Here is a 144,179-nt window from a genome sequence, read left to right on the forward strand (position 1 = left end):
ATAAGTTTGTTTCTCCCTTTCAAACCTTGCCTTCTTTTGTTAAGGTTCTTCTTGGTGTACAGCTATAGCCTTCTTCTTCATCTCTTTAATTATGGCCCTTCTCTACTCATTGTCTGAGCTCTCACTGCTATGAGCTTCATGAGAGCTTTCTGCCAATTCTTCATCTGACTTATAAACTCTTTTGATGAACGCGTAGTTCTTGGAGAAAGTTGTGCATACACAATCCAAGTGTTCTGATCTGGGGCTGGCGGAAAATTGTCGGCCATGCCAATAGCATGATATACTATTCTTGTCATTACTTCAGGCACACCTAGATAGGTGATTGTTCCTTCTTTCTTGGTGCCCTTCAGCATTGTTAGCACATACTGTGCATGATCAATCGGTTGCGTGGTTGTCAACTTCAACACTTGGGTGAAGGTAGCAGCCGCATGATTTGGGGTGGTACCGTGGCGGTCTCTTTGCTAAAAAGTGGAAGTGCTGATGGTATAGACATGCTGATTCTTCCACTTGCCTTTGGATGAGGTTGGCAAAAGTTGCAGTAGCAGTCTCCTTGGTGAAGGTGCCTGCTATCTTTCTGTCTCAGGCCCGCATTGTCATCCCTTCACTCGACAACTTTAGTGCCTCGACCACAATCTCTTTTGTGATCACTACTTTGACTTTTTGCCCTTGTTGGTCGGTTATTTGGGCTGAACCACCCTCTTTAATAGTGAAAATAACTCATAGGCTTTCTGGAAATCTACGCCGCATGGTTCCTGGTCGTAGAATTCCCTGAGGCCCAGCCTTCTGTTGGCTTCTTTTGTGTCTGGCTTGGAAGCTACATCGTGGATCTCTTTTGGTAGCATTGCAACAGTACTTGGTGTCCTTCCTTGCTCTTGAACCTTTCCTGTGAAAACCATGGTGTTTTTTTCTTCCAACTGTTCCCTTGACAACAAGTATGTTGCTTTGGCTGTTTTTACAGAACTTGGGTCCAGTTGGTAGGGTGGCAGCTCTTGCAGGTTCTCTTTTTGGGACACCCTTTTCTTCGCCTTCTCGACAGCTTGCATTGCTCCTGTTAGGTGAATACGGTGCCAAAGTTAGAACATTTTGCAAATTCCGCTCTAAAATTGTCATGTGACATATCCAAACCTATGTGTCCGTGGACAAGCTACAGCATGACCAGGGTTCAGTTTAGTCAAGCCAGTCTAGAATAGGAAGTGATCTGGCACTTTTGTGAGTCTGTTCGCAGACTGTGCATGTCCAGACACTTAGATTGGATGCATATCCTTTGGTTGCACACATCATGACCATCAGATTCCAGTCAGAACCCATCGGAGCATTTTTATAGTGCACAGATCTATTTTCCCTATTTCTGATATTTCTCACTTATTATTTTTATGTGACTTTTGTTGGAAAGTAGGTAGGGCAAATTTACTAAGTTTGTATAAATAGAAACCTAGCACTAGCACTTTCTGGCAGAAGAGGTAGCAGGAGCACACACTCAACAGGCAACTTCTCAGCAGAACCCCCAAGAGGCCTAGCATTTTTGCATCACAGCAGAAGGCTAGCGTTTTTGAACCAGATTAGTCAGCATTTTTGCATTGGCAACAACTTGACAACAGCAAGAAGCAGAATACTCCTAGTGTTATTAGATTTGCACAGTGATAGCATATCAGCCCTAACGTTCGCAAATTCCCACTGCAAGTCAGATTTTCAGCCCTAGCGTTTTTGCATCTACCAGGCATTTCAGCGTTTTGCAGATCTGCCACGATGGAACCAATACAAGCACCAGCATTTTTAGTTTTCAGCAGTCATCAGTACCCACAATAGAACCCCCGAACCTCACAAATCTCACCTTCCCACAGCAGATCCTCGCCTCACGGTTAGATCCCACAAAGTTTGCAAATTTAGCCCATAAAATGTAGATTTTAGCATCTGTGTTTTCAACACGTCGTTGCCGCATCATCGCCATTGACATCGTCATCGACATAGAGTCAGAATTCATCAGATAAAGATTTGCAGATTTCAGCCCTTAGCATTTTCAGATTTCAGCCCGTCTCATCATCGTCCTCATCGTCGTCGACATCGTCGGTAAGTCCAAGCATTGTCGAGATTTGTGGAATCAACAGTAGACCACTCTCGCCATAGAGAGTGGGTCCTTTGGAGGAGGGTTTGACAATATTCTGGTGTCGTATTATTCTCTCTCTATCTCTTAGTTTCAGCACCTTGATTCACAGTGTTTATCCACTTCATTTGTGTCCATTGCACTCTCTCACTAAAGGAACGGAAGGCTCTCCCTTCCGTAAGTAGAAGGAATCCTTGAGCACAGTTTGGAGCACTCATCTTTATCAAAGTTCAACATTCACTTCCGCTGCATCTTACATTGGTATCAGAGCTTTGGCAGTTTTCTGTATCACTCAAGGAAGGAACCACAAGAACCACATAATTTTTTTAAAAAAATTTTGCTTGTTGAGGTCGCACATAACCCAAGTCTTCTTGGGCGTGTCAATTCCTAATGGTGTTTTTGAAGAGTGACAGGTATCCCAAGAAAGAAGGGCTTGTCCAGCCTCCCCTTGTGCCTCTTTTCAGCTTGTCCAGCCTCCCCTTGTGCCTCTTTTCCCTCATTGAGAGCGGACCGTGCACTTAGCGGCCGCCCAATCGGCGTGAGATGGGAAAAAGCAACCTTGGTGTGAGCGCAAGGCCGCCAAGGGGTGGGCCCGTGGAAAAGAGCAAAACTTGGGTGAAGAGAAGATCCTTCTCTAACACAACATGCAAGCAAAAGAAGAACTGCAAGAACCTCAAGAACCTCAAGACCCCCAAGAAGTCAAGAACGAAGACCCGCAAGAACCCAAATTCCTCGTAAACTTAAGACCCCAAGACCACAAGAATCCACGATTGGATAGTTCTCTTGGAGGTGATGAGCATAAGAGAGGCGAATAGGAATTTTCCCCACCAAGAGGTTTTTTTGACCCTCCCCCTCCCATCTACGCCAAGGATTGCATTAACTCCTATGGAGGCTTTCGACAAGATGATGATGGACAAAGTGTTAGAAAGCGATGAAATCATGGCAGCCATAGATCATGACTACGAAGAAAGAGTGGCAAGCATAGAGCGTGAGTACGAGCAAGAACACTTGGAAGCCAAAGAAATACAAGCCGAATTCAGTCTCAAGTGCGAAGAAAGACGGTTAGTGTATGAAGCGCAGAGTGCCCAACAAATGAAAGAGATGTTGCGTCTCTTTTCTCAAGTGCAAGCACAGATGCAATAGGAATGGGAAAAGGAGACTCTCTCAATCTCTTATTCTCCCACGCATGACACACATGATTTAGATTATGATAAGCATGATGATTTGAATGATGATGATGAGCATGATGATTTGGATGACAATGACAATCATGATGATTTGCATGATGATCAAGATGTGATTTCTCACGAGCATGATGATTTGCATGATCAAGATGTGATTTCACACAAGCATGATGAATTGCAGGATCACGATGTGATTGTTCACAAGGATGATGTGTTAGTTGATACTTTCTCTCGTGAAGCTAACCTCATTGCAGAGACAATTAATCACGAAGAACTGATCTTGGCTCTTGAGTCGAGGTCCACAGAACCCCCACAGGAAGATTCGATCAAACACGAAGAACCGATCTTAGCTCTTGAGCCTAGGTCCAAAGAAACCTCACAGGAAGTACTATGTGTTCGCATGATTAGTTAGCACGCATTGTTTGACTGTTTCATTCGTGATCGTTTCCTGTATTTTATTCAGCGTCTTTATGTGATCCCTTTTCCTAGGCATGACATATTGTATGTTGAGCACGTTTCACTCATGAATGAGCACGAATGTATGCGAATTTCTCATGAAAAGCTGAAAGGTATTCATTCAAGGAAGTCACATACCATGTCTCTTCCTTGGCAGGACACATTTGTAGAAAGAACACAAGAAAGTATGAGCATCAAGCATGGGTATTTCCGTTGTGAATTGCCACAGTTGATTGGTTCAGATCAGAAGAGAAAGATTTGATCTCATTGTTTGCGCATGTGTGGTGAACAGTTTGGCACTCCGTCTCTTTGTTCATCTACATTGCATGCACAGCCTTTAGAAAAGACAATAATTTTTCCAGTCACTTTACATGGAATGGGTATGTTCATGTTTTTGTGTTGGAAGTGGTTTCATGAATTTTTAGCCTCGGAGATTCTTGAAGAAGATAGATGCATGAGTATAGACAAATTTGAAGCATTGAAGGAGCCACAAAAGACTTTGTGTCGCTTTCAATGCGGCCCAAAGAAGCAAGCATTGCAAACCTTTATGAAGTTCAAGTATCGCATGACCCACGCATCGGAGTGGGTCGGCGAAGAGTCCTTCCCAAGATTCCAAACTCTGTTGGCAATCTCCCATGACGCCATACAGTTTGGTACCAGTACCTCACTTTGAAAAGGAGGGGATGTCACGTGACACATTCAACCCTATGTGTTCGTGGACAAGCTACAACATGACCATGGTTCAGTTCAGTCATGTCAGTCTAGAATAGGAAGTGATCTGGCACATTTTTGAGGCTGTTCGCAGATCGTGCATGTCCAGACACTTAGATTAGATGCATATCCTCTGGTTGCACACAGCATGACCATCAGATTCCAGTCAAAACCCATCAGGAGCATTTTTACAGTGCATAGATCTATTTTTTCTATTTTTGACATTTTGCACTTATTATTTTTAAGTGACTTTTGTTGGAAAGTAGGTAGGGAAAATTTACTAAGTTTGTATAAATCGAACCTAGCGCTAGCACTTTCTGGCAGAGAGGCAGCAGGAGCACACGCTCAACAAGAAACTTCCAACACAACCTCCAAGAGGCCTAGCATTTTTACATCACAGCAGAAGGCTGACGTTTTTGGACCAGATCAGCCATTGTTTTTGCATTGCCAACAACTTGGCGATAGCAAGAAGCAAAAGACTCCTATTGTTAGCAGATTTGCATAGCGTCAGCAGATTCCACCACAAGTCAGATTTTCAGCCCTAGCGTTTTTGTGTCTGACAGGCATTTCACCGTTTTGTAGATCTACCACGACGGAACCAACACAAGCACCAGTCTTTTTAGTTTTCAGCAGTCAGTACCCGTAGTAGAACCCCCAAACCTCGCAGATCTCACCTTCTCACAGCAGCCCCTCGTCGGATAGTCAGATCCTGCGAAGTTTGCAGGTTCAACCCATAAAACGTAGATTTCAGCATCTGCATTTTCAGCACGTCGTCATCGCATCGTCGCCATCGACATCGTCATCGACATAGAGTCATAATTCATCAGATAAAGATTTGTTGATTTCAGTCCTTAGCATTTTCAGATTTCAGCCGTCTTGTCGTCGACATCGTCGGCAAGTCCAAGCATTGTAGAGATTTGTGCAATCAATAGTAAACCGCTCTCGCCATAGAGAGTGGGGCCTTCGGAGGAGGGTTTGACAACATTCTGGTGTCGTATTCTTCTCTCTCTATCTCTCAGTCTCAGCACCTTCATTCAGAATGTTTATCCACTTTGTTTGTGTCCATTGCACTCTCTCACTAAAGAAACAGAAGGCTCTCCCTTCCGTAAGTAAAAGGAATCCTTGAGCATAGCTCGGAGCACTCATCTTGAGCAAAGTTCAACATTCACTTCCGCTGCATCTTATAGAAATGCCCTTGAGTCTGAATTATTGACAAATTCAGTCCAATTTACTTCAAATCAATTTTGGAGCATGCATAGATGCATAAAAACATGTAAGGATCAAAATCATAAAGTTCAAGCAAAAATTTGCAACAAAAGTAAATAATCACGTTTTATTTACAACTGATGAATTTTTCCAACCTTTTGCATTTTTGGCATTGTAGACTTGAAATATATAGCAATTAGATACTTTGAGTGAAGTGTGGGCTCATTTGAGTGCACAGGGTGAAAATGGTTCCAGATTTAGGCTTTTCGTCTCTGAAACAGTAGATATAAAGGGATTTTGAGATTTTGAGATCCAAATTTTCTCAAACTTGGTCAGTGGGCTTGGGACATTATGTGCTTTGGTCCCATAAGGTCAAAGTTGCAATTTTTCCCCATTTTGGTAAGAAAGTAAATAATCGTGATTATTAACTTTTTCATCAAAATGGACATTTTTTGGTGCAGCTTGGTTCTAGGCATGATGTAGACTTTGTGTATGAGATATGGACTGATTTGGATCAAAAAATGTGATAGATAACTCACAATTTGGATTGGAAGGACTCCTTTGCATTTTTTGACAATTTTTCAAGTTTTTCTTAATCATTTTGGCTCATACTTGAAATATGGCACGTCATAGGTGTACACAAGTGATAGGTGAAGTGAAGGTACCATTTTAAAGCCAAAAAAGTGCAAAAGTAAATAATCGTGATTATTTACAGCAGTCCATTTTTTTGCTAAACTTGACAATTTTTTGACCTAAACATATTCAATACACCTAAAACAAGTCCTAAATTAAATTTGGTAAAGTTTTGCTATGTCGGCATCACTTCGTGCTTTGTCAATTCTGAATTCACCAATTTCTGTGACTAGATGGCCTGTGAAGTTGGTTAGTCACTTTTGAAGCTATAGACTTATCCATTACATAGTCCTGAAGCTACCCATCCAGTTTTGGCCCATTTGGAGTCAGTTTGACTTCATATGTCAAATTTGATGCTTTGTAGCCTTCGAGCTGTTTTCTGCTTTTCAAGAGTTTGCCTTGACTGAATTCATGAAACCATCCATATCCATTGTGTATAGACCCAATCTATAAGCTGTCGGTGGAGTCAGAATCCAATTCTGACATTTGGCAAAAACCTAGCTTTTCTACTTGGGACCCCCCTCGACCCCTACCGAATGGTCAACTGGTGATATATAAGTCTTCTATTATATAGGGACATCCTACAGTTCAAGTCTTGTCCAATTTGGTTGAGCTGACAAGCCGCTATGGTCAATTTTTGGTCGTAGGACTTCGTGCACTGCTCGGTGTCTAGGGTTTTTTCCTTGAGCTTAGACTTGCTACCGGCCACATAGAAGTGATCATTGATAAGTATAGAACTTACCCCTCATGTCTCGTGTGAGACGATGCTGTAAACGGGCGACTGTGGACTCCGAAAATCGCGCACAAAGAAGGTCAAAAGCTCTCTTCTCCAAGGGAAACTAGGAACTGAGGTGATTTTAGGCTACCCTGGATATCTATACTCGGACTTCCTAAACTATTTTTTTCCAAATTCCGCTGTTAGTCCTACTAGGCCGTGAAATCTATGTTAGACTCAAAAATTTCCTCAATCGGATTCCGGTAGCTCATTCTGCAAGTATTTTGCAAAAGTAGACCTCGGCAGGCTAATTTAAGCTTCCCGCTTCCATCTGTCGATTCGATTGATTTTTTTTGTGCATGTCTACCTTGTCTTCTGATCATCAGCATAAATTCAGTTTCTCCATCTGAGCTCATTTGCTATTTATTATTAATTTTTGACTGTTTATTAAAAAAATCAAAGAAAATAATAAAATGCGCTAAAACAGCAAAGTGAAAATCTAGTAATTAAGAAAATCCATTGAAAAACATAGCTTTATTGTTTTTTTTGGATTTCTCCATTTTTAAGTCTCAATATCAAGAAAAATAACCAAAAAAGATAAATTTTTGATGATTTTCTGATAGTATATACACTATTTACATTCATTAAGGAGATGTTATCAGTTAAATTTCCCTTATTGATGACTTGTTAAGGGCATTATTAGGTAATTTTGTAAAAGATCACACGCTAACATCAAACTTTTTCCACCCTCTTCAAACATTGCCCTTAATTACTTAGTTCCCCCTCCTAGATGGCGTACTCCAGGAAGACTGTGTGCATAGGTTGAACAATCGTGTCTATGCATAGCTATGGTTGTCTCTACCATGCTTTGAAGATCAATGCAATTCAAACCATTATGCCGTGCAAGAGTTGAGTCTTGAGTAATTAACTCAAGGGTTTTTGATGTCGAGGTTTTCTTTTGCCATCTTCCAAAGAGCAAGTCTTGTAGCTTGTGTGCTCTTTGCTTGATTGTACCATCAGGGGATGATTTGGCACTTTGATTTCCTGAGCTTTCGGTATCACTAATGATTGTTGTCGAGATTTTAGTAGCCATTGGTATCTTGGTTTGCTTTGGTCAAAATGTTGTGGTTGAGTCTTTTAAGACTTAACTCTGCATTGCTCGATTGGTTTTACAATTTGTGGAGAAGAAGAGTGCTCCTTTTTCTTATAAACTCATTTTGTTTTAGGTTCCCTACTTAAAGATGCTCCTCTCTGTGTTTTGAACCATCTTTGGTACTGTAGATGATGTTTTGGGCACCCAATTTGAATCGGCTTGTCCTTAAGCTGTGCTTTTGGTACCCAAATTTTCTTGACTCCTTGCATGCTACTTGTAGAATTTGTTTGTCTATAGTATGGAGAAGATTTATTGCTTCGTGGTTTGATTTGCTGGTAACCTCCTTTCCTTTCCTCTTTGCTTGGTGCAATTAGAACAATGAGCTGTCCGCCTTTAGGTGATAGCTTAAGTTGATTGGTATCCCAATCTGGTACTGCCTTGTACGTTGGCATCCATGCTATTCCAAGAATCATTGTTTCATTCATGTGTTCATTTGGTAAGCATACAAACTGAAAAGGGCATGAACATCCATGTACTATCACATTTAAGTTGACTACTCCCAATGTCGGTGTTGGATTCTTGTTACATCCTTTAATAGTCGATATTTCCGCTGTCAAAGACTGACTTGTTGCTTTCTTGTACGTGGAATAACTGACTGCATTTACTCGAGCTCCTGTATCCACCAATGCATTTGTGATATGATTGTTCAGTTCTACTTCGATGCAAAGGTCCATTCCATCTAACCATTCATCATCTATTGACACTACATCCTTTTGTAATTCCCATAGTCGTTCATCTAGTTTGACAGTGTTGATAGGAATAGGTATTTGTTGATTTTTTTGAGCAGCTTTTTTTTTAAGTACTCAAAGACGAGCTTCCTCTTGGGCTTCATCAATAACCTATTGTTGTTTTATCTTTCTTTGCTTTGCTACATGCATCTTTTCTAGCAATTCATTGGTTAGCGGCAAATTGTACTTCTTTAAACGGCATCCACTAATCCAATTAGCCAATGGTTCACCATCTAGGGTGGATAACTTAACTGCTCCACTTGGAGGTACATCTTCAATGATAAACAGTCCGTTTCCTTTTTTCTTAAACTTGGAAATGTGTTGCTTAAGAAACAGATTAAAACTAAGTCCCCTTTTTTGAAGATTTTTGTAACTAGATGGGAATCAAAAAACTATTTTTTTTTTCCTTTTGTGCATAGATGTGAGCTACAATAGTTAGCCTTTGCTCGTCAAGCTTTTCTAGATCTTCAAGGCTCTCTGACAATTCATGTCCAATCCATTCAAGATCCTTTGCTACCCTTAGTGTTGGTAATAGAAATTCTATTGGAAATATGGTATCAATACCATAAACAAGGTTAAAGAGTATAGCATTTAAAGCTGTTATGATTGAAACTCGATAAGCCCATAGAGCAGCATGGAGATTCATTTCCCAATCTGTCCTTCTTGAACTAACCACTTTAGTCAATACCGAGCTAAGAATTTTATTCGTATGCTCAGCTTGTCCATTTTCTTGTGGGTGATAGGGAGCCGATTTATTAAATTTATTAAGCAAATACTCAATTACCTCATTGAACAAATGAGTTCCCCTATCACTAAAAATTTCTATTGGCAATCCATATCTTGTAAACACGTACTCATACAAGAATACGATTGTGGTTCTGGCATCATTCTTTTGAGTTGCTTTAGCCTCAGTCCACTTTCTCAAATAGTCTGTAGCTACAATGATATATTGATCTTGGGTTCTATAAGCAGGTGGTTTTATTTGCCCAACAAAGTATATACACCATTTTGCAAAAGCTCTAGTCCCCCATCATTGGTCTTAAAGGCATTTTATGTACATGGGTTAACATTTTTGCTCATTGGCATGCATCACACCTTTGAACATGTTCCTTGGCATCTGCAAAAAGTGTTGACCACCATATGCATGCCATTAACATTGCTCTAGCAGTGGTCTCACTAGAAAAGTTACCCCCAGCTAATCTAGCATGTGCTTGTTCTATAATGGGAATACTTGCTTCGGTTTCAATTGCTCTTTGACAACGATTACTCATATCCTCAGGAAATGTTAAGCTTCATGAAGGATTCTTCACACTCGTCAGTCCATTCAAAGTGTGTAATCAAGCTATAGATGGGGTTTGAAATTATAGCGTACATGTAAATGAATCGTCTATAATATCCACAATGTCCCATGAAAGCTTGAACCCCTTTGACTATTGTCGGTCTAGGCAAATCATCAATAACATGAATTTTATCCATATCAGTAGCTATGCCATTCTTAGACACTATATGTCCAAGAATTTTTCCTTGTCTACCCATAAATGTGCATTGTTCAGTATTTGAACACATCCTATAAAGTCTATATTTTTCGAATACCTTTCTGAGGTGTTCAAAATGATCAGCTCAGATTTATGAATATACACATAGATCATCCATATATATTTCCAAGAAATTCCAAAGATATTCTTTAACAGCATGGCTCATCACTCTTTGAAAGGTGGCAGGAGCATTAGTTAACCCAAAAGGCATAACCCAATAGGCAAAAATACCCCATTCAATTGCAAAGGCAGTTTTATGATGATCCTTGGGGTCAACCAAAAGTTGATTGTATCTCGAAAATCCATCTAAAAGCTGCAAGCTTCTTTTCCTACAACTCATTCTAAAACATGCTCAGTGATTGACACACACTCTTAATTTTTCTTTTTTTTTTGGATACTACCACAATTGGAGACACCCAATATGTGTGTTCAATTTCATAAATGAATTCATCTTCCTTTAGCTTTTCAATCTCTTCTTTGATCTTTCTGGCAAATGTCTCATTATAAGTGTATGGCCTTTGTCTGCTTGGTTTCACATCATCTCACATAGGTATGGTATGTTGACAGATTTTTGGATCAACACCCTTGAGATCCTTATAAGAACAAACAAAGATATCTCGGTATTCTTTCAGTAAGCTTAACAAAAACTCTTCTTCTTCTTTCGTCAGGTCATTTGCAATGTAGGCAGGTCTAGGCTCTTCTCCTGGTTTGGCCAAATCTATCGTTTTTGCGTTTTCAGGCCCTTCATAGGACTCACCCTGTTCTTGACAGGTTGTTTGACTATGATTTTTTGGTCTTGGAGAGTATATTTCCTATAATGGGATGGAACACTCATTACATCTTTACCTTCCTCCTCAGTGGTTTCCATTTCACTTGTATATATCTCCTTTAGAGATTTCTTCAACTCTTGATACTTCTTTCTTCATTCAACTTGTGTCATGGTTGAATTTTTGTCCTCGTATTTAGGTTTTTCTTGAGTTTCCTTTCTTGTTTTTCTCAATGTTTTTGATATTTCCCGCTTTTCGGTTAAAGGATATCTACTAGTGATTTTATCTTTGACACAATCATGTGCATCTATCTGCATCAAAAACTGTGTTCTGCTGGAGACTGATCTAGCTTTCAAGTTTCTCGTGTCTCTTTTTCTTCTATACCATTTCTGTCTTCTAGGTTTCTGGTTTGGAAAGTCAAAAAACTTTTCCTCCTCTCCTTTCATGAGTAATTTAGCTCTCACATGTTCTTTTTCTGACCTCAAATCATCTGAGGTAGCTGAATGTTCTTCTAACTCATTTGTTGCATCATAGTAGAGGTCTAAAAAGACTTGTTGAGCTTTCATCAAGTCCTTGGATCTTGAATTTCATCTTCAATGTGAAGGTTTGAGATCATTTGTATGGGAATTATGTCATAGCCGTCCCCATTGCAAAATTGAGTAGGCATAGACGTATTTACACATACATCCATTGTTGCTAAATTTGAGTTCAGTCAAATGGCTCAAACAAATGCTTTGGAAAGGGTTTAGGTACATAGGCTTCATCTGTGCAATCCCTTTCTAAGATACATTCCTCTCGTTTTAAACTCCCATTTTCTGAAGCTCCACACATCCAAATAGGTGTGTCTTTGTTTAACCAAGATGGACGTTTAGTTTCAACCGAAGAGAATTGAGTCAAATTCTTGCATGGGCATTTTAATGACATCTCTATAAGTGTATCTTTCAGATTAACCCTTGTTATTGATCCCACTTGCTTCAGGTACAAATAGTTGTTTCCCCAATCCTGGATGAGTTGTACTTGTCGCATGAAAGGTCTTCCCAAGATGATTTCATAATTGAGTTTCTTTCCAAGGTCCACTATTGCAAAACTATGTTGATAATCAATCCATAGGAATTAACTATCACTTTTTCAAGCAGTCCTAAGGGTCTTTCGATGTGTTCATCAGCCAATTGCAATTTCATTCGAATTTGTCTAATGGATGGTTGTCCCCATGATTCCCATACTGCTTTCGTGGCTATGGCTATGTCTACCCCACTATCCAGTATTTCCATGGTTTCTATATCATTGTATCTCACTGGAAGGGTTGTGTTTCCTTCTTCCCCTTTGTAGTAATGTCCGACTTTGTTCATTGGAACAAATCTAATCTCTTTGTTATCCAATTCATGTTTTAATTTTCCCAATTTTTTTGCGATTAGCCCTGTTATCCCCACCTTCTCTAGAGTTTTTTGTAGATCATTCCATAAATATGGTCTGATTTTTAACAGTCTTCCTAAAGTAAGAGTGCATTAAATGGGTGTAGACATGATTGAATGGATGTTGTCTACCTCTAGGGTCTATTCCGCTCTCTTTATCTGATTGGTTTTACACACTATGGATTCATCTTCGGTTATCTCCCAAGTAAGAGGGTAATGTTTTCAAAGTCAATGGTTTAGACATTCCTGAAGCTTCAAAGCTGTAATCCCCATACAAGGATTGTACATCCATGTCCATATCAGGAGGTAAATTTTCTAACCAAAATTCCTCTATAGAAGCTGACTTCAAAGTTAGGCTCCCATCATTAATCTCTCTAACTTTTTTCCATAAGTTTCCTAGCCAATCTTCTTTTACAAATGGAATTCCGTCTAAGGCATCTTCACTGTGAGGCACTATGAGTTGTGGCTCTTTAGTTTCAAGGTGGGGTTCTACCACTACGTTTGATTTGTCTTTACTGGTTCCTACCACAAGCTCCTCAGGTTTTGCCATACTCTCAAGCTTGGGTTTTTGTTGTTTCAGCATCTCGTGAGTAATTCTTACCAAATTTTGATCAGCTTTAAGCTTAGCTGCTTCCATATCTAGAGAAGGATAGTTTTTCCATTTGTTTTCCATGTTTTAGCCTGCTGTAAATCCCGCTTGGTAAGCTTCCAAGGCTGCGTTGATAGGCTCAAAAATTTTGTTTACCAAAATTGATCCTCTAGATTTCACGGTGGTTTCCTTGATTTCACTTCCAATTTCTTTCACTTTTTCCTGGAATAGTTTCTTTGCTTTCTTCTCAATTTCCGCCCTTTGTTTTTGTTTTCTCATCTCATACATTTTGCTTCTATTTCTCTTGGTCTTTTGAGAGGAAATTTTAGTATTCTCCGAATCATTAGAGGAGTTATCTTTCTTTTTCTTAGCCTAGGCTCTGGTGATTACATTGATTGGAACAATCGGTTCACTCTCATATGAACTACTAGGTATCACTTGGACTACGTTCACTACTGTTTTACCCTTGTTTAAAAGATTTTTTGGACAATCTTCAAGGAAGTGTCCTCCCTTTTTGTAACCTTGTATGCAATAAGCTTCAACTGGCTTAAGGTTCTTGTGAGGATCTGGGCATTCATTTTTCCAGTGATCATTTGCACCACAATTATGACAGTTTCCAGTTCTCGGCTCAATCATGGGTCTTACCATAGGAGGTCTGACACCTTGATTAGCTACATAGTACATTGGTGCAAGTTCTGGTGTACTATAAGTCACATGTTCTTCCATTGATAGTGAATTATATCAATCTCCCTCTACCATTATTGTAGATGGACTAGGCTCAACATAAGATGTAACAGGCACTAGTGCTTGTTCATCTATGACTCCCTCTGAATGCATGTACTTTACAGGCACTGCATTATGCCCAAGATATGGAGGTTGTTGACCCAACACAGGCTGAGGTCTTTTCATACCCATCAGTGATCTTTGAGTTGATGCTATATTAGGCTGATATTTGTAGATGGGTTGTCCTTGTGACCTCATAGGCACGTATTGAACATTCCCATCATACTTTGGTCAGTAATATCACTCATTGATCTCATGGTTGGTCCATTTACCCTCAATTGCACACCATTTTTGCAGCCTAATTGGTTGTCCCTGCTGAGGTATCCCTTGCCCTGGTCCCCTCATAGGTGTTTCTTGCATGTTATTCATCATTTCTTTCATTCTTTTGAGCATGTCTTCTATGGTTGTAAGTGGTGTTGCAGCAGTTGTTCCTACTTGTGCTGGTTTGATGGATGTTGTTTTCTCGCTTTGGTTATCCTTAGGGACATCTTCTTCATTGAAAATATCACAATTGTCTCCTAAGTCAATAGCATCGAGCACACACTCTTCTAGGGTCGTATGTTTCTTGCTATACAATATAGCATGAAGTTCTTTGTTTAGAAATCCCTCTAGAAACAATGATACCAGTCTTTCCTCTGCAGGTATCTCTAGTTCTGGGCATCTTGCAATGTATTGTTTCATTCTAGTTGCACAATCTTTTAGAGACTCACCTTGTATCTGTTTGAAGCTATAGATTTGAGCTACCGTATTGTGTTTGATCCCCGTTTTGGAACAAGCAGCTACAAACCCTAGAGCTAATGTATTTAAGTCCATGATTGACCTTGATGGAATGTTTTGGAACCATGTCAGTGCTTTTCCTTCTAATTTCATTCAAAATCCCTCGAACTAAGTATGGAAATCAAATATGCGTTGTGCTCTTAGCACTTGTTTAAAGCTTGCTAAATGGTCATATGGATCCCCATATCCACATTATTTTCTGACCCATTTCTGGAAATCAGCTGGTCTGACACATCTATTTGGTTCAATTCCCGGTCTCCTTGTAGTTGGTCATGTTTCGAGTCCTTCAAACCAGTTTGTTGGAAATAGTGACTCACGTAGCCCTCGACTGGCTTTAGTGTCACCCGGTTTTCTTTGTGATGAGGTGGTTTCTATTTCTTTAACATTACTCTCAAAAGATCTCTCTCTCACGGAGTTCATCTCTTGGAATAGTTTTTGGTCCTTGGCCCAATATCCAATCCCTTATGGAGTACCCTTGGTATTTGGTTTGTTCCATCTCCTCAGGAGTCATCATAACAAAGTTATTGTTATAACAATCCCTAAACAGGTAGGTTGGTAGATCTGTTGAACCCTTGTCTTTGATTTTGAAGATATAGATGATCTTCATGGGTGTTAACTGTTTTGATTTGGCATGAGAAGTCCATAGGAGATCTTTCACATTTCTATCCTCCAACAATAGACTCCGATCCTAGAATTATCTGTACTAAGCCGTTTCAGAGGCTTCAAATCAACTTGATCGTATCTCTCGAATTCTAAAGTTGGTGGTCCTTCTTTTGCTGCCATATCTGGAATTATGGTATTTACTTCCAACCCCCATTTGTCTATCACGTCAGGGTTTTCAACTTGTAAATAATGAGTTCAGTTTCTATCCATGTACTATTTTCCTTGTTTGTTTGTACTGATTTCCTCTTCAAACTCTATGCCATGGTTGTCAATGCAAATCGCATACTCTTCATTAGGATCCAAGTAAACCTGAGCTCCATGGCGATTAGTCTTATAAAAAGAGAGTATGTGCTTATATCGCACTGTCATTCCGGTTTTTGAATGAGTCGAATAGGAAGACATTTCAAATGTTGATTCCGAAAAAGTGTCTGAGAATTCTTCAAAGATAGTGTGCAAGTGATTGTCTTGATTCACACTCTCTTTGGTGGATACTCTACTAGCGGTCTCTCCAAATATGCCTTGATTTGCTAGTATACAACCAGATCTAAAGTTCGTATAGACTTGTGAAGCCCTGGATAGAATACTTATCGTCGGATTGAGTTGTTGTCAACTTCTTCCACTTGACTTGATTGCAACTTCTGTCAAGATTTCCATTCCTTGTCTGCAGCCTAATTCTTGTATCAGTTTTAATCAAGTTAGCTATTCTTCCACAAAGAATGTACTATTCTTGCTAACTATTGTGACTGGTCTATGTGTATCACTTCAATTTGATCTAAGCGAGTCAGCAATTGAGACTTTCAGATTTTACTTTTGCAAAAATCCAAAGACTAATTTGCAATCTAAAAACTGAGTGAACATGTACTAATTGGATCCGATTGAACCCAAAATTGCCCGGTGGCCTTGTATTATGTTGGTCTATTACAATTCACTGTACAAGTTCAAAAGTCCCTTGTTTTTTATGGTTTTTTGAGCCTTGCTCTTAAGACTTGTCTCGTCCATCAATCATTCTCAAAATCTTAATCTAATTCTACAATCCTACAATCCTAAAAGGTACATAGTAAGTACAACCTACTTCCAAGCGACCTCTACACAGCAAAAGACGACAATCTTAAGCTATGCAGTTTTAAAAAGAAAGTTTTAACTCTACGAGATCCTAGAGGAAGTTAAAGGATAACTTCATAAGACGCTCGTGTTTTTCCCTAGTTTAGGTCTCTTCGATCCTCGGCAGCGGTGCCAAATGTGGGACGGGTGTCCAACCTCACTCCTATCTTATTGCAGACGTAGCCAGAACCACGAATATAATTGTCAATCCATGGGACGAAGCTGACTCGACTAGTACATAGAGGCTACAAGAGGTTTTCAATCTCTTGGAAAACAACAAACAACACACAGCTAACTCAAGCTACACTCAAATGACTGAAATCACCAAAATCTAATCACTCATTGACAAACAAATCAAATCTGTTACAGCATCAAACGACATCCAAACGTCACGAAATTTCTAGACATGTCTTATATACCTAAGCAGGCATGCTTGTGGTCTCAAATCTCACTTTAGATCAAGTGAAAAAATCACGATTATTAACAGTAGTGAGTTTTTGACCTAGTTGTTTTCGACCCAGAATGCATTTAAATGCTTAGCAATGATGTCCCAATACCCCACCTATACTTATTTTATGATTTTGAAGCTTAAATTCCTACTTATGATGAAATTAGGCCACGGGTCGGCAATGCCAAAAGCTACGGATTACTATAAAATGCTTACGTCAATGTGTAGAGATTTTTACATGCGGTTGCAACGCAACAGACGCGATTGCAATGTGACAACCAGGAAGGGAGTAGGAAGGGCGAGAAGGAGAGGAGCGAGTGTCGTTAGAACTTAGCTCACGCTGAGTTTCATTATCCAAAACTTATAAAAAACTTACAAAAATTGGCTTTTATACCTTAGCCAAGGTTTTTGTGGTCAAAACTAATAATTTGGAGCTCTAACTAAAGACAGGTTGATACAACCTGGAAGCTTGTAGCCCCGGCTCATCAATTACAATGTTTATCTAGAAGGTGGGAGTTATATTCTCAATTCATCAAAATAATAAGAGTTTTTACAATGAAAGCTCCGAAAAACGATATCCAAGTTAGCTTGCTGCTAACAAGCCGAGAACGTGCGCGAACTATATTTCTACTTTTTGATATTCTTAGCTTATGCTTTTGGCTCTTGAGAACCTATATAGACCCTCTTACCTCACTTTCAACACACACATAGAAGTTCTCAGAAGCGGAAGCTCTCTTGTCATGACGCCATAGTTACCTTCTTTCCCTCAACCTATCTCCGTCTCCATCTCTCTATCTCTACCATTGCCGTGTTTCCATTCTGAATTCTTGAGTTCTCTTTCCCTCTTCTCTACCTCGATACGATGGCTTCAAAACAAGTGACTCAAAGCACAAAGCACGCTCATGTTGCTCCACCTCTAGCAAAGGTGCAAAGGAAGGCAGTATCAACTATTTCAACTATAGCTCAAGCGGAGGTACTGGTTGCGGAAGAAGTGGAAGCCATTGGACCTCAATTATGGGAGGTAACCAATCATGTCGCTAATCCAGTAAGACAAATTTATATTTTTGCATTGTTATTCATGTTGACCTGGAAATTCAAGCATAGGGAATCCCTTAAACCCTCCAACAAACGTGATTCCATCACAAGAAACAAACATATGTTTTCATATATTAGTGAAAGGACTTTTTGATAAATTATCATTGTTTGTTAAATTGTTATTGTTTGATAAGTTGATATTGGTTGATATGAACATTTTGTTGATCATATTTGAAGAATCAATTAAAGAGAAGAATTATTGAAAGAATATCTTTTGTGCCTCACGATAAACGATATGATTCCGCGATTAGCAGAGATTAAGCTGAGGTTATCAGCTCTCTTTTGTTCCTCGCGGTTAGCGGGTGTTACTCCTCATGGACACCCTATCACCTTCGGTGGACGCATATTATTTATTTGATTGAGTCATGGACCGGGCTTGTCGGTCCAATAGGTGTGTAGGTGATCGCCGATGAGAGGTGCATCACTCATCTTATTTTTACAGTAGTTTTGCAACAATCGGCCACTGTGGATACCCATGTGTGAATGGACCATTCTCTTATAAAAAGTCCATTTGACCTAAAAATACTCATTCTGGGAGGTGTAAGCTAAGAAGTGCTATTGCTCCATCTCTGTCTCCTTCTCCTTCGTGTGCTCACAAGTGTGTGTGTGTGTGTGTGTGTGTGTGTGTGTGTGTGTGATCGAGCATTGTCGTGGCATCGGTGGTGGCGAGGTGGTTGAGCGTGATATCAATGGTGGCTCCTTCTTATTCGCAGCACAGGATCCTTCACGACGGAATCATTGAGCGGTGAGTAACACACCCCTACCTCTTTGAGCTTGCTAGGATCTTCTAGTTGTGTGTTTGCAGCCTTTTGAGGCTCGCACATCGGGCAAGTTCCCAGCTTCAACGTGTATGACAAAACGTACATTTTTGGAACCGCTACCGGGGACTGCTTTGCACTAAGCTTGAGGAGCACTCAATGCTACCTCAGGAAGCCTTCACATCTGTTTTTTGGTTTTTTGCTGAGTTATGTGAGAACTGTTAAGTGGCTGCAATGAACAATTTTAGCAGGTTTTTGTAAGCTCTATTAAGTATTGCAGTGTGCTTGTTTTTGTTAGATTTGCTAGATATGTAATAATGGCAAGTGTTAGCCAATCTGTTAGTTAGTGTAAATCGGTAATGTGTAGTAGACGGTGAGTAGGTTGAGTACTCTGTGATGATTGAGCAATGTTACTATTTTAGGACCAGGACTAGGTCTAGGAACAGGCCAAGGACTAGGCCTAGGACCAGGACAAGGACCAGGACTAGGTCCATGTCCATGTCCGTAGATTGAGTACTCTATGAGTGAGCAATGTTGCTATGTTAGGAAGTGTGGACATTGTATACCTTACTATGTTAGACAGAGTGTGAGTAGAGGTAATTAGTGTTAATTAGTTGTGTTAGTTGTAAGGAGGTTAGACAAAGCCACACAGATCTGCCATGTGCACGTGTGAGTTAGGCCCCCACGTGCAACATATCCACTTTTTTTATATATAAAAAACTAAAAAAAAACGCTCGAAATATCAGAGACCAAAAAGAAAATTCAAAAACAAAAAGAAAATTTAAAAAAAACTCATTTTAGGAGGACCAGGTCGAGGACCAGGACCGGGACTAGGACTAGGACCGGATCGAATGTGGGACAAGTTCCTCAAGTCCTCCACCATCCCCTTCACACTCACCCTTTGGACTTACTAATTTTAGCCTGCTCTCCGATTAGAAAAAATTGTTTTTAGGATTTTGGGGACTATACGTAATCGAATTGGGGATTGTAAAGCATGGCACGTCCCCCTAGCCAAGACGCTTGTTTTGAACTATCACACGCCACCTTCCGTGACTTGGTTAAAAAAAGGGACCAAAAATACACCAAAAAATGAGTTGTAAACACCTAAAAAACTAGGTGAGTGGCCTTCACTGGCACTCACCAACACCTCTAGAGTGTTGAGGTCACATGCACCTACGCTCTGGTCGTGTGTTAGAGGACGAGAACATCGAGAGCGTCTTCGTTTATGTGGGCACTCATTATTCCTCTACCTTAGGCTCTAAGCCCTCAATGGGAACCCAATGTAGTACCACTCATGACCCACATATTCCATCTAGTGACTCTTCCTCTTACTACAACATCATGGAGGGTTATCCAATGCCTAATCCTAATAGCTCAAACCAAGACATGCATGGCATGGACCCACAGTCCGGGTAGAGCATGCTTACCTACTTGAAGGAAAGCTTTAGTAGAGCCACTCGCTACAACATGGAGCTAACAATGTAAATGAGGGGGGTGGGAAAGTAAATTTGCCAGTCAATGACCAACATAGACCCCATGCTCCTGGAGAATGTACACATTCATACTCCAATCACTGCACCCCTTGACTCTTCAGAGCTATTCCCCTCCAAGGTTATATTACCTAATGGTAGAAGCCTTGCCAAAGTGTAAGAGGTTGAGCGGTATATCATTGCGGCTAGGGAAAAGGAAATGGAGAGCTTACGTAGGGAAGAGCAAAGGAGAGAGTTAAAAGCAAAAGCCCCTATGTCAACATCCATGCCAAGCGAGGAATTGAGTGCTCCTAAATTAGCGACCACTAAGGGTCAACCCATAGAGAGCCACATCACATCTAGTTCAAGGACACCCCTAGCACCTCAATCATATATGGTGTGTTCCTAAACAAAAACTAAGAGTATGAACTAAAAACAAAGACTTTAATAGACCTATACACATGTCACACCTATCATGTGGCTTGGTTAGATGCCCTACAATACCCCTAGCACCTCAATCCTAGGTGGAGCGTTCCTAAACAAAAATTGGGAGTATGAACTAAAAATGGAGACTTTGACCGACCTATACATAGATCACACCTATCACGTGGATTGGTTAGATGTCCTAAAATCCACAACGGGTATCACTAGTGTAGAGGATCAACAACAAAGAGTTTGTGAGGTCGTCCATAGGGTTATTGAGCTAGAGAGACAGAACAAGGGGATCCACATGCCTTCAACGGGTCTCATGAGATTCTTGGATATAGAGAAGGCTTAACAACCAACCTTATTACAAATAGAAACTCCCTCAGTAAGTTTGATGGATACTCCATATGTTGTTTTGCAAGGGGTCTCAGTGCAATGTGAGCACACAAGTGATAGCTTTACCTTTCCAAGTCTAGCTCATCTTTCCCTTGATGACACCACGTCTGCCATGCCTACCCCAATGATGGGCATTCCAAGAAACACGCCATGGACCTCTTTTGTTATTAAAGAACCACTACATGATAGCTCAATGCCTGCAACAGTACCGATAAGTGTGTATCAATCATATTCACTTACAGGTCCTCATACTCATGTAGCTCCTACCCCTCCCATTGTTTCAACAACCTAGGCTCCACAACCACAACATCCAAGCTCTTATTTTAATGGGACCATACCGGCTAGCATTAGCATGTCACATCCAATGTTTGTTATGCCTAGGGCCACACATATGAACTTTGGACCGCCACATGACACAACATTGTACCAAACTTGGAACCCAAGGGCTTCCTATGAGCCAAGCCCAATGCCAATACCTACTCCACATGTACTCTCTAGAGCGCCTTCACCCATGGTGCCTGCTCACTTAGGTGACTTGGCAACATTTGCTAAAGCTATCGATCGATCTATTACTGAGAATATGCATAACACACCTGATAGGGAGCCTAGAAGTAAGGTAATACAAATAGCCAAGGTCACACAAAAATTTAGTGGAGACGGGGATGTGAGAAATCATATCGAAGTGTTTGAACAAATATGCGATTCTCTAGGAGAACACAATGACCTGCATAAGAGTAATGCTTTAAGCCTAACCTTAAGTGTAAAGGCTGGGGATTGGTATAGAACCCTAAGGGTGGAAGAAAAAACGATTTACCCTACTCTTAGGAGACTATTCTGAAAGAATACATACGAGAGGGAGTGCTTTGGAGTGTATCATTTCAGCTCCAAAAACCCCAATGAGAGGAAGGAGAGTCCGTGAGAGACTTTATTAGTTTCTTGAAGCATTTAAATTCTTGAATGAGCACTTCAATAATAACAAATTTCTTGATAGATTCATTAGGGGATTATGACTTGAGGATATCTACAATGGCCTAGTTATTAGAGGTATCACCACTTGGGAAGCAGTCACCACCACCAATGCGATCCAATTGGAGATGATTTAACGATTCAAGGAGAGTATCAGTTGAGCCTAAATCTACTAGCTTGCAAGCATCGGGGCATCAGCCAATGACCCTAAAGCCTATTGATAAGGAGCCAAAGATATCTAAGATGACTTTAGTAGATCTCACCAAGGCCATTCAAGGGAGTCTTAGAGACAACCGTGCTCCACAAAACCATATGTATCCAAGAAGGGAGCAACAATGGTGCTCAATTTGCTATGTTCTGCATAGTGCCAGTGAATTCCCTACATTTAGAGTAAAACTCAATGGGAATTTCAATGCCTATGGGAGGTATGGTCATCAAGCTAAGGATTGCATAATATTTACGCACATGATGGCCAATAAATCAACCTTAGCGTGACGGACACACCTCGAGTGCCTGCATTGATGCTGGCCCCACCTCTTGAACAAATGTCACAACACATGGTCCCTAGGGCCCATAATGTTTTTCAAACAACACCCTTACCACCTCCAGTGCTAGGATCGCAACCACCACATCCGAGAATCACTTATGTGAATCAAGTGGTTTGTGATCATCTATTGTTGCTTTGGAAGGCTGTGAGGAAGATCTAGACCCTAATATTGCCTATGCGATCGATGCACTTGAAGAAAGTCCACAATATTACATGGAGGAATATTGGGGACAAGTCAAACCTATCTATCAAGTAGCTACTCTTGCTGCAAGAGACCAAGATTTCAATAACACTACCAAGAGACCACCTCTTCAATGCTATGAGTGTGGGGATCCACATCGTGTAGCCAAGTGTCCTATTAGGCTACAAAAGAATGCTACTTTAATGCAAACCAATCAAGCAAGCACATCTACAATGCCGATACTCATGTGTAATCTATGTGGCATAGATCATTTGATTTCCCAATGTCCAAATAATCCAAATGCACCAAAGATCATGCCCTTAAACTTGATTGAGCTTACAAAGGATCCATCACAAAATATACATGTGGTACTCGTAAATGTACTCACACAATCGATGCTCCAAAATCAAAATTATATTCTTGAGAAAATAGACATGGCATCAATTGCCCAATCTCAAAAGAAGAACAAAACACGAAGGAAGAGATCGCAAAAAGCAGCGAAGTCAGACCCCAGTTCAAAGACCAACATAGGGGCTGGTGACAACCCTGTATATATGAACGACGCTGAAGAGGAATCTGATTCAAGTGAAACCATGGAGATCAAAACGACCACTAGGAAAGAAACCAACAAGGAAAATTTCCATGAGCCGCAATGGCTAGGACCCAAGAAGAAGATAGGAGCTTACCCAAACCCTGCAGAGGAGATCGAGTGAGTCAAGCAATTAAGGAGTTTGGTAGAAGAGACCCAAAGGGATCTAGAGCCATCACCTAGGTAGATCCAGATTACAAACACAGTGTTCCCTACACAACAACAACCTCACAAAGTCCATAGATCCCTAGCCATACCTAGTGTCATCCAAGAAGAAAGTGACTTGAAGTCATGGTAAAGTGGGTGTACTTACTTCTTGTTGGAAAGAATGTTTACAGAGGGACTACCTGACCCTATCAAAGAAATGGAGATCCCATCTTTCCCATATCAAGGGACTGAAGCCAAAAGGTTCCGTTAAATATTGCCAAATTGATGGATTTCATGGCTTCAGAAGTTAGAACCACCATCATGTACAAACTATATAGAGACCCCGAGCTATTCTTAGCTCTTCAAGCTTTCCTTAATGAGAACTGAAAGTCAGGCTACCACAATTTGCACAGATGGATGGAGCTAGGGAGATTCCAATAGAGGAGAAACACTTAGATCCACAACCCAACCTAGATGAGAACTATGTTGTAGAAATACATGTCAACAAGTTGGGATAATACTTTGAGGGTGAATCCAATGCGACCATACTAATCACTACCAAGGGTTTAACTGTGAAGGGAATCCTTGATGGTGGTGGTGGGGTTAGCATTGTGACTAAAAATTGCTGGGAAACTATGGGAAGACCTCAACTTGGAACCACAACCATAGTAGTAAAGATGGCCAATGGATCTATTGTTAAACCTATTGGGATGCTAGAAGATCTCAAGATCAAGGTCTTTGGACACAAAATAAGAAATACCTTCTTTGTTATGGATTTCTCAAAGCACACTATGTCATCTAAGATGATCTTAGAACGTCCTTTCATGACGAAAGTAAAAATGGTGCATGACTGGTCTAAAAACCATGTCTACTTGCAGTTCCAAGACTTTGTCATTCGATTGGATCTTGTAACTGATCGAGCATATACTCTAGGAAATAGATTTATGATTTATCATAGATCTGACACCACAATTCACTCAGCCCCATTGCACTATTGTTACACATGTAAAATGGACACTGATGTTGGGGAAGATTCTCCTTATATGGATGTTCTACCTGGGATGACTAAGTCTGACAATGTGGATTGGGTCCACCTAGCAGCAACTATAGAAACTTGGGAAAATAGGGGAACGACCTGGGTTACACCTGAGGGGGATGAAATTCCACCACTCGTACCTTTAAATATGTTAGAAGCAATGCATATAGCTTCTGTTGACCTACAAGATGAAGGCTTGACTGACATTGGAACCAGTAGCATCTCACAAGACTATACCCCACACGATCTGGAGTTAGAATCATCGATTGAAATTGACTTTGAGGATGAGTAATCTCAGTTAAATCTTAGTGCAAAATTAGGGGCAAACTATTCAGGGCCCAGTGGTACCCTAGATGACAATCTATCTAGGAGAGCAGAAGACACAAGTAGCGATTCATCTAGTGACTCTTCACTAGAGATCAGTCGTAATAAAAAATTAGACAAGAAGAGTAAGAGATATAAGAGGCGACGTTATCGAGTAAATTGTGTGTTCTAGAATGAATGAAAAGAAATCTACCACAGAATGCTTAATTATATAGGGGCATGTGATGCTCATTGGAAGTTGGTAGATAACTGGGGTGAATACCTTCAAAGTGTTATGTGGTGTAGTCCACAACACATTGCACAACTAGAGGCTATATAGAAGCCAAATTTCAGCCATATCGTAAGGTGACGACAAAATTGAGAGTTAGCTCAACAAAAAAAGGAAGCGGAAGTGAAATCACAGTCCACAAAACAACAAGACCCCACAAAACTTACACCTTTCACCCGATCATTTCAAATCCTACACCACGGAGTAGCGTAAGGTTGTGTATACAAAGGCTCAAAGAAAACCTATCAATGGAAGCAATGGAGTCTATGATGGTCCAGTGATAATTAAGGAGATAGAGTTAGCAGACCCAGGAGAAGAGTCCAAACTTGTTTTCATTACCCAAGATCTGACAGAGACTGAGGAGTATGTACTTAAAGAACTTTTCAAGGAATTCAAGGATATATTTGCTTGGACATATCATGATATGAAACGTGTTCCACCTTCCGTGGTGCAACACACGATTCCCATGAATAGCATGGAAAAATCAGTCCAGCAATGACCCTACCCAATGAATCCTAAGTATGCAAATATTTTTCAAGAAGAGATTGAAAAGCTTGTCAAATGCGGATTCTTATATCCTATTGAGCACTCAAAATGGGTGTCTCCAATAGTGATTGTGCCGAAAAAGAATGGGAAACTCAAGGTGTGTGTGGATCTTAAAAAGGTCAATGCCGCCACTAGGAGGGACCATTACCCCTTGCCATATTCAGAACATGTGCTTGAAAGAGTTACAGGGAAGGAAGCTTGTAGCTTTTTAGATGGGTACTCTGGATACAATCAAATCAAAATTGCACTAGAGGACCAAGCTAAAATGGCTTTTATACTCGAATCAAAGTGTTCTCATTTTGTGTTATGGCTTTTGGCTTAACCAATGCTCCTGCTACCTTCCAAAGATTAATAAAATACTACTTTTAGAGAATATTTGAGGGAGTTTTGTGAAGCTTTCTTAGATGAACTTTTTGTTTATTCTTCTTGGAAAGAACATCTATCATGTTTACAAAAAGTGTTTGAGAAGTGCAGATTGTATCGCATCCCCTTAAACCCTTTCAAATGCCAATGTTGGATTAAACATGGAGTCATTTTAGGGCATATAGTGTCCAAAAATGGGATTTCCATAGATGAGAGGAAAATTAAATCCATTGCTCAATTGCCACCACCTACAAATAATAAAGGAGCTCAAAGGTTCATGGGCCATGTTGGTTATTACCGGCGGTTTATTGTAAACTTTTCCGAGATAGCTCATTCTTTGTACAAGCTTCTTATTGAGTTCCATTGGACCACGGAGTGTGCTTATGAGTCATTGAAAAATACCTTGACAAGAGCTCCCATTCTACGAGTACCCAATTGGAATGTAATTTTCCATGTGCATATTGATGCATCAAACTTTGCTATTGGGTGTGTTCTAGCTCAACCAGGAGAACATAAATTGGACTACCCCATTAGCTTTGCAAGTCATCAATTGAATGATGCTGAGAGAAACTACACCACTACAAAGTGGGAAGGTTTAGCTATGATTTATGCAGTGAAGAATTTTTTATACTACCTTCTTGCCAACAAGTTTTTTTTCTATGTGGATCATCAAGCCTTGTTGTATCTAGTAAACAAACCTTGTTCCACGGGAAGAATTACACAATGGTTGTTAATTATCCTTGAGTTTGATTTTACCGTTGTAGTGAGACCTGGTAAAAGACATGTCATGGAAAATCATTTTTCTCGCATACCCAATGGTGAAGCCCCTATTGGAGTCGATGATGAATTGCTCGATATTTTTCTATTTCTAGTTGAGACCATGTCTGAATGGAGTGAGAAGATTGTGAACTTCCTAGTTGGTGGTTTTACACCCAAGGAGCTTCATAAGGATATAGCTCAAAAATTATTAAAATAATGTGGACCTTATTCTCTCATTGTAGGAACTCTCTACAAGTTAGGGAAGGACAATATTCTTAGACATTGTGCTCATGAGGATGAGTATTTATACATACTGCAAGAAGCCCACATGGGTATAGCCGGAGGACATTTCTCAGGGGAGCTAGCTACTAGAAAGGTGTTGCAATCAAACTATTGTTGGCCGACCTTATTCAAGGATGCATCGCTTTTTGCAAAAGGATGTGATTAATTCCAACGTTACAAGATCACACAACGAAACGATAAGATTCCCTTACATCCTTATTGTTGGCCAACCTTATTCAAGGATGCATCGCTTTTTGCAAAAGGATGTGATGAATGCCAACATTACAAGATCACACAACGAAACGATAAGATTCCCTTACATCCTGTTAAAGTGAACTATTTGAAAAATGGGGTTTAGACTTTGTAGGCCCAATTAGTACGACAACTCATAGCACTCAATCTCGATATATTATCGCTGCCCCTGACTATGTGACAAAGTGGGCAAAAGACAGGGCAACATGTAAGGTTGATGCAAGGTCAACTGCCAAGTTTTTCTTTGAGAATGTTATTACAAGATTTGGTTGTCCCTTTGAGACTGTGAGTGACGATAGTACTCATTTTATAAATGGAGTGATAAAGGAACTCACGACAAACTTCATGATAGCCCACCATAAGTCCATGCCTTATTATCCACAATAAAATGGCCAAGCTGAGAGCACTAACAAGACCTTAATTTCTATGTTAACCAAAACAGCCGAAGCTCATCGCACAGATTGGGATTTGAAGTTGACATCAGCTCTATGGGCTCACCGTACTTCTTACAAAGGTGTTATTATTTGTACACCATTCAAAATGGTATATGGCCAAGAAGCAATTATGCCATGGAAATTTGTAAATCCTATTCTGCGTGTAGCTTCACAAGAAGGTTGGGATGGTAACCCTTTGGTTGAGAGTTTATATATCCTTGAAAGGTTAGACGAGGAAAGGAAATTTGTTGTGCAAAACACACTTGTGAAGAAAGATAGGAGGAAGAAATGGTTTGACCGTTGTTAGCAGCAAGCTAACACGGACACCATTTTTCGGAGTTCTCTTTGTAAAACATTATTATTTTGATAAATCAAGAATATTGTAACTCCTATTTTCTTTGATAAACTTTGTAATTAACGAGCCGGGGCTACAAGCTTCCAGATTGTATTAGCCAGTCATCACCTAGCTTTGGTAGAACTCCAGATTATTAGTTTTGACCACCCAAAGACCTTGGCTAAGGTATAAAAGCCAATTTTTGTAAGTTTTTTATAAGTTTGTGGATAAGAAATACATAGCGTGAGCTAACGGCGCTCATTTCTCTCCTTCTCGCACTTCCTACTCCCTCTCCGGTTCTCAGATTGCGATTGTGTTTGTTCCATTGCAACCGCAGGTAAGAGCTCTACGCATTGACATAAGCCATTCACAGTATTACGTAGCTTTTGGCGTCGCCTACCCGTGGCCTAATTTCATCATAACTAGGACTTTACATATTCAAATTAAAAACTAAGAATAGGCAGGGTATTGGGGCATCATTGCTAAGCATTTAGATGCATTCTGGGTTGAAAACAACTAGGTCAAAAATCCACTGTTGTTAATAATCACGATTTTGGAACTTGACCTAAAGTGGGACTTGAGGCCATAGGCATGTGTGCTTAGGTCTTATCAACTTGTCCTAGAAGTTTCGTTACTTTTGGATGTTATTTGATGCTATAACGGATGTGATTTGCTTACCGATGATTGATTGGCTTTTGGTGATTTCAGTCACTTGAGTATAGCTTGAGTTAGATGCGAGTTGTTAGTTTTTTTCCAAGATATTGACAACCTCCTGTAGCCTCTATGCACTAGTCGAGTGAGCTTCATCCCATGGTTTGACAAATTAATCGTGGTTCTCGCTAATAAGATAGGATGGTGAGGTTAGACATGCGTCCCACATTTGACGCCGGTGCCGGGGATCGAAGAGATCTAAACTAGAAAAAAACACGAGTGTCTTGTGTAGTTGTCCTTTAACTTCCTCTAAATTCGCCTAGAGTTCAAAACTCTCTTTTAGAAACCACATAGCTTAAGATTGTCATCTTTTGCTGTGTATAGGTAGCTTGGAAGTAATCGTACTTGTCGAGTGTCTTTAGGATTGTAAGATTTTAGATTTAGATTAGGATTTGGAAAATGATTGAAAGGCGAGACAAGTCTTAAGATCAAGGCTCTGAAAAACATTAAAAAAAAAACACACAGGATAATGAGTGTTTGGGGACACTTTCCACAATCCCATTGCATGAGAATCTAGGAGTAGGGTAAGTAGGATCCGAGGTGGAATTCAGAACATTGCTCTCTCTGAAAGAATCAAGTGTGAGTTGTTATTGAAAGTTGCAGAATTTCAGGTCTACGGCTAGAAATAGCTCAAAAAGACTCGAATCCACTCATTCCGACTGGAAAGTAAGCTTAAGAGTTGTCTGAAACAGTTGGTAAGCTCAAAGACACTTGGAGGTAAAAATTTCAAGAGTTGGCCAAAACTTAGATTATTTACTCATTCTTGACATTTTAGGCCTATCTAAGTTTTGACTTGATTCATAGGCTTGAAACAGCTCATAAAAAGACTATCTTTGAAAAAATTGCAAAAAAGTACTCATTTCAAGCCTAAAGTTAATAATCGTGATTATTAACTTTCTGATCTAAATTGACCAAGGTTCACACCATTGACTCATTGCATGTGCACAAACAATTTCTGTAAAGGCCAAAGAGATTTGGATCACTAAATTGGCCAAAAACTGGTTAAAAACTAAAGTTTGTACTGACTTTTTGAATCTTGAGTATAAATTGGGAAACATTTATCCAGACTTGTTGAAATTTGATTCATAAGCTTATGTTGATGTGATAAACATGTGTACATGCTCAGTTGATCAAAAATTTGTAAAATTTATCAAAAGTAAATAATCGCGATTATTTATATCTGCCCTATTTTTCAGCTTTTTTGACCAAGTTAGCATACCACTAGTTTTACCATGTTGTAATAAGCCCACAAACCAAATTTGGTAAGATTGGATCACTGAATTGAAAATTGTGACTAAAAGTGTAAAGTTAGACGGCGGACAGATAATTGTTGACCATCTGACAAAAAATTATCCAAACTTGATGAAAATTGGCTATTGACCTTGACTACAGGTGCTTAACAGATCTGTGTCAAAGTTGGGACAAAAACTTGCAAAAATATAGCTGAAGTAAATAATCACAATTATTTACGTCTGCTTCAAAACTTGATGATTTTGGGAATTTGAGTATACCACAAGGTCAAGCACATCAAGTAAACCTCACAAATCCATTTTGGTGAAATTTGGATCCCAAAAGTGAGACTTAAGCCAGATTCTCGAATCAGAGTGTGCGAACACCAAACAATTGATACACTTGATCAGATTTTGTCCAAACTTGTTGAAACTTGTCCAGGGACTCTAACAAGTTTTATACTTGCCAAAACAATAAAAAAAGTGCAAAAAACTAACAAAAGTAAATAATCACGATTATTTACTTCTGCTATGAAGAGACATCAATTTTGACTTTTGAACTTATACAGTGATAGAACAACATAATATAAAGCCACAGGGAAATTTTGGGTTCAATCGGATCAAAATTGATACATGTACACTCAATTTTTAGGTTGCAGATCAAACCTTTGATTTTTTGCTAAAGTCGAATTTGAAAGTCAAATTTTGACTCCCATAGCTCGATTTGAAGTGATACACAGAGACCAATTATGAGAGTAGCAAAAACTCTACTGTCCTTATAGAAGAATAGCTAACTTGATCAAGTTTGTACAGGAATCAGGTTGCAGACGAGGAATCAGTGGCTTGACGGAAAGGCACAATTGAATCAAGTGGAAATTGACGACAAGTCAAACCAAAGGTGAGTACTCTATCCAGGGCTTCATAAGTCTATATGAACCTTAGATCTAGTCAGGGACTAGGAAATCAAAGCATATTCGGATTTTCAGATTCAACATCCGAGATGTCTTCTTACGTAACTCACTCAGAAACCGGGACGACAGTGCGCTATAAGTATATACTATCTTTTTACAAGACTAACCATCATGGAGCCCAGGTTTACTTAGACCCTAACAAGGAGTATGTTATTTGCATTGATGGCCATGGTGTTGAGTTCAAAGAAGAGGTTTGGGCAAACAAACAAGGAAAAATGTACATGGATCGGAATGGAACTCAGTATTTACAGGTCGAAAATCGTGACGTGATAGACAAATAGGGGTTAGAAGTAAACACCATAATCCCATATATATCAGCACAAGAAGGACCAAAGACTTTAGAATTAGAGGGATACGATCAAGTAGACTTGAAGCCTTTGAAACGGCTTAGTACAGATAATCCTAGGATTGGAGTCTATTGCTGGGAGGATAGAAATGTAAAAGACCTCATATGGACTTCTCATGCCAAGCCAGGACAATTCACGGCCATGAAGATCATCTATATGACCAGCTGATTTTTTTAAAATGGGTCAAAAAATACAGTGGATCAAGGGATCCATATGAGCACTTAGCAAGCTTTAAGCAAGTGCTAAGAGCATAGTGCATATTCGATTTCCATACTCAATTCGAGGGGTTTGGAATGACATTAGAAGGAAAAGAATTGACATGGTTCCAAAACATTCCACCAAGGTCAATCATGGACTTGAACACATTAGCTCAAGGATTTGTAGCTGCTTGTTCCAAAATAGGGATCAAACATAATACGGTAGCTCAAATCTACAGCTTCAAACAGCAACATGGTGAGTCTGTTAGGGATTGTGCAACTCGAATGAAACAATACATTGCCAGATGCCTAGAGATGGAGATACCTGCAGAAGAACGACTTGTATCTTTGTTTCTGGAGGGACTACTAAACAAAGAACTTCATGCTATACTCTATAGTAAAAAGCATACAACCCTCGAAGCGTGTGTGTTTGATGTTATTGACCTGGGAGACAATTGTGAGATTTTCAACAAAGAAGATGTCCCTAAGGATAACCAAAGCGACAAGACAACATCCACAAAACCAACGCAAGTGGGAACGGCTGTTGCGGCATCACTCTCAACCATAGAAGATATGCTAAAAAGGATGAACGACATGATGAACAACATGCAAAAAGCACCTTTGAGGGGACCAGGACAAGGGATACCTCCACAGGGACAACCAATTAGGCCGCAAAAATGGTGTACAATCGAAGGTAAATGGACCAACCATGAGACCCACGAGTGCTACTTCAGACCAAAGTATGATGGGAATGTTGAGTACGTGCCCATGAGGCCACAAGGACAACCCATGTACAGATATCAGCCTAATATAGTCCAAGCTCAAAGACCACCAATGGGTATGGAAAGACCTCAACCTATGTTGGGACAACAACCTCCGTATCCAGGACATAATGCAGTGCTTATAAAGTACATGCACTCTGAAGGAGTCATAAATGAACAAGCATTAGTGCCTATTACACCTTATGCAGAGCCTAGTACATCTACAATAATGGTAGAAGGAGAATGGTATAATTCACATCCACCACCAATGGAAGAAATTGTGACTTATGCTCCACCAGAGCTCACACTGATGTATTATGTAGCTAATCAAGGTGTCAGACCTCTCGTGGGAAGACCCATGATGAAGCCTAGAACAGGAAACTGTCATAATGTGGTGCTGATCATCATTGGAAAAACGAATGTCCATTGCTATCAGTTGTATACTAGCTCAACCGGGAGATGAGAAAATTGACTTTCCTATTTCTTATGCTAGCCGCGACAATTGAACATGGAAGAAAATAATTACACCACCACCGAAAGAGAAGGACTCGAAATGATCTATGCCGTTAAAAAGTATAGACATTACTTATTAGCCATCAACTTTGTGTTCTTTTTGGACCACCAAGCTTTGTTGTATTTGGTTAACAAGACATACAACACAGGGAGAATAGTGAGATGGTTCATCATTCTCCTCGAATTTGATTTCACTGTGGTTGTAAAAAAAGGCACTACACATCAACGAGCAGATCATTTGTCAAGGATTGTTTCAGGGGAATCACCTAAAGAGGTAGACGATGATCTACCAGATGTCTATTTGTTCTCCATGGAAATGATACCTAAATGGTTGGAAAAAACATTGTTTCATTAATGACAATAGCTCAAATGGATTCACAAATACCACTTCCTATCACAATTGGATTAATCGAGCAATCAACTATGTATCAATTACTAGCTGGAAGGCATACAAAAGAAATTGGAATGGGATACTGCGTTTATGCATTAACCCTAAAGAAAACGAACAGTACCTAAGTCAAGCACATGTTACCATAGTAGGACTTCACTTTGCGGAAGACCAAACTATGCAATGAATCTTGAGACTTGGAGTATTTTGACCGACTATGAGGAGAGATGTTCGATCTTTTGTAAAGGATTGCCCTCAATGTCTAAAACAAACACCCTTACCTCATGTAACATTGTTTCAAATTTCACATGTTCCTAAGTGGAGTAATTATCTGGTTACTTACTTATTGAGCCGAACATTTCTTGAGGATATGAGTAAACACCGTCAAAGAGCAATTGAAATTGAAGCAAGAGACTATGCTCTTATTGGGAACCAATTGTATCGGAGAGGTAAAGATCAACAATTGCGTCTTTGTGCAAATGAAAACGAGTATATTCCGATTATAGAACAAGCACATACTGGATTAGCTGGAGGTCACTTTTCTAGTGAGACCACCGCAAGAGAAATCTTGATGGAAGGCATATGGTGGCCAACACTTTTTGCAAATACTAAAGAATATGTTTGAAGTAATGCTTGTCAACGAGCAAAAATGACGATACGCATAGATAGTATGTCCTTAAGACCAATTATGGGGGCTAGAGCTTTTGCAAAATGGGGTATAGATTTTGGTGGACCAATATAGCCACCTGCTTATAGAACCCAAGCTCGATATATCATTGTAGCTACGGACTATTTGACCATGGGCCGAGGCTAAAGCAACTCAAAAGAATGATGCCAGAACCACTACTGCATTCTTATATGAGTATGTATTGATGAGACGAGAAACTTATTTCCTCAATGAGGTAATAGATTATTTACTTAATGAGTTTATGGTCATCCATAACAAATCAGTTTTCTATCACCCACAAGCAAACACACAAGCTGAGCATACGAAAAAAATTCATAGCTCGGTGCTGACTAAAGTGGTTAGTTCAAGAAGGACAGACTGGGAAATGAATCTCCATGATGCTCTATGGGCTTATCGAGTTTCATTCAAAACAACTCTAAGCTCTACACCCTTTAACCTTGTTTATGGTCTTGATGCCATACTTCCAATAGAGTTTCTATTGCCGACATTAAGGGTAGCACAGAATCTTGAGTGGACTGGACATGAATTGTTAGAAAGACTCAAAGGTTTGGAAAAGCTAGACGAGCAAAGGTTAACTTTTGTAGCTCATATCTATGCACAAAAGCGGAAACAAAAATAGTTTTTTGATTCCCACTTAATCACAAAAATCTTCAAGAAAGGGGACTTAGTTCTAGTCTATTCCCTTAAGCAACACATTCTCAAGTTTAAGAAAAAGGAAATTGACCATTTATCATTGAAGATGTATCTCCAAGTGGAGCAGTAAAGTTGTCCACCCTAGATGGTGAACCAATGGCTAATTGGATTAGTGGATGTCGTTTAAAGAAATACAATTTGCTATTAACCAATGATTTGCTAGAAAGAATGGATGCAGCCAAGCAAAGAAAGATCAAACGACAGCAGGTTATTGATGAAGCCCAAGAGGAAGCTCGAATTCGGGTACTCAAGTGGAAGGTTGCTCTCAAGAATCAACACATACCGATTCCCATCAACAATGGGAATTACCTAAAGATGCAGTTTCAATAGATGATGACTGGTTAGATGGAATGGACCTACGCATCAAAGTACGGCTCAACAATCATAGCACCAATGCTTTGGTCAACGCAGGAGCTAGAGTAAATGCAGTCAGTTATTCCACATACAAGAAGGCCACAAGGAAAGCATTGACGGTAGGAATAGCGACAATCAAAGGATGCAACAAGAACCCAACTCCAACATTGGGATTAGTGAACTTAAACGTGATAGTACATGGATGTTCATGTCCTCATCAGTTTGTATGCTTGCCAGATGAACACATGAATGAAACGATGATTCTTGGAATTCCCTGGATGCGTACGTACAAAGCAATACCAAATTGGGATACGAATCAGCTAAAGCTATCACCTAAAGGAGGGAAACTCATTGTTCCAATTTCACCAAGCAAGGAGGAAAAGAAAAGAAGCAATCAGCAGACCAAACCATGAAGTAGTCAATCTTTTCCATCCTCTCGATAATCAAATGCTACAAGTAGCATGCAAGGAGTCAGGCATATTTGGGTACCAAAAGCACAGCTTAAGGACAAACCGTTTCAAATTTGGGTGCGTAAGACTTCACCAACAAAAACAGAATAGGTTCCAAGGGTAAAGAAACAGAGACGACCATCTCCGAGCAAGGAACCTAACTTGGAAATGGTTTGGAAGAATAAGAAGCACTTATCTTCTCCACAAACTGTAAAACCAATCAAGCACTGGCGAGTTAAGTCTCAAAAGACTCCACCACACCATGCAACACCAAACTGACCAAGCTACCAATGGCAAGAAAAAGCTCAACAACCATCAATAGTGCTACCAAAAGCTCAAGCAATCAGTGTGTTGAATATCCTGATGGTACAATTGAACAAAGAGCACACAATCTACAAGACTTGATCTTTGGGAGATATCAGCAACAAACCTCGACATAAAAAACCCTTGAGTTAATTACTCAAGACCCAACTCTCGCACAGCATATTGGTTTGAATTGCATTGATCTTCATATCATGGTAGAGTCAATCATGGCTATGCATACACACGATTGTTCAACCCATGCACACAGTTGTCCTGGAGTACGCCATCTAGGAGGGGTGAAAGGGCACTAAGTACTAAGTAATTAAGGGCAATGTTTGCAGAGGGAGGAAAAAGTTTGATGTTAATGTGTGATTTTTTGCAAAATTACCTAATAATGCCCTTATAATTCATCATCAAGGAAAAGATCACTGATAAAATCTTCTCGATGAGTGTACATAGTTTATATACTATCAAAAAATCATAAAAAATAGTCCTTTTTGGATATTTTTTTATCATTTTTATTAATAATGAGACTTAAAAATAAAAAAATCAACAAAAAACAATAAGTTTGTGCTTTTCAAGGGATTTCCTTAATTATTGGATTTTCACTTTAACTTTTTCAGCATTTTGCTATTTTCTTTGGTTTTTTCAAATAAATAGATCAAAAATTAATAAAATAGCAAGGAAGCTCAGATGGAAAAACGAAAGACACGATGGTGATTAGAAAGACAAGGTGTACAAGCACAAAAACTTTCAATCAAATCAGAAGATGGAAGCGGGAAGCCTAAATTAGGCAGCCAAGTTTACTTTTGCAAAATTCTTGCAAAATGAGCTACAGGAATCTGATTAGGGAAATTTTTGAGTCTAACATAGATTTCACGGCCTAGTAGGACTAACGGGGGAATCTGGGGAAATTTGGTTCGGGAAGTCCGGGTATAGATATCCAAGGTAGGGTAAAATCACCTCATTTCCACTTGGAGCCTTTGCCAGAGAGAGATTTCGGCCTCTTTCGTGCGACTTTTCCGGAGCCCACGGTTTACCTTTTTCAGCGCCGTCTCACACGAGACACGAAGGGTAATTTCTTTACTCAACTATGATCCATTTTGTACGGTCGGTAGCTAGTCTTAAGCCCTAGAAAAAACCCTAGAAGTCGAGCTGTGCACGAAGACCTACGACCTAAAACTAACCATAGCGGCCTGCCAGCTTGACCAAATCGGATGGTATTTGAACCAAAGCATGCCCTAACATAATAGAACCCTTCTATACCATCAGATGACCATTCGGCTGGGGTCAAGGGGGTCCCCAGTAGAAAAGTTAGATTTTTGGCAAATGCCAGAATTCCGACCTGACTCCTGTAACGTTTCCAGTTTCCGAAACCTTCAAAACTGTACTAAGCTTGAAAAACTTAATGGAAAATGCTATTGCAGGACTCCAAACACTAATTATTTTGGTATTTTTGGATTTATAAGCAGAGCTTTACTATGTCTAGAAATTTTCAGAATCTGATTCCGATAAAAACAGGAACAGTTACAGGACTTGGAAAATTACCATGAAAATTTAATTAATAACAAAAATTGAATGGTTTCATTTTAATCATTAGCAAAAGACTTCTTTACACTAAGGTTCTAGAGTTAAATAGGAAATTCCAAATTTCATCATGGAAAATCTGCAAAAAATCAAATAGGCAAATTCTGGAAGGTATGGGGTGAGTATGGAAGCTGTGGAAACTGGCCAGAAGCAGTGATGGCTGAAAAATGCGCCATTTTCAAGCTGGGGGGCTGCTTGGACTAGTGGAAAGCTGCCAAAAGCTGCCAGATGCTCAGAAAAACCTATAAATAGGACCATTCTCTTCATATCTTGTTAGACTCGGAGCCTTGAGAATTTCTCTCTCATCTAGGGAGAAACACTACGCAGAAATCATTAGAGTTAAACCTCTAATCGATTAATCCTAACGGTAATTGATCTAATCCTTCTCAATTAGTAAGGTTAGATTAAGATAAATGATGAATTGATCAAAGATTAGGCCTATATATGCTTCTTAAACCTCTTTAAATTAATAAATCTCTGCTGATTATTATAATTAAGCTTAGAAATACTAAGCTAATTATTTATCCTCTCATATTAGGGCTGGAATTAGCCAATTTAGCCATGAATTAATGATAAAAATATTAATTAGGATTAGATCAAGTTGAATTATTTATCAGAGATACTTTAGATATTTATTAATCTAAAAAAATTATCCTATAATTTTCTGAGAAGTTTTCCTAATTAATTAATTCTAATTACTCTGTTTTTTGAGCAATTTTAATAGGGGAAAGTAGTAAATGAAATTCAAATGCTTCCATATAATTATCAATGGTTAATTAGGTGATCAATAACCCGTGATAATTATGATAAGTTCAGAAACTTAATTTAGCTAATTATTTTAGCTGAAATACACTATTTTTTAATAATTTTAATAGGGGAAATTATTAAATGAAATACAAATGCTTCCATATAATTATCAGTGGTTAATTAGATGATCGATAACCCGTGATAATTAGGAGAAGTTCAGAAAGTTAGTTTAGCTAATTATCTTAGCTAAAATACCCTCTTTTTTGAGTAATTTTAATAAGGGAAATTAGTAAATGAAATACAAATGCTTCCATATATTTATCAGTGGTTACTTAGATAATTAATAACCCATAATAATTAGGAGAAGTTCAGAAAGATAGTTTAGCTAATTATCTTAGCTAAAATACCCTGTTTTTAGAGTAATTTTAATAAGGGAAATTAGTAAATGAAATACAAATGCTTCCATATATTTATCAGTGGTTAATTAGACAATCAATAACCCGTGATAATTAGAAGAAGTTCAAAAAGATAGTTTAGCTAAATATCTTGGCTAAAAAACCCTGTTTTTTGAGTAATTTTATTAGGGGAAATTAGTAAATGAAATAAAAATGCTTCCATATACTTACCAGTAGTTAAATAGATGGTCAATAACCCGTGATAATTAGGATAAGTTCAGAAAGATAATTTATGTAATTATCTTAGCTAAAATACCCTTCTTTTTGAGTATTTTTAATAGGGGAAATTAGTAAATGAAATAAAAATACTTTCATATACTTATCAGTCGTTAATCAGATGGTCAATAACCCATGATAATTAGGAGAAGTTCAGAAAGTTAATTTAGCTAATTATCTTAGCTAAAATATCCTATTTTCTGAGTAATTTTAATAGGGGAAATTAGTAAATGAAATACAAATGCTTTCATATAATTATTAGTGGTTAATTAGATGATACTTAACCTGTGATAATTAGAAGAAGTTCAGAAATTTAGTTTAGCTAATTATCTTAACTAAAATACCCTATTTTTTGAGAAATTTTAATAGGGGAAATTATTAAATGAAATTCAAATGCTTCCATATAATTATCAGTGATTATTTGAGTATTCAAGTACCTGTGATAAATAAGAGAAGTTCAGAAAGTTAAGTTAGCTAATTACTTTAGCTAAATTACTCTGTTTTTTTAACAATTTTAATAGGGGAAATTAGTAAATAGAATTCAAATGCTTCCATATAATTATCAGTGGTTAATTAGGTGTTGCATAACCCTTGATAATTAGGAGAATTTCAGAAAGTTAATTTAGCTAATTATTTAAACTAAAATACCCTATTTTTTGAGAAATTTAAATAGGGGAAATTAGTAAATAGATTTAAATCTAATTGATAACTTTGTCAAAGGTTTATTAGACCTCAAGGAACCTGTGATAATTATTCTACCTCTAGGAAATTAGTTTAATTATATATCCCAGTAAAATTACTCCAATTTTGGGAAAAATAAAAAAGGGAAATATAGTAAAGTAAATAGAAAACCTTTGATATCAATATCAGAGAAGGAATAGACCTTGGAAAATCTATTATAATTATCCTAACCTTAGATAAATAGTTTAGGTACATATTTTGGTCAAAAGTAACCAATTTTGTATATAATGGATAAGAAAACTGAAGAAATAAAATTATCCAAGTACCAAAGAATTAACCGAGGTCCAAAACCCTTATTTTTGGGTAAACAAGGAAAAATAAATGTTATTCAACAAATCCTCTAATGGATTAAGTCTTTTTATAAGGCTGCCGAAATGGCCCCCAAGAGAACCAGGGGAAACCCTATGACGAAAGATGAAGATACTAGTAACAAACGCAACAAAGCCACTAACGACCATGAAGCAAGGCCTAGCCATAGGCTCACAGAGGAGAGTTTACGGGCACCTGGCCCACAGCAGATGGACGACCAGTCCCAAGTGGTTTTCAATTATGCCATTAATAAGCTTTTAGAATTCATTTTAAGTTAAGCATTGCATACGAAGGTTTAAGAAGGAAAACACTGGCTGAAAAAGGAAGGTAACTTCCACAAAACCCACGATCAATGAGTGTAATTAGGAAAGGAATGATTGGGTTATTACTGATTGAAATAGGAAAGAAATGTTTGACCATCCTTAAGACAACTTGTCTCAAGACACCTCTGATTCCTTGGAAATATTTTTACTCCAGGTAATGAGTAATGATGGAGATACCATCATGGAGGAGTCGGTTACCTCTGCACGTGTGGAGTCTTTATCCCGTGCTTGTTTATGTTTATGGATAGTACTTTTAAGTTTATCCTAGAGGAACCGTCCGGTTGTATGGGCAACTGGTTTTTGGCGTATGGGCGCCCGGACTTTGGGTGAAGACTTTTTCCACCCCGGTTATATAAATAAGGAATGGGTGCCGTTTTTCACCCTTGTATAGGTGGTCTTGAGACAAGTTAGTACTGGTCAGTGATACCTTAAAATGACAGTACCTTGTCTTAAGTATAAAGATATCTGTTTTCTAAAAGAATGCTTTCAATGCTGTCTTCAAGGAATTACTGTGATGGAACGTTAAAAGAGACCATTATTTTAAATATTAAAACAATGTAATAATAAGATAAAAAAATCATGTGTGAGTGCGGGGTGGTAAGTGGGGATTGACTCGGGTTTTCAATCATGGACGGGTGGACCTGATTAGTCAGGTAACTATCCATTCCCGCGCACTAAAACGTGTAGAAACTTCACTTGGATGAGGAATCCACCAGCCTCACATATGTTAGAGGGAAAAAAGCGTTGGCTAAGGAGACCTTAATCTAAAGGATGAAGATTTAGGACCGGAAATGTTGTTTTGGGTCCCGTTTCCATTGCGAGACAGGACTAGGTCTCTTCTAGGGCTATAAACCTAAACCATTGCCAATGGTAAGGGTGAATTCCCTGGAATTTTTCTTGTTAAAGACTTCGACTTTAGTAGGCCTAGAGACCTGTCAACGGTTCCATCCCACTTTTGGTGTCGACGGGTTTGGAGACCTTACAAGTGGTATCAGAGCATGGTTTAATAAGGTCCTGACCTTAGAAGGGTAAAAGTTGGGAAATAGGCATAAGTTGTATTGCATTTTTAATTATAGTATATTGTGAAATGAGAATTTCCCTATCAATACAGGAAAATATCCGCCAAGCTTACCAAAAGTTTGTGATTTTCAACATCATGTTCGAGGCTGCTTGCAGCTCCAGCAACTTTGTACTTCGCAAGAGCATCATGCAATTGTTAGATTTAATGTTTTCCCCTCCTCCTACATGGGGAATCAGCTGGTCACAGTTTGGCAGAATTTTCCTGATTGATGCGGGACAGTTAGAAGGGTTGACACTCAATCTAAAAAGACTCAAGTGGGCAGAAACACTTCGGACCATCGAAGTTTTCTTCTTTAGTGGGACTGAAGATCCAGATCAAACCATTGTGGTAGATGGGGTAGAAGTGTTACAAAATCAGTGGGTCTATGATCAGGTAGCCACAGTAATATACCCAGGTAGGATTAGGCCCATGAGGGTAGGCCCAAGTTTTAGGGGACCAAAAGACGTCATCTTTTTTGATCCCCTGTCAGACCCACCAGTGGTAAAGAGGTTGTTGATTTAGGGAATCACACATTGTATATAGCATGAGTCCATCTTGTATATAGTATGAGCCCATCTTGTACATAGTATGAGTCAGTGTTGTATCAACCTTTGTATATACCATGGTTTTATGACATGCTTGTGTAGTAAAATTGAAACGATGTTAATGATTGTCAGATTTCTGTTTTTAGTATGTTAAAAAGTATACACATTAGAGAGCTGCATGACAAAACAAAAGTAGTATAAACACTAAAACCTCTTCATTAATTACAAACCCAGGGAATTGTCAAAAGCCTCTATACTCCCACCCAGGAAAAGAAACTACTGTTAAAACAAGTTCAACTCCCAACTTTCAAGGGAGAAGGAACCAATTTAGAACGTGATGCCGAAGCATGGCTCGACGCCATGGATGATTATTTCTTGGTAGCAGGAACTGCTTCAAAGAATCAAGCAATGTTAGGAATGTTCCGGCTCACCGGAGACGCCAAACTTTGGTGGAAACAATACTGTAGAGATAATCCTTCCATTAGTCCCTCTTGGGAAAGAATGAAGCAGGCAGTGAAAGAAAGATATCTTCCTCCAGCTCACCAAGCTATCAAGATGAATGAGTTTTTTGCCCTCAAACAGTTAGGGCTTACTTTGGAAGAGTATTATACCAAATATGTGTCTTTACGACGTTATGCCCCACCAATGACTATGGAACAACAGATTGCTCGTTTTTGTCAGGGTTTAAACAAACCCTTGAGTAACCGGCTGGAAGCTATGAGACCCACTTCTATTCAAGATGCTCTTCTAAGAGCTAAACCACTTGCAGCGGAAGGAAACCCTCCTGCCAGAAACTATTACAACTACAATAACTCTAGAGGAAGAGCAAGGGGGAATTATAATCAAGGAGGTCAACGAAGGGCAGTGTCAGCTGCAGCCAATATAGAGCAGACTTTTCCCAACATCAGATGCTATGGATGCAATAGAATGGGACACTACAGAAGCCAATGTTCTGAGGGACAAAATCCTCAAACGGCTACCGGAGCCCCTTCTCAGACTCAAATAGGACAAGGGAATAATCAAAGAGGTAGAGGCAATAGAGGACGAGGCAGAGGAAGAGGTAGAGGAGCCAGAACTTATGCTGCATTAGGAGAACCTACATTGCAGGATGAGGAAGATGAAAGAGCTACTCTTTTTGCTGCCATTGATAATCCTGGAGCTCGACAACAGTACGCTGTCATCCAAACCACTGCAAACAGAGAAGGTGAACAATTTGAACTACTTATAGATTGTGGCAGCACACACTCTTTTCTCTCCCCTAAATGTTTAAGAAAACTTAAATTGAACCAATATCCTACCAAGAAATTAGTAGTAGAATTAGCAAATGGGAAAGAGGTTCTATCTCAATTTACAGCTGGGAAAGTTGAGTTTGAACTAGGGGGAACCCTAACTTCATCCTACTTCCGAACTCTTCCAGTAGGAATCTATGATGGTATCCTAGGAATGGATTGGCTAATCAAAAATCAAGCCCAAATTCACTGTGCTCAAGGGAACATAACCTTCAAAAATCACTTAGGTGAAGAAACATTAGTACAGGGATTAAATGGGAAACCTAAGGCTCATTTAGTCAAGGCTAGCCGACTTCTGAAGGGGTTACGAAAAGGGCAACAGATCTTTGTAGTAAAACTTAACAAGGCAGATGATTCAATGGACAACCCAACTCCAGAATGGCTTAAAGAATTTTCGGATATATTTCCGGAAGATCTTTCGAATTTACCTCCTCCCAAAGATATAGACCACGAAATTGAAACCTTCCCAGGTAGTGAACCAATTTCAAGAAGACCCTACAAAATGTCCCTCCCTGAAGCTATTGAATTAAAAGAACAGCTTCGTCAGCTTATTGAGCAGGGATTCATTAGACCAAGCATTTCACCTTGGGGAGCACCTGTTCTATTCCAAAAGAAGAAGGACGGATCCTTACGTCTCTGCATTGATTATAGGGGGCTTAACCAGGTATCAGTAAAGAATAAGTACCCCATTCCTCGCATCGATGAATTGCTTGACAGGTTACATGGAGCCAAGGTTTTCACAAAAATTGATCTCAGATCAGGTTACCACCAAATCCGGATTAAGGAGGCAGATATTTACAAAACTGCTTTCAACACCCGGTATGGGCATTATGAATTCATAGTGATGCCTTTTGGCCTTACGAATGCTCCAGCCACTTTTAACCGTCTCATGCAAGATATATTCAGAGAATATCTAGATGACTTTGTGTTGGTGTTTTTCGATGATATCCTGGTATATTCTAAGGATGAAAAAGATCATGAAGACCATGTACGTAAAGTACTCCATCTTCTACGCCAACATCAGTTATACACCAAGATGAGTAAATGTGTGTTCTCCACACCAGAAGTTAGTTATCTTGGTTTTATAATCAATCCTGAAGGAATTTCAGTAGACCTCGCAAAGGTTAAAGATATCATAGATTGGCCACAACCCAAAACAGTCAGTGAGATTAGAGGATTTTTGGGCATTACAGGATGGTATAGAATCTTTGTCAAAGATTATGCAGTTATCGCCGCTCCCCTGACACAGCTACTTAAAAAGTCAGCCAAACTTACATGGGGGAAAGAACAGGAAGATTGTTTCTTCAAGCTAAAACAAAATCTCACATCAGCTCCCGTACTCAAACTTCCTGACTTCACTCAAGAGTTTGAAGTAGTAACAGATGCCAGCGGTCTTGCTATAGGAGGAGTCTTAAACCAAGAAGGTAGACCAGTCGCCTTTACTTCACGAAAATTAAGAATCCACGAGCTGAACTATCCAACTCATGATTTGGAACTTCTCGCGGTCATCCATGCTCTAAAACTATGGAGGCATTACCTTCTAGGAGGAAAATTTCAATTAATCACCGATCATCAGAATTTAAAATGGATTTTCTCACAAGCAACACTCAACATGAGGCAGAGAAGATGGATTGAACTGCTATAGGAATATGACTTGGAGATAAAGTATAAACCAGGGAAAGAGAATGTGGTTGCTGACGCTCTTAGCCGTAAGGTTTTTCTTGGGGCTATTTCCACAGTTGACAATCCCATCCTCTACAAGATTAAAGAAGCTTCCCTGGAAGATAAGGATTATCAAAAACTTTTACAGGTTATCAATCAACCGGATCGAAAAGAAAAAGAGAAAGACAAGATCAAGGATTATTCACTTGAAGAGGGGCTTCTCTATTATAAGTATCGGCTTTACATTCCTAAAAATACAACGTTAAAGGAGTTAATCCTTTATGAAGGACATAATGCTCCAGTTGCCGGCCATCCCGGCTATGCAAAGACCCTTAATGCCATAAGGAAAAGCTATTTCTGGCAAGGAATGAAAGGAGATATACTTCGCTACATCAGACAATGTCTTTCCTGTCAAAGGATTAAGGCTGAATGAGTCATGATGCCCGGAAAACTTCAACCTTTGGACATTCCTCAGATGAAGTGGGAACTCATAAGCATGGATTTTGTAACAGGACTTCCCACTGTTCAAGGGGGTTATGACTCCATTATGGTGGTAGTAGATATGTTGAATAAAGTCTCCCACTTAATGCCTGTAAAAACAACTTATACCGCATCAGACATAAGCCGTCTCTTTATCAAAGAAATCTTCAGATTGCACGGGCTTCCTAAGAGAATAGTCAGTGACAGAGATGCAAAATTCACCTCAAAATTCTGGAAAGATTTATTTGAATCATTAGAAACTCAGTTATGTTTCAGTACATCCTATCACCCTCAGACAGACGGCCAGACAGAAAGAGTAAACCAAGTCATTGAAGACATCCTTAGAGCCTATTGTGGCAGAGAACCCCGGAAATGGATCCAATTTCTTCCTTTGGTGGAATTCGCCTATAACTCCGCTTTTCATCAAAGCATTGGGATGTCCCCATTCAATGCTCTTTATGGGCATGAGTGCATATCACCCCTAAATCTTTCTGACCCTACTACAAGGGTAGAAGCTTCAAAACAGATGTTAGAGGAAATGGATGCCCAAAGCAAAGCCATAAGGCAAGACATTCAGGCAGCCAAAGATCGCCAGAAACAATATGCTGATAAAAAACGGTCTGATCGGGTTTTCAAACAAGGAGATAAAGTGTTTCTAAGGGTTCGGCCAAAAAGAAGCACTCTATTCTTAGGAAAATACAAAAAACTAAGCCGCAGATATTGTGGACCGTATGAAGTGATTAAAGTAATCAGTGATCAAGCTTATAAACTAAAATTACCTAAGCATATCAAGGTCCATAATGTCTTCCATATCAGTCTTCTAAAACCTTACATCCCAAATCCAAATCATACCCTAGATGACGAACAAATTGTGATGCAAAAGCAAGGAATTCTTGAACTCCAACCAGATTGTATTCTCGATACCAGGGAAAGGAGTTTAAGAAACAGGGTTATCAAAGAATATTTGGTCAAATGGAAGGACTACCCTACAGAGGATGCCACTTGGGAGGATGAAGTATCCCTTCACAAGGATTTTCCCAATTTCGGTTGAGATGAGAACATCTCAAATCCTTAAGTTGGGGTGATTGTAAGGTTTCCAGTTTCCAAAACCTTCAAAACTGTACTAAGCTTGAAAAACTTAATGGAAAATGCTATTGCAGGACTCCAAACACTAATTATTTTGGTATTTTTGGATTTATAAGCAGAGCTTTACTATGTCTAGAAATTTTCAGAATCTGATTCCGATAAAAACAGGAACAGTTATGGGACCTGGAAAATTACCATGGATATTTAATTAATAACAAAAATTGAATGGTTTCATTTTAATCATTAGCAAAAGACTTCTTTACACTAAGGTTCTAGAGTTAAATAGGAAATTCCAAATTTCATCATGGAAAATCTGCAAAAAATCAAACATGCAAATTCTGGAAGGTATGGGGTGAGTATGGAAGCTGTGGACATGGGCAGAAGCAGTGATGGCTGAAAAATGCGCCATTTTCAAGCTGGGGGGCTGCTTGGACTAGTGGAAAGCTGCCAAAAGCTGCCAGATGCTCAGAAAAACCTATAAATAGGACCATTCTCTTCATATCTTGTTAGACTCGGAGCCTTGAGAATTTCTCTCTCATCTAGGGAGAAACACTACGCAGAAATAATTAGAGTTAAACCTCTAATCGATTAATCCTAACGGTAATTGATCTAATCCTTCTCAATTAGTAGGTTAGATTAGGATAAATGATGAATTGATCAAAGATTAGGCCTATATATGCTTCTTAAACCTCTTTAAATTAATAAATCTCTGCTGATTATTATAATTAAGCTTAGAAATACTAAGCTAATTATTTATCCTCTCATATTAGGGCTGGAATTAGCCAATTTAGCCATGAATTAATGATAAAAATATTAATTAAGATTAGATCAAGTTGAATTATTTATCAGAGATACTTTAGACAGTTATTAATCTAAGAAAATTATCCTATAATTTTCTGAGAAGTTTTCCTAATTAATTAAGCCTAATTACTCTGTTTTTTGAGCAATTTTAATAGGGGAAATTAGTAAATGAAATTCAAATACTTCCATATAATTATCAGTGGTTAATTAGATGATCAATAACCCATGATAATTAGGATAAGTTCAGAAAGTTAATTTAGCTAATTATTTTAGCTAAAATACCCTGTTTGTTTAGTAATTTTAATAGGGGAAATTAGTAAATGAAATACAAATGCTGCCATATAATTATCAGTGGTTAACTAGATGATCAATAATCCGTGATAGTTAGGATAAGTTCAGAAAGTTAGTTTAGCTAATTATCTTAGCTAAAATACCCTCTTTTTTGAGTAATTTTAATAGGGGAAATTAGTAAATGAAATAAAAATATTCCATATATTTATCAGTTGTTAATTAGATGATCAATAACCCATGATAATTAGGATAAGTTCAGAAACTTAATTTAGCTAATTATTTTAGCTAAAATACCCTGTTTTTTGAGTAATTTTAATAGGGGAAATTAGTAAATGAAATACAAATGCTTCCATATAATTATCAATGGTTAATTAGATGATCAATAACCCGTGATAATTAGGATAAGTTCAGAAAGATAGTTTAGGTAATTATCTTAGCTAAAATACCCTGTTTTTAGAGTACTTTTAACAAGGGAAATTAGTAAATGAAATACAAATGCTTCCATATATTTATCAGTGATTTTTTAGATGATCAATAACCCGTGATAATTAGGAGAAGTTCAGAAAGTTAGTTTAGCTAAATATATTTACTAAAATACCTTGTTTTTTGAGAAATTTTAATAGGAGAAATTAGTAAATGAAATGCAAATGCTTCCATATAATTATCAGTGATCTTTTGAATATTCAAGTACCTGTGATAAATAAGAGAAGTTCAGAAAGTTAAGTTAGCTAATTACTTTAGCTAAATTACTCTGTTTTTTGAACAATTTTAATAGGGGAAATTAGTAAATAGAATTCAAATGCTTCCATATAATTATCAGTGGTTAATTAGGTGTTCCATAACCCGTGATAATTAGGAGAATTTCAGAAAGTTAATTTAACTAATTATTTTAGCTAAAATATCCTATTTTTTAAGAAATTTAAATAGGGGAAATTAGTAAATAGATTTAAATTGAATTGGTAACTTTGTCAAAGGTTGATTAGACCTCAAGGAACCTGTGATAATTATTCTACCTCTAGGAAATTAATTTAATTATATATCCCAGTAAAATTACTCCAACTTTGGGAAAAATAAAAAAGGGAAATATAGTAAAGTAAATAGAAAACCTTTGATATCAATATCAGAGAAGGAATATACCTTGGAAAATCTATTATAATTATCCTAACCTTAGATAAATAGTTTAGGTACATATTTTGGTCAAAAGTAACCAATTTTGTATATAATGGATAAGAAAACTGAAGAAATAAAATTATCTAAGTACCAAAGAATTAATCGAGGTCCAAAACCCTTATTTTTGGGTAAACAAGGAAAAATAAATGTTATTCAACAAATCCTCTAATGGATTAAGTTTTTTTATAAGGCTGCCGAAATGGCCCCCAAGAGAACCAGGGGAAACCCTATGACGGAAGATGAAGATACTAGTAACAAACGAACAAAGCCACTAACGGCCATGAAGCAGGGCCTAGCCATAGGCCCACAGAGGAGAGTTTACGGGCACCTGGCCCACAGCAGATGGACGACCAGTCCCAAGTGGTTTTCAATTATACCATTAATAAGCTTTTAGAATTCATTTTAAGTTAAGCATTGCATACGAAGGTTTAAGAAGGAAAACACTGGCTGAAAAAGGAAGGTAACTTCCACGAAACCCACGATCAATGAGTGTAATTAGGAAAGGAATGATTGGGTTATTACTGGTTGAAATAGGAAAGAAATGTTTGACCATCCTTAAGACAACTTGTCTCAAGACACCTCTGATTCCTTGGAAATATTTTTACTCCAGGTAATGAGTAATGATGGAGATACCATCATGGAGGAGTCGGTTACCTCTGTACGTGTGGAGTCTTTATCCCGTGCTTGTTTATGTTTATGGATAGTACTTTTAAGTTTATCCTAGAGGAACCGTCCGGTTGTATGGGCAACTGGTTTTTGGCGTATGGGCGCCCGGACTTTGGGTGAAGACTTTTCCCACCCCGGTTATATAAATAAGGAATGGGTGCCGTTTTTCACCCTTGTATAGGTGGTCTTGAGACAAGTTAGTACTGGTCAGTGATACCTTAAAATGACAGTACCTTGTCTTAAGTATAAAGATGTTTGTTTTCTGAAAGAATGTCTTCAATGCTGTTTTAAAAGGTTGATTTAAGGAAATGCAGTTGAAAAAAATTTTAAAAAGAAATCATTATTTTAAGTGTGGAGAGAATGTGGTAGTAAGTAAACAACAAAAAAAAAATCATGTGTGAGTGCGGGGTGGTAAGTGGGGATTGACTCGGGTTGTCAATCATGGACGGGTGGACCTGATTAGTCAGGTAACTATCCATTCCCGCGCACTAAAACGTGTAGAAACTTCACTTGGATGAGGAATCCACCAGCGGCTGTGCCCTCACATATGTTAGAGGGAAAAAAGCGTTGGCTAAGGAGACCTTAATCTAAAGGATGAAGATTTAGGACCGGAAATGTTGTTTTGGGTCCCGTTTCCATTGCGAGACAGGACTAGGTCTCTTCTAGGGCTATAAACCTAAACCATTGCCAATGGTAAGGGTGAATTCCCTGGAATTTTTCTTGTTACTAAAGACTTCGGCTTTAGTAGGCCTAGAGACCTGTCAACGGTTCCATCCCGCTTTTGGTGTCGGCGGGTTTGGAGACCTTACAACTCCACAGATGGCTTGCTAATGAGGTCCATATACAATGTATATGATTAATTTGGTGAAATCCATCAAGAAAAGCCCTTAAATAGCAGAAAACGACTCGAAGGTTACAAAGCGTCAAATTCAACATACGATGCCAAACTGACTCCAAATGAACTAGAATTGGAAAGGTTGCTTCATGACTATGTTGCGGAGAAGTCCAAAGCCTCAAAGTTGACCGACCAACCCGACATGAAATGTAGTCACAAAAAGCGGCGATTTCAGAGTTGAAGGAGCACAAAGTGATGCCGGCATGACCAAAATTGACCAAATTCAATTTAGGACTTGTATTAGGTGTATTGAACATGTCTAGGTCAAAATTTGTAGGGTTTACAAAGTTTTTTGTCACTGTTGTAAATAATTATGATTATTTACTTTTGCATCAGTTTTGCTTGGAAATTGTCAAATCATTTGACCTATCATGTGTACACACCTATTAGATGCCAAAAATCAAGTATGAGCCAAAATGACCACCCATTACTTGTAAAATTGTCAAAAAACGCAAAGAAGTCTTTGCAAGACAAAATTTGGGTTATGGACCACAATTCTTGATCCAAATCACTTCATATCTCATACCCAAGGTCTATACAATGCCTAGAACCAACTTTGTACTAAAAAATGTCAATTTTGGAAGAAAAGTTAATAATCGCGATTGTTTACTTTCTGGTCAAAATTGGGGAATTTTGATATGTTTCCATCATACATCCAAAGTACATGATGTGTTAAGCCCACTAGCCAATTTTGAATCAATTTGGAGCTCAAAATCTCACCTTTTCTTTATATCCACTGTTTCAAAGACCTAAAGCCAAAATTTGGTACCATTTTCACCCTATGCACCCAAATGAGCCCATATTTCACTCAGAGCATGTATTTAGTATATACTTCAAGCCTATAAAGCTAAGTTTGCAAAAAGTTGAAAAATTTTCTCAGCTATAAATAATCGCAATTATTTACTTGGGTTGCAAACTTTTGTTTTGACCACACAGTTTTGTTCCTTGCATGTTTTTATACATCTTTGCTTGTTCAAAAAATGATTTGAAGAAAAGTGGACCAAATTGTCAGCATTTCAACCTAAAGGACATTTCAAAGAAAATTTTGACAAATCTGCTAACTTTGCACTATATTCATTGAATAGGAGCAATGCAAGCAGTGGAGAGGGCCAAGAAGAAGCTAAACCAAAAAGAGAAACTACAAGAACTTCCCGCGTATCAACTAGACCCTGAGTCAGTCAAAGCAACAAAGGCATCCTACCTCTCTAGAGAACAGTTGGAAGAGCACCACACTACGATCTTTACTGGCAGGTTCAAGAGTGAAGAAGGGAATCAGGTGGAGTTGCAACTCCTGTCCAAAGAAGTCTATGATGTAGCTGCAAAGCCAGAGAAAAAAGAGGCTAACCACAGGCTAGGGCTTAGGCATTTCTACGAATAAGAGCCTTGCGGAGTGGATTTTCAAAAGGCTTATGAGCTTCTATCCACCATCAAAGAAGACTGAACCACACATATAACCGACACCCAAGGGAATAAGGTCGAAGTAGTGATAACAAAAGAGATAGTGGCATAGGCACTCAAACTGCCCAAAGAAGGAATGACCATGTGAGCAAGAGACAGGAAAACCGCAGGTACATTTGCCAAAGAGACAGTGGCAGCTACATTCACTGACCTTATTCACAAACAAGTGAAAGAGCCAACCGTTTGTACCACCAACACTTTCATTTCTTGGCAAAAAGGCCACCAAGGTACACTACACCAAATCACGTCGTGGCCACCACATTCACTCAAGTTCTCAAGTCGACGACAAGGCAACCAGTGGACCACGCACAATATATCCTGACTACATTGAAGGGCACCAAGAAAGAAGGAAAAATTACTTACTTGGGTGCACCAAAGGTCTTGACTCAAATAGCATATCATGCCATTGGCATGGCCGACAACCTACCGCCTGCTCCTGATCAGAATACATGGATATTGGCAGCACAAACCTCTCCAAGAGCTATAAGGTTAGGTAAAAGATCATATAAATCTGATGAAGAGTCAGCTTGACAGCTCACCAGAAAGGCACAACAGCGAGAGCTCTGACAACAAAGAAAGAAGACAAAGAATTGAAGAGATGAAAAGAAAATATGTGGCTGCCCACCAAGAGGAGCTAGTGCAAAAGCAAGCTCGATTTGAGAGAGAAAAACAAGCGTACCAACGTAGTAGGCAAGCACAAGGGAAGGACCCAGAAAAATGGGTACCTACTGGACTTAAAGCCCCTCGAAGAAAGCATCATACAAGAAAAGAAACTGAAGATCCAATAGAGCGCTTAACGAGAATGTACCAAGAGGCAGAAGCTCTAAAGCTGAAGGAGGAAGAAGAAGCTGCTAAGAAAGCCAAGGAGGTGGAAGACCAAAGGCAAGCCAAGGAAACAGTGAGACAAGAACAGAGTTACAGATCTCCCCAACCCACCTCACCGCCTACAGAACAACATGACCATCCCATGCCTAGTCCACCACCATCACCCGCAGGCAAAGACACCAATGAAGAAGCAGAGCTTGAGAAAGACAAAGATTATGAGTCCACCAAATCAATAGAATTTGCAAAAGAAGCTGACCATCCCAAGAGCCAAATAGAAAAAGAAGTAGAGCCGAAGGTGAAGAAGGCAACTAAAGATACTCAAAAGCCAGAAGAGGAAACGGCAGGTAGATCTGAACAAGAGACTGATAAGAACACAGATGCAGAAAAAGAGTCTACCATTGCACATGAGAAAGAAACTGAGCTAGAGAAGGAAGAAAGGCCGGCACCTCAAGAGACAGCAAGGTCGGAGCCCACACTCTCTACTTCCACTCAACCCGAAACTGCCAAGGCATCCATCAGGATACCCAAGAAGAAGACCGACCATCTACCTCTACACAAACACCACTAGCAGTTACGACGCAGCAAGAAGCCACACATGCGGCTATAGGCACATCCAAGCTGGTAAGACAGGAGGAGTGGCACTCAAACGACGAAGTAATAGTGCAGGTTAATGAATATGCACAGCAGATGCAGGAAATGACAGAAAGAATCCGCTCAGCAGCACTAAACCATAGCACCAAGGCCAAAGAACTTGAGATGGTGATCGACGCTCTCCAAGGAGAGTTAGAAGACATGATAACTGTCATCACTGATCTTCAAAGGCAAGTGCAAAAGTTGAAGGCAGAAGCGGAACAGCATCAGTTAGCAAGAGATAGGCAACAAAAAGAAATGGAGGAGTTAGGTGATCTACTCACCAAACTATCCGAGGCTTGCAAAGAAAAAGATGAGCAGTTGACACAAGTTACGAATGAACTTCTTACGACATCTCTGTCAGCTCAAAAAATTTAGGTGCAATTAGATTTTGTCAATGCCTTTCTGCAGTATTCTGAACACAGGATCGATGATCATGCCATTTTCTTACGGCAAATCAGAGAAAATCCAATCGTGGCTTCGATCAAAGGAACTAATGAAGTGTACAAGGCACTTGAAAAGAAAAACAAAGACCTAGAATTGGAATTAAAGCTAGAACAATCACAGCACATGGACCTGGCATTGATGTGGGTTCAAAGAGAGGAGGAACTTCTAAAGGAGATAACAAAACTCAAGTGGATTAATCAACTCCTTAGAGATGGAAAACCAGACACGCAAGAAGAGACAGGCACTTCAAAGCCACCACAGATAGACATACCCTCGATCTCGTTTGCAGAGTTTGAGACATAGTCAATAGCAGAGCCAAGTGGTGATGAAGATTTTCAGATTAACATCACGGATGAAGACACGATGCCAATGGTCCAGCTGTCAAAGGCTAAAGAAGAGCACTTAAGGAAAAGATCACCCTAGAGGTGGATGAGCAGTGGAAAGCCGCAATGGATTGGGAGTTGAGAGTCTTACACTGTCAACGTTACTCAAATCACTCCCAATCAGATCAACGCTCAATGGAAATCAATAATCCCTGCCGTACCCTCTCATCAAAGTAGAATTATTACAGGTGAAAGAAAGGTTGTACAAAGATATGCAAGAAGATGGCGCAGATAAAGACCACCCAAAGTGGCGATTAAGCTGGCTAAACAAGAATCCGAGATACCTGATTCTGTTCACAAGAGCACCTGTAGCCCTTCAAAGAGATCCAACCTTCTGTCTTGTACCCAGAGTAGAGACATGGCAAGCGCATGAAGTACTGCAAAAGAAGAGGCCAACTTGGCTTAACTTCCCCAGGCTGCCAGCTCCAGAGAGAGGCCAAGCAACAGAGAAATACATGGTGAAAACCCTAACGGGCGCCATGTCTTTCTTCAAGAGTTTGCCAGATCTCTCTTGTGCCATGTTATATAAGATCTGCAGGAGCCCCATGGCTATCATTCTTGGAAGGAAACAAAGGCTTATGCTACGATCTGAGTGGGCAACCTTCATAAGAAGTCCTTTATGGATTCTATGCCAGCTGTATGTTCCTGCCATTGAATAATATGCTAGCTTTTAAACACTGGATTCTTCACCTGGCGAACGAAGATATTTGCACCGGTGATCAGCAACCTAACATCCAGGTTTGTAGGCTACTCATCGGTGGAGCTGAAGAATAAAGAAACAATGCAATTTCTACAAGTGCCCGACAAAGCACGAAGAATTAGATACCACAAGGCATTAGATGCACTTAAAGACCACCTCCCTAGCCGTCAACCCGAAGACTATTTCAGTCCTTAAAGCTGTGTCAAGGGACGACACAGGTGAGGAGGGGGGGAATGTTAGTAGAAAGCTAACATGGACACAAATTTTTGGAGTTCTCTTTGTAAAGAAATTATTATTTTGATAAATCGAGAATATTGTAACTCCTATTTTCTAGGATAAACTTTGTAATAAATGAGTACGGGCTACAAGCTTTCAGATTGTATCAGTCAGTCATCACCCAACTTTGGTAGAACTCTAGATTATTAGTTTTGACCACCCAAAAACCTTGGCTAAGGTATAAAAGCAAATTTTTGTAAGTTTTTTATAAGTTTTTGGATAAGAAATACATAGCATGAGTTAACACGCTCACTTCTCTCCTTCTCACGCTTCCTAATCCCTCTCCGGTTGTCACATTGCAATTGAGTTTGTTGCATTGCAACCGCAGGTAAGAGCTCCACGTATTGACGTAAGCCATTCACAGTATTTCGTAGCTTTTGGCGTCACCTACCAGCGGCCTAATTTCAGCATAACTAGGAACTTACATGTTCAAATCAAAAACTAAGCATAGGCGGGGTATTGGGGCATCATTGCTAAGCATTTATATGCATTCTGGGTCAAAAACGACTAGGTCAAAAATCCATTGCTGTTAATAATCACGATTTTGGAACTTGACCTAAAGTGGGTTTGAGACCATAGGCATGTGTGCTTAGGTCTTATAAACTTGTCCTAGAAGTTTCATTACGTTTGGATGTCATTTGATACTGTAACGGATGTGATTTGCTTGTTGATCAGCAATTGGCTTTTGGTGATTTCAGTCACTTGAGTGTAGCTTGAGTTAGATGTGAATTGTTAGTTGTTTTCCAAGAGATTGACAACCTCTTGTAGCCTCTATGCACTAGTGGAGTCAGCTTCGTCCCATGGTTTGACAAATTAATCGTGGTTCTCGCTAATACTACAATAAGATAGGATGGTGAGGTTAGACATGCATCCCACAACCGTCATCTAAAGAACAAATATATCAATGTTGTGATGAAGTCCTTATAATGTATGGAGTGCAAAATGAGAAAAAAAAGTTGAAATATGCGGAAAAAGGACCATATAGAGTATGTGAAATCTCCCCACAAGGTACCATTCGTGTGGAGACTCTTGATGGAGTTGAAACCATTGGATTCCTCTCAATTAGAGTAAATTTAAAAGATACTATGATCCTTTAATCCAAGCAAAGCTACGTGCCATTCATAAAAAAAAGACAGCCAAGGCACAAATAGAATTGAAGAAGATACAAGCTCAAAAGAAGATAGAAGCTCAAGCTGAGACTCAGGAGCGACAACAACGAATAAGACACCAATGAGAGGCCAACCTTGGAGTTTTACATGCATTCCACGTTGAAATAGAGGATGATTGGCTGGACTCTGAGACACTTTTAAGATGTCATATTGAACTAAATAGCACCTATGGAAAAGTGCTATAACGCCTTGTTAGACACGGGTGCTAAATATAATTTGTTGTCATTTGGAGTGTGGTGACAGTTGGGAAAGCCATCCCTATTTGAGAGTACTATCCAAGTCAAGGGTGTCAGCAAGGAAAAAACTATGATTTTGGTATCTGGCACACTTCTGTTAGTTATGACAACGGGGTTGTAGCTCAAGGCTTTTTGGGTCATGCCTGTTGGAACTATGGAAGGTCATATAAACCTAGGATGCACGTGGATGATAGCGACTAGATGCACTATTAACTGGGGGACGGGGATTGTCACAACACAGAAACCAACTCTTAGCCCTGCCACTCAATCCATAGTCCTTGAGATATTACCTCTTGAGGAAATAAAACAAAAAACAATGCATATTTAGAAGGTTGAACCATATGTCCCTATAGCCCAACTCCCTAGAGCTTCAACTTCTATAGTTGAAACAAAGCTTGAGACACACAAGATGCATCCTAATATAGCAAATAAAACATACAAGTGGGTCCCTAAAGCTTCTCTAGCGACCATGGATGATGCTAAAAAACAGGGGCCTTTTAAGAAACGGTTCGCTTGCTCCCAGAAATGTAAGGAAACGTGGTGTTGGATTCTTAAAAGGCTATTGGAACCCCAAGGCTACTATCAAGGAAATGATCAACATTAGGGAAAATTTGGACTCACAAAGGGGCCTTATAAGGAGTTTGACTTCCTCTCTCATGTCCAAAATGTATGTGCGGTAAAATTTTTGCAAATCAACTCTAAACTTGGCGGAGATTTGACAGTTAGAATCTACTCTTCAAGCTCTTTCTATTGATATATAGCACGCCATTAGATTCCTCATATTTTGAAAGATTCTATTTTTGATTATCTTGTGATGGTGACAACTCCGTCTAGAATCTAGAGAATAAAAAATAAAACCTTTCAAAATATGAGGAATCTTGTGGCGTGCTATATATAAATAAAAAGAGCTTGAAGAGTATATTCTAATTGCCAAATCTCCACCAAGTTTAGAGTTGATTTGCAAAAGATTTACTGCACACCCGTTTTGGACATGAGAGAGGAAGTCAAACTCCTTATAAGGCCCCTTTGTGAGTCCAAATGTTTCCTAATGATGTGAGTGCCAAAACGTAAATTGTGTTCTTACATGTCACCTAACCCATGTGAGTCAAAACCTGTGACGACAAAGCCGATGGAAGATCGTGGTAAAGGAAAAATCACAGAATACTATACACTGGATCTAGAGCCAGTATGGGTTTCCAAGCAAGAAAGGCTTGTTTTGATCAGTTCAACCATAGAAAAAATGAATGAAGCTTCTTGCTCTTCATGTACTTCATATACGAAAATAGAAGCTTCGACACAACCTCCACCTACCATTGTACATATCCATACAAACAAGAAAGAGTCTTCACCTCCCATTGCAAGTTCACCACCTACAACAATGTTGCAAATAAAATGATGGGAAAGTATCTTACCACCCTTGCAACTAGATGAAATGCCTAGGGTAGTCAACTACTATTGGTCAAAGTCTTCACCCATGACAACGTAGAACAATTGGTTTCAATAGGTGATGACATCATTCCAACAGATATGATCTACCCAAGGAAAGGGAGAGTGTTTGCTGACATCCATCATTCACTTTCTCCCCTCTTAACCTTCCTCCTTGACCTCTCAATCTTCCAATCTTAGGGAACATATATAAATAGCTTTATACTCACAAAAACATAAATAAAAAAGTAAAAGAGCAAGAGCCACCAAACAAAAATTCGGAAAACTACGAGTTCTAGTACATGACCCAAAATCATTAAAACACATTATGCACAAGGACACAACCTTTTGACATGACCTTTATAACATTTGCACTCTAACCATTATCTATCTATGTGTACAAATATGGCTAGTACGATAGACTCATCCACTCCTACCTTGGGTGAGAGGTATCCTCTTTACTTTGCACAGGTGTTTCACATAGTCCACCCGGTGCTTGCATGTGAATGGGATTTGGTAGATACGCTAGCATGTGAGAGTAATTTCGAAGAGTTAGAATGGTTGATACGTCTCTTGACCATGATTGATCCATACTTAGTAGAGGTTGTCTCCCCGATTGCATAAACTTACCCTCTTGACCAAGATGACTATAGAAGTTTAGTGATATTCTTAGTGAATATTTGTGTCTTTAATGATGAGGAGGATTCATATGATTACACGGATGGCACATATGGTCTCACGGATGATGACTTTGTTTTTCTTGATGAAAACGAGGATAGGGGTTTAGCCTTAGGGTTACCTCCTAGCCTCTACAATATCATGTTCACTTAAATATCTAGGGGGAGTGCAAATAATTAGGTTAGGATTCCTTATGTTGTTTGATTGTGTTCAATAAGGAATGGTGCCTCTTCCCACTAATGTGCCTCCTAGAGGTATTCTTTATATTTCCTAGTGTGTATGGGAACGTGTTGTTGCTGTTAGGATTTGGAACTTCATGGAATCTTTCTCTCGTTCACAACACAAACAGGTGTTTCTTGACCTTTAGCATTGCCCCTTGTCTTTGTCTTTGCATCCATGTTTTTCTGCTTTAAATGTGATTGGTAGCACAATATTCCACACATTTGCTTAGATTAAACATTAGATTCTATATAATTTTTTGTCATAATCCCTTATCTAGGTTTCAGAATCAAGCAGTCTGACTAAGCTAGTTTGACCAAGTTAGGATTATAAAGGCAACATTGCTTAGTCCCTACTGACCTTTAGCTTAAGTATTATAAAGGAAGTTTACTAGTGTGATGAGCTTGGGGAGCGTAACAGTGTTATATGACCCCCCAAAGTTACAAAATTAAAATGCTGAAAACAAACAAACAAAAAAATCAAAAGTGCCACAAGTAAAATCTTAAGCTGGAAGAGAAATCCCAGCTTGACTTGGTACTTCACTCACATGTATCACCTATGGTACTAGAGCCCTAGAGGTTCCCAGTGTGAGCGCTTTTCCTTGAAAAGCAAAAAAACCAAGGCATACAAAATAAGCACACACATCAAAATTGAATCAATGTGAAAAGACTTTGGGGTGTCAAAGAAAAGGAAATAAGTCAGGTGATGATTTCATGAGCAATTCCTTTTATCGTAGCTTAACTACAAGGTCTGCTAGGTATAGCCTCTAGTCAGCCCTCAGACATGAAATATTTGGCTCTTGCAATTAAACAGCTTAATGACCAGAGAAAATTGAGAAGTTTGCCCATGGTATTGAGAAGTTTGTCCATGGTATTAATAGTTGACCTCTAAGGCCTTTCGATCGTTAAATTAGCGACCCCAGACTTGTTTAGTTTATGACCTTTACAAATGTTTATGCCTTTGACTATATTATAGTTTACTGTTTATTGCTGACAAATTGTTTAATATTCTGTTACCAATCAATTTGTTTGCATACAACTGCATATGATTTTTAATTGTATATGAGAATGCAGTTACTGTGCCAATTTTGTTGATATTGTAGTGATTGGAGAAGGCTAAGGACATTCAATCTCGAATGCTCTTCCACCTCGACAAACGTACTTTATCTTAATAGCTTCCGAGGACGGAATCTATATCAGGAATGGGGACATGTTAACCCTCATGGACACTCTATCACCTTCGATAGATGCATATTATTTACTTGATTGAGTCATGGACCGAGCTTGTAGGTCCAATAGGTGTGTAGGTGATTACTGATGAGAGGCACACCACTTATCTTATTTTTACAATAGTTTTGTAACAACCGACCACCGTGGGTGCCCATGTGTGAATGGGCCAAACTTCTTAGCTTACACCTCCTCATTCTGGGAGGTGTAAGCTAAGAAGTGCTCTTGCTCCATCTCTGTCTCCTTCTCATTTGTGTGCTCACAGCTGTGTGTGTGTGTGTGTGTGTGTGCGCTTGAGTGCGAGAGAGATTGTGTGAGTGTGATCGAGCATTGCGGGGGCATCGACGGCAGCAAGGCAGTTGAGCACAACATTAACAGACGCTCCTTCTTCTTTGCAGCACAGGATCCTTCATGATTGAAGCATTGAGCGGTGAGTGACACACCCTTGCCCATTTGAGCTTTCTAGGATCTTCTAGTTGCGTGTTTGCAGCCTTTTGAGGCTCGCACAGAGTGCACATGCAATTTCCTAGCTTTGACACGTACGATAAAGCGTACAACGGGATGCCTCACGGGTAGCGGGATGCTCTGTGGCTAGCAAGATGCCTCGCGGTTAGAGAGATGGGAAGGTTGTGCAATTTGCGATTAGTGAATAATCCTTTGCAAAGGCTTTGTTGGTTAGACAGAGAAAGTCTACGGGTATCAGCAAACTCATAAGAAATTGGAAGTGTTCTTTTTGTTGAAATATAGGACTATCTTCATTAGACCTTGTTTGAATTGTTTTCGTATTGTTTGAAGGGTTGTATAAAAGAATCTGTGTCTGGAATTAATTAAGAAACAATGTTTATATATGTAAAACAATGTGGTAGTAATAAGAAAACAAAATAAAAAGTGTGAGTGTGGGGGCTGGCTCAAGTTGCTAATCAAGGATGGGTGGTCTTGATTAGTCGAGAAACTCCCCATTGATCCCTCGTATTAAGAGAAGAAAAATTAGAGACTAATTGTGCCAAGAGTCGAGATGTTCTAAATATACATGCCCCTAAAAGCTATGGACCCGATTAACCTGGTACTTTTCACAAGATTACTAGTTAGTTTAGACTATGTCTCATATCATATTCAGGGTTTATGAATGCCGACCGTGCCTCTTAAACAATGTGGGAAAAAAAGCGTTGTTTATGGATTCTAAATACGTCAGTGGGGTTTCATCTTTATGTTATAGAAAATAGCTTCCATTTGAATCCTTGATTTATCGACCGGGCCTGTGATGTATGACGTTTACAACCACGATCACTAGAGGACTTTCTCTCTTCTATTGCTCGTATCTCTACTTTGTGGAAATAGAGTAGGGTGTCATCAATGGAACTTAAGAATAAAGGAATGCCATCTATCAAGTCGCCCCAATCTTTCGGGGTTGGGGACCTCACAATTGGTATCAGAGCTTAGGTTTAAAATATTTTATGGGCTACTTAAAGGTTTCTCGTGTGTATGGTTTTCTATACCCATTACCCGACCCACAAAGATATTATGATATGTTAATTGATGTGTACCATACCTATGGTTGAAACCTCTCTTATGTTTTCTCATGGAGAGATTTTTTGTAGACCCCTATATGACATATTGATGACTTTATGTTGAATAGAAGATTAAGTTGTTTTCCTACAAAGAAATTGTTTGATTGGTTAAGTCATGTAAGTGAGTTTTTTTGTGGATTGGATGACCCATGGCTGGTTAAGTCATGTGATTGAGATAATCATGACTGTTTAAGTCATATGATTGAGTTTTGATGGACTGGATAAGTCATGATTGGTTAAGTCATGTGATTGAGTATTGATAGACTAGATACGTCAAGATTGGTTATCATGTGATTGAGTTTTAATGCATCAGATAAGTAATGATTTGTTAAGTCATATGATTGAGTTGTTAGTGAACTGGATAAGTCTAAGTTTGGAAAATACCCTATTGATTTGAGTTATTATAAACACTGATGTACACTTAGGGGAATCTTCAAATCACTTCTACGTTGAAAAACCCTCAGAATGATGCTATTTATACGGAGATTTAGGAGAAGAAGTTGTTGCTAAAACAAATACAAGCACCTTCTTTTAAAGTAGAGGGTGTTGATATTGAGAAAGATACATAAGTATGGATTGAAGCTATGGATGATTACTTCTCTGTTGCAAGGACCACACCTGCAAGTCAAGCGATGCTAGGGATGTTTTGCCTCTCAAGGGAAGAAAAATTATGGTGGAAATAACATTGTCGTGATATGGAAGTATTAGAGAACTCTCAGAGTTGGTGGGAAATCAAACAAGCGGTGAAGGAAAGGTACTTACCTCCTGTCCATGAAGTGATAAATATGAATGAGTTCTTTAGCTTGAAACAATACAGTTTATCCTTGGAAGAGTACTATTCAAAGTTTGTAAGTCTTATACATTATGCACCGCCAATGATCATAGAGCAACAGGTAGCTCGCTTTTGTCAAGGTTTAAGAGAACCAATCAATTCACGATTAGAAGCTTTAAAACCTACCACTGTACAAGATGCTTTACTACAAGCTAAATATTTAATGAAGAAAAAAGGGATTACAAGAAGAATTGAACAAAATCAGAGATTCAGAGATAGTCAACCACAGAGAGATTATGCCACTAATGCGCAGGATTCTTGATGCTTGAATGTGGAGAGTTGGGACATTATCTGAATACATGTCCACAATTGACTAATGGAGTAGCAGTAGCCATTGAAGCAGACTAAGGACACCACCCTTTTGGATATAATGATGGTCGAGCTAGTATTAAGAGAAGGAGTACCCTCATTTTTCCTCGAGATGAGGACATCTCGAATCCCTAAGTTGGGGAGATTGTAATGTACCCAATATTTTTCAATAAAAGTATTTCAGTCACTTTCCAAATATTTAAGGTTCATATTTCAGTTAAGTCATAAAGCGTTCAAACGGAACGATCGGATCAAAAATCGGACTCTGGAATGTCTTTATTCACTTAGAAACAACAGGTTGATGGGAATAATTAAGCCTCAAGCCTATTTCTAAAGATAAGAGTTGACCCTTAAGAAAGAGTATTTTTAGGAAAGAGAGAGGAAAGGAAGAGTATTTTTAGAAGAGAAAGAGAAGGAGTATTTTTAGAAAAGAAAGAGGAGGGAGTCCAAGTTTAGAATTCTTGTCTTGGAAGCCAAGCTTCTTCTAAAATTAGAGAATGGAAATCGCGTATTGAAATGCTTCATGACAACAACAACCAAAAAAAAAAGAGCCGCGAACGTGCGCGAACTAAATTTCTACCTTTTGCTATTCTTAGCTTATGCTTTTGGCTCTTGAGAGCGTATATAAAGGACCCTCTTCCCTCACTTTCAACACACACACACAAAAGTTTTCAAAAGAAGAAGCTCTCTTGTCATAATGCCGGAGTTACCTTCTTTCCCTCAACCTCTCACCCTCAACCTAGATCTTCGTCTCCATCTCCCTCTCTACCATCGTCTTGTTGCCATTCGAATTCTTGAGTTCTCTTTCCCTCTTCTGTACCTCAATATGATGGCCTTGAAACGAGTGACTCGAAGCTCAAAGCACCCTCATGTCGCTCCATCTCCAAGAAAGGTGCAAAGGAAGGCATCAACTACTTCAACTATAGCTCAAGCGAAGCTACCGACTGCGGAAGAAGTGCAAGCCGTTCAACCTCAATTACGGGAGGTAATCAATTATGTCTCTAATCTGGTAAGACAAATTTATAATTCTACATTTTTATTCATGTTTACATGGGAAGAAAAGCATATGGGACCCCTTAAACCCTCTAAGAAACGTGATTCCATCACAAGAAACAAGCATATGTTTGTATAGATTAGTGAAAGAACTACTTAATAAATTATCATTGTTTGTTAAATTGTTATTGTTTGATAAGTTGATACTGGTTGATATGAAGATTTGGTTGATCATGTTTGAAGAATCCATTAAAGAGAAGAATTATTGGAAGAATATCTTTTATGCCTCGTGATTAGTAAGATGATTCCGCGGTTAACAGAGATTAAGCTGAGGTTATCAGCGCTCTCTTTTGTTCCTCGCGGTTACGAGATGCCTCGCGGATAGCGGGATGCCTAGCGGCTAGCAAGATGCTTTGTGGTTAACGGGATGCCTCGTAGTTAGCAAGCTTCCTCAGGGTTAGTGGGGTGCCTCACGAGTTAGCGGTATGCCTTGCGATTAGCGGGATGGGAAGGCTGTGAAATTCACGATTAACGAATAAATACTTTGCAAAGGCTCTGTTGGTTAGACGGAGAAAGTCTGTGGGTAGCGGAAAACTCATAAGAAATTGGAAGTGTTCTTTTTGTTAAAATATAGGACTGTCTTCATTAGACCTTGTTTGAATTGTTTTTGTATTGTTTCAAGGGATGTATAAAAGAATTTGTGTCTGGAATTAATTAGCAAAACATTGTTTGTATATGTAAAACAGTGTTGTAGTAATAAGAAACAAGATAAAAAGTGTGAGTGTGCGGCAGAAAGTGGGGCTGGCTCAAGTTGCCAATCAAGGATGGGTGGTCTCGATTAGTCGAGAAACTCTCCACTCCCTCGTATTAAGAGAAGAAAAATTAGACATTCATTGTGCCAAGAGTTGCGATGCTCTAAATTTACGTGTCCGTGAAAGCTATAGACCCGATTAGTCGGGTACTTTTCACAAGATTACTAGTTATTTTAGACTATGTCTCATATCATATTCAGGGATGAATGGCGATCGTGCCTCTTAAACGTGGGAAAAAAGGTGTTGTTTATGGATTCTAAATATGTCAATGGGATTTCATCTTTATGTTATCAAAAATAGCTTCCATTTGAATCCTTGATTTATCGACCTGGCTTGTGGCGTATGACCCTTACAACCACGATCGCTATGGATAGAGAACTTTCTCTCTTTTGTTTCTCGTATCACTTCGTGGAAATGGAGTAGGGTGTCGTCAATGGAGCTTGAGAATAAAGGAAGTCCATCTATCAAATCGATCTAATCTTCCGGGGTTGGGGATCTCACAATTGGTATCAGAGCTTAGGTTAAAAAGATTTCATTGGCTACTTCAAGGTTTCTCGTGTGTATCTTGTTGCCTCTTAATCTTTGTATCTTGTTGCTTCGGGCTTTGTTTGACTAGTGATTTCTCCTTGTTATCTCCACACATCACCTACTACTTTTGCAAACCTCGTTGGGCTTCAAAAAACACCGTATGACACATTTTCTAGAGCGACTCAACTGACATAGAACCAGTCTGGGTGAAATTTCAAATGGAAATATCTTGGCAATCGAGACTCCAAATGACAATTTTAAAAGGAGCTGGTCCAGATGGCTCATCAAACAGGGAAGGTGATGTTAGGTGGTCGAAGTGGGTTTTAGCGTATGGATATGTATAGTTCATCATGTGGAGCGTGTTGGTTGTTCAGCACTTCAAGCTCTTCATATACAAGCAAAATACTAGCCATGCGATCCTCTTTCACCACCCATCCGATCTGGACCACCTTGAAGCTCTTCTGGTCAAAGAAACCACATAAAGCATACACCCCTGCTACCACTTGCCTGCCCAAGATCTTCCCATATGCTCTAGCACTTAGACATGCACCTATAAGCATACACACCCACTGCATGTGCCCTCTACTAGAGTTGACACACTTTTGGTTGCACCATCGTTGAAGATATCTCCAACTCCATCAATGCTGAACTGAAATATATTAACATCAACCTAGAGATTGGGGCTATCCAACCTTCTACCACAAAAATAATCAAGCAAAGAGCTCAAATTTTACAAGATTTATTCCATGCTAAAGGATCTTTGCACAAAATTCAAGATGCTACGATGAAAAAACAAGCACTCTAGCATAGTCAAGATCTAGGAATTTTCAAGCCAAAATGTACTTGGATGCTGAGCCTAAAGCTTTAAGTCCAATCTACTCAATGTTGTAAACAAAGCGTCTGTACATAACTTTCTTTATTTTTCATATTTTGGTGTTCTTTTTACTCAAGTTAGAGAGTTGAGCATGTGTAGGTGGCATCTCTCATGTTGGATGAGATGAGCATAAGATTCCAAGTCTAAGTATAAGCTAAGAGTCTAGTGGAGCACACTCATGCACTCGTTCATTGTGACGAGTGAATGGCTGTGTTATGAGCGTGTCTGGAGCTAGAAGAGAGCAAGAAGAGGCACTCACAATGTACAAGAAACTTGGGACTTGATAATAAGCTTAATCTTGATTACAAGGCTTAATATTTTATTAAGAAAGCTTGATACAAGACCTGGATTACATGACTCGAGTACAAGGCAAGGCTTGATTGCAAGGACAAGACTTGAACATAAGAACTAGAATAGGGATTTCCTCATAGGAGCCTCACAACTGATGTTGGCAAGACTGAGGGGCTTGTGGCCCAAGACTCCTATTTATACTAGTGCTTGAGGAGGTTACTTGAGGAGGTTAGAACTTTCTAGGTTCTTCTTGAGGAGGTTAGAATCTTCTACAACCTTCTTGATTCTTCTTCTATTTTCTAGAGCTTTCCAAAAACTTCTAGATTCTCCCGAAATCTTCTCCAAGCTTCTAGAAACTTCTTGATTCTTCTAGTTCTTCTAGAACCTTCTATATCCTTCTTCAACTTTCCAAAGCTTTCAAGAAACTTCTATATTCTTTCAGAATCTTCTCCAAGCTTCTAGAAACTTCTAGAATCTCCTTCATACTTTTAGAACCTTCTAGAATCTTCTAGATCCTTCTAGATTCTTCTAGAGCCTTCTAGTGATGATGTGGGTGATGTGGGCGATGATATAGGTGATGATGCAGGCAGCGATTGACTCTCAAGCATCCATGACATTACCCTCTCCTCTAGCGACAAGTTCCACGAGGAGCAGTGGTGTTCCTTGAGTTGGGCTTCCATGGTTGTTGTTGATGGAACTCTTGGACTTTGAGAGATGCATGTTGTAGATTGTGTACTGATTCCCAGGTTCGTTCACTAACATCATAGCCTTTCCAATGCACCAAGTACTATAACTTGCCATGCAAAACTCGAGAATCAAGGACTTTCTCAACCTCATATTCGTCATGTCCTTGAATCTCAATCAGAGGAGGTGGTTGTAGGGCTCTTCCCGGGTTCTTAGATGTGTGACAAGGTTCTAGGACTGATACATGAAAGACAGGATGGATTTTCATGGATGAGGGCAATCGGAGTCGATAGGTGACTGGATTGACTTGACGGATAATTTTAAACAGCCAAGCCTTCGATAATCAAGCTTCTAACAGGGACGACATGAACGCATATCACGTCAGAGGAGCCACACTTTATCCCCTTCTTTGTATTTTGGATGCTGCATGTGATGGAGATATGTACTTTCCTTATACTTGGATTGAGCTTATTTCATATGAATTGTAAGTTCTTTGCGAATTGCAGATAATTGTTGTGTAAGATGAATAGCAATTGGATTCTTGACTTGATAGTGTCTGTGGATATCCTATTTGTGATGTTGACCATAATTAGCAAAGAATGGAGTGTGACGGGTGGAGGCATGAAAACTGTTATTATAAGAGAATTCTGCTAGTGGTATCCTCGTGATAATTGATAGTACAGCGGAGATACTGCTCCAAAATTTGATTTACTCTCTCTGTTTGTCCATCACTTTGTGGGTGATTGGCTGAGGAGAGGTTGATTTGTACTCCGAGTAGCTTGAATAAGCTTTTCCAAAAGCTAGAGATGAATTGTGGGCCCTGATCAGAAACTATGTCATCCGGTAATATGTGATAATGATAGATATGTTGTAGAAAGAGTTTGGTCGTACCTTCGTTGGTGATGGTTTTAGTTGTTGAAATGAAGTGTGTCACTTTTGTAAACCGATCCACGACTACTAAAATGGAGTCAAATCCTTGTGACAAGGGTAGCTCTACAATGAAATCCATGGAGATGGATGACCATGGTTTGGTTGGAATGTGCAAGGGATGGAGTAAGCCATGGGGACGATGACGAGGGGCCTTTGATCTATATCAAGTGTCACAAGTGCCTACATACTCCTTGACAAGCTTCCACAGTTGAGGCCACCAAAAGTCACGGGAGAGAAGCTCAATTGTCTTATTAACCCAAAAATGTCCTGCTGATGGAAGATCATGCCGTTGCTGAAGTACCTCCAAGCGTGTTGGTCTTGGCGGAATATAGAGAAGACCCTTATAGTAAATTAGTCCATCAATTTCTTGAAAGTCCTTAATAACCTCTTGTCCTTGTAGTTGTTGTCTAATATTCTAAGAAAGTGGGTCTTTGGCAATTTGCGTCTTCACCTTAGAAAGAAAAGTAGAATCTTTAGGAGCTTGGCTCATGGTGGCGTTTAGCTTAAGCTGCTCAGGTTTCAAAATCATTGACTTTTGTTGATCAAATGCTGCATCGCCTTCTCTAGGTGCAAGGTAGGGTCTTCTTGATAAGGCATTTGGCTTAGCTTGTTGACGGCCAGGTCTATAAGAGATAAGAAAATCAAACCTTGATAAGATACCACTCCACCTGGCTTGGCGACGATTCAAGACGCGGGATGTCATGAAGTATTTCAAATTCTTGTGATCTGTATAGACAATGATCTTATGAGGAGCTCCTTCAAGTAGGTGACGCCAAGTGTCGAAGGAGTCGATGATTGCTAAGAGCTCTTTGTCATGGATTTCATAATTGATTTCTGTAGCTGAGAACTTGCGGGAATGAAAAGCCACTGGATGTACTCGACCATCCTCTCCTACTTGGGATAGAATAGCGCCAAGGGAAAAATCTGAAGCGTTGGTTTCTAGGATGAAAGGCTTTGTAGGATCTGCGTGAATTAGAATGGATGTGATCGTGAAAGCGTGCTTGAGAGTCTGAAATGCTTTCGCGGCCTCTGAGTCCCAGAAAAACTTATTATGGCATGTCAACCTTGTGAGTGTTGTAACCACCTTGGAGTATCCCTGTATAAGGATACGATTAAAATTTGCAAATCCGAGGAAACATTGGACATCTCTTATCGAGGTGGGTGTCTCCCAATCAAGGATGGTTTGAACCTTCTTTGGATCCATGGAGATTCCCTTTTCAAAAATTACATAACCAAGAAAGTCCACCTTAGATTGATGAAAAGAGCACTTCTCCAACTTTGCATATAACCCTGATGAACGAAGCTTTTCAAGCACTAATCGTACATGGTGCTCATGCTCTTCTTGATCCTTGGAAAATATCAAGATATCATCCAAATATATTACCACAAAATAATCTAAATACTCCCAAAAGATATCGTTCATTAAATGTTGAAAAACAACTAGGGCATTTGTGAGACCAAATGGCATGATGGTATATTCAAAGTGGCCATACCTTGTCCAAAAGGCTGTCTTCCATTCATCACCTTCTTTGATTCTGACTAGGTTGTAAGCATGTTTCAAAAATAGCGCTCGATATTATACAAAGCCCAAGAAGTCCAATTGTTATTGGGATACCATGGCTTGAGTTACATAATCCTGACATCGATTGCAGGGCTCGGAAAATTGAACCATGAAAAGTCCAAAAGAAGATGGGAAGGTATAATAGGCCTATATATCTTGGAGCCAAGGTCTTCATGCGTGCATCCAAAAAGTATCCAACTTTCCTGATATTTGCAACACCAACCGACACGTCAACAAAAATCGTGGAGGCATTGCCACATCAATATTAAGATTACAATGATGTTTTTGAAAAGAAGAATGCAGACCTCTTACCGGAGCATCGACCCTATGATTGTGCTATAGAGCTTCAGGAGGGAACCCAACCCCCTTTTGGCCCAATATACAAGCTATCTCAAGATGAATTGGTAGAATTATGGAAAAATATTGATGAGAATCTTGCTAAGGGGTTCATACGGCATTCAAAGTCCCCAGCAGGAGCTCCAATACTCTTTGTAAAAAAGGACAGAATTCTCTGGATGTGCGTGGATTATAGGGGCCTAAAAAAGATCACCGTCAAGAATTGCTATCCTCTTCCCTTGATCTTAGAGCTTCTTGAGCACCTTGGCAAGGCAAGAATATTTACAAAAATAGATCTTTGTGGTGCTTACAACCTAGTCAGAATCAAAGAAGGTGATGAATGGAATACAGCCTTTCGGACAAGGTATGGCCACTTTGAATATACCGTCATGCCATTTGGTCTCACAAATGCCCCAGCTGTTTTTCAACATTTAATGAACGATATCTTTCGAGAGTATTTGGATTATAATGTGGTAATATATTTGGATGATATCTTGATATTTTCCAAGGATCAAGAAGAGCATGAGCACCATGTAAAATTAGTGCTTGAAAAGCTTCGTGCATCAGGGTTATATGCAAAGATGGAGAAGTGCTCCTTTCATCAATCTAAGGTGGAATTTCTTGGTTATGTAATTTTTGAAAAGGGAATCTCCATGGATCCAAAGAAGGTTCAAACCATCCTTGATTGGGATACACCCACCTCGGTAAGAGATGTTCAATGTTTCCTCGGATTTGCAAATTTTTATCGTATCTTTATACAGGGATACTCCAAGGTGGTTACAACACTCACAAGGTTGACAGTCCATAATAAGTTTGTCTGGGACTCAGAGGCCGGGAAAGAATTTCATACTCTCAAGCACGCTTTCACGACCGCATCCATTCTAATTCACGCAGATCCTACAAAGCCTTTCATCCTAGAAACCAACGCTTCAGATTTTTCCCTTGGCGCAGAAATCAATTATGAAATCCATGACAAAGAGCTCTTAGCAATCATCGACTCCTTCGACACTTGGCGTCACCTACTTGAAGGAGCTCCTCATAAGATCATTGTCTATACAGATCACAAGAATTTGGAATACTTCATGACATCCCACGTCTTGAATCGTCGCCAAGCCAGGTGGAGTGGTATCTTATCAAGGTTTGATTTTCTTATCTCTTATAGACCTGGCCGTCAACAAGCTAAGCCAAATGCCTTATCAAGAAGACCCTACCTTGCACCTAGAGAAGGTGACGCAGCATTTGATCAACAAAAGTCAATGATTTTGAAACCTGAGCAGCTTAAGCTAAACGCCACCATGAGCCAAGCTCCTAAAGATTCTACTTTTCTTTCTAAGGTGAAGACGCAAATTGCCAAAGACCCACTTGCTCAGAATATTAGACAACAACTACAAGGACAAGAGGTTATTAAGGACTTTCAAGAAATTGATGGACTAATTTACTATAAGGGTCTTCTCTATATTCCGCCAAGACCAACACGCTTGGAGGTACTTCAGCAACCGCATGATCTTCCATCAGCAGGGCATTTTGGGGTTAATAAGACAATTGAGCTTCTCTCCCATGACTTTTGGTGGCCTCAAATGTGGAAGCTTGTCAAGGAGTATGTAGGCACTTGTGACACTTGCAATAGATCAAAGGCGCCTCGTCATCGTCCTCATGGGTTACTCCATCCCTTGCCCATTCCAACCAAACCTTGGTCATCCATCTCCATGGATTTCATGGTAGAGCTACCCTTGTCACAAGGATTTGACTCCATTTTAGTAGTCGTGGATCGGTTTACAAAAATGGCACACTTCATTCCAACCACCAAAACCATCACCAATGAAGGTATGGCCAAACTCTTTCTACAACATATCTATCATTATCACGGATTACTGGATGACATAGTTTCTAATCGAGGCCCACAAATCGTCTCTAGCTTTTGGAAAAGCTTATTCAAGCTACTCCGAGTACAAATCAACCTCTCCTCAGCCAATCACCCACAAAGTGATGGACAAACAGAGAGAGTAAATCAAGTTTTGGAACAGTGTCTCCACTGTACTATCAATTATCATCAGGATAATTGGGTCGAGCTCCTACCGCTAGCAGAATTCTCCTATAATAACAGTTTTCATACCTCCACCCGTCACACTCCATTCTTTGCTAATTATGGTCAACATCCCAAATAGGATATCCACAGACACTATCAAGTCAAGAATCTAGCTGCTATTCATCTTACACAACAATTGTCTGCAATTCACAAAGAACTTACAATTCATATCAAAGAAGCTCAATCCAAGTATAAGGAAAGTGCAGATCTCCATCGCATGCAACATCCAAAATACAAAGAAGGGGATAAAGTGTGGCTCCTCCAACGTGATCTGCGTTCATCTCGTCCCTGTCAAAAGCTTGATTATCGAAGGCTTGGCCCGTTTAAAATTATCCGTCAAGTCAATCCAGTCACCTATTGACTCCGATTGCCCTCATCCATGAAAATACATCCGCTCCTTCATGTCTCAGTCCTAGAACCTTGTCATATATCTAAGATCCCAGGAAGAGCCCTACAACCACCTCCTCCGGTGGAGATTCAAGGACATGACAAATATGAGGTCGAGAAATTCCTGGATTCTTGAGTTTTGCATGGCAGGTTACAGTACCTGGTGCATTGAAAAGGCTATGATGTTAGTGAATGAACCTGGGAACTAGCACACAATCTACAGCATGCATCTCTCAAAGTCCAAGAGTTCCATCAACAACATCCATGGAAGCCCAACTCAAGGAACACCACTGCTCCTCGTGGAACTCGTCGCTAGAGGAGGGGGTAATGTCATGGATGCTGACGCTGTGTGAGGGAAAGGGTTGTTGATATCCCACACATTTGCTGGCACATTGTTTTGATCATGAAATGATAGAGGGGCTAGAAAGTGGGGAGCGTGCATCCTGTCCACATAGGGGGCTTAGGAGGAAGAGGGAAGAAAAGAATCCTATGCCATAGCTTAGGTGAAGCTAAGCCTTGTTTTGCAAATTGATAGCTTTGGTCTCTCTCTCTCTCTCTCTCTCTCTCTCTTTATAGTTAACCAGATAGTATACCATATGGCTAATCATATAATATACCATATGGTTTTCCATAGAATTACCATATGGTATATTGTCTACCTTATGGTAAGCCAATTTGGTACCTTGGAGGTGGTGGCAATTGTTGCACCGCTAGAGGTCTATACGGCCTTTCCCTCACATAATTTTGGTTGTAGAAGCATTCATTCATATCATAATTGGTGTATTTTTGCTCAATGACACACCACTTCAACACTCTTGGAGCATTTGCTGCTTGTGGCACATGCGGTCTCAGATTGGGATTCTATTTGTACATTTGGTTCATTCTACGGATCACTTATTTGACCACTTGATCCACGCTTTGTGTGACTGAAGCAAGAGAACTATGTTTTGTAGCTAACTTGATGGTTGTAGAAGAGGCACTGCTATGTGTGCATCTACATCTTCCATTACCTCTACATAAGTCTTGCAATTTCCGACTAGATACAACGCTTCCTTCATCTTTTTGTTCTCATCTTGCTTAAAGGCATAGTTTTTAGAAACCATGTTGTGCTTGATTCCTTGTTTGGAGAATTCCTCGGTAAACTCTCGTAAGAGATGATCAATGTTTAGAAAATCTCGTTTGTGGTTGGAACCAAGTCAACATCATTCCTTCCAATGTCAAACAAAATCCTTCGTACTGTGTATGGAAATTCACCACATTTTTTGCTCTTACAACCTGCTTAAATATGGAAACATGTGCATATGGATGTCTCAATCCGCTATATTTTTTGGGCACACACTTTGCCACTTGAGAAGGTCACATTCTTTGTGTTTTTGCTACTATCTCATCATTCTAGGCTCTCCAACCATAACATCTCTCATCTCATACCCACTGATAGGTGCTCTACAGGAGTTCATTCAGTTACTCTCTCCTCAGGTTGCATGCCTCTTCCTTCCGTTCTAGCATCAGGCACCCTTGGCTAAAAATCATGTCTAGAATATCAAAATATCACTACCTCAATGTGTGGACATACAAATCCTTGAACTCAAAGATCCCATCTGTCTTGGCTCATAAAAATGTGATCAACTAAATGATTCTTCCACTTGTTCTCGACGGAGTCACTCTCGTAGTTTTTGGTGACAATCTGTGTGTGTTGGGGGTGACATTGTACTGGTGGAGTGGTCCCCCAAAGTACATATATCCCTTAAACTCCTTGCGGCTTATTGTTGGGTATCTCTGACCATATTAGTCAAGCATGATCAACTCAATATCTCTCTCCACTTCTTACATGAACACATATAAGCATTTTTGCTCCGTAAACTCTCTTAGATTGGGTTCATCACATGTGTAATAGAGCATCTACTCTCCATTATCATACTTATAGAGTCCCACATGCATGTTTCAGTGTTGACTAAAGTAGCCACATTCACTTACTTGAGCTTTGCACTAGGAATGTCTAGCCTCGACGGTTTTTCCTCAGGCTTGACATTGACTTTTTCCTTTGTGCCTATAAATCCCCACTTGTCCACAATAAAGGGATTGTGCACAAGTAAATACATGTTTCCTTCTTCATCAAAGTATCAATCGCCACTATAATCTACAGGTACTATGAGCTTGAGCTCACTAGGTCTCTCTTCTACTTTCACACATTAATGATCCATACCATCTTTGTAAATTTTGACACCTTATTCATTTTCTAAGTGGTACTGTAGGTGCAAATGTTTCGCGTTTGATGTTTTTTGTGATGATCTCGCTCCAATTTTGGTTTCCTCCTTGAAAATCACACTTTTGGATCCCTCATCCATGTAGGTGTAAGATCGTTAATTAGAGGCCAGCCAATGAGAAGAGGGTGGTGGACACACTCTATGCCGTCAAAATTGTAGGGGGACAAAGTAGTCTTACACTTCTTAAATGGGCTCTTACCTAGTGAGAAGGTGGGGGGGGGGGGGGGTTTAGGGGGAGGGGTGGGCCATATGGAACCTCCAACTTCCCTCCTTTTTGATCCGGTTATGAAAAAATCCCAAAAATTTGAAAATTTTCAAAATTTTCAAAACTCAAATTTTATCTTCTTAAAACCCCCCTAAATCTATTTTACGGTCAAAAAAGCATTTTTTGACCTAAAAAAGTCAAAACGTGCACCCAAAAACCCTAAAATTCAAATTTTAAAAAAAACTTTTGAAAAATCCTTTTTTACTATCCAGAGCTCCCCCAAAAGTAGTCCTTAGGCAAAAAGTTATTTTCTCTCTCTAGAACCCCTTTTCCAACCCCTCATTGGTTGCAACCATCACACTCATCCTCTACTCCAATACTCTCTCTCTCTACACCATCTCCATTGCTGCAGCAAGGAAGCTCCTCTCTCCTCCCCTACCACCTTCCATTGCCACACCAAGCAAGGGTTATCCACCTTCTCCTCCCATTGCCACAAGGGTTAACCACCTTCTCCGATCACTTTATCCCACCTACATTGTAGCAACAAGCAAGGTCCTGCTCCTCCTCCTAATTTTCTTTGCTCAACCATGGCCAACTCTACTTCGCAAAGGCGGCCAAAGGGTGAGGTCACAGCACTTGCATACCACAACACTAGAGGTATTGATGATGAGTGGATGCCACAAGAGTTCACCAAAGGTGCTTGGGTATACATGCAACCATCTGCTATTGGCCCTCATAGAGGTATAGATGATGAGTGGGTGCCACAAGAGTTCACCAAAGGTGCTTGGGTATACATGAAACCATCTGCTATTGGCCCTCATTGTGTGCGAAATCGTGAAAACTTGGATCTTCATTGGAAAGGAAAGCTCCTTGGCTTCAAGAACCGCAAAGACAAGGGGACCGTATCCATTGTGCAACATGTTTTCTCAATGTCAACCATGCAAATGCAACAACCACCTCGATTTCCAACACATTGTAAGTACACTTTTTGAGAATACAAAGCTAGGTGTGAAATCACAATGTAATGTTATTATGGATTCATACTTAAGATTTATCATGCATTTATAGTCATATTTCCATCCACGTTGGTGGAGGAGCAGCCACTACATAGTCTCTCCGGCACATTCAATGCTATACATGCGGATATTGGAGCAATAATGTTCCCACATCTTTGCCCAACCAAACTAGTACAAAGAAGGATTTTCTTCTATTCTCACTCCTATATTGTGCCTACTTCTACACAAGCGTTTAGAACGCTTGAACCCATCAAAGTAACTTCCTTATTAAGTATGGAATGGCCGATGCCAAATTTGTGATCGGTAGCATCTTTCAAGCAAAAGATGATAATAGATGTCCAAAACTCTTTGAAATACTCTCAAGCTTCTAGGTCTATGGGCTTGAGTTGGTGTTTGCCTATTCATTGTTTTGTGCACATTTTTAAAGAGTTTGGATTTGTGGAGACTACCAAAATGCTTGTATGTAAAGATGTGCATTATGAGGAATTAGGAAGGCTTTTAGAAGAGGACGGGGGTTTTGTGGAGGGCATGCACAACGGGGACTGGTACCGTTGTAAGGTTGGAGCTTCAGGTATTGGAATGCGCTATTTGAAATCCCGCACCTCCTTGTACATAAGATTTCACTATGATCATTGGATGTGCAAGCTTGGAGTGTGGACTCCCTTACAGAGTGTAGACGGCGCTATTGCAAGCTTTGACATTGCAGTGAAGATGCCCAACGATGCTTTGGAGACAGTCCAAGTGAACAAGCATTGGACTCTCAGTAATGTGCGAGAACATTTGGTTTATTATGGGTTTTGAGGCCCTTCAACAAGCACAATTTCGTTTAGAAGGTCATAAGGTGAGAATCCTTCCACCACATTTTCAATACATCATGGTTTGTTGATCATTGGATTCTTATTGTAATGAATGTCCTACAGATTGGGGAGAGAATGGAAGACAAATTGAAGGTCGAGGAGGGCTGGGAGATGGATGGAACTATGCTATCGATCTTATAACTTTGTAACTCTTGCAATTTTCAAAACGATCCCCGATGTAATCAACATGATTTGCTTTGTCAAATCATGTCTTTGAATATAATTTTTCGCATTGAGATTAGAAATCATTTTTTGGTGAAAGTGCCTTTTTTTAATGTCTTTAAAAAAGGGTCCATTATAAAAGGGGGGCCGCCTAACTCATTCACTATTTTCACTTTTGCAACTCTTGAGCTCCTCCACTCTCTATCTACACCCCAGGCTAGACATGGATGCTCCCACAGCCTCTGCATCTGCACCCACATCCACCCCTTTGTCACGCTTCATCCTCTTCCTCGAGGACACCAAATACAAAGGGAAGTTGGACCTCCACACCTTTTTTACTCGTCTCCCTGACCTTGACGCCACAATTTCCCTTCACATGGATGCATTTGCCGAGATTTTTGAGTTCATGGAGGAGCACATCGTAAAATATTCTGTATCTATCTCCCCACATGCAGGGATCTGGGTGCCTTGCAATCTTTTGCGCTATATACACAAAGGTGATTGCCCATTCTCCAAGAGGTTGTAATGATTCCAAGAAATTGCCACCGATGCAGGCCATTTCTTGGATGAGCAAGCCCCAGGGGTGTCAGCGCTCAAGAAGCGCAAGTTGGGGGTGGAGTACTTTTCTCGGCTCGCAACATTTATCTTCTTGGTGAGTGAGGAACCTGATTTGGAGGAGCTCTGCTTACCACACCTTCAGGTTGGGTCCTTTATCAAGGACACCAAGGAGCAGGAGGTTATCCCCATGAACCTTGCAGTGGAAGGAAAGACACTCCGGCTCGAGTACCCCAGGGGACTCGAGGGAGTGGTTGAGAAATCAATAGTTGTGGCTGGCCCTAGTGACACTCCAGTGCCACTACCAGTGAGATGGATGTGTCTATCCCAGATGTAGAAATCAACCGCTTCTCCTCAGTGGTAGTGTATGGGGAGGAGTATGTGTTTATGCATGATTTGGAGAAATCATTTGGCCTGCACATGGATGAATGCTTGAGAGTGCTATGCAACAACACCAAATGTACCTTAAACAATACGCCAGATGCCCTAGAAAGAAAGCTCTTGCCAGTTGGGGACTCTGTTGCTGACACTATTACAGTTGTATGTGCGGAGGTCGTGGTAGCAGAGCAGTTGCACATGGCTGAGGAAGAATTCCAAGCCACGCAAGACAAAGTTGAGGCCGCTAGGATGCCTATGCCATTATGCAACCTCCCATCTGATGATCCAAAGCTTGTAGCTACGGTGCATGGGAGCATTGACTTGGATGCAAAGGGAAACAGGGAGGACGATGACAAGGAGCAGGAGGTAACTGTATCCTAATTTTCATGTTACTATTTTATCCTTCATTGTCTTTTTTCTCAACCTTCATTGGTTTATGACAGGACGTCGTGGAGCTTGATGATTTTGCTGCAAGGATGGGTGGCAAGCGGACGGGCTTTGGACAAAAAAAAATTATTATTTTTAAAATAAATATGTCGTTAAGAGTTGGACCCTGCGTTCATGTTTAGTGACTTGTGTAGTATCCACTTTGATCCTTGTCGCACTCTGCATCGTCGCCATGCAGCATGCTTAGTGGGTCCTTGCGACATTTGCCACTTGTTGCTATGCTCTTGAAGACTCCATTTCTGCACTTCAATAGCAATCTTGGATTGTCACGCACGCTCCATTGTGAGCTTACAAGCAAATGTTGTGCGAAAAAACCAGTTGAACATCTCCTCCAAATAATTGGATTGCACCATTCCACCACCATGTCGAGTATTTTTGAAGTACACTCCCCTTGCTCGATAATGGGACTTCTCCATGCCTTGAGTCCTAAAAATTTCAAGCGATCCATACTTGTACATAAAAAATGCACCATGCGCAAACAAAATATGTTGTTCATATGAACAAACGATCCACATTATTTAATAAAAACAATCCCTTGTAATAAATACACCACGTAAAATGGCTTACCATGTAATGTGTGATGTTATTTTCACCCTAAGAAAGGGTGAAGACCTTGGTAAAATCCACCAAGGCTTCTTGAAATGATTGGCATTGTTCTTATGTTGTGCTGTTAAGGCCCATAAGCTTGACCATTTTATCAAAATGTGCCCAAACTTGCTTGCGGTTGTTTGCAAGCTCGCCATTTGAATCATTGTCAGTAGTAGCTTTGCATAACTCCTTCCAAAGCTCCCAAAGGTTACCTGCCTACTGGTTGGAGCTGTTTTGAGCATCATATCGACTTGGCTTTCCTTGGGAAACTTATTTCAAAAAGTGTCTAGCTTTTTGTCCACTCATTGACACTTGTTGAGCAATTTCATGGGCCTCTTTTGTGTTCTTTGCAGCAACGATAGACACATTTCCACCGTGACAACCAATGAAATTCAAAAGTTCCTCCACTCTTTCGATCGCTTCATGGGACTTTTCCAATGGTTTCATTGTGAAAGCATAGTCAATGTGGAGCTTCAATAGCCTATCAAAAATGCGCATGTATGCGTGTAATGTACAAAAATGTACATTCGATAGAGGAAATGGAAAGATTGGATTCCAAGCGTGGTCCTTTTGATCACGGTCTGGGGCATTGAGCATGGGACATCTCAGAATAGATGCTTCCCATTCTCTACCTTCATCTCCGACATCATGACAATCTAACCCTTGTTCTCCATGCCCTTGCCATGGAAGCATGGAACCGAACTTTGCAGTGCTCTTATGTGATTTTTGTCCATTAGGTTTGTACCCTCGAGTGAAAAATGGACAAGGCATGAGAGAAGAAGCCCCTTGTTTGCAGCCAAGCAAACACTTTATGGTCTTCAAATCCCCACCTAAGTGACACTCCACATCATAACTACCAAAACCCTCAATCTCCAACTTCTGACCTGCAATTTGGGAGTGTATTACTTCTGTGATCCATGGAGTTCTCTCAAAAATCCATGAAATTACTCAATTGGTCTCTTTGGGCACCTCAATAGCACCCAACCACCAAATGTCTTTCTCTAATTGCATGCTAAAAGATGGGGTGGGAGATGGCTCGACTGAATCCCTTAGCTTGGTTTGCAGAAGAGCCTCGTTCATTAGAGTGACACTTAGCCTCTCTAGCCTTCGGCCTTTCACTATTTGACACTCATCGAGTTTCAACACAAAAGCGACCTTTGTGTCAAGCACTACAAAATAAATAGTGCCAAGACCTTAAACTTCAGAGTCTATGATAAGAACAATACCAAAGAAAAAAGTAAAGTGTGTCACCTTCTTCAGGTAACTCGTAAAATCTAAGCATGGCTTGTTGAAGTCTTCTAAGATCCACAAAAATATTGTTCCACATTGTGTAAGGAAAGCGCTTCTCCAAAGGTCTTATGGATTGTTTCTTACCTTTTCCCCTCGTCTTTGTTGCGCACGAAGCATAAAGGGAAGTTGGCATTGTGTCCTCAATGTGTAGATATCTCCCAATGCAGGAGAACACATCTTCGTTTGGGGCCTTCTTTGCGAGGTTGACCTTGTAGGAACTGAAAATAGGTTTTCCACAATGCCATGCTCTTTGAGGGCATCCTTTAGGAGTTGGAAAATAGCCTGATAGGCTTTGGTGTTGATTCTAGCCTCATCACAAGCTTGTTGCACGTCATCATCACTAACCACATTTTTCAATTTACGTATAAGGTCCTTGGTGACTGCATCCTTAATGTGCTTACCTCCAGGTGATTGTAAGATAGAAATCACATCCTGGGTATTGAGACAACTAGTGAGAAGGTTGACTCGATCATCTTGGATTGTTCCATCGCATGCCTCCTGGATGAAGTTTCTAGCAACAAATAAAAATAAATGTTAGGAAATAGTGTGAAGTAAGAATACATCATGCAAGTAAAGACCAAATCACCTTGTGGCTATAACTCATCGTTTGCGTGCTCCTCTCGAATGTGCAACAATTTCAAGGGATGAATACGTGCGTTTGAGTTCCCTTGCATCAAGGGGTGTTTCTTTCAAGTATGTGATGGTGTTGGTAAGCTTTTGGATGTGGAACTCCTTTTCTTGCATTTGTTGTTCAAGAGTTTTAACCACCCTCTCCGAAGAGGCAACACTCTCTTGTAATGTCATCGTCTTGAGGTGAAGAGCTTGACATTTGTGCATCCACATATGAAAAGAAGCACATGCACCCATACACAACCGCTTGCAATAGCCTAACAAGCCTGCTTCTCCCCTCCCAGGAAATTGAAGAAATGTGGAAAGGCTATTAAATGATGGATGGAAGTGGCGTATAGGATTGTAAGGGTACAAATGGCCATCCACCCAAATGTCAACATTGGTTTCACAAGTGGTGCGACATTTTTATGATGACCTTTGATCACCCTCACTAGCGGTCTTCGGTGCAAATGCCGTGGGTAAGTGAATATGTATGATTTTGGTGTGCGGAGTACGTGGTGGTGGAAGCAAACCATTTGTGATGTCTGTGAGCACCATGGAATCTGTTGCGTGAGGAAGCAAATGATGAAAAGATAGAGGGGAAGGGGTAGGGAGGTTGAGGAAGATGGGAGGAGAGAAGGAGGGAGGGGGGAGGGGAGAGAGATTGGGGAGGAGGAGGAAGGTAGGGGCAGGGAGGGAGAGGAGAGGGAGAGAGGAGGGAGGAGGGAGGAGGAGGAGAGAACAAAGTGTTTTTTACTTTTTGGGGGAAAAGATTTTTGAAAAAATAGACTTTCTAAGCTTGTGGATTAAAAAATGGGTCAAAAAATGATTTTTGGATATGTATATATGTTGGGAGGGAGTTTTAAGTAAAAAATAATTAAAAATGAATTTTTTTTAGAAAGTCAAATTTTGACTCTTAGTGACCCACGTTTTTGCTGATGTGGTCACACCCTTATGCTTCCTTCGCTTTAAAAAAGTCTAGAGAGAGAAAGTAACCCCTTAGGTCTACATCCTACATTTGTCTAAAAAAAAGGCTAGAAAAGCCTACTCAAAACTACCTTCTTCAATGCCCTTGCCCCCTTAACCCCACACAGCATTAGCCTTAATCCCTAAAAATTAAGATTCCTTACGAGGCCCATGCAACGTTCATATTTCTCCTAATGTGTGTGTGGATTGTGTGGTAGCATGCCTTTTGTTGTAATGCGCGGCAGTAATAAGATACCTTAACACACAATGGGAGTGTGTGTGTAAGCTATTTTACGAAACAATGCTTATCACAGGGGCATCACCTCGATGACGTGGGAAAGATGATGTCCTTGTGGTAAGTATTTTCTTACTGTCTCGGTACTACGTCGGTAACGCGATGAACCTAGTATCCTTATGGTAAGTCAACTTCCTTTCCCCTTTCTCAAAAAACATATGGGCATCGGTCGGTAACGCGGCTATATGATGTTCGTATGTAGGCCATTGTTTTTCCTTAGATTCAGGCAGCACTCAATCGGTAACGCGGATAATAGAGTGTCGTTTGTTAGAAGCATATGTTTCTGCATAAATGTGGCATTCAGGTCGTTAACTCGACCGTACGAATGTCATATAATTTGTATGTGCATGTACATTTAATTTTAAGCATTAAGTATATGAAATACTTGGTCGGTAACGTGGCTGTGAAGAGTATTTCATATACAAAATGTATGAATTGTTTGATTTTGTTGTTTTTAACTATCCATTTGAAATTATATACTAGCTAATCATATTCAAAAGAATACTTTATTCATCAATCATCGCTATTTTAAATGTTTCATTTATATAGAATACTTTATTCACTATTCATCGCTAATTTAAATGTTCCATTTATATAGAATACTTTATTCATCAATCATCGCTATTTTAAATGTTTCATTTATATAGAATGCTTTATTCATTAATCATCGCTATTTTAAATGTTCCATTTATATAAATTACATGTAAAAAAGTATTTGCACACAGATTGCATGTTTAATATTGGATTTTAATCTTTTTAAAGGACTCTCAAGCATTATCGCTATTTTTAATGCTTCATTTACATAAATTCTCTGCAGAAAATCTAAATGCACACAATTTGCATGTTAAACATTCTTTTGTATCTTTTTAAAGAGCATCAATTATCATCGCTTTTTGATTGCTACATTTACATAAATTCTTTGTAAAAAAGTGTGTGAGCACAATTTGCTAGTCTAATTTGTATACTTTCAATGTTTTAAATGTTTTTGAAGATTTTAAGTCGGTGTGTGCTTTGTTTGAATTAGTATGTGCGCACAGAGAAAAATATAAGTTAAAAATTCAATATATGTTGAAATGTTAAAGACCGTTAACATGTATTGTTTGATCTCAATTAAGTTCTTATAAACCACTTGTTTGAACTACTTTTTACACGTGTAACAGATTGCAATTTTAAGTAAAAATTATATTCAATTTTTATCAATATTTCCTTGCACATTTGTTAAAGTCTTCAAGTGGTGGTTAAGAGTTTAGCTGAGATAGTGTTAGTGTCATTCGCAACCATGAATTTGTATTTGATATGTTGTTTTTGTATTGTCCAGTGCAAATATGACGCCAGATCAAAAGAAATGTATTATGTGTTCCATTCTAAAGAATGCATTTTGGCAATCTCATCATGTGCAACTGATCGCATACAGCAGATTAGTGAAAGCGATGTCTACATCAAAGACATCACTAGCGCTATATCGGAGAACACAGAGCGTAGGTTGCGACTTGAAGGCCAATACAAGTTGTTGAGTCCAGCTAGGATACGAGAATTCGACCCTCACCACAAGGTCAGGACAGTGTTGGGCAATATGAAAGTATGTTGCAGAGACTTAAAGGAAGACATCCCACTTGCTTGCGATGTGTCAAAATTAGAGCTCTGGGATAAATTGTGGGAAGAACAGAAGGTAAAGATGAAGCGTGTGAAAGAGCAGGACCAAGCATCCTTACCCAAGAGATTGAAGATGACCCAAGATGCGCAAGCAGCTTTGGGAGGTCGATCCGATGCCAGCGGCACCGGCACAATCATGCGCACTGCTTTGAATGCAAAGTACACTCATCTTGTCGGCATCCCTCAAGAAGCCTTGGTAGAAGGTATGAGGATTGGAGCAAGCTCCTTCGGTGTGTGCACATTGTACACCATCAAAGGCATCTCATTTTTTCCAGACCACATTACTTTGGGAAAATGTTACAAGGGAGGGAGTGAGGCGAAATTTGACAGCTTTCAGAGAGACCAAGGAATGCAAACGCTTCACCCCTCCATTGTAAGGTGCATTGGGTTTACTACAGAAGCTCCTTGGATCACGATATTCCCATACTACAATGGGGGTACTGTGGGCGACATGATGTGCCGCTTACCATTCGCTCACGGATTGTTCAGACGACACATGCATAGGCTATAACACGGTAAGCGACAATGGTAAGTGACATGATGTGCCACTTACCATTCGCTCACGGATTGTTCAGACGACACATGCATAGGCTATAACACGGCTGGAGGTCATTGCCTGTAGCAAACAAACATGTAAGCGAGATAGACACAGTGCGGATCAAAGCAGTGGTCGAGCAAATGTCGACAATTTGTCATGCCTTAATCGACGGCGTTGCGGCTGCCCACTCGGTCGGTATAGTGCATAGTGACCTGCACCCGTTCAACGTAATGTTGGACTTTACTCGTGCCAATAAACCCCGCGTCGGTATCATTGATTGGGGTATGATGCTGAGAACACCTGCTAAGCGCGTAGCAAATAATTATCTGTCTCCAAGCGCACAGTCGGACGAAGCAGTGTTGAATGCATAGAGAGCAAGGAATGTCGAGATGGCTAAGCGACCGTAGATTGCTCCCGAACTATACGATCTACGGTGCACAGATGCATACACAAAAGCGAGCGACATTTATGCATTGGGCTACCTATTCAACATGCTGGAAGATTTTTGGAGTACAGCCAGAAAATTTTATTTTCCAGAAGAAGTTTTTCACCGCCCGGACGAAGATGTTATGAGGGCTATTCGAATTAAAGTAGATTGTTGGATGAAGTTAAAAGAGCAGGACCAAAGAAGAAATGCTTCTGACGTGTTGATATTTTTCAAAGAACATTTAAAGACAGAACCTAACCCTGTCCAACGTCCACTTGTTGAACTGGCACCATCATTTTATTCGATTTAACATTTCTATGATATACATGTCTTGTCAAGTGTATTCTTTTTTTAATTGAAGTGTATTATCTGGTTTGAAGTGGTTCACCTAATTGAGTCAATTATCTTTAGTCATTTCAAATTTGTCATTTAACTGTCAATATTTCAAATTTGCATTGTGGTTCAATTAGTCGCATTTGTTGTGGTTTGATTTAGCGGATTCCGCACAGTGTCCCAATGAGTGAGAATATATATTTTCCAATGATATTGAATATTTGCCACTCTGTTGACTGCAGCTCTAAGAGAAAATGGCCGATCAAGAACAAGATATTGGCACCCAATCATTGCCTGATGATCAACAACAAGCGGCTGTTAATGCATTTCAGTGCATGAAGTCTCTGGCACACGGCATGCCAGCACAACAAGCGACGTGTACTGCTTGCCGACTCTCAAAGTGGGAAAATCCAAACCATATGCAGTGGAAAGAGATCAATAAAGAAGTGACAAAGGACATGATCAAGACAATATGGCCATGTGAGGACGCAGAGATCAAGAAAGGAAGGTGGAAGGTTTTGAAGTGCAACCATGATGGTATCAAAGATAACGCTGAGAGGATTTATTTGGAGGTTTATGGCCATCCCCTGCACAATGCACATTGTGCGCTATATTTTGCAAAAAATTTATATGTTCTCTTTGTGCAACAACAACCAGTAGACTTCTCGTCAAAGGAGACAACTGTTGCCACTCATGATTTAAGGGAGAGTTGTGTCACTTTCACCCGAGATGAGCTGGCATTGATAGTGGAAGGCGCCGACCTACAGTTAAAGAGAGAGAAGGATATTTACACGACACAGTTGGCAGATAAAGATGAAAAAATAACACGTCTTTCTATAGCCACCCAGACACCGCAACCCTTACAAGTCCGGATGGAGAAAATCATTCACCGCTTAAGTCAGGACGTTCAGAACCTGACACAACGAGTGAATCCAACACATGTACAAGGGAGACACGTCAGCCACCTTGTCTTGCATCCGGATTTGGTCTCTTCGTCTACTTCAGATGCATCCTCATCTTCCCAATGTCCAGTTTTCTACAAGAATTTTGATGGATGGAGTGGGTACTATACATTGACATGTGGTCACTATTATCATTTAGTTTGTCTTATTTGTTTGATGCAAAACAGTAGCCGATGCGCAATCTGTTCACAAGATATTCCACAAGGAATATATACTATGTTTGGCATGGCAAACGAATATAGGTTCAAGGAAGCACACTCAGATACCCCTAGCACAATTAGAAATCTGTTTGATGAGCAAGATGCTGCTTCAGGGCAACAAAATGGAGATCGACAAACTATGTAATATCACGACAAACTATGTACTATCGAGAATATGAAGCATTGTAATTACTCAAAACACATTTGAATACAAGGTCTTTTACAATGGTTTTTGACATTTACTCATTCTACTCTCAAGCTATATTGAATTAGTTGAGTTGTTATCTGGTTCTAAGTCTGAGTGTTGTGGTACTCCTTGTAATTCAACCTCCACATCTATTATCCAATTCTCTTTTATTTTGTCTACAGTGCATTGAGATACACCAACATTGAAATCTTCTTCATCTTCATTTTGACAATCATACAACCAGGTTGGCATTTCCTCTTCGTAGCCAGCACTTTCGATGTGATTCAGTATCTTTTCGTTGCAATACATATACACTAATTTCTCTGCTCTGTCTGCTAATAGTCTGTTGCGAATAGTGCTGTAAACATACTTGTACATACTCCAATTTCTCTCTGAACTTGAATGTACTTTCATTGCAAGAGTAATTCTCTCTACCATTCATCATCCACCACTTCCATGCAGGTTGCTCTTTTGCCATTACTTGTACAAAATCATTCACAAAAGGACCTTCTTTTAATATAAATGCACTCATTTCTTTGATGCAATCAATTCGGTCCTGAACGTTGGAGTAGAACGTGTTGACCACGTGATAGAAATTGCCTACCACCTCTGTATTGGACATCAGATCTAAATTCCAATACTCTGGATCGAGCATGTAAGCCACGCTATGGAGCGGACTATGAGCACTCTTCCACCTTGCATGAAAATACTTAGCCAAAATTTTCCGTTGTTTGCCAAAGAATAGTAATCGCCACTCCTTTTCTACTACAAACTCTTTCAGCTCTTCAAGATTTTCAAGACTCTGTTGGAATGACCACCACATCATCCACACTTTGCCCAAGTTTGGTGCCCTTTGATCAAGATTACGGATCGTGAATATAACGGGCATCATTACATGGTATGCATCCATTTCACTCCTCCACCAAGCAACCTTGTTTACATTGCCATGTAGACATGTAATTTTATCTTTCACTGTTTCTTTCTGCTCAAGCTGCCATTCATCAAAGGCCGCGTAATTGAATGTGTCAATCAAAACACATTTATTACAGAGAAGTGATTCCAAGGTATAAAAGTGTGTGCAGAACCGAGTTTCAGCAGGAAGTTTCGGCATCATTGACATGCACATCCTATACAAATCGAGCACTCTTTGTCGTTTCAAGATAAATTTCACAACCTGACGTGCTGTATCAATTATTTTGGTGAACCATGTGGTTTCTTCGCTAGTGTACCAATCTTTCAACACAAGTTCAAGCTATGCGTATTACAACCATTGGCAAAAATATGTGGAAAGCACTTCTTTATTAATTTACTGGCATTTTTACAATTCTTTGTGTTTTCCATCACAACTTAACGACATGTTCAGCACCAATTTCTTTAATTACATTAATCAAGACCTCAAAAATGTATTTGCCACTTTTAATTGCACCAGAAATATCAATCGCCTTTATAAACGTTTCTCCCCTTGGACAAACAAGCATTACATTGATCAGCGGTCTTCTCTGAACATTTGACCAGCCATCACTCACAATCGTACATCCTGAAAGCAAAATATTCCCAAGTATTATTTTGCCAACACGCTCTTTGACTTCGAGTAACATTTTTCCAAGAAAAAATTTCTTATCGTGTGATAAGTAGGAGCTGAAAATCTTGGACCAAACTCACCGATTTTCTTCTAAGCAGTCTTCCAATGATTGTTGTCTACCATGACCAAAGCACTTCCAGTAAAGAATATTGCTTTGGCGAGTGTTGTTTGTGCTTCTTCTAGAGACTACACTCAAAAGCTTTGGTGTAATGATTTTTGACGCATTTGACAAAGTCCACCTTCATTGTGACGTTTAAAAGGAGCACTACCTGGAATTTCCTCTCCTTGCGCAGGTTGTTCTCCAAGGTTAGTTGGCGTCACTACAGGATCTATGGAGTTAATATTTGGCTCTGGGAACTCTTGACTCGAAGGCACAAAGCTATATATTTGTCGTCTCTTGCCACTCTTTTTGGCGAGCTCTTCTCTCAAACGCTTTGCAACTGGAGGTGCCTGAGAATGTTCACATTTCTTACAACTGTTTTTAGCGCTACCTAGAAAATGATCCCTAATATGTGGTGCTTGAGTCTATACATGGCGTAATAATTATAACAATGCTATGAATCTCTCTATGCAATTATTATTATAATGATTATTTATATGTCCACTTTGATTTGCAAACAATAAGACACATCTAATTTCATATGCTACAAAAAGACAAACGAAAGCAATAAAATATATGATTAGTCATTTCATGCACTAATAATCTATCGTAATACGTAATGCACTCTCTGTATAAACCAATGCATGAACTAACGCAAATAAATCTTCAATATAATCACCCAATTGGGGACTACTTGTACCCATTATAAGATTGTAGACCACCCATGCAACCAATTCAATATATAAAAGCTATTTTAACCAAATCAAGGATTATAGCTCTTATATTGTAAAATCAACTCAAATACAAGACTTCAAGGATCTTTATATGTCCGGTACACTAGTAGAGGACATCCAATCCTTGACTATCGACTCGTCATTTACATATGCTCATCTTCGAAAACCAATTACAGCCCTCATTTGGACCAATGGCTTCTTCGCAATGAGCATGATTCTCCAAGTTTTCAGTTGTTTTGGTTTCGTACCTTTATGTCGGTAAACGAATTCAAATTTTTTAGAAGTGGTTACCGAATTAAGAATCACGTTCGGCCCAAAAAAAGGACCTGTGACTCTGTAACCTTAGGTCAATTCACAAGGAGATGACAATACCCGGCACTCGGATACACTCCCCAAGGATTTGCCTAGCTAAAAGACCGGGGTTAGCACACTATTTACTATATATAATTACTCATGCTGGGATTTTTCATTTTCCCAGCGGGCCCGCCGGAAAAATGAAGATGCTCGACGGGGATTGCAGGGAAAATAAAAAGGCCCGGAGGGCTAACCGGCTCTATAGGTTTTTGCACGTCAAAATCAAAGTCACGTTAACAATTAACGTGATCACGTGATTTTTTTGTGTAAATACTATAGTTATTTACGTAATCACCCAATCGTGATTACGTTAATGAAATCCCTGATAGGGGGTCATGGATCGTGATCCATGTACCCCAGTGTTAGAATGAACTGTTATTTGGCACATAGATCCCTCACAGTATCTTGATCTCTACTACGTGGTTCATCACTTTAGATCATCCAAAGGTCAATTCCTAGGTTTATTTGTTGGTTTTTGGACTTGAATGACTTTTGCCTTGTTTTGACCCACTCCTTGAAGTTTTCTGGTACCCTTCCTTTTGGACAATTTGTTTGTATTGGTCTCTGCTACAAGGCTGTATGGTCTCTATCCAAAAAATCAGTAGGGGGTCGTTGATCGCGATCCCTATTCCAGTAAATTGGATCCAAAATGGGTTTGGTGATTACTTATAGTCTTGTCAGTACTATCCACAACTTATTGTTTACTCTAAAAAACTTTTTGTTTATCAAAGAAAACTTTGGTATCTGCCTTGTGGAATTTTTAACTTACAACTGGTCTTTTGGCAGTTTGGTCACCTTTTTGTTTTTTTTTTTTTTCTATGATAACCTTTAAAAAGGTTGTCCCAAATGTTGTCAGCTACTCACTGCTCAAATCTCAACTCCACATGGATCGCAATCCATGTTTGACCACTTTTGAACATGAAATTTGGTCAGTTGTATGCTTGTACCCTATAGAGGTTAGATTTTCACTTATTTTCTAATTTAAATTCCAAAAGGTCAAAAAGGCCCAAATTTGGTCAATTTTCAAGGACTTTGAAGTTTTTTTCCAATTTATTGACTTGAATGAGTTTAATGTGTCAATTTTTCACAAAATGTATATATCCAATGATCTGCAGCCTCAGTGGATCCAATGTATATATCCAATGATCTGCAGCCTCAGTGGACCCAATGGTCAAAATGTCACAGAGGGTCATGGATTGGCCTGAAATTTTTCAAATTTACTGTTTTGGGTTTGTTGATACCCTTTTTGCACTTATTTTTTGGTTTGTATCAGCTTTTATGTTCTGACCATCAAGTTTCTAAAATGTCATAGTTTATGGTCTTTGCTACCAATATATAGTTTTGACAGTTTTGTCCCCGATCTTTCCAGCCCAATTTGATGATTTTAGATGTTACTTGACCTACTCCTAAGTGTTGAAATATATTCTATGAACAAAAACCAACAAACAATATAAATTTGGAAAAAAAAAGGATGATGGAACAATAATTTCAAAGCATTAAAAAAAATACAAAATAAAATGCTTTCGTATCTCACTCACAACTCCTAATACCTCTCAACAGTAGATCTAGCAAGTCCCTGACTTCTAGCATCTACCAAGCACTAAACCCACTTCTAGCTTCCTGACTGCTAAAGTGTAAACGGAATGGAAACCAAAATCAAAGGGCTTTAAAGTAAAAGCTACAACTAGGTCACTCACCACCTAAGGATCACTATCTTCGACAATGGCGCCAATGTTAGCGGGTCACCATGAGGGACGTCTGTAGCAAAGCTATCTCGCACCAACATAATATCAATACTCAAGGAAGCGACCTTGGATGGGGCACGAAGGCTCTTTGAGGGTGTCAACCTCAAGTAGTGAACCTATGAAACGAAGCCATCTCTAGCACTAGCAAATCTATCACTCTCAAATCTGGCAAACTGTCTATGTCCTATGTGATCGTACTTGGTCGTCACGCCATTTAGGCACTCAAAAGAAGTCCAAATGTAACAAAACTTTAGGAGGAGATCTAACACACCTAGCGACACTATCCTACCAAATTTGGTCGGAATCCAATAAGGTATCAAAATCATGATCCATCATGATTAAGGTCCTAAAAACAGCAATAAACCATATCAGAAAGGTCTTCATATGGTTTAGGAACACTCACCTATGGTTGAAATGTCAAAAAACAACCATTAACGCATTCAAATCAGTCAGTGTAACTCGTTAACACGTAGCCGTAAACCACAGTAGAATTGACAATGATTACGCTTAAATTAAAGAGCAGTAGACAAAGGAACACAGTGCAATAATCGTAATAGAATTTGAATTACCAGAGCTCAAGAAAAATGGATTACAAAGCGTGTGAGAGTAGCCACTCTCAGTCATACGTTCCAAAACTGAAAAACTTTGATTATGATGATGTCTCGTTTTCTACTTACAAAAGTTGAGCTTTATACCTAGGGCTTTCTTGGCCAATGGCCGGCTTTACAAGGCTCAGACTCAAAATAAGACTTTACAACTCGGATTTTACATATACTGGCTCAAAAACTATTTGATTAAAATCAGAGACACTCATATAGTTACAAAGCAGTTCCGCAAATATAATGATGGGATATCAAATATTTAGGACACATGATGAAGGAGTCGATTAGGAGGATGCCCGTCCAGTCTATTTGCCAGCACTTGTTTGGTAAATTGATAAATTTGCTCTCTCTCTCTCTCTCTCTATGATTATAATAAGATAATATACCATATGGTTAATCATATAATACACCATATGGTTTACCATAGAATTACCATAGTATGGTGTATTGTTTACCTTATTACCGGTAAGCCACAGAATTAAACGTATGGTTTACCTCATGACAAACCATAGAACTAGATCTATGGTTAACAATAAGCTAAACCTTATGGTATATGGTTTACCTTCTAGTAAAACATAAAATTTAAATATATGGCTTAACGTTAATTATTTTCTTACCTTGAGATAAACATAAAATGAAATGTGTGGTTTACCATACGGTATACCATATGATTTACTTTATGGTAAACCATAGACAACTCTATGGTATGATCACTGAGTACTCTAGGGAACAACCGTCCGTATGTGTGTATGTGCTTGCATGGTTTTGGACTACATAAGTAGTCCTTAAAGGGTAGATTTTTGGGTGCAAATTTGGACCATTGTAAAAAGCTTGCCGATCAATTCCACATGACAAGTTAATGATAATAAACTTTATTTTTAATTATTTCTTTTAAACACTCATGAGAGAGTCTTGACATTTGTTGTACACTGCAACAAAAACAGGTGCCTTCGACACGAGCCATCAAAAACTGCGTCGAAATCTTCGTCCCTATGATATCATCAAAATACGTGTCGATATCTGTGTCGAAAGGCATCTATTTTCGACGCGTATTTCGACGCCTGTATCGTCGTGTATTTCGACGACCATATCAAAAAAAAAAAAAATTGGGCAGAGGACAGGCAGCCTAGCCTGTGCCCAGTGAAAAGATGGACACAGCCACAACCAGACTGCCTGTCCTCTGCCCAAGAAAGTGAGCAACACCAAAATCAACCGTACTCTCGCAGAAATTTTGGCAAAGTTCCCTTCGTTTTAACATAAACTTTTCAAAAAAAACCATATGTATATGTCCCCTACATGATATCCATGTAGGATCTCACATGAGATTTAAGGCACAACTTGATGGAAGAAATGAAACGAACTTTGTGCAAAACCATAACCATAACCATATTGATCAAAACCATAACGATAACCATAACCATAAACAAAACAATAACCATAACCATAACGTCCATAAACAATAAACAATAACCATAACCATGTCTATACAAGAAAGAAACACAGAGATGTGTCTGTGTCTCACAAAACATATATAGAAATCCACTGATCATGACTCTCGCGTCACAACCTGCACATAAAGGGACAAGTCACAAAATTAGTATGATATTACTTCACATATGACTCTCCTCCAAGAGCTCTTGCCCTTCAAATACTTGTTTATTTCTTGGAGAAACCTGAACCACAAACCACCATTGTCGCTCTCGAGGGTCCGGTACAAAGACCACTTGCTCGCAATGTTCAAGAAGAGCAAACGTGTCACTCGCATCTGTCCAAATCTTTGTAGAATCTATCTGCACAAGCTTGTTTCCATCTCTGCGTACCGTTGCATTGCGACCAGAAGTAATCACTTGAACCACTTCACATCCAACAAAAACATCTCAAACCGTCTGAAGCTGACTTTCAAGATATCTGACACCAAACCACAGTAATCCAGGTTGCTAGTGCTCTCATTCGTGTCTCTGGCACTGGCCCTGCTCTTTTGCATGAAACTAACCATTACCCCACTGTCAAACGTGTTTCTTCTGCTATCAATTTTTTTTGTTCTGAAATGCTTTCCATGCGACCATAGTGCCATGTATGTATGATACCTCCAGTCACATCCAATAGCCAGCTCTTCCTCTTCTGGAGATATGGATTCTCCGATCTGTTAAGCTGCTCTCACTGTCTTGTCCAACCATTCCATTATAGGGAATTCAGGTAGAGGAGCGAGACAGTCTGGCCAGGGTAAGCCTCTAGTCATTCGGCTTCACTTGAAATCATGTCGCTCCTTATTGCGTCTCTCTTTCTCTTCTCCGTACCTTCCAAGCCATTTTTGCATTGGCTCTGAATTTATTATACAGAACTTCATGATCTTTTCTCGCATGGCGTTGTCCATTTTCTTCGGCACCCCTTGCCCCTGTGGCTCCTCTCCCACCAACCTTGCATCCTCCTTATCGCTCCATAGTCGAGGCATTTCTAGGTCAGAAACGGATAGAAATTCGATCGTCAAGACAAGAGACTCTTGCACCAGCCATCCTTCTGCCACGCTCCCCTCTTGACGCGCTTTTTGGCGAATAAAACCCTTAAGTGTTTTCATGAACCGCTATAGAAAGAGCATCCAACGGCTGTGGACTGTAACTGCCACTGCAACCTCATCTACTACATGGACGAGCAAGTGCATTTGGATAGTTAGGCAGCTCGTGGGTAGATACTTCTCAATCATGAAAACTGCCTCAATGGAGTTAGCCCTTGAGACTACAATGGATTCCTCTCGTATCTCCTTGGAAGAGATCCACCGCACTAGCTCTAAAATCTTGTATATACAGGACCGCACTTCCTCCGTTAAACACCCCTTGATCGCAATTGGAAGAATAATTGCAAGAACCTATACCAATCATGCGATTTCAGTCCTGACAGTTGATCGTCACAGGTCAATGCTGTCTTCAGCAGATAGGCGCACGTCTTCTGGTGCTGCTTCATTAGCATTCTCCTCGCTTGTCTGGAAGAAGGCATCCAGCATCTCCTCTATTCCATCGTCTTCTGTTTGTAAGCCCTCCTCTGCTTCCATCCTTGGCTCTAGATTGGTCGGACCTTCACGCATAATCATGTTTCTCTCTCTCTCTCTCTCTCTCTCTCTCTCTCTCTCTCTCTCTCTCTCTCTCTCTCTCTCAGATGTAGGTGTTATGCCGCGAAAATCAATGCTCGTTTCGTAGGAGTCATATCGTAGATTCTGTACGGTTTCTCTAGCAAACTCTCCGTACTTGTGCACGTGCTCATTACATATCCTATGCTTGCATAGGATTTGATACTTGCAGAGCGTGCACGAGCATGCAATCTTTTCCTCCATGCTAGTTAATGATGTTGCCATCTACAATGATTATGATTGTTGTTTCAATATATATACTCCTCACAATGTAAACTACCTCTCATTCTCTAGCTTTGCCCGATCTCCGCACACCTCGGTCTAGAGGTGTACGGAGATCAGGAACACCGGGTCAAAATCTCGTCTTTATTGGTCAAATCCTATATGGGTAGACACATACGTGCTCTCTCAGCTGTACATGACAATGCATGTAGCGGAGAAAACCCCTTTGCCTCTTTTAGTTCCATAGTTTCTTCTAGAGGGAGAGAGAGAGATAGAGAGAGTTTCTGTCCTTTTCACATGATTGGTCAGTCAAGCTAACTCTTTCACGCCGACTTTCTCTATCTACTACTATCTCTCTCTCTCTCTATCCATCTTCGTAGCTATCTCTAGTTAATTCTCTCTCTTTCTCTACCTCTATCTCTGGCTCTCTCTCTCTCTCTATCTTTACCTCTCTCTCTCTCTATTTCTCTCTCTCTATATATTTATATATATTTCCCTATCTCTCTCTCTCTCTATATCACTCTCTATTTCTCTCTCTCTACGTACCCTCTCTCTCTCTCTCTCTCTCTCTCTCTCTCTCTCTCTCTCTCTCTACTTCCCTATCTCTCTGTCTCTCTATTTCTCTATTTCCCTCTCTCTCTCTCTCTCATTCTCTATTTCTCTCTCTCTCTCTCTCTCTCTCTCTCTTTTTAATTTCCTACACATACATTTCTCTCTCTCTCTCTCTCTCTCTCTCTCTCTCTCTCTCTCTCTCTCTCTCTCTCTCTCTCTCTCTAATTTCCTACACACGCACATCTCTCTCTCTCTCTCTCTCTCTCTCTCTCTCTCTCTCTCTTTTTAATTTCTTACACACACAAACATTTCTCTCTCTCTTTAATTTCCTGCGCACACACACACACAATCTGTGTGTGTGTGTGTGTGTGTGTGTCTCTTTCTTTAGTTTCTTACACACACATACACACACATTTCTCTCTCTCTTTGATTTCCTACACACACACACACACATATCTCTCTCTCTCTCTCTCTCTCTCTCTCTCTCTCTCTACTCTTTCCTACACACATACACACGACGTAGCTTGAGAGAGAGAGACAAAGAGAGAGAGAGAGCGAGAGGGGGAGGGGGGGATCAATAATACCTGCGCTACAGGTTTTCAAAGGCCAGGTCTGTGCATGCGCTCGCAGGTGAAAATGACCGCTTGCGTCTGGATTTGATTTTTTTCCCCAAATTTTTTGCGTTGATATACAAGTGGAAATACGCATGGAAATACTAGCCTTTCAACAGACATTGCCACGTGTATTACCACGTCTGTATCAACGCGTATATCGACGAGTAGTATGCCCGTCAAAATGCGCATGAAAAGGTACGGTGCGTCGAAATATGATGCGTTGAAAAACGTGTAACATGTTGTAGTGGTACCTCTGTTTAAAAAGGGACATTGAGTGTTGTATCAAACATTATTTTCTATGCTTTTGTAATATAATGTAAACTAAATAGTTGATTGTTGTCACACTTTTTGGACCACATAAGGAGTCCTTAGTGAAGGATGGATTTTTGGGTGCAAATTTGGACCATTGAAAAAAGCTCGCGATTAATGCCAATGATAAGCTATTCATAATTTTAAATTATTTTTTATAGGGCCTTGTGAGAGGGTGTTCACATTTATGTACCTCTATCTTTAAAGAGGAGCATTGGGTTTTGTGTCAAACATTATTTTTTATGACTTTGGAATATACAGTAATGTAGATAGTTCATTATTACACTTTTTTTCAAAAAAACATAATATTGTATTGTGAGACTACATGTTTAAAAATAATAGTGTCACTTTCTATTTTTCATAAAGATGTTTGTCAATAGCCTTATGTAGACCATAGTGAATTTTCACCTTGTTTATCTATGTAGGAAACGATCTTATACGTACTTTTGTGTGTATATGAACCCTGTTCAATCAACCATGTGATCATCATGCATGAATTTGAGAGAGAGAGAGAGAGAGAGAGAGAGAGAGAGAACTTGTTGTACCTCCAAAATTCTTGTGGAAGAAAATACTTTAGGAGGGATAAGCATGAAATCATGAGAGAGAGAGAGAGAGAGAGAGAGAGAGAGAGAGAGACGTCCTACACAACTAGTGTAAGAAGAAAAGTACTTTAGGAGGGACAAGCAAATGACCATGCTCTAATAACTTAACCAAACCCATACATGAAAAACTATGCATCTCCAAAGTGCATATAATTATAGTGCTAGCTAATTACACGTACGAGTGTACTAAATAGCTGCATGGCGACGATGGGCTGGCACGGCAATAGATCGCAGATTTTCGCTTGCAGAGACGGCAAGATGATCCTCATAGACGTCGCCCACCGCAAGATGCGCTGGTGCGCGTGCATTATAATAGCACGGGTGACAGTCACTATCGCGTTGCGATCACTGAGGACTCAGACTCTGCTTTGCAGCTTAAATATTGCTCCGAAGAAGGTATTCTCTGCTCCAAGGATGGAGGCACGCCCATTCAGTTTCGCATAAGCTCCGACAACTACAAATTGCTCCAGCACCCGCGAGCTAATTATGCCGCACTCATGTAAACAAACGCTCACAACGAGGGCAGAGCTCTCTCTCTCTCTCTCTCGCTCTCTCTCTCTCTCTACATCTTTATGCAACCCTTCATAATAACACTGAGCTACTTGTCTTGAATTTATTTTGCAATCGTTCCGGTCTTGGGCCCTTCTTGTTCTTCAAATTAGTATTGCGATGCATTGGTTTATTTAGTGGGAGAGAAACTCACGCTAGTCTCGTCATTTGCCAATCGGCGCTGTTTTGTGGTGTTAAAATCAATGACGTTGTAGAGTAAGCGGTTAAGAGACTGAGAGCTTCATATTCGCCAATCACGTCGCGTACGTATGGTCACGACAATCTCCATAATGAAGCAAACAAGGGGCCGTGGAAAACTCGATGCAGGAGAAGAGTACGGTGAGGGCGAGCCGCAAGGGGGAGGGAAGGGAGTGAGCAGGGCAAAGGGGGTGGGGGGAGACGTAGGTGGAAGGTGTGGGAAGGTGAATTGGCATGTCATTGTCAAGTGTGGGGTTCTCTCTCTCTCTCTCTCTCTCTCTCTCTCTCTCTCTCTCTCTCTCTCTCGGATTGCAAGAATATAGAGCAACCCAAGAGGGGTGGGACAAGGCCAAGGGCAGGTACAGTACGTGACAAGTAGAAGATTTGGGGTAGTAGGGTTGAAGAAAGTGCATGGATGACGGGGGGAGGAGGGAATGTTTGCTTGTATCGTCTGTACTAGTATGTGACTCACGCGTTGCAGCAATCATAAAATTTTAAAAGAAGAGTCATAAAACCGTGGGTTCTCCAAAGGCTTTGTGGTTCTACAAGCAAAGGCAAGGCCCCATGGGTTAGGTGTCCCTAACATCGTGGATTAGCAATAACTATAGAAAGCTGATTTTAGACCCTGGTCATGCAAGGCTCCATTATAAGTAAGTTGGGCAAATAACTGAGCCTCTTGAGTGAAGCAACTCAGTTGTACTATGCCAAGGCTCTTGTAAGTAATGCCAAAATCGGCATAGTTGCAAAGGCCTATTGCCTGTACCTTTTTTATGTGCTTTGCATATGTTGACGAGGTTGTTTGTACCTCTTTAGAGAGAGAGAGAGAGAGAGAGAGATGGTTACACGACCATGGCAGCTGCAACACATGCAGGCATATGTTTTATCGTGAGGCACATGCAAGGCTAACTATCGGCTCATGGTTGGAAATCAACCACTAGGTGACAGCAGCTTAGGTTCAGTTTTGGCTCAATCGTTTTGCCATACCATGGAGTAGGCTCAGTAATCATTAAATTTTTCAAAATAAAGCATAGTAGACACAATTATCAATTGTTGATAAATGTGCCTCGCGTGATCACCACCTTCAAGGTGTGGCTTGCTCTATGTATTGTTGCTTATGTAGTGGGTACAATGAAATGGATGAGCCAGCCAAGGAGTGTTTTGTATGTTGACCACATTCCGTGTGTGTGTGTGTGTGTGTGTGTGTGTGTGTGTGTGTGAGAGAGAGAGAGAGAGAGAGAGAGAGAGAGAGAGAGAGAGAGAGAGAGAATATCAAATAACAGATTATGAGAGTTTAAATCTCTATGAGAGAAAGAATAACAAAAAACAAATTATGAACCTTAATTTAAATCTCTCTGAAGAGAGAATAGAAACAACAAATTATGAGCATTAGTTTAAATCTCTTTGAGAGAGAGAATAACAAATCTCAATCTCTCTCTCTCTCTCTCTCTCTCTCTCTCACACACACACACACACACACACACACACACACACACCCAAAAGTGTTGCAGTGATTGCTTCAATGTGAGCACCTTGCTTGGCATGGGTAGTCACCACATTTGTGATAAAGGGGCCATGTTTTGTTATCCAAGTAAAGCTTTTGATGGTGTGTATCATGTCAATGCCAAGGGGGTAATGCATGCTATTTTCCTATGCTCTCACTTTACACTGTTGCAATAAGTTCAATGCAATAGGTAATGCAAAAAAACATGGCTCCTTATTTTTATAAGAACTATTGTGAAACTTGTTAACTATGTTGTTTAATAGTAAAGAAAGAAGATGTGCAAGAGAAAATGGTATTTTTAGAGGGTTGCATGCTTTTACTATATGTCAATATGTATGAATAGAATATTGTTTTATATGATTCATATCTCAATGGTAAAGTTTAGAGTTCTACTCTTTTTTAGGCACACCCATTTAGTTTTGCCTCAGCTCCGACTACAAATTGCTCCAGCACCCGCGAGCTAATTATGCCTCATTCATGTAAACAAATGCTCATTGTGAGGGCAGCTCTCTCTCTCTCTCTCTCTCTCTCTCTCTCTCTCTCTCTCTCTCTCTCTCTCTCTCTTTGCATCTTTTTGCAACCTTTCATAATAATAGTGGGCTACTTGTCTTGAACTGCATTGCCACTAGACTAAGTGACATACAGAATTACATGTGGGTGGGGGTTGAGGGGATCAACGGCTGGGAAGTGAGAGGCAAAATATCGAGGTGGACTAAACCCGAGTAGCGCAAAAATCGAGGCAGAAAGGGGTTCGGACAACGCAATATTTTGGCCCCCGCTGGTCGGTTTTGAGCCCACCACCTCGCAGCCTAGGTTTTCAGTCACATGGGCTAACCAACTCACCCACACACACATGTTGTAACAAGGCTTTTTTTAATGACTTTTTATGCTAAGAAAGCATGCACTCGCTGGGTTTAAGGGGTTCAATTTGTGGCCGGGTTTAGTCTTGATGGGACTGTTACAGCTACGATTGCATAAAAACTCGTGTATGGACTTGTGAATCGTGGATTCTCTCACCACCCCGCATTAAATTTTGTGTGTTAGTCCTGAGGAGCCCTTCTTTTTCTTCAAAGTATTGCGATGCATTGGTTTAATTAGTTGAACACCAAGCTAGGTACTTAGTACTGACCCTTCATGGGAGAGAAATGCACGCTAGTCTGATCATCGTTTGCATAAGGTACGGGAGAAGTAGATACTCGCCCCTATTTTGTTGTTGACTCATCATTGGGCACAAGTAAGGAGTGGAATCTCCATTGTGAAGAAAAGAAGGGACCGGGAAAGACTCAATGTTCCAGAGGACGGTGGGCTAATGTTAAATATCGGCCAACATAGATACGTGTAGGTGGAGCCGATCGGGGGAGCCGTGTTGGATAAATAATCCATGTCATCATCCACATAATCTATTAATCCATATCATCATGATAGAAAATGGCCCACACTTCTAAGAATCACATGAACAATGTAACTGCATACACGCCTGTATAAAACGGTCATCTCCTTGGTAATGAATCTCATCGCATTTCCTCACGGCTTCTTGCCTCTTCCTCTGTGTCATTGGTTTAACAACCTCTCTCTCTCTCTCTCTCACACACACACACCCTCTCTCTCTTAATGAGCCTCCCTCTCACAAGCCGTCACGATGCTTTTTTTGGGGGCAATTGTTTTTTCAAATTATCAAAGATAGGCTGCATCTCCATCGCAATCATGCGTACATAGCATAGTGGTACATCTCGTGCCTATGATGAGGAGGTCCCGAGCTCAAGATGTGTATCGTGCAAACATGTTGACCTTTTGGTCAACTTCCTCAACCGATTTCATTTGACCGTAAATTGGCTATGATGCCCTACCACATAGGCAGGATAGCCAAAATCTAACCAAAACCAGGACGGTGAGGCCGAACCGCATGGGAGGGGGCAAGGGAGTGCGGGTGCATGGAGGGCCTAGGTCAGAAGGGCAAAGGGGGTGGGGGGAGCCATATGTGGAATGTGTGGGAAGGCCAATTAGCATGTCATTTCCAAGTGTGGGTTTCTGTGTGTGTGTGTGTGTGTGTGTGTGTGTGTGTGTGTGTGTGTGTGTGTGTGTGTGTGTGTGTGTGTGTGTGTGTGTGTGTGTGTGTGTGTGTGTGTGTGTGTGTGTGTGTGTGTGTGCGCGCTCGCTTGCACAAGAATATAGAGCAACCCCAAGAGGAATGGGCAAGGTCCGAGGGTAGGTACATGTGAGAGGTAGAAGATTTAGGACAGTAGGGTAGTAGCAAGGGGACGGATATTGACAGGGGGAGGAGGATATGTTTGCTTGTATCATGTGTACATTATCTATTATAGGGCAAGAGTAATAAAAGCAATAGTAGTAGAATCAAGGGGACCGATGATGGGTGTCATAAAATCTAATATCTAACCAACCCAAATGATTTTCTCATATTAGACTGATCATTTAATGTAAAGGAACAAAAAACGGGAACAAGGGTTAGGATATAAGACATGTGCTTATAGATCTACCTCAACTCGAGGCCAATGGTAATGGGGCCCAAATGAGAGATGGTATATCAAAGAGCAAGGCTAACCAATGGAGCATAAAGACCTTAGGGTTAGCTTAATTGAAGACCTCCAATAGTTAGTGTTAAAAGTCCTTTGACCTTAGGTAAGCTAGGGTTGTGCTTGAGGTGGGAACCGGGCCCAAGCTTAAGGTGCTTGACATGCCTGATTACTGAGATGCTTGAGATGCTTGAGGTGGGTGACAATTGAGATGCTTGAGGTGCTTGTCATGCTTAAGATGCTAGGGCTATACTTGAGGTGAGAACCCAGCCCAATCTTGAGGGGCTTAAGGGCCAAGCTTGTGGTGAGAACTAGGCCCAAGGTTGAGGGGCTTGAGGTGGCACAAAAGTCAAAATGAATCCCTACAAGGAGGGGGCGAGCCATACAAGAAAAGGGGGGTGGTTTCTTTACCACTCTCTCTCCCAAAGGGCATCCCTTGCCCAAGGGACAAGTAGGACACATGTCAAGCCCCTAGCTAGGTTACCCTCATGGTGTGCCTAAATCCTATTGGTTGGCCTTCCAAGGGGTCAAATGGTAATTTATTGGATTTAATTAATTGTTTTAACATTTATGAATCCCTCTCTCTCTCAAATGGGAAAGGGGGACACTTGTCCCAAGGCTACCCTTGTTGCTTGGTATGACTCTTTCTTGTGAATGGCTAGGCTTGGAGGGGTCCAATGAGCTTCAAGCATGAGCTACAAGGGGGGGTCGACCAAAGCAAGTAGGGTCCCTGCTTAGGGGGTATACTTTCCCACACACACTCACACACTCTCATTGTGTGAAGTGCAAAGTGCAAGAGCTTCCTCTCCTTCTCCAATCAAGTAGAGAGGTTGAGAGCCTACACCAACACTCTTGGCTATGGAATGCAAATCCAACCAAGATCCATGATTCAATGCTTAATCTTTCCATCTTCTCCATCTTTTTACTATGCTATTATGTATGCTATCAAGAAGAGTGATGATAAGTGAGGAACTAGTTCTTCTCCTATGAAATGTTTCTTCTTCCTCTTCCCTACCCTCATTCCCTGCTAGCTCTCTCTGCCTTTGAAGGTGTTTGAGGTCTTGGGACTGAGGCTTGAGATAGTTAAAGCTTTCCACAAAGTTTATGTTATGCTTGTGATGCATGAAGCTTTCCATCTTCATTGCATCTTCTAGGTCACAAGGAACACAAAGAGTTGTATTGTAACAAGTTTCTCTTGATGGGTGAAATCATAATACAAATGCCTATTGAAGGGGGGACCGGCTCCACATAAATCCAATCCTCAATTGTTTTCATGTTCTCTAAATTCTCTCTCTTGCAAAAGTATTGTTCATGACAAGTTAAATAAATGCTATGTTTATGTTGCTACCATCAATTATGTTCACCCGCTATGCTCACAAAGTAATTTCACAAAAGTACTCTCTCTAATTTCTGCTACTCTCAAGTTAATAGGCCAATTCCTTTGCATTGGTACCAGAGCATTTGGTTTCTCTTTTCTTTCTTAAGAAGAGAGGTCCTTAAGTAGCCTATAAATGGTTGATTTTTTTAATTATATTAGGGTAAGTGAACTGGGATCTATTATCGGTTTTGTTGAGCCCACTATGTGGGATATGGTGCACACCTCGGGAGATTTTGACTTAATAATGGAGTTTTTTTAGACTTGCCTACGGCTTTACCATTATTGAGCCATAATAAGTCCAAGAGGAGGTAGCCGTGGGAAACTCTGCTATGTTAAACATACTCCACTACTCTCTGAAATTAACCACTTTGAGCCATGGGTGTAGATACTTAAGAGCCGATTTTCAAAATGCTAAGAGGAGTGGCAACTAAGGTTTTGAATTGCCAAAGTATACACTAAGTACGTACACAAATTTTGTTAACATGGATGACAATAACCAAGAGAGTACAATAAACATTGATAGCTTTTATTTTGCACATGAAGGTGCTAATGATGATGCCCCCATGTTTGTTAATTATCTCGTTACTAGGTTGCAGCAAGCTATAGGCAACCTTGCTTTGCAATCCGAAGTTACTCAACAACTTCTCGCTTTTGGAATTTTCACTTCCTCTCCAAGAGGAGAGAGAGCTTAGGAGGCCTCTTGAAGAGACCCGCAAAAGAAGAATCTCTCCCATACGAGAGGAGGATCAACATGGATGACAATAACCAAGAGAGTATAATGAACATTGATAGCTTTGATTTTTCACATGAAGGTGCTATTGATGATGCCCCCATGTTTGTTAATTATCTCATTACTAGGTTGCAGCAAGCTATGGGCAACCTTGCTTTGCAAGCCGAAGTTACTCAACAACTTCGTGCTTATGAAATTTCACTTCCTCTCCAAGAAGAGAGAGAGCTTAGGAGGCCTCTTGAAGAGGCCCCCAAAAGAAGACTCTCTCCCATACGAGAGGAGGAATCCAAAGACCAAGAAAGCAATGAAACTTTAAGTTCCTCTGAAGATGTGGCTCAATGAAGACGGTGGTCAAGACAATCGCCCACTCCTCTCAAGAGGAAAAGATCAACTCACAGTCCTTCTCCTCGTCACTCCAAAAGGGAAGAGAGGAAACAAAGGAATAAAAGGGCAAGAAAGAGCTCACCCTCTTCTCATTCTTCTTCACCTTCCTCCTCTTTCGATGAAAGCTATGGCTATTCTCCTAGAGAACATAGAAAGGGAGGACATCACAAATCATACCGTGCATGGCGAAGGTCACAAGAGCTAAAGAAATTTAAAGAGGGAGGAAAGATTATCTCTTTTCTCACCTGTAATGGCACCTTTGGTGCTACCGACAAAGTGTTGGCCTTCATCCAGTAATTTGATGTGGCCTTTGGAGATGAGGGCTTCATAGACTCCTCGAAGCTACGCCATGTATCTATGCACTTCCTAAAATCAGCTCGTCAATGGTGGGCTAGCCTTCGTGGCAAAGATGAAGCCCCAAAGACATGGAAAACTCTACGAGTTTCCATCGTGCAGCAATTCCTTGCAAGTGATGCAAAGGACAAAGTGCTTACCGAATGGCGCAGGTTGAAGCTTCTCTCTCATGAGTCTATCCACAAGTAGCCTTGAGATGTAGATAAGTTTTGGGATTTACATCTCAAGGCTACTGTCTTTCAAAAGATAGACTTTACCAAGAAAAAGCAACAATTATGTGCGAGATTACCTGAAGAGATGGCCGAATACATCAACTCTCGATGGCATGGTTCTATCACTGAATTAATCCATCACATCATGGTTGTTTCACGCATCAATTTCCATCAAGGGGCCAAAGAGCTTGAAGCTTTTTGCAAGGACCGTAAGTGTTTCAAGTGTGGGGAGCAAGGACATGGCTATCATTCTTGCCCCAAGAAGAATGCTCACAATGGGACTCCTAGGGCTTCCATCATCGAAGCTCCAAAAGAGGATGTCCATTGCAAAGGATCATCACTTTCCTATGATTGGGGAAAGGTAAGAGAGCATGATGCATTCATCTTGTTTGACCCTGGCTCTACTCACAACTGCATATCAAGGGAGTTTGGCCACCAAGTTGAGCATTCAAGCTTTTGAGATGGGAGATATGGTAACGGATGACATAGCTTTCAAGGGACAGTAAGCCTCCATTACTCCCTTGATTGGGAAGTTGAGGCTTCATGTTCAAAGCTATGTTGACAAAGAAGACTTTTTCATCTCTCCTCTCCAACATGAGGATGTTATCCTATGGGCGCCATGGTTTGATCGCATGGCTGCCAGTATGAAGTTCCCTGAAAGGAGAATCTACTTCACCTACAAGGGAAAGAACATGTATATAGATGCTAGTGAGCATGGTCGCACTATTCCACTTGTAAATCCTCCTGCTCTTGATAAATCAATGAAGAGCTCAGTTTCTTTGTACATGATTGTTGTCAAAGAGTCTCTAAAAGATCCTAATGTTTCATCAAATGTAAATGGTAGGAATCAAGAAGAGTTAGACTTGTCTAGTTTTCTAAAATGATTCCAAGATGTGTTCATCAATGATATCCCTATGGAGATACCTCCAAAATGAGGGGATGATGACCATCAGATTGAGCTCCTTCCAGGAAGCTCACCGCCTAACTAGCCTCCTTATCGAGTCTCACAAGCTCAACAAGAGGAGATCATGAGGCAAGTACAGGAATTGGTAGACAAAGGGATGGTGAGGCCTAGTTCCTCTCCCTTTTGTTCTCCAGTCCTTTTAGTGCAAAAGAAATATGGTACATACCGTATGTGTGTGGACTATCAAGCACTAAACCATATCACCATTAAAAATAGATTTCCCGTGCCTCGGGTAGAAGGTCTGTTTGATAAGCTACAAGGTTCTACCTACTTCAATTGGATTGACCTTAAAAGTGTCTATTATCAAATAAGGATAGTGGATGAAGATATCCTAAAGACCGCGTTTTGCACAATGTTTGGTCTTTATGAATATCTAGTCATGCCTTTTGGCTTGAGTAATTTGCCAGCTACGTTCAATCGTCTAATGGAGAAAAATTTTAGACCTTACCACAAATTCACTAGATTGTTCTTTGATGATATCATCATCTACTTCAAGTCTTTGGAGGAACATAAGCAACATCTCCAAGTGATTTTTCAAGCATTGAGGGGTTTTTTCTCAACCGAAAGAAAAGCAAATTTTCCTTCAAGAGATTCAATACCTAGGTCATATTATCTCTCAAGATGGTATCCATATGGATCCATCAAAGTTATAGGTAATAAAAGAATGGCCTAATCTAAGGAATCTACATGAGCTACGAACCTTTATGGGTATATGTGCATACTATAGACGCTTCATAGAAAAATTCTCTCAAATAGCAGGACCACTACATGACTTAACTAAAAAGAACATTAAGTATGTATGGATTGCTAAGAAGCAAAATGCTTTTGATAAGCTCAAAGAAAAGCTTACTCCCAACCAGTCCTCATGCTTCCGGATCTCTCAAAGTCATTTGAGGTCCAATGTCATGCTTGTGGTGATTGCCTTGGAGCAGTTTTGCTTCAAGAAGGGCATGCCATAGCATATGAGGGCCGAAGGCTCAATACCGATGAGCGAGTCTTGGGCATTTATGAGAAAGAGATTCTAGTTGTTCTACATGTCCTACGCACATGGAAGCACTACTTATTGGGGACTCCATTTATTCTATGAACCGACCACCAAAGTCTCAAGTATTTCATGATGCAAACCAAGCTCTCCAACAAGCAAATGAGGTGGGTAAATTTTCTTTCGCAATTTAATTTCCATATTGCTCACATTGCTAATAGCACAATAAAATGGTTGATGTACTTTCACGAAGACCAAAAGTTAATGCGGTGTCTATAGCTACTCACAATGATCTATCCTCTATGATAGATGAGTATTCTACTGACCCTGCCTTTAGAGACATAATGTCAGCCCTTGCTTTGGAGAAGAAAGAGGAACCATTCACCTTGCAGGATGGTTATCTTCTCCATGGCAATAGGCTATGTGTTACCCATTCCATCGTGAGAAAGTTATGTATGAATCCCATGATCCTCCCTATGCGGGTCATAGAGGTATTCAACCTACTCTTTGAGTAGGAGAGACGTATTTCTATTGAGCTACCATGAATGTGGACATACAAGAGTATGTTTCAAAATGTGTAGTATGCCAAAAGACCAAGTATGATAGAGGGAAACCTGGATTACTCCAGCCATTGCATATCCAAATTCACCATGGGAGAGTATATCCATGGATTTCATCTTTGGATTGCCCAAATCTATCCATGGGAATACAGGAATATGGACAATAGTCGACAAGTTTAGCAAGCAAGCACACTTTATTCCTGTCAAAAAGACTATTAAGGCACACCAAATGGCAACTCTCTTCATATCACAAATTTTCAAACACCATGGATTACCAACATCCATCGTGCCAGATAGAGATCCTAGAATGACCTATAACTTTTGGAAAGGTCACTTTGAAAATCTAGGAACAAGATTGAATTTCTCTTCGGCCTATCACCCACAAACGGATGGCCAAAGTGAGATAGCCAATCTTACGATACTAGATCTACTAAAGACTTATGTTACAGAAGTAGATCAACGCTCACAATGGGAAAAGTACTTACCTCTTGTAGAGTATGCCTACAATAATAATGTACATACTTCTATGGGAAAAACACCTTTTGAGATCATTGAGGGAAGACCTAAAATTCCCTTGCTACTCGAAGTACACGGGAAAATCTTCGCTGCCAATGAGTATAGCCTTGACCTACAAGAATCTTTTCAAAAGATTAAGGAGGCTATATCCATCTCTCAACAAAGGCAAAAGGTTGCTGCTGACAAGCACAGAAGGGCCTTAAAGTTCAAAGAAAATGATTGGGTCTTACTTAAGTTTCCTAAAGCTCGATTAAGGCAAAAAAAGGGCAAAAATCCTACGGGCCATCAAAAGTATTATGCTAAGCTAGCAAAAAGATACATCGGTCCTTTCCAAACCTTGAAACCTATTAATGAGACGGCTTTCCAACTCAAGTTGTCCAACCATCGGCTCATACAAAGACCTTTTCATGTGAACCTACTCAAGCCCTACAAAGGAGAGCCGCCAAGTGAACCAATTATTGAAGACCCTTCCGAAGTTGAAGACCAAGAAGAGGGGCTACAACCCGAAGCTATTCTTCGGCATGAAGACAAGGTACTATGACGAGACTATGACATGGTAATATTATCCGACGTTATCTTATTAAGTTCAAAAATTATCCTTTTGAAGATGCTAGATGGATGTAAGGAATACAGCTTACGGATAGTATGAACCTTTTCAATGCTTACAATGCTACATTAGAGTAAGAAAATGTACAAATTTCTTTTAAATGACCCATGTTTTTGTCTTATAAGACTAGTTCTCTTTTTAATTGTGCACAAATTAAAATAGTATGCATGCTTAGAATCATGTTTGTGATGACGACATCTCTCAAACACCAAGTAGAATTTGTCACTCTACTTTGGGAGAATGAAATGGACTAAAGAGCAGACATGCTTGCGGCATCTATGTCTCCCAAGCACCAAATGGATTGGGCATCCATCTTGAAAAGATGTCATAGGGTAGAAAAAGGGATTCTCTACCCGCTAAGTAAGATTGACTAATGACTAAGGCTTTATCTCGTCTACCTCATATTCAAGGATGACTATGATTTCAAGAGAGAGGTAATGTCATAAAATCTAATATTTAACCAACCCAAATGATTTTCTCATATTGAATTGATCATTTAATGTGGGAGAATAAATGGGAACAAGGATTAGGATATAGACATGTGCTTATAGATCTAGCTCAACACGCGGCCAATGGTAATGGGGCCCAAATGAGAGATGGTCTATTAAAGAGCAAGGATAACCAATGGAGCATAAAGACCTTAGGGTTAGATTCATTGAAGACCTCCAATAGTTAGTGTTAAAAGTCCTTTGACCTTAGGTAAGCAAGGACTGTGCTTGAGATGGGAACCCGTTCCAAGCCTAAGGTGCTTGACATGCCTGATGACAGAGATGCTTGAGATGCTTGAGGTGCTTGATGATTGAGGTGCTTGATGATTGAGATGCTTGAGGTGCTTGTCATGCTTGAGATGCTAGGGCTCTACTTGAGGTGAGAACCTAGCCCAATCTTGAGGGGCTTAAGGGACAAGCTTGTGGTGAGAACTAGGCCCAAGGTTGAGGGATTTGAGGTGGCACAAAAGTCAAAATGAATCCCTACCAGGAGGTGGGAAGCCATGCAAGAAGGGGGGCTGGTTGCTTGACCACTCTCTCCCAAAGGGCACCCCTTGCCCAAGAGGCAAGTAGGACACATGTCAAGCCCCTAGCTAGGTTACCCTCATGGTGTGCCTAAAGTCTATTGGTTGGCCTTCCAAGGGGTCCCAATGGTAATTTAGTGGATTTAATTAATTGCTTTAGCATTTATCAAGCCCTCTCTCTCTCTCAAAGGGGAAAGGGGGACACTTGTTCTAAGGCTACCCTTGTTGCTTGGTATGACTCTTGCTTGTGATTGGCTAGGCCTGGAGGGGTCCAATGAGCTTCAAGCATGAGCTACAAGGGGGGGTCGACCAAAGCAAGTAGGGGTCTTGCTTAGGGGGTATACTCTCCCACACACACTCACACACACTCTCATTGTGTGAAGTGATAAGTGCAAGAGCTCCCTCTCCTTCTCCAAGCAAGTAGAGAGGTTCAGAGCCTACACCAACACTCTTGGCTTTGGAATGCAAATCCAACCAAGGTCCATGCTTCAATGCTTAAGCTTTCCATCTTCATACTATGCTATTATGTAGGCTAGCAAGAAGAGTGATGATAAGTGAGGAACTAGTTCTTTCTCCTATGAAATTTTTCTTCTTTCTCTTCCCTACCCTCATTCCCTGCTAGCTCTCTCCACCTTCGAAGGTGTTTGAGGTCTTGGGACTGAGGTGTGGGATAGTTAAATCTTTCCACAAATTTTATATTATGCTTGTGATGCATGAAGCTTTCCATCTTCATTGCATCACCTAGGTCACAAGGAACACAAAGAGTTGTATTGTAACAAGTTTCTCTTGATGGGAGAAATCATAATACAAATGCCTTTTGGAGGGGGGACCCACTCCACATAAATCTGGTCCTCAATTGTTGTGATGTTCTCTAAATTCTCTCTCTTGCAGAATTATTGTTCATGCAAAGTTAACTAAATGCTATGTTGATGTTGCTACCATCAATTATATTCACCCGCTATACTCACAAAGTAATTTCACAAAAGTACTCTTTTTAATTTCCGTTACTCTCAAGTTAATAGGCCAATTCCATTACAACAGGGGGAGGAGGGAATTTTTGCTTGTATCATGTGTACATTATCTATTATAGGACGGGAGGATGAGGATGAGGATGAGGACGAGGAGAAGGAGGAGGAGGAGGAGTGATGGTGGAAGTGGAAGTGGTAGTATAGTATATTTATTGTATTATCAAGTCATTTGCACAATCTAGGATCAATACTCCCTTCATCAATGATGGTTAAACATTCAAACAATAGCATGTAAACGACATATTTAGGAATTTTGGAAAAAATGCACAATTTTGGGACAATTTTTTGTGAACCAAGTTCTTGAGTAATGGTTGCAGTGTGCTATGTTGCAATGTTAACCATTCATAGCAGCTGTCCATAGTAGATACTGCATTGTGCTAGGTTGCATCATTGTTAACCATTGGTGTCACGTTCTAGAATAGATGTTGCATCATGCTAGGCTACATTTTTGTCAACGACTTGGTGTCAAGCTCTAATAAGTCTAGGTAGAATTGCCTCCTTTATTAGTATACTAGAGAAAACTATGTGTGGTTCTACACAAAAAAATGTGCCTCATTTTGATAACAATGAGAAAAGCCACCACGTCAGAGGGCTCTATCATCGCCCACCAAGATCTTCAAGGGAAGTTGAACATAAGAAGAACCATCGCAGTAGGAGAACCACGGCCAGAACCACAGCCACAAGGACCACCTAGCGAGCAAAGCTCCCCATGGATAACTAGGGGATACCAAACAAGAACAAGACTCAACTAGCCTCAAAGGATGCAGCCCCACCAAAAAGATCCATGCAGACCAAAACCGACACCACCAATCCATAGGCAAAAAGGGGAGCCTACCCCATTGAAGAAGATCCAGTTTCCACCAAGCTTGGTCAGTCCTGCCACAACGGAACCGCCCTCCCAAGATCCCTCCCCACGTCACAAGACCAAGCCACCATGTTGGTTAAAACAGGAGTGCATTGTTGCCACACCCTTGAGTCCCAAAAGTCTTCTCTTGCGGCAACACCTCCCAACAGCAGTAGAACGGAAAGGGACAGTCTGGCACCCCCTCCTAGGGAAGCCACTTGAAGACTTGGACAATTAGACTTCAGTACAAGTTGGTCTAGGCTCAAACTTGAGCTCAAAAATAGAGCCCTTAGTTTTAAAGCCACAAAATGAGAAACAAAGGCTGAGCTTGATCCACAAAAAAACGCAATAATAAACAAAAAACTTGAAGTCAAAAGGTAGTGCATCTAAAAAATTTGAAACAAGCCAAATCTTGAACACAAGACGAAACTTTGCAAAAAGTATCTCAATAAAAAATTGAGAAAAAAGCTCATGGGCCAAACTCCAAAATTTGCAAATTTGAATTCATCATCAAATGAAAGATGGGATAGGTGGCTAAGGGTCTAGACTCTATCCTAGATCATGATAACTTCAATGATCATGGTGGTCTTGAAATCCTTGACAGACTATGAGTTTTGAATATTGAAATTGACGGCTAGACGTTAACATTTGTCAAGTTGTTATGCTCCCAAATTGCGTAGGTGAACCATAGCTTGTCTAAAATAGCAAAGGCACAGGGACTGCTCACCTTCATTGGCTAGATGCTAGCCTTTGCCTAGCCAAGTGGCCAATTGGTTAAAGTTGCAGGGTTAGTAGTGCTACTAGTATGAGGGAATCACATCAGCCACTAAGAGGGAAAGGTACCAGTCGAGGAGGAGGGTAGAATATACATGAAGAGTCTCAGTTTCTCATGAGCATGTTGGCTTGTGTTGGAGAGCCTTGAAATAATAAACCATCCCTCCTTGTTGTTTGAGACTTGGTTTTTTTGTAGCCACATAACGTGTTTGATATGGTCATTTCAAGCATACCATTATACAAAGAAAAATTTGTTTTGATGTATTTGAGCATTTTAGAAAGTGATACATTGCTTACCCTCTCCATTGAGGGCAAAAGTGTGCATGAGAATACTTTGATATTTTAATTCTTGATGTATATGCATTCAAAACCTCAAATAACGTCAAATTTTTCACGTAGATCAACTAAATGTGTAAAAGTACATGGTACATACACAAGTGGGACACCTAAAACCTTAAATTCAATGTTATTGTGGAGGACTCAAGATTTTCAAGAGATTTTGTATAATAAAAATTTCAAGAAAGGGTCCAAGCAAGACGAAAAAATATGGAGTTTCTTGGTTTCAATATATAAAGTCATTTGTAGTGGTAAAATTGTAGTAGAATAGTCTCAATTCCATGAGAAGACCTTTGGAACGCTCATAGTTAGCACATGCTCAAGTATGCAATTATGTCTATAACTTCCAAGTGAGTTGGAAACTAGTCCTTGAAGGGCATTCCATTGTTTTGTACTAACACTTTGCTTTTACAAACATAAATTAGGTCATCTCTACACAAAGATATAAGCATTTTATGACAATTTGTAGGGTTTTTGCCTCCTAGGTGGCCAATTGAGAAAGAAATTGAGCATTGGAAGAAAAGAAGGACCTGCATCTCTTGGCACGTGTAAACCAAGGTAACACTTTAAAAGACCAGCCTCAAAAATTTGAGGTACCTCTTCTTGCCCAACTAGGCATGATAGTACACCTCCTTGCATCTTTCTCACCTCATGTTCTACTTTCTAGCTTTATGTGAGGGTAGAGGCTCGACTTAAGTTCAAGCCTCTACCCTCTCATTGGGCATAAAGCTACATTTGAGTTTGATCCCTTTTAAGATAATCAAGCTTAAGTTCCAGCATCTACCCTCACATAAGTCTAGAACATAAGTTTGAGCCTCTACCCTCTGTTAAGGCTTGATCTTAGGTTTGGGTCGTATATATGTTTAGCTAAGGTGAGTTGATAAAGAGGTACACATACTTTAGATATATATATCTTTGAGTACTTTCAATAAAGAGAATTATGTGCTTGTTGCATTATATTGAGGCTAGAACTTAAACATAAGGCTAGAACATAAGTTTGAGCCTCTACCCTCTGTTAAGGCTTGATCTTAGGTTTGGGTCATATATATGTTTAACTAAGGTGAGTTGATAAAGAGGTACACATACTTTAGATATATATATCTTTGAGTACTTTCAATAAAGAGAATTATGTGCTTCTTGCATTATATTGAGGCTCGAACTTAAGTTCGAGCCTCTACCCACTCATGAGGCACATAACTTAGTTTAAGCTTTATCCCTTTCGAGAGGCTCCAACTTAAGTTTCAGTCTCTACCCTCTCGAGTCTCATGAGGCTCGAACCTAGGTTTGAGCCTCTACCCAACCTAAGCTTGAGCCTATACGTCTCTTGAGGCCTAGCTTAATTTTGAGCCTTATATTTATTAAATTACGGCTAGTTGATGAAGAGGTAAACATACTTTATACTTGTATCTTTGATTACTTGCAACATTCAAGATAATTATGTGCTTCCTACATTCTATCGAGGCTCGTCCTCTATCCTATCAGGAGGCACAAAACTTAGTTTGAGAGTCATCCCTTTCAAGAGGCTCAAACTTAAGTTGAGCCTTTACCCTCGCATGAAGCTCCAAACTAATTTCTAGCCTCTACCCTCTCCCTAGGCTTGAGCTTAACATTGGATTGGTAATGGGGCACTTTTATGTCATGAGAAACTTTTATGTCCTCCAAAGTGAGCAACTTTCTAGTGTTAGTCTAGGAGATGAAATGTGGATTTTGAAGTGTTCTATATGCAAAACTTTGTTTGCGTCTCATCTTCCCTTTCAATAAGCTCCAACTTAAATTTGAGCCTCTACCCTCTGTTAAGGCTTGATCTTAGGTTTGGGCCTTATATCTATTAAATTACGGTGATTTGATGAACAAGTAAACATACTTTATATATCTATCTTTGAGTGCTTCCAATTCTCAAGTGAATTATGTGCTTCCAACATTCTACCAAGGCTCAAAATTAAGTTCAAGCCTCTACCCACGCATGAGGCACATAACTTAGTTTAAGTCTCTTCCCTTTCAAGAGACTCAGCTTAAGTTTGAGAGTCTATAGTGTCATGAGGCTCAAACCTAAGTTTGAGCCTCTACCCTCTATTGAGGCTTGTGCTTAATTTTTGGCCTTATATCTGTTAAATTATAGTGACGTGATGAAGTGGTAAACATACTCTATTTATGTACTTTGAGTACTTGTAGCAATCAAGATAATTATGTGCTTCCTACATTTTATTCAGGCTCAAAATTAAGGTTGACCCTCTACCCTATCATGAGGCACAAAACTTAGTTTGAGCGTAATCCCCTTTAAGAGGCATGAACTTAAGCTTGAGCCTCATCCCTTTCAAGAGGCTTGAACTTAAATTTGAGCCTATATTTCTCATGAAGCTCAAACCTAAGTTTGAGTCTCTATCGTGTCTTGAGGCTTGAACTTAACACTATATTGGTAATGGGGTGGTTTTATGTTGTGAGACATTGTTGTGTGTTATTAAGTGAGCAACTTTCCAGTGTTAGAGTAACAGATGAAATATTTGTTTTGAGGTGTTCTAGATATGCAAAAATTATTTTGATTCTCATCCCTTTGAATAAGATCAAAGTTAGCTTTGATCCGTACACTCTCATGAGGCTCAAACCTCAGTTTGAGCCTCTACCCTCTTTTGAGGCTCAAACTTAATACTAGATACGTAACATAGTACATTTATGTCCTGAGACACTTTTTCGTCCTCTTAGCTCTCGAGCTTAACACTAGATTGGTAATGGGCACTTTTATATCCTGAAATACTTTTATGTCCTCAACTTAGAAACTTCTAGAATCATACTAAGAAATCTAAGTTGACTATTGATGTGTCTATATGTCCAAACTTGGCTTATGAGCTAAATAGACTCAATATTGTGTGGACTATAGATTCCACCTTTAGCCTTGTGCAGCCTAGATTGTGCCAAGTTGTAGCAAAATCTAATTATAAACTCAAAAGACCGTTGAAATTATCCCATAAATTTTTTAATTGAAATTTTAATTTATTCACTTGATTTATGTAATTGATTTAGTATAATTGGAAAATTGATTTAGTAATTTTTGAAAAACTTACAATAAGCTAACCAAAGGTTATATATACACTACAAAGATTATGTTGCTAAGTATTGAGTTTATTTGATTGTTATGGCACTTAATTTATAGCTTGAATTTTTCTTATTAATAGTAATTAGAAAACTATTTAAACAAAGCTCAAAAAATTATAGTAGCTAATGCTTTGCTAAACTTACTAGGGATAATTAGAAAAGTCCTTGATTGTATATCTGATTAATTATTTTTTTATACATTATCTCAAAAAATGTGTAAAAATAGAAAAAAAAAATCTAAAAATAGATTTTAAATTTCTCAAAAAAAGGAATTTTCCTATCAAAGTAAGAAAGGATAATTGAGCTCTAGTGTTTGTTTTTCTAGTCTTATTAATAAAATAGTTCAATTTTTATCTAGAATTGAGAGGGATGATTAGGAAAAGAGTTCAAAAAAATATAGGGAAATTACTAAAGCTAGTTCTCTATCTAGAAAAGCTATGACAATTAGGATAGCTTTTGATGAATTTGTTTGAATAGTATTTCTATAAATTTTCTCTCTTTTAGACCTAAAATTGGAAAAAAATACAAGAGTGATAGATAGACAAGACTAACGTCTCCTTAGGGAGTGAAATTAGGGCTAATTAAACCTTCAAATCCAAATTTTCGGATGAGTAAGTCTAGGTTGTGGAATAGATTAGCAAGGCAATGTTATGTTTGTGCATTCATATTCCTATGCATAGGTGAGATCTAGATTGAAGTGAAAAACCCTATGAATGAAAACATGGACCAAAACCAAGGGGTATAACCCCAAAAAACACGGCATATTCTTGATAGCTAGGAAAAATTGGTTTGATAAAATTGTTTTTTAAAGGAAAGATTGTTTCTCCAATCCCTTTTGGTATGGTTTTCTTGAAGACTTGCTACTTTTTCTATCATTGAGATTAGGTGTGTTAGTTGAAGGGGAAGATGTGAACACTCACTATTTTTTCTAGCATTGAGATCAAGTGTGGTAGCTGCCAAGGCAAGGGAAGATGACCAAAATTCCACAGTTAATGCTAAGGTGGGAGCTCGGGGGGTGCAGTATGTAATCATGTTAATTTATAACGTGAGTTCAAAAGGAGGGGCTTTAAAATGCAAAAAATTTAGGCAATTTAACAGAGATACATTAAAATGAGGCATTTTTATATTCAATTTTGGAAAAATTTCCTAAAATAAGGGGTCATTTTATTCATTCAAAAATGTTAAAAGAGGGGTGATTTTATTCATTCAGAAATGTTAAAAGAGGGGTTTTTCTAATACCCCATGAACGCACGTTATATAGGGGGGTACTGAATAGTGAACCCCGTGTGGGTGGGAGATGCTTAGATTGGCCCAATTGGATATTGTAAATGTTTTTTGTCGAGGCAAGAGAAGCCCAAAATGAAAAAGCAACTACCATGGCGAGGGATGCCTAGGTTGGCATTGGACGTTACTTATCGAGAACTATGGGATGCTCATGGTGGCAAGGACACTATGTTTTTTGGATATTTTACACACAAATTTTCTCTTGATGATTCTTAAGTAACCATAGTCCAATAGTGTGTTAGTAGTAGTGTTTCAAGGGTTGTTTTAATGAACATTATGCAAAGGAATAATTAAGGAACTTCAATGTCTACACGATGTGGTAGTAATTAGGTAATCAATATGGGTAAGTGTAGTCTGTAAAGTGGGAGAGTGGTATCCTAAAGATATTATTCTATGGGCAGGTAAACTTGATAAGTGAGGTAGATTTCCAACGGAAAATTCTATTTAGATAATATGAAATTTAATGCGGAGAACCCTTAGCGGTTGTGCTTCTCATTATGAGGAGAAAAAAGTGTTGAGGTATATCTCTAAAATGTTTGTATTAGGACCTTAGGAGTTGGAATATGGATGTCCTAGCTTCCTCTGCAAGATGGGACTAGCCCTTCTCTAATGGTTGATACGTGTGTCTATAGAGTATCTAAGGTAATGTCAATTGGATCTCATTCCAGCACGGACAGATTTGGAGACCTATCAAAGGTACTCCAATCCCCACAAGGGGGTAGGGACCTTAGAGTACATTTTAGAATGCAGCTAACCAATTAAGTTTAGATTAAAAAAACATTGGTAACCACTTTTTAATCATTCTTGTAGTTGTATTACAAACAAAAATTTACAAGCCCTTTGAGAGCTAGCAAAAGGGGACACCACATAATAGTACATACAAGGGACCTTCACACATCTAAAACGGAATAGCACATATTAGAGTACCATCTAGCAAGTAGTAGTGATGTATTAAAACAGCTTAGGACTCTCCTCATCTAGGTTGGTGCCCAACTTGTTTTTTGTAGTGTATTGAGACCCGTCAGATGCAAGCAACCACCCTCAAAGACAATTGACAATCATATCCGGTGAGATAGCCAATCAAATTCAACTTTGACACATTTTCAAGCTTTGCAAGGATTAAACAACAATGTGAATGGCTATAGAAGCATTCATACTTAGAGTCATCAATAATCAAAGTGTTTGTACTAATGAACTTGCTGGCATATTGTCAACAATAATCACCAAGGCACTTGTGCAGAATGAGCTTATCAATTCTAGAAACATTGCCAATCAGCTTGCATTGTAGGTTATAGAGAAAACCTCCTTTACATCTTTCCCAATAACGTGGGAATGCTTTTCAAAATATCCTGGAAACATTCCATAAGAATCCAAAACGTAGACCAAAAGGGCCAAAAACAATATATGGTGAAAAAACCACAAAGTCGGACCTAGGATTTCAGCTTACCTAAATCAATCCAAATCACTTTAAAAGCATATAGTTAAGCTCTGAGCAAAGTTTCATCATATTTTTCCACCAAGATACACAGGTCATGATCCATGTTCCCTTGTGACAGATTGAAACCGGGGTCATATCATAGGTAGATATAGTCATAAGAAGTACATAGGACTTTTCAAAAGTGAATTTGGACATCTTTAGAGGATTCTACAAGCTAAGATAAGTTTTGTGCCAAAAGCCCAATATTTATTTCAATTTGATAATTTTCTCGAGGGGATTACTTAATACTTATGTGACTATTACATGAATGCAGCAGAAACGGATTATTGAATTTCTTTTTTTTTCACATTTTTACATACAAAAGCACACCATAAAATGAAATTGAAAAAAAACATACAGATTAAATAGGAAAAGGGTGTATTTTATTTGTCAAAATTTCACAGATAAGGATTTTTAGATCAATATGAACCTTGCATGGGCCTTGTAAGGAATCCTAATTTTTAGGGATTAAGGCAAATGTTGTGTGGGGTTTAGGGGGCAAGGGCATTGAAGAAGGTAGTTTTGAGTAGGCTTTTCTAGCCTTTTTTTAAGACAAATGTAGGATATGGACCTAAAAGGTTGCTTTCTCTCTCTACCTTTTTTTAAAGTGAAGGAAGCATAGGGGTGTCTCCACATCAGCAATTCCGTGGGTCAAAAAGAGTCAAAATTTGACTTTTTTTAAAAAAAAATATTTTTATTTGTTTTTTACTTAAAACTCCCTCCCAATATATATACATATCCAAAAATCATTTTTTGACCCATTTTTTAACCCACAACCTTAGAAAGTCCATTTTTTCAAAAATCTTTTTCCCCAAAAAGTAATAAACATTTTGTTCTCTCATCCTCCTCCCTCCTCCCTCCTCTCTCCCTCTCCTCTCCTCTCCCTCTCTGCCCCTACCTTCCTCCTCCTCCCCAATCTCTCCCTCCCCTCCCTCCCTTCTTCTCTCCTCCCATCCTGCTCGGCCTCTCTACCCTTCCCCCTCTATCTTTTTATCATTTGCTTCCTCATGCAACAGCTTCCATGGTGCTCACGGACATCACAAATGGTTTGCTTCCACCACCACGTACTCCGCACACCAAAAGCATACATATTCGCTTACCCACGGCATTTGCACCGAAGACCACTAGGGAAGGTGATCAAAGGTCATCACAGGAACGTCGCACCGCTTGTGAGACCAATGTTGACATTTGGGTGGATGGCCATTTGTACCCTTACGATCCTATAAGCCGCTTCCATCCACCGTTTAATAGCCTTTCCACATTTCTTCAATTTCTTGGGAGGGGAGAAGCAGGCTTGTTAGGCTATTGCAAGCGGCTGTGTATGGGTGCAGGTGCTTCTTTGCATATGTGGATGCACGAATGTCAAGCTCTTCACCTCAAGAGACGGCATTACAAGAGAGTGTTGCCTCTTCGGAGAGGGTAGTTAAAAGTCTTGAACAACAAATGCAAAAATAGGAGTCCCACATCCAGAAGCTTACCAACACCATCACATACTTGAAAGAAACACCCCTTGGTGCAAGGGAATGCAAACGCCCGTATTCATCCATTGAAACTCTTGCACATTCCGGAGGAGCACGCAAACGACGAGTTACAGCCACAAGGTGATTTGGTCTTTACTTGCATGCTGCATTCTTACTTCACACTATTTTCTAACATTTATGTTTATTTGTTGCTAGAAACTTCATCCAGGAGGCATGCGGTGGAACAAGACAAGATAATCGAGTCAACCTTCTCACTAGTTGTCTCAATACCGAGGACGTTATTTCTATCTTACAATCACGTGGAGGTAAGCACATTAAGGATGCAGTCACCAAGGACCTTATGCGTAAATTAAGAAATGTGGTTAATGATGATGACGTTCAACAAGCTTGTGATGAGGCTGGAATCAGCACCAAAGCCTATCAGGCTATTTTTCAACTCCTAAAGGATGCCCTCAAAGCACATGGCATTGTGGAAAACCTATTTCTCGTTCCTCACAAGGTCAAGCTCGCAAAGAAGGCCACAAACGAAGATGTGTTCTCCCGCATTGGGACATACCTACACATTGAGGACACAATGCCAACTTCCCTTTATGCTTCGTGCGCAACAAAGACAAGGGGAAAAGGTAAGAAACAATCCATAAGACCTTCGAATAAGGGCTTTCCTTACACAATGTGGAACAATATTTTCGTGGATCTTAGAAGGCTTCAAGAAGCCATGCTTAGATTTTACGAGTTACCTGAAGAAGGTGACACACTTTACTTTTTTCTTTGGTATTATTCTTTTCATAGAAGTTGAAGTTTAAGGTCTTAGCACTATTTATTTTGTAGTGCTTGGCACAAAAGTCGCTTTTGTGCTGAAACTCGATGAGTGTCAAATAGTGAAAGGCCGAAGGTTAGAGAGGCTAAGTGTCACTCTAATGAACGAGGCCCTTCTGCAAACCAAGCGAAGGGATTCAGTCGAGCCATATCCCACCCTATCTTTTAGCGTGCAATCAGAGAAAGACATTTGGTGGTTGGGTGCCATTGAGGTGCCCAAAGAGACCAATGGAGTACTTTCGTGGATTTTTGAGAGAACTCCATGGATCACAGAAGTAATACACTCCCAAATTGCAGGTCAGAAGTTGGAGATGGAGGGCTTTGGTAGTTATGATGTGGAGTGGCACTTAGGTGGGGATTTGAAGACCATAAAGTGTTTGCTTGGCTGCAAACAAGGGGCTTCTTCTCTCATGCCTTGTCCATTTTGCACTCGAGGGTACAAACCTAATGGAAAAAAATCACATAAGAGCACTGCAAAGGCCAGTTACATGCTTCCATGGCAAGGGCATGGAGAACAAGGGTTAGATTGTCATGATGTCGGAGATGAAGGTAGAGAATGGGAAGCGTCTATTCTGAGATGTCCCATGCTCAATGCCCCAGACCGTGATCAAAAGGACCACACTTGGAATCCAATCTTTCGATTTCCTCTATCGAATGCACATTTTTGTACATTACACGCATTCATGCGTATTTTTGATAGGCTATTAAAGCTCCACATTGACTATGCTTTCACAATGAAACCGTTGGAAAAGTCCTAGGAAGCGATAGAAAGAGTGGAGGTACTCTTGAATTCCATTGGCTGTCATGGTGGAAATGTGTCTATAGTTGCTGCAAAGAACACAGGGGAGGCCCAAGAAATTGCTCAACAAGTGTCAATGAGTGGACAAAAAGCTAGACACTTTTTGAAGAAAGTTTCCCAAGGAAATCCAAGTCGATATGATGCTCAAAGAAGCTCCAACCAGCAGGCAGGTAACCTTTGGGAGCTTTGGAAGGAGTTATGCAAAGCTACTACTGACAATGATTCAAATGGCGAGCTTGCAAACAAGCGCAAGAAAGTTTGGGCCCATTTTGATAAAATGGTCAAGCTTATGAACCTTAACAGCACAACAGAAGAACAACGGCAATCATTTCAAGAAGCTTTGGCGGATTTTACCAAGGTCTTCACCCTTTCTTGGGGTGAAAATAACATCACACATTACATGGTAAGTCATTCATGGTGTATTCATTACAAGGGATTGTTTTTATTTACTAATGTGGATCGTTTGCTCATGTGAACAGCATATCTTGTTTGCACATGGTGCATTTTTTATGCACAAGTATGGATCGCTTGAAATTTTTAGCACTCAAGGCATGGAGAAGTCCCATTATCGAGCAAGGGGAGTGTACTTCAAAAATACTCGACATGGTGGTGGAATCGTGCAATCCAATTATTTGGAGGAGATGTTCAACTGGTTTTTTCGCACAACATTTGCTCGTAAGCTCACAATGGAGCGTGCGCGACAATCCAAGATTGCTATTGAAGTGCGCAAATGGAGTCGTCAAGAGCATAGCAACAAGTGGCAAATGTCGCAAGGTCCCACCAAGCATGCTGCATGGCGGCGATGCAGAGTGCGACAAGGATCAAAGTGGATACTGCGCGAGTCACTAAACGTGAACGCAGGGTCCAACTCTTAGCGACATGTTTATTTAAAAAATAATACTTCTTTTAAAAAAATTAGTGTGAACAGGACCCTTTTTAAATGGGCCCTTATAAATATTGCATGCTCCCATAAATCACTCATTTCTTAAGAACAGGTGAGCTCTTACCAACGAAATGGCGCGCACCAAACAAACCGCGAAAGAGCATCCGCCTGCCAACAAAAACACCCTCCAAGGATGTGAGAAGCCGTCATGGCTTAAAGGCACAAGAAAACGGCCACGAACACCTGGCCGTTCCAGGAACTCTTCTGGTAGTGGGCATGGTGGTAGGGCACGAGAGTCATCAAGGACTGTTGAATCTCCACCTCCTTAAGATATAACACCTAGAAAGAGAATGAAGCAACGTGCCCAGCGCTGGAGAGAAGCAGAGGGCCAGCAAACATCAGAGTCCGATAGGGAGCAGCCGTCGTGCCCCCAATCACAAGCAGGACCATCCAGGACTCGAGTGGTCAATACAGACACCGAATCAGAGAGTGAGCCACCATGGCTGCGAGAAAACATACCGCGCACACACCGGGTGGCCGTTGGGGGGAAGAAATTGCCTCAAGGCAAGGGAGCTCTCCCCACACGACAAGATCGGCAACCAATGGAAGAGGAAGAATCAGAACAGGCTGCAGAACCAGCCCCTAAGCATGTAAACAGACGCAAGTCTAAGTTTTTCAAGAAGCTTTCACGCCGCCCGCCAGCAAATGTGCAAGTGCCCCCAAGACAACCGTAGTGGCGCCGAAAAATAGCAAGGGCATTTGCAGAAATCCGCCACTACCAGAAGACGACGGAGCTCTTGATTCGACGCGCCCCCTTTGCTCGCACTATGAAGGAAGTGCTTCAAAGCTATGGAAATCAGTATAGAATGCAAGCAATAGCGCTAGAGGCTTCTCAAGAATCTGCAGAGGCCCACATCATTTCAGTGTTGGAAGATACCAACCTATGTGCCATTCATGCAAAGCGAGTGACAATACAGCCAAAAGATATGCAGCTTGCACGACGATTGCGACGAGACTTCGAGCATTAGCCGAAGTTACCCCTCTTTTTGTATTGCACACCCTTATCTTTGTAATGATTTGACTTTCCAATGACAATATGATCAACAGTTGTGTCTACTCTGTCTATTATCTTTGTAATTTCAAGTTCTGTATGTAATTGTAGTCAATTTCAGTAAATTTGTGCATTTTAAGTAACCTTAGGGGTAGATGAGCCTACAAGGGGCAGAAAAAGGCCTGGCCACAAGGGTGCGCAAATGGCCCATCCAAAACTGATGGATGGGCCATTTGTGCGCCCTTGTGGCCAGGCCTTTTTCTGCCCCTTGTAGGCTTATCTATCCCCAAGGGTACTTAAAATAACCAAATTTACTAAAACCTATTGGTTTTGCATCAATATTTTATATGGATCCTTATGGACACCTTTTTTTGGTCATTTCAAGCTTTGAATTCCTTATAGGATATCAAAACTAATAACATATTGTGAAACCAAGTGTCCAATGTAATTTGAATTTTTGGTACAAGGGTGTAGTAGGTAGAGCTAAAGCAAGTGATAGTTTGCTGGAAACTTCATTTCATAATTGATTTGAGCTTTTCTAGTGTCCTTGAGTGTGAACATATACTGGAATTGCCATAAAAAGGTTGCATTTAAATGAATGATGCAAAACCAATCCATTGCAATAAATTTGTGCTTTTAAGGTACCCTAGGGGGTAGATTGGCCTATAAGGGGCAAAAAAATGCCTGGCCACAAGGGCGCGCAAATGGCCCATCCAAAACTGATGGATGGGCCATTTGCGCACCCTTGTGGCCAGGCCTTTTTCTGCCCCTTGTAGGCTTATCTACCCCCAAGGGTACTTAAAACAACCAAATTTACTAAAACCTATTGGTTTTGCATCAATATTTTATATGGATCCTTATGGACACCTTTTTTTGGTCATTTCAAGCTTTGAATTCCTTATAGGATATCAAAACAAATAACATATTGGGAAACCAAGTGTCCAATGTAATTTGACTTTTTGGTGCAAGGGTGTAGTAGGTAGAACTAAAGCAAGTGATAGTTTGCTGGAAACTTCATTTCATAATTGATTTGAGCTTTTCTAGTGTCCTTGAGTGTGAACATATACTGGAATTGCCATAAAAAGGTTGCATTTAAATGAATGATGCAAAACCAATCCATTGCAATAAATTTGTGCTTTTTAAGTACCCTAGGGGGTAGATTGGCCTATAAGGGGCAAAAAAATGCCTGGCCACAAGGGCACGCAAATGGCCCATCCAAAACTGATGGATGGGCCATTTGCGCGCCCTTGTGGCCAGGCATTTTTTGCCCCTTATAGGCTAATCTAACCCCCTAGGGTACTTAAAAATCACAATTATACTCAAATTGACTGCAATTACATACCTTGAAATAACAAAGTCAAAAAACAATTCATATCACCAATTGAAAAATTTTTCAAGATTGACAAATCAGATTGAAAAGAATTTGCAATATAGAGAGACAATTTCAAATATTTTTTATTCCTTCTAGCACGGTGATTTTACATCATGTATCTGAGGAGTTCAAATTTTTTTTGACCATTTCCTGGCGCCTATTTTGGGCGTAAGGCAACTCCCCAGTCAAGAGGGACTGCGCTATGGCATTTGGGTCAGTTGAGCCAATGGAAGCATGTATCCCTATCTGGGCAAGCACTTTACCACGAAAGCCAGTGCCAAACGCTGTGCATACAAGGGATCTACGCACTAGGAACACTTGATGCGCAGTTTGAGCAATGGTACTCAAACACAAAAACTTGCTCGAAGCTTTTAATGACCAAGTCATAAAATGGGCTTGGGGAGTAAATTCATTATGGATAGTTGTCCGAGGTAATGCACAAGGGAAGCTTGAGGTCCAAAGCCCGTCCGCTTGCCACCCGTCCTTGCAGCAAAATCATCAACCTCCACAACATCCTGTCATAAACCGATGAAGGTTGAGAAAAAAGACAACGAAGGATAAAATAGTAACATGAAAATTAGGATACAGTTTACCTCCTGCTCCTTGTCATCCTCCTCCCTGTTGCCCTTTGCATCCAAGTCAATGGTCCCATGCACCACAGATACAAGCTTTGGATCATCAGATGGGAGGTTGCATAATGGCATAGGCATCCTAGCAGCCTCAACCTTGGCTTGCGTGGCTTGGAAATCTTCATCAGCCACGTGCAACTGCTCTGCTGCCAGGACCTCCGCACATACAACTGCAATAGTGTCAGCAACAGAGTCCCCATCTGGCAAGAGCTTGCTTTCTAGGGCATCTGGCGTATTGTCTAAGGGACATTTGTTGTTGTTGCATAGCACGCTCAAGCATTCATCCATGCGCATGCCAAATGCTTTTTCCAAATCATGCAGGAACACAAACTCCTCCCCATCCACTAACACTGAGGAGAAGCGGCTAATTTCTACCTCTGCGATAGCCACATCCGTCAGTGGTAGTGGCACTGGAGTGTCACTAGGGCCAGCCGCAACTATGGATTTCTCAACCACTTCCTCAAGACCCCTAGGGTACTCGAGCTGGTGTGCTTTTCCTTCCGCTGCAGGGTTCATGGGGATAACCTGCTGCTCCTTGGTGTCCTTGATAAAGGACCCAACTTGAAGGTGTGGTAAGCGGAGCTCCTCCAAATCAGGTTCCTCGCTCACCAAGAAGATAAATGTTGCGAGCCGAGAAAGGTACTCCACCCCCAACTTGCGCTTCTTGAGCGCTGACACCCCAGGGGCTTGCTCGTCCAAGTAATGGCCTGCATTGGTTGGCATTTCTTGGAATCGTTGCAACCGCTTGGCGAATGGGCGATTACCTTTGTGTATATAGCGCAAAAGATCTCAAGGCACCCAGATCCCTGCATGTGGGGGGATAGATACAGAATATTTTATGATGTGCTCCTCCATAAACGCAGAAATCTCCTCAAATGCATCCATGTGAAGGGCAACTGTGGCGTCAAGGTCAGGGAGACGAGTAAAAAAGGTGTGGAGGTCCAACTTCCCTTTGTATTTGGTGTCCTCGAGGAAGAGGATGAAGCGTGACAAAGGGGTGGATGTGGGTACAGATGCAGAGGCTGTGGCAACATCCATGTTTAGCCTGGGGTGTGGATAGAGAGTGGAGGAGCTCAGGAGTTGCAAAAGTGAAAATAGTGAATGAGTTAGGTGGCCCCCCTTTTATAATGTACCCTTTTTTTAAGACATTAAAAAAAAAGGCACTTTCACCAAAAAATGATTTCTCATCCCAATGCAAAAAATTATATTCAAAGGCATGATTTGCCGAAGCAAATCATGTCGATTACAGTGGGGATCAATATGAAAATTGCAAGAGTTACAAAGTTATAAGATCGATAACATAGTTCCATCTATCCCCCAGTCCTCCTCGACCTTCAATTTGTCTTCCATTGTCTTCCCAATCTACGGACATTCATTACAATAAGCATCTAATGATCGACAAACCATGATGTATTGAAAATGTGGTGGAAGGATTCTCACCTTGTGACCTTGTAAACGAAATTGTGCTTGTTGAAGGGCCTCAAAACCCATAATAACCAAATGTTCTTGAACATTACTGCGAGTCCAATGCTTGTTCACTTGGACTGCCTCCAAAGCATCGTTGGGCATCTTCACTGCAATGTCAAAGCTTGCAATAGCGCCGTCTACACTCTATAAGGGAGTCCACACTCCAAGCTTGCACATCCAACGATCATAGTGAAATCGTATGTACAAGGAGGTGCGGGATTTCAAATAGCGTATTCCAATACCTGAAGCTCCAACCTTACAACGGTACCAGTCCCCGTTATGCATGCCCTCCACAAAACCCCAATCCTCTTCTAAAACCCTTCCTAATTCCTCATAATGCGCATCTTTACATACAAGCATTGTGGTAGTCTCCACAAATCCAAACTCTTTAAAAATGTGCACAAAACAATGAATAGGCAAACACCAGCTCAAGCCCACAGACCTAGAAGCTTTAGAGTATTTCAAAGAGTTTTGGACATCCATTATTATCTTTTGCTTGAAAGATGCTACCGACCACAAATCTGGGACCGGCCACTCCATACTTAATAAGGAAGTTACTTTGATGGGTTCAAGCGTTCCAAATGCTTGTGTAGAAGTAGGGACAATATAGAAGTGAGAATAGAAGAAAATCCTTCTTTGAACCAGTTTGGTTGGACAAAGATGCGGGAACATTATTGCTCCAATATCCGCATGTATAGCATTGAATGTGCTGGAGAGACTATGTAGTGGCTGCTCCTCCACCAACGTGGATGGAAATATGACTATAAATGCATGACAAATGTTAAGTATGAATCCATAATAACATTACACTGTGATTTCACACCTAGCTTTGTATTCTCAAAACATGTACTTACAATGTGTTGGAAATCGAGGTGGTTGTTGCAAGTGCATGGTTGACATTGAGAAAACATGTTGCACAATGGCTATGGTCCCCTTGTCTTTGCGGTTCTTGAAGCCAAGGAGCTTTCCTTTCCAATGAAGATCCAAGTTTGCACGATTCCGCACACGATGAGGGCCAACAGCAGATGGTTGCATGTATACCCAAGCACCTTTGGTGAACTCTTGTGGCACCCACTCATCATTTACACCTCTAGTGTTGTGGCATGCAAGTGCTGTGACCTCATCCTTTGGTCGCCTTTGCGAAGTAGAGTTGGCCATGGTTGAGCAAAGCAAACTAGGAGGAGGAGAAGAACCTTGCTTGTTGCTACAATGTAGGTGTGATAAAGTGATATGAGAAAATGGTCAACCCTTGTGGCAATGGGAGGAGAAGGTGGACAACCCTTGCTTGGTGTGGCACTCGGAGGAGAAGGTGGATAAGCCTTGCTTGGTGTGGCAATGGAAGGTGGTAGGGGAGGAGAGAGGAGCTTCCTTGCTGCAGCAATGGAGATGGTGTAAAGAGAGAGAGTGTTGGAGTAGAGGATGAGTGTGATGGTTGCAACCAAGGAGGGGTTGGAAAAGGGGTTCTAGAGAGAGAAAATCCCTTTTTGCCTAATAACTAATTTTGGGGGAGCTCTGGATAGCAAAAATAGATTTTTTAAAAGTTTTTTAAAAATTTTGAATTTTAGGGTTTTTGGATGCACGTTTTGACTTTTTGAGATCAAAAAATGCTTTTTTGACCATAAAATAGTTTTAGGGGGGTTTTCAGAAGATGAAATTTGAGTTTTGAAATTTTTGAAAAATTTCAAATTTTTGGGATTTTTTCAAAACCGGATCAAAAAGGAGGGAAGTTGGAGGTTCCATATGGCCCACCCCCCCCCCCCCCCCACCCCACCTTCTCACTAGGTAAGAGCCCATTTAAAAAGTGTAAGACTACTTTGTCCCTCTACATTTTTGAGGGCATAGAGTGTGTCCACCACCCTCTTCTCATTGGCTGGCCTCTAATTAACCTTAATCCCAAAGGGCCCCTAGAGGGTTCATATTTTTCCTAATGTTGCCACACCCTTGAGTCCCAAAAGTCTTCTCTTGCGGCAACACCTCCCAACAGCAGTAGAACGGGAAGGGACAGTCTGGCACCCCCTCCTAGGGAAGCCACTTGAAGACTTGGACAATTAGACTTGAGTACAAGTTGGTCTAGGCTCAAACTTGAGCTCAAAAATAGAGCCCTTAGTTTTAAAGCCACAAAATGAGAAACAAAGGCTGAGCTTGATCCACAAAAAAACGCAATAATAAACAAAAAACTTGAAGTCAAAAGGTAGTGCATCTAAAAAATTTGAAACAAGCCAAATCTTGAACACAAGACGAAACTTTGCAAAAAGTATCTCAATAAAAAATTGAGAAAAAAGCTCATGGGCCAAACTCCAAAATTTGCAAATTTGAATTCATCATCAAATGAAAGATGGGATAGGTGGCTAAGGGTCTAGACTCTATCCTAGATCATGATAACTTCAATGATCATGGTGGTCTTGAAATCCTTGACAGACTATGAGTTTTGAATATTGAAATTGACGGCTAGACGTTAACATTTGTCAAGTTGTTATGCTCCCAAATTGCGTAGGGTGAACCATAGCTTGTCTAAAATAGCAAAGGCACAGGGACTGCTCACCTTCATTGGCTAGATGCTAGCCTTTGCCTAGCCAAGTGGCCAATTGGTTAAAGTTGCAGGGTTAGTAGTGCTACTAGTATGAGGGAATCACATCAGCCACTAAGAGGGAAAGGTACCAGTCGAAGAGGAGGGTAGAATATACATGAAGAGTCTCAGTTTCTCATGAGCATGTTGGCTTGTGTTGGAGAGCCTTGAAATAATAAACCATCCCTCCTTGTTGTTTGAGACTTGGTTTTTTTGTAGCCACATAACCCCCTCCCCCATACATCTCAAAGCATCCATAGGTATATCTTCTTTACCAGATTTTGTGCTTTATTGAGCACGTCAAATTTGGAAAACCTTTCCAACAAAGCATTGCTAAGCAGGATGGGTTCTTCTAACAACCACCCAGTTGCACCATACATGAGGAGCAGCCTTGCTTGGCTCATTAAGACTAGTTTGGTACCAAAACACGACACTCTAGTGTCATTTTTTTACAAATTCAAATAGTGTATTTAAGAAAACCTCTTGAGATGCTTAAAGCTAGAGGGTCTTTTAAAAATTTAACCTTGCATTCTAGAATCTATCATGATCAAGAACTATACTCATCAATTGGACCCCATAAGACTTCGATTGATGCTTTTAAGAAATTGACTTTATAAGCTTTAAAAAAGGTGAAGACCCTTGTAGAAAACTGTACGTGACTTTCCATAATTGTGCTATAGATAATTGCAAGTTTCATGAACAAAAAATATACTAGAGAGTATATAAAATAATGGGAAGTTCAACGTGTTTGATATGGTCATTTCAAGCATGTCATTATACAAAGAAAATTTTGTTTTGATGTATTTGAGTATTTTAGAAAGTGATACATTGCTTACCCTCTCCATTGAGGGCAAAAGTGTGCATGAGAATACTTTGATATTTTAATTCTTGATGTATATGCATTCAAAACCTCAAATAACGTCAAACTTTTCACGTAGATCAACTAAATGTGTAAAAGTACATGGTACATACACAAGTGGGACACCTAAAACCTTAAATTCAATGTTATTGTGGAGGACTCAAGATTTTCAAGAGATTTTGCATAATAAAAATTTCAAGAAAGGGTCCAAGCAAGACGAAAAAATATGGAGTTTCTTGGTTTCAATATATAAAGTCATTTGTAGTGGTAAAATTGTAGTAGAATAGTCTCAATTCCATGAGAAGACCTTTGGAACGCTCATAGTTAGCACATGCTCAAGTATGCAATTATGTCTATAACTTCCAAGTGAGTTGGAAACTAGTCCTTGAAGGGCATTCCATTGTTTTGTACTAACACTTTGCTTTTACAAACATAAATTAGGTCATCTCTACACAAAGATATAAGCATTTTATGACTATTTGTAGGGTTTTTGCCTCCTAGGTGGCCAACTGAGAAAGAAATTGAGCATTGGAAGAAGAGAAGGACCTGCATCTCTTGGCACAAGTGTAAACCAAGTTGACCCTTTAAAAGACCAGCCTCAAAAATTTGAGGTACCTCTTCTTGCCCAACTAGGCATGATAGTACACCTCCTTGCATCTTTCTCACCTCATGTTCTACTTTCTAGCTTTATGTGAGGGTAGAGGCTCGACATAAGTTCAAGCCTCTACCCTCTCATGGGGCATAAAGCTACATTTGAGTTTGATCCCTTTTAAGATAATCAAGCTTAAGTTCCAGCATCTACCCTCACATAAGTCTAGAACATAAGTTTGAGCCTCTACCCTCTGTTAAGGCTTGATCTTAGGTTTGGGTCCTATATATGTTTAGCTAAGGTGAGTTGATAAAGAGGTACACATACTTTAGATATATATATCTTTGAGTACTTTCAATAAAAAGAATTATGTGCTTCTTGCATTATATTGAGGCTAGAACTTAAACATAAGGCTAGAACATAAGTTTGAGCCTCTACCCTCTGTTAAGGCTTGATCTTAGGTTTGGGTCATATATATGTTTAACTAAGGTGAGTTGATAAAGAGGTACACATACTTTAGATATATATATCTTTGAGTACTTTCAATAAAGAGAATTATGTGCTTCTTGCATTATATTGAGGCTCGAACTTAAGTTCGAGCCTCTACCCACTCATGAGGCACATAACTTAGTTTAAGCTTTATCCCTTTCGAGAGGCTCCAACTTAAGTTTCAATCTCTACCCTCTCGAGTCTCATGAGGCTCGAACCTAGGTTTGAGCCTCTACCCAACCTAAGCTTGAGCCTATACGTCTCTTGAGGCCTAGCTTAATTTTGAGCCTTATATTTATTAAATTACGTCTAGTTGATGAAGAGGTAAACATACTTTATACTTGTATCTTTGATTACTTGCAACATTCAAGATAATTATGTGCTTCCTACATTCTATCGAGGCTCGTCCTCTATCCTATCACGAGGCACAAAACTTAGTTTGAGAGTCATCCCTTTCAAGAGGCTCAAACTTAAGTTGAGCCTTTACCCTCGCATGAAGCTCCAAACTAATTTCTAGCCTCTACCCTCTCCCTAGGCTTGAGCTTAACATTGGATTGGTAATGGGGCACTTTTATGTCATGAGAAACTTTTATGTCCTCCAAAGTGAGCAACTTTCTAGTTAGTGTTAGTCTAGGAGATGAAATGTGGATTTTGAAGTGTTCTATATGCAAAAACTTTGTTTGCGTCTCATCTTCCCTTTCAATAAGCTCAAACTTAAATTTGAGCCTCTACCCTCTCTTAAGGCTTGATCTTAGGTTTGGGCCTTATATGTATTAAATTACGGTGATTTGATGAACAAGTAAACATACTTTATATATCTATCTTTGAGTGCTTCCAATTCTGAAGTGAATTATGTGCTTCCAACATTCTACCAAGGCTCAAAATTAAGTTCAAGCCTCTACCCACGCATGAGGCACATAACTTAGTTTAAGTCTCTTCCCTTTCAAGAGACTCGGCTTAAGTTTGAGAGTCTGTAGTGTCATGAGGCTCAAACGTAAGTTTGAGCCTCTACCCTCTATTGAGGCTTGTGCTTAATTTTTGGCCTTATATCTATTAAATTACAGTGACGTGATGAAGTGGTAAACATACTCTATTTATGTACTTTGAGTACTTGTAGCAATCAAGATAATTATGTGCTTCCTACATTTTATTCAGGCTCAAAATTAAGGTTGACCCTCTACCCTATCATGAGGCACAAAACTTAGTTTGAGCGTAATCCCCTTTAAGAGGCATGAACTTAAGCTTGAGCCTCATCCCTTTCAAGAGGCTTGAACTTAAATTTGAGCCTATATTTCTCATGAAGCTCAAACCTAAGTTTGAGTCTCTATCGTGTCTTGAGGCTTGAACTTAACACTATATTGGTAATGGGGTGGTTTTATGTTGTGAGACACTGTTGTGTGTTATTAAGTGAGCAACTTTCCAGTGTTAGAGTAACAGATGAAATATTTGTTTTGAGGTGTTCTAGATATGCAAAAACTATTTTGATTCTCATCCCTTTGAATAAGATCAAAGTTAGCTTTGATCCGTACACTCTCATGAGGCTCAAACCTCAGTTTGAGCTTCTACCCTCTTTTGAGGCTCAAACTTAATACTAGATACGTAACATAGTACATTTATGTCCTGAGACACTTTTTCGTCCTCTTAGCTCTCGAGCTTAACACTAGATTGGTAATGGGCACTTTTATATCCTGAGATACTTTTATGTCCTCAACTTAGAAACTTCTAGAATCATACTAAGAAATCTAAGTTGACTATTGATGTGTCTATATGTCCAAACTTGGCTTATGAGCTAAATAGACTCAATATTGTGTGGACTATAGATTCCACCTTTAGCCTTGTGCAGCCTAGATTGTGCCAAGTTGTTTTTTCGTCATTTTTCATATTATTGGATTAGCTCTTTATTTTAACCATTAGGAGTGGTCTTTTAGCTTCAATCTTACGTAACAATTTTATAAAATAACAAACCTTGAAAGAACACTTTATAGATGTCCTGCTATGCTACCATGCTAGTGTTAGTATCATTTTTCTAAGGTTAATCTTGCCAAGATAATGTTTTGATCTTATTTGGTAAAGATAGTTTTTCTTTATTGTAATTTCTACAGAGAAACCTATCTAGTTATAGATCTAGATTCACCAGTTACTCAGTTTTACTTTTAAATTTATAGGAACCCTATTTAGCAAAATCTAATTATAAACTCAAAAGACCGTTGAAATTATCCCATAAATTTTTTAATTGAAATTTTAATTTATTCACTTGATTTATGTAATTGATTTAGTATAATTGGAAAATTGATTTAGTAATTTTTGAAAAACTTACAATAAGCTAACCAAAGGTTATATATACACTACAAAGATTATGTTGCTAAGTATTGAGTTTATTTGATTGTTATGGCACTTAATTTATAGCTTGAATTTTTCTTATTAATAGTAATTAGAAAACTATTTAAACAAATCTCAAAAAATTATAGTAGCTAATGCTTTGCTAAACTTACTAGGGATAATTAGAAAAGTCCTTGATTGTATATCTGATTAATTATTTTTTTATACATTATCTCAAAAAATGTGTAAAAATAGAAAAAAAAATCTAAAAATAGATTTTAAATTTCTCAAAAAAAGGAATTTTCCTATCAAAGTAAGAAAGGATAATTGAGCTCTAGTGTTTGTTTTTCTAGTCTTATTAATAAAATAGTTCAATTTTTATCTAGAATTGAGAGGGATGATTAGGAAAAGAGTTCAAAAAAATATAGGGAAATTACTAAAGCTAGTTCTCTATCTAGAAAAGCTATGACAATTAGGATAGCTTTTGATGAATTTGTTTGAATAGTATTTCTATAAATTTTCTCTCTTTTAGACCTAAAATTGGAAAAAAATACAAGAGTGATAGATAGACAAGACTAACGTCTCCTTAGGGAGTGAAATTAGGGCTAATTAAACCTTCAAATCCAAATTTTCGGATGAGTAAGTCTAGGTTGTGGAATAGATTAGCAAGGCAATGTTATGTTTGTGCATTCATATTCATATGCATAGGTGAGATCTAGATTGAACTGAAAAACCCTATGAATGAAAACATGGACTAAAACCAAGGGGTATAACCCCAAAAAACACGGCATATTCTTGATAGCTAGGAAAAATTGGTTTGATAAAATTGTTTTTTAAAGGAAAGATTGTTTCTCCAATCCCTTTTGGTATGGTTTTCTTGAAGACTTGCTACTTTTTCTATCATTGAGATTAGGTGTGTTAGTTGAAGGGGAAGATGTGAACACTCACTATTTTTTCTAGCATTGAGATCAAGTGTGGTAGCTGCCAAGGCAAGGGAAGATGACCAAAATTCCACAGTTAATGCTAAGGTGGGAGCTCGGGGGGTGCAGTATGTAATCATGTTAATTTATAACGTGAGTTCAAAAGGAGGGGCTTTAAAATGCAAAAAATTTAGGCAATTTAACAGAGATACATTAAAATGAGGCATTTTTATATTCAATTTTGGAAAAATTTCCTAAAATAAGGGGTCATTTTATTCATTCAAAAATGTTAAAAGAGGGGTGATTTTATTCATTCAGAAATGTTAAAAGAGGGGTTTTTCTAATACCCCATGAACGCACGTTATATAGGGGGGTACTGAATAGTGAACCCCGTGTGGGTGGGAGATGCTTAGATTGGCCCAATTGGATATTGTAAATGTTTTTTATCGAGGCAAGAGAAGCCCAAAATGAAAAAGCAACTACCATGGCGAGGGATGCCTAGGTTGGCATTGGACGTTACTTATCGAGAACTATGGGATGCTCATGGTGGCAAGGACACTATGTTTTTTGGATATTTTACACACAAATTTTCTCTTGATGATTCTTAAGTAACCATAGTCCAATAGTGTGTTAGTAGTAGTGTTTCAAGGGTTGTTTTAATGAACATTATGCAAAGGAATAATTAAGGAACTTCAATGTCTACACGATGTGGTAGTAATTAGGTAATCAATATGGGTAAGTGTAGTCTGTAAAGTGGGAGAGTGGTATCCTAAAGATATTATTCTATGGGCAGGTAAACTTGATAAGTGAGGTAGATTTCCAACGGAAAATTCTATTTAGATAATATGAAATTTAATGCGGAGAACCCTTAGCGGTTGTGCTTCTCATTATGAGGAGAAAAAAGTGTTGAGGTCTATCTCTAAAATGTTTGTATTAGGACCTTAGGAGTTGGAATATGGATGTCCTAGCTTCCTCTGCAATATGGGACTAGCCCTTCTCTAATGGTTCATACGTGTGTCTATAGAGTATCTAAGGTAATGTCAATTGGATCTCATTCCAGCCCGGACAGATTTGGAGACCTATCAAAGGTACTCCAATCCCCACAAGGGGGTAGGTACCTTAGAGTACATTTTAGAATGCAGCTAACCAATTAAGTTTAGATTAAAAAAACATTGGTAACCACTTTTTAATCATTCTTGTAGTTGTATTACAAACAAAAAGTTACAAGCCCTTTGAGAGCTAGCAAAAGGGGACACCACATAATAGTACATACAAGGGACCTTCACACATCTAAAACGGAATAGCACATATTAGAGTACCATCTAGCAAGTAGTAGTGATGTATTAAAACAGCTTAGGACTCTCCTCATCTAGGTTGGTGCCCAACTTGTTTTTTGTAGTGTATTGAGACCCGTCAGATGCAAGCAACCACCCTCAAAGACAATTGACAATCATATCTGGTGAGATAGCCAATCAAATTCAACTTTGACACATTTTCAAGCTTTGCAAGGATTAAACAACAATGTGAATGGCTATAGAAGCATTCATACTTAGAGTCATCAATAATCAAAGTGTTTGTACTAATGAACTTGCTGGCATATTGTCAACAATAATCACCAAGGCACTTGTGCAGAATGAGCTTATCAATTCTAGAAACATTGCCAATCAGCTTGCATTGTAGGTTATAGAGAAAACCTCCTTTACATCTTTCCCAATAACGTGGGAATGCTTTTCAAAATATCCTGGAAACATTCCTATGATGCTCAATTGTCCAAATGGAAACTGAAGAAATTTTCAAACACCAAAATAAAATGGGCTTCTCTCTGACACATGGAAAGACCCATTGCCCATGGTCAAAGTCAACCTCAATCGTCCACCATGTGCAGCACCTTGTCACCCACCCTAACATTTTGAAGAAATACCCCATACTTATTTAGATGCAAGAAAGGAGAATATCATTAAGGATAATAATTATAGAAAGACCAGTAAATGGTCAAGAAACATTGATGCAAGGGAATTAGAGTTTCTTGCAGGCACAAGTTTTCCAAAACCTCCTCATGCAGGCAATCCACAAACTTGCTCAACTTTAGAAATCAATATTTTTTTCATCAATTACCTTTATAAGTTGTCCCCAAGAGCTTCAAACTCCCACTCAAATGCCCAAAAATAACCATCCAAGCTTTGCTTCAAACCGTCTAGCTTTTTCTTTACTTCATCCACCTGCACATCCGCCAAAAATTTTCTTTGAAAGGCTGCTTTCAAGGCCACCCAATTCAGCTTTCCTTCATCGTGCAATATGTTGTACCACCTTTTTGATTTACCTTGAATCAAAAGTGAAAAAACTTGAACCGCGCCTTCTTATCCCGACAAGATGCTCTCCAATAGAAACAAACCATAATCCCGGAGCCAAGTTTTTGCATCTTCAACCCCAGTGAAAATTGAAAATCTCAACCACATCTTCTCTTAGAAGCACCCGGTATTCAAAAAATGCACATCTATTGAGCCGGAAAACTTAATGACCTTAGGTGAAGTTCAAGGATACATCACTGTGTGGTCGTGCAATAGTCAATAGCTCTAGTTTGAAAGACACACAATCTTTTGGAAGGAAAAAAGGAGCTCTAGTGTACATACTGTGAAGCCGGTGCTCTTTTCAAATTTGTAATTAGCTTATCTCATGATTGGGTAATCTAATGTGAATTCTAAAAATTACATTGTGTTCCTCTTCCCTTGCTCTTTCATTCAACTATATGCATTTCAAGTTCTATCGTGGTTTGTAACCGTGTGAGACTTATCTTTAGTTTTGAGTGATTAAATTAGTGACTTTTAACATTTTGAACATAGAAACATGTTATTAGACCTTAGGGTGACCTGTTCAAATAGTTACATTGCAATTTCTATGACGTGGTAAATGATGGATTGTAATTTTTCTACCTAATCAAAATGCTGCTAGACTTTGTAGACTTGTCACCTTAGACCTAATATAGCTTTCCTTAAATTTTTGTGGCTATCTAAATCCATTTAGTCATTGAAATGGCATGATGACCGAGAGTGGTGAGATAGGACATAGTCAGATTTTTTATCCATGAATTGGTGATTGACTTATTGAGTTTGACACATTTTCTTGTTAGGTTCACTTCTTGAGGATGGACACCATCAAAGAGTCTTTGTGACCCATCTGACTCACTTCCCTAAGTATTGACATGAGTATATTGGTGCTAGAAAGCTATGCTATGGACATCAATTTCTTAACATTAGCACCATTTTTGGAGACTCTTCCTTAGGTGGTGAGTGACATAGTGTGTATTTAGAGCTTTTGTATCCACATATACATCATCCATTCCATACACATTAGCAGCAAAGCAACTAGACATGGGTTAAATACGTAATAGAGTCTAGAGTTGAGGGACTAACTAGATCTATCCTTGAAGGGTAAAGAGAGTTGTGAGTGAGATAGCCAAAGGCTTTTCATTATTCAAATTTTCTCATTGCCTTGAGAGTTTTATGCCATTTTTTGTTACGACTTTATTTTGCATTGTTTTGTTCCTTTTTGTTCATGTTTCTTTCTAGCACATAGGAGCAGGGTAAGTAGAAACCACCACCATCAAATTGGGCAGAAAGAATCATGGCAAAAAGAGTTTAAAACCGTTTTTTTGACAAGAAGAACATAACTTGGAAATATTGAAAATTTGATGGTAGAGACTTGAAAGTTGATTCAAAACCAAAAAGAGGGTGCCAAAGGACCTCAAAAAACTCATCGAATGCAAAACTAAAAGTTCCAATAAATTTTGTGGTGGAACATAGATAGAAATTGAACCCCAAAGACATATTGAAGTAGGATTGAGACCAATTGTTAACTATTCAATTCAATCAATTGAAACCAAAGTTTGGATCAAATTGAGATAAAAAACACACTCAAAAGAAGAAAATTGAGGGAAAGCACCTAAAGTTAGTCTATCTGATAAAATTTGGGAGGTTTTCAACTTTCTCCTATCCAAACTAGGCTCCAAACAGTAGAGTCTATTAGCTGACCAAATTTTATATCTAGAAGAGATGGAACATGGGTCAAGATCTATGACTCCATCTAAGAATTTGGGCAAAGACCTAAGCACTCTAAAGTAGTGATCCATAGAAACATAGTTCTCAAATTTCTTATCTAGAAGAGATGGAACATGGATCAGGATCCATGACCCCCATCTAAGAATTTGGGCAAAGACCTAAGCACTCTGAAGTAGTGACCCATAGAAACATAGTTCTGAAAACAAATTTGCAAAAAGAATCCAAAACGTAGACCAAAAGGGCCAAAAACAATATATGGTGAAAAAACCACAAAGTCGGACCTAGGATTTCAGCTTACCTAAATCAATCCAAATCACTTTAAAAGCATATAGTTAAGCTATGAGCAAAGTTTCATCATATTTTTCCACCAAGATACACAGGTCATGATCCATGTTCCCTTGTGACAGATTGAAACCGAGGTCATATCATAGGTAGATATAGTCATAAGAAGTACATAGGACTTTTCAAAAGTGAATTTGGACATCTTTAGAGGATTCTACAAGCTAAGATAAGTTTTGTGCCAAAAGCCCAATATTTATTTCAATTTGATAATTTTCTCGAGGGGATTACTTAATACTTATGTGACTATTACGTGAATGCAGCAGAAACGGATTATTGAATTTCTTTTTTTTTCACATTTTTACATACAAAAGCACACCATAAAATGAAATTGAAAAAAAACATACAGATTAAATAGGAAAAGGGTGTATTTTATTTGTCAAAATTTCACAGATAAGGATTTTTAGAAATAGTCCTTGAATACACATGATATACACATTTTATGCATAGTGATCCCCTCGAGATATTTTTGGACTAACAAAATAGTTGTAAGCTCGTAAGCATCAGATGTTTGTTGTGTAGATTGTGAAGGTTAGAGCACTACAGCTTGAAGTGATTCTAAGTTGGAGATTTGGAAGTGACCAAAGAGGTAACAAGTTAAGGTTTTACAAGAGTGATTATTTATTGATGTATTTGAGATCACGTAGATTGTGTTTGATTAGAAACCGGATTGTAGGAAACCAAGTGAGAAATATTTTCCACTGAAGAGAGTGTGAATCAAGGACCATTGACTCCCTTAGAGCCGGTCATAGAGGAAAGTCTATTTGATACATTGTGAGAGAGATCTTACACCCAAATGGATGAGGGATTCAACAGGGTGAGTTTTAAGGAAGGACTGAACATGGGAGTGGAACCATCCTAGCTAGCATCCAAAATGAAATTGCTACAGTTGAAGTATGAATTCAAAAACAATCGGAGTGCAAATATCTATAAAGATGGTATGAATCGATATTGCATGAGATTAGCAGAAAGGCCTGGTGAGTTTAAGTACCTAGCTCTTGCAACTGTAGTGGTGATTGATACTTTGAAGATGAAGGAATAATGTATTTAGTTGTGCAAATATTTATTGTGGAGAAATGGGGAATGACAAGCACAAAAGGCAAAGTTGATGTAGAGTTGGAAGATAAGCTGCCTAAGTTGGACAAGCCAAAAGCCAAGCTAAGGCATGTGAATGAAGCAAAATGAATTAACACAGATAATACCCGCATAGGGTTGTACAAATATGATAATCGTGAACAAATGCACTATTAAAAATGCAATGAACCCTACAAACGATTGTATTCTTTCACATATACTAAAGGCAAAGATAGTCACATACTCATGCTTGATAAGTATGGGTGTAGATACTCAACAATAGACCGGAGATAACTTGAGAGATATGCATATTTTGGAGGCCCACTCCATCAATATTATATTACTCTTAGTACATTTTGAGCTACTATGTTGGATAACAGACCAAAGATGGAAAAATTGAGTCCAAAGAGATCACGAATTTTTGATTCAATGAGCCAACAATAGTTTTCAATGCTTATACCAATGGGATCCTTGGGTTCGAGGGTTTCACTCACTACCCATATGGGCAATGAAGCTATAGCACATGATATACAACAAGAGATCCGATCACCTTGGCAAAAGCAAGAGATGTGTGTCCTACGGAGAGAGTCACAAGAAGAACTCCAACTAGAGCTCCTAATGGGGGTTATGAGGCTAGAGATATCCTAGCAAGAGAGCCAATAGTAGTGAGAATGGTTGCAAAAACATGACATATGTGACCATCACAAGTAGCTAAATGTGTTTCCAAAAATTGCAATGGATCAAGAGATCCATATGCTCATGTCTCTCTTCAAACAATTTTTGAGAGCTGAACAGGTTGTGGATTTCCACACACAATAGGAAGGATTTGAATTGACATTGGAGAAATAACATTGATGTGGCTCCAACCTTTGAACATAGGAGATTTTCCCAAAATAGAGCAACTTTTGTGTGAATTTTCTATGGAGTTCTCTAAAAGAGAAATCAAGCACAATATTTTGTTCCAAATCTATTCTTTTAACAGTAGAATGGTAACCTAACAGGACATAAAAGTGTCCTTTCAGGGTTTTGGGGAAAAATTCCAAAACCATAGTAGATCCACTCATTTTGAAAAATGCTTTCATGAGCTTATAGTTCAATAACTACTACATATGGAAAAAATGAGAAACTTGTAATTATTCTCATCCCTTGGTCACTACAAGCCTCCAAAGTTGATGGACCAGTGCATTTTGCCCAAAACAACAATGTCTTATGGTTGATTGCATATAAATAAGAGTGGAGATTTTTGTAGGACATGAGATAAATGCCCCGTTAACTTCAATGGGTTGGTGACCAAAACATATCGTTGCTTTTACCTCACTAATTTTTTTTTCGGGCAAAAAAAATAGGTACAAAAAAGTTGCATTTTTGCCATTCTGCGGACCTATCATCAAAGTTTCTATAGTCACGCTCAATACAGATACTATATACATGTTTTCTTAGTTCCCTTTGGGCCTCTGGATTCAAAAGGAGCCATGGATCATGTCAAAAGTATAATGGATCTCTTATAATTGGAACCTTGGGGGAAATGATAAAGTGCTAAATACAGCAAACATGAAAAAACTGGGTTTAGCATTATGACCTCTAGAAACCCATAGAAACTACTCAATATCTAGCCAAGTTTGTAGTCTATGATTAGATATGGTCACTACCTACAAAATACACACAATTGGCCTAAGAAACTAGCAATATTGAGAAAGTTATACTTGCTACTCTAAAATGTATCGTATTCTTCAGCAATCAAAAAACTCAACCATCATTATATACTATGCTATATAGCATATTAGGTCCCCCAAAACTCAAGGAAGATTAGCTTTATGTTATACATTACACTTACACAATCAAAATTGAATTTGGACATCAAGAAAGCCACCAAAAAAATCATAAAAGTGTTAATTTTGGCCAAAAAACAGGATTATGCGATTCTTGTAAATTGGTCATAACTTTCAATTTTAACACTTAGCTCTCCCTACAAGCATCAAAACATGTTGAGAACTATGAAGGCCTAACCTCTAGCCATCTAAACCTCACAGACATGAAGTTTAGAGTGGTATAGTTGCCAAAAATTGAAAAAAAAGCCAAAAACAGGACCCGATTTTTCACACAGTTTAGGTTCAAAAATGTTGTGCAAGAGTAAGGTTAATGGTGAGATCGATACTCAAAAAAAAATGCTAATTTTTTTTCAGCTCATAAGGCAACTTTGCGGATATATAGCACCTAGAAATTCATTTTCATACTCTTCAAATAATTCAAGCAAAATGGTCACTTAACAGGACACAAAAGTGTCCAAGGACATAAAAGTGTCCTGTTACCATTCTAGTGTTAATCAAAAGAGAACAATTAAATGAAAGAAGCTTCGCTTTGCTTCAAACAGTATATAGAGAGGTGCCCTCTGAGAGAGTTACTACAAAATGAGAGGCTATCAATTCTCTTTATAAAAGTCTTGAAGAATTAAACTCTCAATAAGGATCTAAATTTTATGCATGTACAACATTGGAGCAAGTCACTAGAGAAGATTTATATGTAGTTGAAACTTTTAAGGCCTGTGGAGAGGTGACTGAAGATGTAGAAAATGTCACTAGTAGTGTCTCTACTATGATGAGTGAATTCACAACAAAACAGAATCTTCAAATTCTTACCATACCAAACATTGATCAATTGATTTAAAAAGTGGTAAGGAGAATGATCCAAGGCTATAAAACAAATATGAATGTACGACAATAGCCAACGAAGAGATGTGACGCGTGTGGATGGGATCATCCCACTCCATGGTGTAACACTCAGCCAAGACCAACAATTATACATGTGCATCATATTTTAAAGTGGTGAGCTATTGAGCAAAAATGAACCGACCACAAAATACATGAGTGTTTTTATAACAAGAATTACGTAAGGGAAAGGCAATACGAACCTCCCGGGGTGTAACCTTTGCCACCACTATCGAGATACCAAATAAGCCCAAACAACACAGCCCAATAGAAAGACAAACCTCAACCAATGATGGGTTAGCAGCCTCCTTGACCTCAAGAGAATCAAGCAATCATAAGGTACACACAGCCGGTAGAAACACTTGCAAGTCAAAGAATGTTGCCACCAACTTCATACTACAAAGAGCCAATTGAAACTTACAAGATAGATTCTGAGAGTAACATGTATGTTGGCAAAGGTCATCCTTCTTGGATTGGTATAGATGATGTTGCACAACCATCATATATTAGAAAACCAACAAAAATTATTATATGATGGACAAGAACACACTCATGTTCAGAGAAAACCAAAATAATAAACCTAGACTTTATCCTCCTAGGTCGGGATAGACAATGGGGGCTCCACAAGAATTCCAATGAGCAAGTAAGTGTTAAAAATGTGGAGGTGATCATTGGGAAAGGAGTTGTCCACATAAGGATGAGCATCTAAAGATTTTGGAATATTGCAATGGATGTGAAATTAACAATGTTCTTCAAGAATGTCCAAAAAATCATGATAACAAAGGGATAACGATGATGAATATTATTGAAATTTTCTTATGCTCTAATAGATCTAAAACTAAGCCTACAATTCCGATAAATGTGGTCAAAAGAGCTCAAGCTCGAGAAGCTACCAGAAACAAATCTGTCAAGGAGGAACACAAACAGCATGTTTAAACAAAAATTGAGAGCATATTAGTGAGGACTCAAATAAAATCTTGGAAATCTAAAAGAGACAAAATGAAAGCCAAAAGACAAAAAGAGAAAATACCTTAAAAATAGAGTTTCAACAAATCAAAGAGCAGCTACAACAAGAAAAAAGAAAACAGGGAACAAATGGAAGGAGCGGTGTCATCCAAGACAGCATGAGGAGATTCAGTCCTCGTGGATAAATTTATAGAACCTTTAGAGGCTCTATTTCAAACTTATGAAGCTAGACTAAAAACAAAATGGAAATTGGAACAGAGATGATTGACATATCCATACCTAAAAATTGAGAAAGAGAGACTTTGAAATGTGCAAAAGGCTCATACAAACAACTCAAGCTCTAATGGAGCTAGAGAAACAAAATATCCCTAAGCAAGAAGTAGTGATCCACAAAAAGGGACAAAAGTTTTGAGCACAAGAAAAAGGAAACAAAGGATCAAGTGAAACCAAAAATAGAAACAACATTGGTAAATAGGGTAGTGGCTAATACCACATTTTGAATCAAAGACACAAATGATGATACCAATTCTTGAAGTGGAAGAGCCATGGTCACAAGCCTTATGGGAAACAATAAGAAACAAAAAGGATGGTAGTGCAAATTTCAAGTTTGTACATATCACCAAGATCAACATGGATCATGAGTTTTACCAATGAGACTGACAACCTATATATATTAGTACAGAAACAGAACCATCTACAAAGACTAAATCTAAAACTTTGAAAACTTTTTCGTCTTTCATAGGAGAACATGAAACAAAATTATAGGTCAAGATAATGTCCTCATAATTGAAGGAAATTCCAATGATGATGGACACTAAGATCTTGCATGGAATATTGTCAACTCCTATACAATGCATGATAAACCTCTCTAAGTTGTTATAGATTAAACCACATCTATGGAAAGAAGTGGACAAAAACTTAGAAGACGAGATTGAAATTTCTCTTCAAGACATCCCCTTAGGTGATCAAATGGGTAAAATAACACGACAAACCAAAGGCAAAACCAATACATGTAAACAAGGTGGGTAATTATTGTGAAGGGAAGGAAGGTAATACCACCTTGCCAATGGAACATAAAGGGGTAAAAATGATTGCG

General features: G+C 39.5%; 1 pseudogene; it reads left to right on the forward strand.

Annotated features, from left to right (window-relative positions):
• Positions 1-71,028: 71,028 nt before the first annotated feature.
• LOC147455146 (uncharacterized) lies at positions 71,029-72,240 on the forward strand (annotated as a pseudogene).
• The last annotated feature ends 71,939 nt before the right edge of the window (positions 72,241-144,179 follow it).

Source organism: Adiantum capillus-veneris, chromosome 6, assembly GCF_014529385.1.
Source record: "Adiantum capillus-veneris isolate H3 chromosome 6, ASM1452938v2, whole genome shotgun sequence".
Classification (NCBI taxonomy): Eukaryota; Viridiplantae; Streptophyta; class Polypodiopsida; order Polypodiales; family Pteridaceae; genus Adiantum; species Adiantum capillus-veneris.